Genomic DNA, 123,663 nt, shown 5'->3' on the forward strand with positions numbered 1-123,663 from the left:
TTGGAAACCTCAAAGTGGCGGCTGGCAGGCAGCCTATAGAGGACCACTGGTGTAGGTGGATGCTTAAACCATTTACTGTGTGAATCGTACAAAATGAACACAGCTACTGTTAGCGGGATGCAGTGTTGAAACATAGCGCTACGGCTACAGGTGGATGAAAGGGACAAAAAGCTTGCGATTAGAAAATGACCGCATTTTGCCTCGTATTTAATCTCATTGCAGTTACCATGTTAATGCTGACTGCCCCACTCATTTCTTAAAAATATATCAGTTGAGAGGAGTGAAGGACAGACTTTTCTCATTTCTGGATGGTTTATGATACTAATGTGGAACAGCAATGGCATTTTGAAGTATCTGACAGACTTTAATGTGTGTGTGCTTGAGCTGCGTGTCGTTGGTCTGGATTACAGTGAAGCGGGACGGAACAGTTACATAAGGCGTCCAGTAACGTACATAAATAGACCTTATGACTCTGACACGCACCTTTGGAGGCCTCAGAGACTTGCCAGTTTTCACCTCCCCTCACACAGGGTCCGGCACGGCATCTGTCACACAGCCCTGTTAATCACGAGCACATCAGATGGGTGTTGATTGGGCGGTAAAAAAAACCCCCACCGCTGGCTGTTTTGCTTTCTGAGAAAAAAAAACCCTCTTTGGTCCCGACCCTCACTTGTTGCGCTCGTAATTATTATTTGGCAAAACACCTCCTATAATCGGAAGCACGTGTTCTGATTTCTGGTTATGCTGTCTTTCCTATGTAATTTTCCAGCCCTCTTGCTATCGCTCCCCACCAGCCGCCACTTCAATAAGGTTTTAATAGGAATGTGAGGTGGTGCTGAATAGAGGAATAAATAGTCACGCCGCGCTCTGTCACCACTCTTCAATAGAAGGCGGAGAAATCAAGATCATTTTTTTTGTCTCTGGTTGGCATCGTCGCCATCGTCGGGAAGCTTGAAGTTGCGGCGAACGTCACGACCTCGGACTCCTGTGGATGCACTAACACGTTCTTTAAACTTCCACGAGTTATCTGTGTAATCGCAGAAAGCACGGCGCCGGCGGTGGGTCCTCCCCCTGCTGCTCATGCTCTCCTCAGATTATTCTGTTCTCCTCTGGCTGTGACAAAGGCGATGGATTATTCAATAGTGTAATGAATGTGGTGCCAGAAACGTTCAGCTCTGCTGCCGGCCACAGTGATTTCTCCCCGTCTGCCTCCGCCTCGCTGTACATCGCGCTTATTGATTATGATGAGGCCCTCTCCTCTCTGGTTATTACAATATTGATCGGGCACAGATGCAGAAGAACGGAGGGAGGACAGGGTGAAGACTTCACCAGATATTCAGAACGGGGCCAGACGGCTCCACTCGGATTCATTTTCTTTTTCTTTTTTTTGTTTTGTTTTGGAAAATGAACTTGAAGACTGACTTTTCTGTGTAGCTTCTTCTGGTTGTAATTCGTCACCAGAGTTTAACAGCAAATCCATATTCCTCTCTTATGCAATCCAGCTGATCAAGACCTCACACTGCCGCTTTGAGGTCTGAGATAAGTTATTTGAAACCCACAACACTAGTTACACACAATGGCAACACTCTTTGCCATCTGAAAATAGGCGCTACTTTCTTTCTAGTTTGTATTTCCAATCACAAAGTAAAAGATTGTTTCCCCTTTGTCCAAACACTGGCAGCGGGACTTCGCTGTGCTGCGACGCCGCAGGGTTGATCTTCAGAGACGCCAGCAGCACTGAACCGAATCAACAAAATTACTTTTTTGTCTCTGATATTCTTTATGTCTGGGTGGACTGTCGGTCACTTTCTTTTTTGTTTTTGTTTGTGTTCAATTACTAGAGCCACAGGTGAGCGGTAGGATCTCGTACTATATGTATTTTACTTGAAAGAGGAGACGGCGATGATACCTGCGGCTTCACTCATGCTGTTGTGCTCAGAATGCTGATGCTGCCTTCACGGCATTTTGTGCGCTTTTTGCCATCATGGACAACAGTGACCTGAAAATCTAAGATAAAGTCTGTATAACCACTCTCTATGGTATCTTTGGTACCTTTCTCAAACAACATACTCAATGTGCTGTCTCCCTGTTAGTCCCCTGTCACTTGCCGGGTTAACATGGAACCAAATATTTTGATTATGAGGTTAGAATCCCAAACTGAATAAAGATTCTCTATATAAGAAGCGCAGCAAGATAAAGAAGCAATTACCACTTGTAAAAAAAAAAACAAAAAAAAAAAACGTGTTCATTCACTTAACGTTAGAAAGAGGAGCATAAAAACACCACAAAATGCTTTTTTCAGATCTTTTTTTTATTTTACTGATTGGTCCACATGAATGTGACAGAAAGTTCATCCAATCAGCTTCCTAGTTGGCCATTTTCCTAATGCTTTTCCGGATAAATGAGAAAACTCCAAAGGTTTATGACTAACCAGATTTGATATTTCACACATTTGTACTTTATTTTAAATAGGTAAATTAATGTCCTATTTTTTAAAAAATGGAAAGATTTTCTGTATGTCTGGTATAAGGGTTCCCCCCCCACTACCAGCTTCTTGCTGCGGTCACAACCCAAGCCTTGGTGAGAGCTACCTCCTCTCTCTCCTCTTAAAAGGATGCTGATCGGTCATGACGTATTCGGACAGGCTTAAAACGATTTAGATAAAGAGTTCTCAAGGGGGGGTGCTGTGAAATTTCAGTCTTGAAAACTCAGCAGTCCTGCTACTTTGCAAGGTTAATCGGCGGCAAGCTTCAAAATGCCATATTTTTCAACTTCACCAAAGTTGTACCCTTCAGGGTGGTGATACAGGGGATGCTGTGCAAAAAAAAGAACTGTTAATGCACACGAAGATACATTGACTTTTAAAAGGGAGTGACTTGGTGCTGACTTAACTATCTTTCAGTTTTGCGTTTAATTGAAGCAATGCCCTATACCGAGGTGTCCTCAAAATGTCCCCTCACTCCATCTCCACAGTCGGGAGGTCTGGGGAGACTCGCTTCCCCTCAGTTCATTTCTACGTCTGTTTGCTCCCTCCTTGGAGCTTAGCACAGCAAAGAAAAAAAAAAGCCAGTCTCCCTCCAAACTCAGCCTCCCCTGGCGGCCGACCTCAATTACAGAAGCAGAGAGATTATGGGTCAGAATTAATACCACTCTTAATCTGTATACACTCCTCTCCAACTCCATCTATCTGCTCTCAGCCGCCATCTTTAGCGTCTAGACGGTTGTTCGTTTGCTAAATGGAAAATGGTCTAAATGCTCATCATTTCATCACTTTCATTCCCTCCCTGTTTGTGGATGTCAGACATAATCACACGCTGACAACTTCTGATGTCAACGGAAGCATAGAGCAATGCTTTTTTCCACCCCTTTTGCAGCTCAGCAGTAAAACTAGGATGACTTTCGACACATACGGCTAGAAAAATCCTTCACTCGACACTTTGTGCAGAACCATGGTAAATATTTCATCATCCAAAAGACATAAAGGATGTTTCTTTTCCGCCCACTCATTTCTGATGAGTTCACTGACCCACTAAAGGCCTATCGTATTCTATACGAAACCTTGGAAAAATACATTTTGAATCATCAGAGGCCTTTAAAGTTACAATGGCCGTCTCGTAGTTGGATTGATTTTTGCACCGTCTCTGGAGAAGAATGGTACTGTCTAACTATGTAAAATTGCGACTAGTCTTCCTGTTTGTCTCAGATCCACAATCCACACTCCAGAAACAAATGTTTTTTTTTGTTTTTTTTTAGCTCAGCGGATCTTCAGTCTCCGGCTCAAAGGACCAATAAAAAATAGTGTTGCAGGAGGTTGGATAGTCTGAATCTGTGTGTGTGGTTTGTCAGACTTCTGATTTGTGATTTCTAGGACTCTGATTAGAAGCAAACACAAGGGATAAAGGAGATGAGTCTTTAAGCAAAAAATCAATGAAATAAACAAAGACAAACAGACCTAAAGTGACAGCAGGCCTCTGTAACAATACATTTTTTTTCATTAATTTTGGTTTGTTTATAATGTTTTCTACAAATTGTGGCTGCTTCATAAAGATGTAATGGCTCATTATTTACTGTAGCCTTTAAAATAATTTTACAAATTTCTGGTTGTTGGCAGTGAATGTATGACAATTTTGCACATTTGTCTTGTAATGTAAAATGTGTGTAGGTAGAACTAATCTAATGGAGCCCTGACAGACAAATTAATAGGGGTTTGTTTTCTTCAGAGGTTATTGTATAATAATTATTTACCATTGTTTCAGGACATCTGCATCAAAACTCAGGACACTGATTCTATGAGCACTTTCTACAGTGTCAGCTGTGACTATAGATGTAGTTTGTATCTTGTTAAAATGCAGAAGGGTTTAAATTTTGTTCTTTCTTTTGAACTTTCTTTTTGTTATTTTTGGATTTCAAAAAGCCAAAATCATTACAAAGAGTATTTTATCACGATGGAAAAGTTGTCATACTAACTTAAAACACACTAAATTCAAATATATTTAGTCATTCCTAAAATTAATAAAAACAGATTTTCCAGTAGGTTACAGGCAGGATCATCATCAGTTTTCCCACTGCTGAAACACACTTCAAAGAACTCAGAGGGAAAAAATAGCAATAGGGCATAACATCAGAAGACATCTTAAAAATGCCTGACAAAGAACTGACTCTAAGTTTTATTTTACATTGCTCAGATTTTATAGCAGGCAATAACCCACCAACTGTAACAACATCACTTCATTTCTTCGAGCGGCAGTTTGTCAAACATCCATCGCAGTGGCTCCAACGACGCATTCGCCGCTCCTCGGAAATGTTTCAGAGGTTATGGCTTTGCGTTTATCGCCTTGATTGTCGAGAAAAGGCGCGTGTCTCACTGTCGCCAGCTGTCCTGAGAGAAAGAAGGTGTTTGCTGACAGATGCCGAGCGACACCGTGTGCAAATTCCATCAAGACGTATGTCAATATGTCAAATCTATGGGCAAAACTTTCCGCAATGTACGTGAACTCTTTCTCTTTGGCGGCGCAATCTTTTTTTTCTCCCTCTTCTTCTTCTGTAGTGTGAGTCAGAGTGATGAGTAGTGATGAGCGTGGAGAGTTTCTGCTGCGTGTCAATGCAGGATGTCAGGGACGCTCTTGCCCACAGCGAAGTGAAATGTTTGTTTCCTGGTGATAAAGTTGATCACCAGCGAAGCGTATTTACTCCTGACTCCTGCCACTCCGGGCTACTCCACGTAAATGGCTGAGTTTTACTGGCGCTGCAGCAGAACATCTGCTTGCGTATTTATGCTTTTGTGATCGAGAGTGGGGAGGCAGACAGGGTGGAAATGGAAGCGGAATAACCTACATTTCCTCTGACAAAACAAAAACAAAACAAACAAACTAGGATATGCAGCTTCGCAGCCGTGGGCTGTTTGTTTCTTTTACCTCGGCAATGTCTCACCTTCTCCATCCTCACATCCCATCGGCCCCCTCCGCGTTTCCCAGCTCCCTCCCGACTTCTTCCCAGGCATCTCTCAACAGACACGGAGCCATTAAAGCTGGATGGTTTTACCCGCAAAGCAAACGTCCTAAAAGCGACCGCGGCCATTGTGTGCGTTTCAAAAGAGACAAAGCTCTTTTTTTTCCTTGACCAACCGTGTGAGCTCCAGGCCGTCGGCCCCTGCCGCACTGAGGAGGAAATCAGATGCCCCGAGATTACATTTTAATCCCAGCAGGACAGTAGTAAACCCACGTCCTCCTCGGCCGTGCCTTTGTGTCATATTGTGTCGCGTCAGTGAACATGTCAGCGATATACGCCCACGTGTCGTACAGCGTCAAACCAAAGCTGAGAAAGTCTGAATTTTGCTTCGGTATTGTGCGACAAATGAAACTTGACTGGTAGAGATAAATAATGTTGGCTGTGGATATTTGTTTTTTCATGTGTGTGCGTAATTGATTTGACTTGCCCGCTGCAAAATATAATTTTCTCATCATCCGCTCGACTGTTTGATTGATTGAAAAGGAAACTGAAGCAGCCCGCTCACCATTATTCTGTTTAAAAAAAAAAAAAAAAAATAGAAATCTTTAAAAATAGGTTGTTTGCACCTCACATCCACTTGTGTGTTGTGTTTACTGGAGCTGCTTGTTTATTCAACCTGCAGGAGGACGAGTTCTTCTCCACCAACCTCCACACACACACACACACACACACACACACACACACACACAAACACACCGGTGCTTCGAGCCTCTCCTGTGTTTACAGTCTCAATTTACCATTTGCTGACTGGAACGTTAGTCCTTGGAGTTTATATTCTCTTAAGACCTCTTGATTCAAGCCTCAGCAACAACACGGTCACTTTTACCGTCTCGACGTGCAGGAACTCTATAAATTCCTCACCACTTTTTTTTTTCCTTTTTCTTCCCAGCAGACTGTATTTAATGCATGTAAAACATTTTCTTAAACGGCCCATTTTACATGATTTGTATTCTGAACGGCGTGTGCAACCAAAACGTCCTCCATTAGTCCAAAAAGAGTCAGCAGATCCTTTCCAAATGTGTGCATTTCGCCTGCGTGTTGCTCTAATTATTTAACATGTGGGAGCTCAGCCTTTTTTCATAAGGTGCTTGAGCACTGAAGCACCTGCGTGATAAACGCCTACAGGCCAGCATAATTACCAGGAGACAAAACACAGCGCTGAGCCTGCTGAGATTGATTTGTTTTGCAGCGCAGGGTAGATTTAAATGAAAGGATTAAAGGTCAACAATTCATGGGGAGGGTTATCAAGATGACTAGCAAGAGTTGAATGCTTTATTGGTTATAATGATTGCAAATCATTTTTAAGAGCTTGATGTTTTGCAGTTTTTGCAGAGTTTTAATACATTTCACCTTCCAAAATGGAAACATCAGGTAATCAATGGGGCGGAACAGAAAGGTTGAAATGGACAAGGCACAAACAGAAATAGACCTAAAACACAGAGGGGTGTTATTATGCGTCTGCAAATTATTCACATATCCACGACACGGCCTTCATTATCTCTGGTTGTCTTTTCTAAAGCAGCGTCTTCTAGGGATGCAACGGTTCACATATCAAATAAAAAAACAACAACATAAAAACACCCAAATTAAATACAAAGTTTTAGCCGAGTCAAGACATTTTCACTTCATTGAGTAAATACTGTGTAACAATGTGATTTTTTTTTTTTTAACAAATGGTGAAATATTTATTTTTAACAGGCTGAAAATAAATTCATTTATATGGATTTACTTTTACAATCTCAAACTAATATGGATATGTTAGGTAAATGCATATGCTGTATAACCTGCGTGTGCCCATTCGGCTAATTTTGCAACAACTTCTGACGGAATAAAAAAGTTGTGTTCAAAGACATGTTTGTCTATTTAATGACAGCAGGTTGCGGCTGAGGCAGGTTGTGATCTTTGACGGGCTTGTGCTGGGACGAGTAACTGCAGGATCCGTGGGTCGTCAAAAAGCGGCGCACCACTAGTCTCTGTTCAGAAGTGGATCTACTTCTGAACATGCGCATTTGGGCAAAGTTTCGTGACTCGCCGAAACATACCGAAATACTGTTGTTGATCAAGTTAAGCGCAAGTACAGTTATTAGACCCAAAAATGAAAATGTACCCTGTGTAACATTGACCATGCTGGCTAAGCAGGCTCTGGTGGTGTCTCTATTCCACAACACTGCTCTTGAGTTTGAGAATTCCTCGTAACATCACCTTTCGGGCAATGTTACAAACATAGGACGTTGTAGTAGCAGAGATCTCTTCCATGTATTCTCCTCCCCGTTGATCCTGCTGAACAGCAGTTCAGGCGTTTTTTCCAAAGTAGAAGATAATGTATCCTCAAGCTTCTAGCCTGGAGCAAGAACAGGTGAGGCTACAGTGGTTTTAAGAGTGGAACCAAAACACCTCCGGGTTGTTTTGCTTAAGCCGCAGTCTACATCGACTCCAACGATGTCACCTCGGGCACTTTTATCAAATGGCCCTCTTTGTGGAGCGGTGGGCGGTTTTATGCAGCTGCTTTTATTCTTTATGTGCACAGTCGCACACTGCAGTGACTCTCACAGTGCGTCCTATTATTCTCTGCATTCTGCATCCTCAAATGGGAGCTGAGTCCCAACACCGTGTCGATGAGTGAGATGAGAGACAGTTTACGGCTGCTCATCGGCTGCAGAGTTTGAAAACAATAAAGTTTCCCTTGGAACTTCAAGCCCCACATAGTTACTCATGCCCATGTATCAGATCTACTCCTGGGCCAGAGGCGGAGGCTATTTCCTGGGAGAGGTGGAGGTCGGGAGAGGGGGACGAAGGGGGCTATTCTATACATATGGAAAGATAATGACAGTTCGGACAAGCTGAGGCCCATGAGGTGAAATTGCAAACAAGCCCCTCGCTCGTTCTCCTTTGCTGTAAACAATTAAGTGAAAGCGAGGCTACCGATTGAGAAACTGCTCCGTGCGAGCCCCCACTTTTAGGTCAGAGCACTTTGTGTTGGATAATCTTGGACTTCCTGTGTGCCCCTGCAAACTGCGCAGCACTCAGTCGTGGAGTTTAACAGTGCCGAGCCCTCACTCATCGACTTTCCCGTGGACGAAGACAGCTCCCTCCTCCTCCCCTCGTGCCGCCCGACTTATTCATCAGCTGCGTTTTATCACCGCGGTCGCCATTGTTCTCATCTCGTAGATCAGATGCTCCGTCTTCATTTCTGCACCCCCCCCGACCTGCCCCCCCAACCCACAGCATCTCGGAGACAACAAATTACGTCTTGCGCTTTGTCATTGGCTTGTGCGACGCGGCGGGTGACAGGGCACGATGACAAACGCTCCCTCGGCACTAAACCCAATCACACAGTGAGATATTATCGTTTTCGTAATGAAAATCGAATCAGCGGTGCCGCTGCCCGTTTTAAAACTCGGCATCCCAAGACTAATGGACTCATGCATATCAAAGCGCAGCGCTGAACGCGCAGTTATTGCCGCCTCTGATAACGTTCCGGTCGTTTCTCACCGAACTTCACCCCCCGGCCTCGGCCCCCCTCCGGCCGGCCCCCTTTTGCATGTATTGCCTCACGTCTCTCACTATGAGGCTCATGCCAGCCAGAGGTGTGCGATGCTGCAGGAATCCAGTATCGGCCCGATACGCTGCTGCATTGTGGATATCAGCGCCGGTACTCTTTAGCTTTGAAAGCAGCCGATGTACCACCTCTTCTCTCTCTTCGTCTCTCCCATGATCACTGACCGTGTCAGTCTCTCCGACTGCTGAGTCACATGACAGCAGTGGAGGAGGAGCCATATGTGTGTGGAGCCGTCTTTGAGGTGGAACCTGCATCAAAAGATTCAAGTTGGCAACTAAACACAGCAGAAATTCACATCCTACCACACTGGTATCGATTGCTGCTCTGTCAGTATTTTGACCAATTTTCCACCATGAAGTCTTTTTTTTTTCGACTTTTGTCATTTTTGCCAGTATTTCAAACACATGTCTATGTTACTGTTGCTTCGGGTTTATATCTTTTCCGCAAAAGTTCTGTTTTTTTACATTTTTAAATTACTCAGGCTGAAAAAGGGATGGATGTCTTTCTCTCTCTCTCTCTCTCTCTCTCTCTCTCTCTCCCTCTCTCTCTCTCTGTCCCTCTCTCTCTCTCTCTCTCTCTCTCTCGCTCTGTCCCTCTCTCTCTCTCTCTCTCGCTCTCTCTCTCTCTCTCTCTCTCTCTCACACACACACACACACACACACACGCAAACCTTTTTTGTTTTGTTTTTTTGTTTTTTTTGGCTTGTTTGAGATTCTGTGGGAACTGCTGCTCTGGCCTGCTTTCTCTCCTCATGCCTCCACTTCTCCAGGTGGTTTGACTTATTCATCCAGCAGTGTTGTTTTTGGCCAGGCCTCTTTTCCCCCCTCCTGCAGCTGTTTTCAACAGGGCACCTGCTTTTTTTCTTACACAACTCCAGTATCCTAACATGCCTGAGTGCATGTTGCAGATACACATAAAAACCTTCCAGCCACTTTACTGGGTGTGCATCAAACACAAATCATTTCAGTCTTGTATATTACTGTGAGATTTTCTGGATAAAATAAATAGTCTTCTAATATTTTATTAGTGCATCAAACAATACAAAGTTTTCTTGGATTTTTATGCCAAAGACTGTGAGTACAAGAACAAATGAATTGCAGTTGGTTAGTTAAATAATATAATATAATAATGATATAAAGTTATTTCAAAAAGAAGTATGGGAAACGCTCTTCACTTCTCACTGATACGTGTTAAAGTTCAAACCATCTGCTGTTTAACTCATTTCAAATCTATATGGTTATTGTTCCAGCGCGGCACTGTGTTCACATAAAACCAAGTTTATTAAAAAGCCACGTATGCAAGATGGAACAGGAAATTATTACGGGGATATTTTGAAGTCCTTGTGTTCAAATATCTGAATTGTTGACCAAGACCCTCTTGTGTTTAACTGGGCTGTTTTCCTAATTCTAATACAGGAAATAAACAAACAGAAAGCAGAAAAACAGAAAGTTTATATGCGTACGTGTGTGTCAGTGTTCATCTAACGCCACAGGTTGGGCTGAATGACATTACACAAAGGCAAAGGAGGGCAAATAACAGCAGTTCAGTACAAAAAAAACAACCCCTATTGGCTCTCCTGAGTGTCTCTGGATGATATCAAGTCAATTCAATCAGCTTATTCTCATGGCTTTTGAAATAACTAGATATCATAGCAATGGTTGCTGTTGGCCTGCAAGCCATGAAAGGCTGCTGATATTATATTCATGTCTTAGGCATACATGTAGCCACAGTCTTTCATAGAAAATATGAACATTATGATGACAGCTCTCTCAACTCTCCAGATGCAGTTTAGCTTCACTGGCTCGTTTGCCACGCTGAAAAACAATGTTGTGAAATTGACTGTGCATTTACAATATTGAGTTTTTATGACGTTTTCTTTTCATTATGCACAATAAAATGATGATTTCTTGGAGGGTGATCATCATTTTTTGGTCTAGTCATTGCCTTGTGAGCAGCGAACCTCCAGGACTTCCTGACTTTGCAGAATCACTAAACTGCTGATGAATTGCCTTTCAAAAATGTCTTTCTTTCTTTCTTTCTTTTTAATTTTTAGCAATGTCTCTTCGTGCGTGGAAGGCAATAGGCTCCTGGGCCAAAATTCCCAGCTTAAACATAATTGGAGAAAAGTGGAGTGAAATTAAGAAAGCTCTACATTTATCCTAAATGTGTGTGTGCCTGTGATAAAGATGAGCAAAGACGGCGCAGAAGGAGGCTAATGGTTTTTGCAATGTCAATGACGACAATCAGACCTATTGTAGACTTTCTCAAATCAATTTTCTCACAAAAAAAATCTCTAAATAGATTTAGACCGCCATTATCTGGCATTTAGGGCTCTCCACCGCCAAGCGCTGGCATGAGTCCAGGGAGATTACAAAGTGCAACGTCAAATGCAAAACAGCAGATCCAGATATTTAAAAACCCTCCCAGTGTGGCTTTGAATCAGCGGGGGAGATAAATCCATCCAAACTAATTGAAGAGTTTCCCCACGCCGAGGCAGAATTAATAGGAACCTGACAGTTTAAAAAATGTAATAGCCAGTGCTGCTGGACCGTTTTCGGTAGCGTGCAAACCAAAGCGAGAAGCAGCCGAAAGGCGTTGGGAGCCGTGGCATGATGGGATGTCAGGTGCAACATGGGCCACCGGGTCACAAGGGGGGAAAGGAAGTAGTTACGGAACAAATCCGGAGGGAGGCAGCGGCTCCTGTCAAAGAACACTTGACCCGAGGCTGGGTCCGACCTGAGCTGCGGGAGCAGGAAAGACTCATCTGCACAAATTAAATGTGAGCTTTTAATTCAACTTGTATGCTCAGGATCTGCCGAGAGGTGAAATAAAAAAAATAAAAAAACCACACTGGGTTCTTCGCCAGATCCGTCCACATAGAGCAGCCAATTTCCTGCTGACATCATTGAAAACTGCCTGGTACGCCATCGACTCAATGGTGCGTGTCATTGCAGCCACAGCCGCTGCCGCCACCGCGGTCAATAAAATCAGATTGGCCCAAAGCTTATGAATGCACTATTATCACAGAGTCCAATTTATGGCATCCCATAATATAATCCCTCGGTGGCAGACGGGCACAATGTTCACATATATTTTATTTTTTCCCCAGCAAAACAAAATCTGCATTTAAAAGTTGTCAAGAAAACTCGTTTTGGAAAATGTGTCCACTTTATCCGCAACCTATTGCTTCCTGGCAGGCTTGGGGATGCAGCAGCATTGTCATCCTGGCTGTTTAACAGTTGATGAGTATCACTGCAGGGCCGTATTGATATGCATTGCTGCTACAGTCAGAGTTAAAGCTCTCCATATGGAGGACTTTCTGTAAAATGCACCCCCACTCCCCCTTTTTCCAAGAGTTAGGGCCAGCAGCGCTCTGAGATGCTTTTAATGAGGCACTGTAGTTCTGTGTGTGTGAGTGTGAGTGTGTGTGTGTGTGTGTGTGTGTGTTTGTGTGTGTGTGTGTGTGTGTGTGCGCCGGAACAACTGATTTTGAGTTTCTCTGATATTTTCACACTGTCGATCACACAAACACAAAATCCCTTCAAGCCAATTCTTTTATGACGAGGGCCATATGCTGTAGAACACCATCATCAATGAAGTGGACATATTGTGTTTTGACTCTTTTTTTGACATATGGTGCTACAGTGACGTTGGTGTTGAGTGCAGCCACTTTACAACGGTGGCCTAGGGAATGAGAATGGTTACTATGCCCCCATCTGAGTAAAAGTAAATTGGGTAACAAAATAAAACATAAATAAATGTATATCTTATATTCAGACATTATTCTACTGTTTATTTCCAACGTAAGCTACAGATATTTATTTCAGTTTGACGTACGTGTAGTGTTTCAGTGAGTTCAAGCTGACAGATGGAGTTACAGATGGGTGGCTGGGTGGATGGCTCATACGTGTCCGTCTGAAATAATGTTTCGCTGAACTCTTGCCCGTGTCCCCTGAGGAGTAAAGGTGAAACATCTTGTCCGGCAGGAAAGGCATCCACCGCCGCTATAGTTTCTTCTTTATTGTTGTTTAACTCCTTTTAATGTGAGCACCTCCATCCCGCTCTGATAAAACTGCTGCAGCACCCACACTAATCTCTTCTGCAGCAACCATTTCCTGCAAGATTCTCTGCAGTTTATCTTCTTGCTGCTGCTTTTTTCTGACTTCGCTGCGGTGGGACGTGACCACAGTGCCACAACACTGGCACATACTGGACTTTGAAAACAGCCAGCCATGATGTTTGTATCCACGCTGGTGAAGTCTTATTTTTATTTCTTTTCAATGAGTCAAGTTTTGCGACAAAAAACCCATGCGCCTTTATGGCAATGACTCCTGTTAGATTAACTGTGACACAAGCACAAACATGGGGCATTCTACCATGAAATCCAGGGAGCCAATCCAACTGCATGGCCAACCTATTCCACTGGCCAAAGCAACATCAGAAGATTAACACAGGCTGAAAATGCTGGAATGCTGTTCTGCTGCACTTTCACAGCAGTTGAGATCATATTTGGTCTTAAAGACGTTCCGTCTGACCTTCTACTGAGTTCACTGCAACGCCGGAGGGCTCCCTGATCAAAAAGAAGTTCTGCAACAGTCTTTGCCAACCCTTTGCCAACCGTCCCTCACAGCAGTCGTGAGCATTAACCTCCTGAAGGACGAGCACCTCAGCAGTGACACTCATTAAAGCCACATTAGTGCTAATCACACAGTGAACAATAGCGGCCGGGCCTTTACGGACTGTGTTATGGTCCTAAAGTCTGATTTTTATTTCACTTTCCCCCATCACATCATCACATGTCTTTGGTGCGCTTACAGAGACAGGCCGAGACGTCTCGCACTCACATTGCCACAGTGTCGGGCCACATTTTTTCCAAATGCAGCCACCGCTGGTTCCACACATGCAGCATCCTGATACACAAAACAGAAAGTCCCTTTGGTGTTGTACTTTCAAATTGGCCAAATATCAATAAATAGAGCAACCACTGGAAAAAAAACAACAACAACACACACCTTCAATAAAAGCCTAATCTGAATGGTTTTGTACACCCGTGCGTTAGGAAACTTCCACTTTGTCCATTCAAACCTATTAAACTTCAAAGCAGCAGCAAGTGTCATGGCACATTTTGGTGACCAGCATAGCTTGAAAGCACAAACAAACAAAAAAAATAAATAGAATTTTCTTCCCCCTGCAGCCGATTTTTATAAAATCTCATTAAAGATGAAAAAGGTGTTAGGCGCCCAACAACAAGCGGCTTCCCTGTCCGTCTCATCAGTCTGGAATCAAACAAACGGCGACGAGCCTCTAGATTCACGATGTGGACATTTCACAGCTGTCGCAACGAGCCGGTTCCGCCAGCGTGGCTCCGCTCGCAGCCGTAATAAGATCAAAACGCCGTGCACTCGCAGAGAAAGACGTGGGGTGACGTGAACACATTGTTGTGGCTGAGATGAGTGTGAGGTGATGGAAAAAAAGAGAAAAAACGCAACGTGCGGAGATGAGATAGATGGAAGCCAATCATGCGCGGCACCTACGTTCAGCCCATTTGAAAGTGCTTGTCTTGCTGTGTTGCCCAGAGATGATTTTAAATTCCAGCAGTCAACGTCTATACGTCCCTTATCTCCAGCAAGTGAATACTTAAAAGGATTGTCGCCCTTTGCCGGACCCCTCCCCGTTACTTCTGTCACCAGCGTAATTAAGCACGAGGCGGTTCCGAAATGTCGCTATTATGTGAGTGGAGGAGACTGTGCGGCCTGCAAGCACCTGATAAGCGGAGAGAAAATGAAATTACATAGAATTTTTTTCCTTTTTTAAAAAAACGCAGCACAAAGCATTAAAGTAACGCGAACGAGCTGCGTGAAGGCCTGGAGTGTCCTCGAGTTAGCTGCCGAGCGACTCTGTTGACGGCTGATAAGTGATGCTTGTTGCTCAACTTGGTGGAGTTCAGTCCGCTCCAGGTACCAGTGCCCATCAGGGGGAATCTTCCATCCTGCTCAGATGCAATGATCACAAACTAAATCTAGCCTCCCCCTCCTCCCTCTTTCTTTTTTTTTAATTTTTGCTAAATGTCAGAGTGTATTATAATCAAGAAGCCTCAAACACACACACACACAGACACACACGCACACACATGCACACACACACACAAGATAATGGTAGCCCATTATCCCCGTTATTGGTGTGACAGAAATCTGCTCAGGTTCTGCTTGTATCGCTGGTTGGTGGTGTTTCTGCTCAGCAGTCGAGACTGAACCATTTTTGTTACTGAGCATTTAAGAACTGCTCAGACTCAGCTGACTTTAATTAGTTATCTGGTTCAGAATTGCTGCCATTTCTTCATTTGAAACTTGTGGAGTGGATTTGAGAGACCTTACGATGCAGGTGAGTCTCCTGGATTTAAAGCAAGCGATATTTTTCTGCCTCAAAACCATTTCATTGATTCAGTAGCTCCCCTGTCCTTAACAGCATGCCTGGCTGAATTGCTGTAGGACTAAGTAACTCTGGTTGCCTGCACTTTGTGAGAACACACTATCCGCGCCTGAGTGTGCTAGGCAGGGAACCATATTTACATATTCTTATACCTGGCCAGCCGGGGGCGCTGCCCCTGTGGCAGCGACTGTGATCTCTGGCCGTCCTCACTTTGTCTGTGTCCATTAAGACTGAAGTATAAATAATAACCCAGCTAAGATAAAAAAAATTGTTTTGACCTGACTTCATCCAAATGTATCAACGAGACAGGAAACTGTTTGATTTATGCTGATTTTGTTTTGTGGAGCAGCCATGTTGTTGTCAGGAGTCTGTAGGAGAAACAAGTTCTCCTTTTTGTGGCAGCAAGATGCCACAAAAATGATGCGTGCAGTAAAAACGTAATTAAACCACAGAATTTCACTACAGGTGCAATAAAACACTTCATTTTTGTACAACCTATTTAGTTTTGTAGATAGGTTGTATATTGTTTTTTATTTCTGTATTTCTTTTCAATTCATATATCTTTTCATCTTCTCTGCACTGTATATGCTGCTGTGATGACACAAATTTCCAAATTTCCATTTCGATGTGGGGTAAATCGATTCTATTCTGTTCTGTGCAGTTACTCAGGCTTACAAAACAAGCAGGGAAGCAGAGCACAACATTCTGGACTTTTTCTTTTGTATTCTTTCTGGCACTTGAAATTCTAGCGCAGAAAGGTAAAACAGTACGGCATCACAAATCTCTCAAGGTTTTTCTCCCGTTAGCTCGGCATCGAGCAATAGGTCAAAGTCAGGCTAATCTTTTTCAGCTCTCTCAGCAAGAAAGCAAAAGCAGCCTTTAGCTTTTACTCACCTCAGTGCTCCCAACACTGTTAATCTGTCTAAACACAAAATGGAATGCAGCGAGCGTCGCAGTAATGTTTTGACCATTTCATTATCTTGTCTCGCTCACGCTGTGCCGGCCGGGTCTTTTCTGAAAACTGCAAGCGATTATTTCTACACTTTGACATAAACGGAGACATCAGTGATTGAGATTGCTGCGTTTGCCATCACATGGAACACAGCATGAACTCAGGGTTCTTTGTGATGTCCCAAATGGCGCAGATACCTTTTTGACTGAAATATTTTAAAAACGAAATAAATTCTGTTTTTTGCTATTTTGGGGGAGGGATAAGTGGTCATGCAAAGCTTCCTAACTGGTACTTAAGTTTTAAATAAATAATAATAATTAAGAAAAAAAGATCTGTAAATGCGCACAAAATGAAACCTTTTGTGCCAAAAAAGTTAAAATATTTGTTTTCCTCCCCCCAAAAACTTGTTTGTGATTCACTTTTAAAGTAAAAGTTTCTCTCTTTTCCCTTCCTCTCATTTGTCCTTGTGTTTTTGCAGATTTCTTTGGGGCAAAAACCTAAAGCGCAAATAGAAACAGGAAAAAGTCAGTTGGTGATCTGATTAGACTATGGCATTTTTTTTGTTTTGTTTTGCTGCACAAATTATCATATTAATAAGAAAACCTAATTTCCCCCCTCTTGCCGTTGCGGGTTCATGCCAGAGTTCCTAATAAAACATTCCATACAATTGGTGACAACTGCTGTATGTTGACATTGAATTATCTGCAAGTGAATGTGCTGATTTACTTAATTAATAAGCTCATTAACATAAGTGCTTATCTTTTTTTCATACGTTATGAGGACAGTGTGGGGATGTTAGGCGGCTCAAGTGTCTCCCGGGGGCGGCGCGCTGCCTCAGTTGAGATTACTGTCGCCTCCTCGCAGAGGAAAAGCCCTCAGTCTGAACCCCCTCGCTGCAGATGTTCTCTCCACTGACTGCACCTCTCTCCTCACTCCACAATTTGAACCCGTTCAACCGGCAGCTCTACAATAGCTGACTGATTCTCAAACTCTTGTGATGTTACGACCCCCCCCCCCCTCTTTAATTACTCTGAATATATTCGGCAACCCCAGACAGCTGTTGCTTTCCATTAATTTCAGCAGAGCTTGAAATTCAATTGACACAGTCATGGAACTGCATCAAATGTCTCATTGCGATGATCAAACTTTTTAGACCAGAAAAAAAGGACATAAAAGACAGAACACAGAAACTGGCTCCGAGCTACGCTGTTAGCAACAGCATGAATTAGTGAAAGCACTAAAAGCCACTTTTTCATTTCTAAGGTACAAAGTCGAACAACAAACATCCCTAAACCGTCGACAGAACTGTTATTGAAAAAAGAGACTTTATTGTGGCTGCGCACTATTGGGCTGCTTGCACATCATACACGCTGCCCGTCGCTAACATTATCTGGAACACAATGAAGTCATCAATAAACACAAAATGCCTGCAGGTTTCCTCACTGTTTTTCTTTTCCATTGATTTATTTATTACATTTTATTAAACTGATCTTCTCTTGCTGTTTTATTTATTTTGCTTTGTTTTTTTCCCCTTCCATTCATGGCAAAAAGTTAGCAAACTCTGCCTAAAGAAATTTGGCGCGTCATCATTAATGTGTCTGTGTTACGTCCCCCCTCCGACAAAAAGACAGCCTTGAAAAAGTAGCCCATTAATGCTGCTGCTGCACTTCAGAGTTAAGTGTTTTATTTCTGAGCTGATGAGCGTGAACCCACAGCTCGGTGCTTTTCATCGCTTGTTTTCTTGCTACAGTGGCTTCAAATTGGTCACTTGAGGCTCAAGCCCACTGAGATGCATCACGTGAATCGCACCTCTCATCCTCAATCAGCTCTCGCTGTTTGATTCCCATCAAACGGATTTTTATTTTGTTTATGAACGGCAGCCATTAATTTCAGGTTTCTTTCTGGGTTCAATCTGAAAAGCACCGCGGGGCTTCGACATGCTCCACAGGTCTGTTAACTCATCTCACTGAACAGGAACTCGTTGACTAATGCATGCAAAACCACTTTTAATTCTCCTCCAGACTTTTCGCCTCAGAACTTAGTTCGCTGTCTGCTCTGCTTTCCAATAACGATGATGGTTAAAATTCATAAGTTAATTATCCCTCGGGGGCTTTAATGAAGCATATCTGCACTTTGTAGTCAGCTGGCTGAACTTCGGCTTTAAAAAAAGAGAAAAACAAAGAGTCGGTGCCCTCGCCGTGTACTTTTTCTCTAATTTAAGTGCGAGAGAAAGTTCTCATACAGCCCCCTTCTTGAAACCGCTGCACCCTAGCTTGTTCCTGCCATCTTGGTGTCATTTTAGGTCTCGAGGCTCCGCGTCGCTGTAATCACCTCCATCAGTCAGATGTTAAATTACAAACACAAGGGTTCTGGCTGGCTGTGTCCGGCGTGGCTGTGAGCTACGCAGACAACAGTGACTCATCATTTATTTACAGGCGGATTCCAGCTAAAACATTTAAAGCCCAGACAGCGTAGAGGTCGGTGCATTTTTCACGCAGCCGAAGTGTTAAATCTGAAGCCGGGGGGGGGGGGGCGCACTGGTTTCATGCGGGACTTTCATCCGACATTCAAAGACCCCCTCCATGCCTGTTCCATGTGGAAATCTCCCATTTGACTTTTATTTTTTCCTCTTTACAAACCAGGAAACAGCGTTTTTCTTATGCGACAAACACGTTCGATACACGTCACAGTCAGAATTATGAGGCTTTTTTTTTTTTTTCAAGAGATTAGCGTGTTAAACATAGCACTGCATACATCACCACTCCGCCGGCCTTTTAACTTCTGACCTGAGGCCTCGTCTCAGTAATATTCATTATTATTGATACATTTGGATTTATGAATGAAAAAAAAAACATATTTTTTTAACTCGTTAACTCATCAAAAAAATAAAAGCCATGTTTACTTTACATAATTTACAAATATAAACAAATGAAACACATACATGAACTCAAACGGTGTCATTAAGGCTAGAGCCCGCTGGTTGCTGTTCTTTGACGCTTCGTGAACATCCACAGCTGTCGCAAGGAAAATTGCCGGCAAAAGTGATGCGACACAACGATGCGGTTTCATTTTTGCCGTGTTCCCAGACAAACACGTCTGCGCCGTCTGCTTTCCCTCCATGTTCTTGGACATCAGTAGACCTCGCAACTTCAAAGTAGGTCTTTCTGTGCCTGAAGTCACACTTTGGAGCTTTGTTAACTGGCCTTTTCCTTGACGACGTCCTCCTGCAGCTCGACTCTTAACAAGAAAGTGGTCTTTGCAAGGGGGTTGGGGGGTGCAAATAGAAGAAGAAGCCTGCATGATGTCATTCTGCCCTGAGGCGGGAAACAGTCATGAAAGGTTGAATCAAATCTTACAACTTCCACAAAAGTCCAACTTTGGCTCAAATCAGGAGGGTTTGAAGTGGGGATGGACCTGCAGCGGCTCGAGCGTGTGGCTCCTCGTCAAATGTCACATCATGCGCAGAGGTGCTGGAGCTACACAGCCTCCTCGAGTCATACGGTTAAAGTGATGGATTGTTCAAACCTCGTCTGACATTTTTTTCAATGTATCTGACTCTTCTGGAGCAAATGATATTCTTACTCTTAACTGAACAGGTTGTTTCCTGCGGGCTCATCTTCTGAAAAAACAAAACAAACAAAAAACATCCTTTCTGCTGCGTGAGTCCACGAGACTAAGAGCCATAAGAACAAAAAAAAATAAAAAATCATTAACTTCAAGCAGGAGCAGTTTCAGGGATCAGATGAGCCAGCAGGCAGCGCAGCCTCCTGTGTCCGTCCCCGTCTTGGCAGCTCCCCCGCCCCCAATGACGCATCTGCAGTCGGGTTTTCAGGAGCTCCTGAAAACTAAACTAGCCTGCTGGAAGGATTAAAAAGCAAGAGAGTATGACAACAGCAAATTGGCTATTCCCTCCCCTGAGCCTGTCTGCAGTTCCTTTTTTTCCAGCAAGCTGAGCAATTTGAATTGTGCTGTAATTGCTCGTGTAGCTCTTTTTCCTCCTCGGCTCGTTGTTCCGACAAAGGAATTTGATCTCATTACTTTCTCCCGCGGTTGAGCTCTCAGCCATTCATCCTGGCAGGAATAACACTGAGAGGCGCGTTAGCGTAGAGGAGCTATGCGGCGCGGCGCGACTCTTGCTCCCTGCTTTATGGCGCACAAAGTGAGAGGAGGCAAAGGTTAAGAAGCTATAAGATCTCTCGCGCGTGATACGACAGCGCAGCCTTTCAAGACTAACCGCTCTTTAAATGATGTTACCGCTTTCTGTAGCGGCACACGGTGAGGGACGTTTAATTATGAGCTTGTTATAAAGTGGATTCTATTACTCAGCCATAGTACGAGGGAGGCGGGTGGAGACGAGAGTCATTGGGGTGGAGGGTGGGGGGCATTGGAGAGACGGGCGTGTCATGTGTCATGAAGGGAAGAAATGAAAAAAATCTGTGCAGTGGCCGGACTGTAGTGGAGCGTTCAGGCTGCGCTGCTCTGCCACACTCTGGTTCCAGATGCACTCGCACATCGGCTCGACTCGTTCCGTTCTTTTATGGTGGAAAAGACGTGGCGCAAACTGCGGGACCTGTCGCTTCGTTTCGGAGGCGGAGGCTGCAGGAGCCGAATCACAAAATAAATGGAAATAAAAAATACTGTCAAGGTGCTTTTTAGCATGTGAAAGCAAAAGATACGGAGCGTTCCTCTTTGTGGGAAATCTCCTCGTCTTGGTGCTGGGTGCAGGGTAGAGTGTGATTGGAGAAGATGGGTGGGGGGTGGGGTCTAGTGGGTAGGGGTGTCTCAGTAGCTCCAAAACTCCCTGTGCAGGACGAGCACAGGCAGCAGCAGCAGAGGCAATGAGGGGAGCACTTGACCAGCTGCTCCCCTCTTGCTCCCTCTGGCCCCCGACTCAATTTTCGAGTCCTCCTTCTCAGAATATGGCGGGATGACGTTGAATTCGTCACTCTCCTCCTCCTCCTCTTCCTCCTCCTCCACCACCTCCTCCTGCTCCTGCTCCTCTTGCTCGCTCTCGTCCATCTGTGGAGGCGGAAAAAGAGTGATTCTTCCAATTAACAGGAGCGCCGGAGCGTGCAGGAGGGAGGCTCGCCACACCAACTTTAAGAGCAAATCCACAACATTTAACATGGGATGAGAACGCAAACATGAGAAAATAAATAAATAGATATATCAATAAAAAAAATTAGCATCCTGACGCAGTAGCCAAACCTGGATGTTCTCCTGTTAGATGAAGACGTGCACTATCATGCTGCAAGCCTGTGAGCTTGATTAAGATTATATTGTGCAAGAGTGCATCTGATTGACTTGACAGACTTTTTTCTGCAGTTTTTTCAGCAGATTTCAGCAGCTCTGCATGATTACAAAAAAGGAAAAGCCACCTTAGCCCTCTGTTTACGACCTTCTACTAAAATGTTTTGTTTAAATGTCTTGCTGAATATCCAGGACACTGTTTCAGCAAAAAGAAGGTGAGGCTTTTCTCATTTCTGGTTCATGTCAGAGGCACATAATCATACTTTGAGAAAAGACTGATAAAGAGCACGGATGAGGCCTTTTGCATATTGTATTTTATATTGTATATTGCGTATTTTTCGATGCTCAAGCAGTACTGCAAAAATAATGTTTTTGAACTTGAACATTGTGATCTTCTGTAATGATTTGCACTCCACTTAAATCTTATTTACATTGAATATATTTCATCAGAGAGGAAGTTTTCTAATCACAGTCCTTTCTCATTGTGCTTGAGAAACAATAACCTGAAAGTGACAATAAAGGCACGCTGGCAGGAATCCCAGAGCTCAACGTCAACATCTATTTGAGGATTGCCTTGGCTCGGCTCCACGCCGTCCGCCGAGATAAGTGTTTGTGGCCAACAGACGTATAAACACCGGGTGTGAGGACATTTCCAGTGTGCGTCAGGCTGCAGTGGCTTTTGATTTACGTTCCGCTACAGAGTCTTTAGAGCCACTCAGCGAGATGTAACGACTGCAACTGTGAACGGCAAAGCTGTGAGTGTTGAGTTTGAACAGTGTGTAAACAACCCCGCTGCTCTTTGCTCTCTGCTCTGTTCGGCTCTACACAGCCGTCTGCTGTTTATGTTATACTGTAATGTCCAGTATCTGCAACATTTTGTCCACTTTAATTCACTGTGGCTTTTGAAGGAATTATCCAAATACACAAATCTAAAAATAGCTCCACGATACAGTTTATTTTGGTTTTGTTTTGTTTTAAACATTTCTTCTAACATTGTACGTCCGCTAGCTTGCAATGATATGTGGATGTTGAAATATCCCTCTTTAGACAGAGAGGACGGTAGAATAAGTAGTGCATACAAATCAACTTAAATTGTCCAAATCATCTCGGCTGCACCTTTCACAATAAGAGTTGGTGGGACGCAGTTTTATTGCTCCAAAGCAGATAATGTGGGGAGGAGACTGAGGTTGTGGCTCGCTGTAAATGAATTCCAGTGAAATGTTATTGCAGTGTGGTAGGAAGGTGATCCCTCATCAAATCAGGGGTTAGCAGTGGATATGTATAGTGGAGGGATATGTTCTGGTCAGCATCAAGTGGAGCCGCTATTTGTTGTTTACTGACATGATGAGAAGGGAGCAAATGGTTCAGAGGCAGAGAGAGGGAAGAGATTCACATGCATTGACACGTTGACTTTGTCCAGTCAGCAAACAAGAAGTGGTCGAGTAACACGGAGAGATGGCGCTGTGATGTCACTTTCTACCAAATTGATTATATAACGCCACGAGTTCTGTACGCAGGGAAATGTGTTTTTTCATCATGTCTTTTCATAACTTTAGGGACTTCAGTGTCCTAGTTTTTAAACCAGTGGCCAATAAAGATGGAAATAATTATTTCAACCACCATAACATTGCATGCTGAAAGTCATCCAACATCATTTAAGCATCATACTTTACGACTAAATTGTCTGTAGCTGAAGAATACATGGTACATAGACACAATCCGAGGCAGAGGAAAGGACAGTGGCTTGAATGTGAAGGAAAAACAATCACGATGGATGCTCATGAACAGTATCGCATAATAGCACAAAACACAAAGCGTCGAGTCCAATTGCGCCAACACCTGCGGCCTCTCACAGTGAGAGCCAGAGCTGCTGGGCCTCATTAGCGTTCGCGTCTGATACAGAATCAAAGTGTTCTTTCACTTCTTCGAGTGTCCCAAAGCAGCATATGGCGAGACGGCTAAGAGAGAAAGAGGTCGCTTACACTGTTGAATTCTGGAAGGGTGTTGACGCTGACGTGGACCCTCTCCTGGTAGACGCGTGGCGAGGGCTGAGAGGCTGGCACGGGAGTGTTTTCCACCGGAGGAGGCGCTGAGACTCCCATGGAGCTGATGGCGCTGCCTGCAAACATGAACAGCGGGTGATCGTCTTCGTCAGGTTCGCGTCGTTACTCATCCTTCTAGCGCTGCCAGCGCAATGACCTTTATCGTGTCTCGTCTAGTATTTAGCGCCTTCTCAGAGCCACTAGCAACACAAACACTCTGCGTGATAAGAAAAAAAAAAAACTGATTCCTTTGCAAACCGCTTGCATGTCTACACGTCGACAGACGCTGACAAATGTCCGCAATACTATTGGATGGATTGTCATTACGCTTGGTACATGCGTTTACTTTTAATCGGCTTTGGAGGGGGGAAAAATACTTCATGAATTAGAGATAAGGGAGTGCACTGTGGTCTTTATCTAGAGCTAAACCGACTAGATTATCAGTATCCATGCCATTAATCAGAGAAGGGCCAGGTGAAGTCAGCTGCGCTAAGCTAATAAACAATGCCACCAAGCTAGTGGGATGACGAAGGACATAACTGTAATACTGATAAAACTCAGAGAAGAACCACCTGATGTCTCTGACCATGTATATGGCCTGAAGGATAAATAAATAGGCTGAAAGTGCCAGTGCGACATTGTGTCAACTTTTGCACTTAAACTTGTTGTCCTAAACAATGCGCTTTTTGGCGCGGTGGTAGGATGCCTTTTAACTCCCCAGTCTTTCCACCTTGGCTGGTTTTGGCAGCGATCCAAGAAGAAGCCACTTTGTGTTTATCAGATTTGGAGGAGCGACTCAGTGACTCGGCAGAACTTGGAAATACACATTTGGCAGGCGAGCAGACGCGAGGGAGAGCGTCCCCCGCCATTCATTATTTATCTCAAAGAAAAACATTACGGCTCGGTGGTTTGCCCTCTCAGTCATCAATAACGAGCCACCTCCACTGAATTCAGCATTAATGGCCATTATAAAGTCCTCAGGGGGAGGATCGTTGCAGATCAGACTCGGGCTCCTCTGGACACGTGCTCCGTCACTGAGCGACACAGAGGACCTTACAGTTGCTGTTGATGCCTGCTCCCCTCTTGCTAAGTTTGCTAATTGCTAACATTGCTGGACTGAGGTGAGAGAATGTTTTAATGGTTGGGTTGGTTCACTCCAAATGCTCCTTCACTGTGAAATTTACAGCCTCTGATGCTAATACATGCATTATAATAAAGCATAACTTTGGAGCTCTGATGGCAGGCACAAGGCACGACAGTATATATCTATATATATATATTGCTTATTAACTTGTTAAAATTTGACAGTTACTGCCAGCTGAGTGCAATTTGCAGCTGTTTAATGGCTGATCTGGTTGAGTAAGTGTGGGTTTAAGAGGTAAAACTTATTCATGCTTCGAATTCTTAAAAACATAAATAACAATATAGGTTTTATACATGACAAGGTGTTTTTGTTGTTGTTGTTTTAAATATGTAGACACACAAACATCATTAGCTTTTCAGAGACTTGGGACGTGAGCACAAAGTCTTTCATGATCAGCCGCTGTTTAGATTGAGGCACATTTGCATAGAAAAAGCTCCTGTCATTTTACACATAATGACCAATTTAAATATATTCAAATAAGCGTGCCGCAGCCCTGCCGCTACCTGCGTCTGCCGCCACATTTTCTGCCGCTTGTCGCCTTTACGTGTGGTCTGTGGACAGAATGCACTGTTTTTGGTGGTATTTGCACGGATTCTTTGGCACAAGAGCCGATCAATCGCTTTATGCATGTGGCCGTTAATGTGCCGTAAAATACCTTCACTGTCTTTGGAGACTGACTGGCAAAGCAATGGCCCAATAATCTCTTCAAGAAAGAACAGGGTATTAACCTTCAGTTGAATCTGCTCATATTTACCTCCATCACCCTATTAAATGATATCATCACAGATGTACCGGTGTATCTCACCAGCATCAAAATGTAATGTTCCGTTTATTTTGCAGATTTTTTCTTGCAAGGGTACATGAATGCAAGGGTACATGAATTTAGGAATGAATAATCACAAATTCCAGGATGAATTATCTGGTGAACTATGGCAAATTCACATTTGTGGTAGTTCGTGCCTGACATCATGATGACACGTGACGTGAATTAAAGCCTGAACCACGGCATTTGAATCATTATGAGTGACTATTGATTTATGATGTTCATGATGGTGTCACATTTTAGCCTACAGTTAAAGGGACAAGACAAAAAACATGAGCATATTTCTAACTTAAAATCAGGCATACATTCTTGACAATTGGTACCCTTTGGGCCAAGTGTGACCAAAAAAAGTTCCAGTTTCAACCAACTATGGAGCATACGCGTACATATATATAATGTACATATACAAAATATGTGATCTTTGCAGTTGCACTCTAAAATATGGGACATTCCACTCACGCAGGCACATGTTGTTGCTGAACATGTTGAGGATGCGCTGGCAGCCCTGCCATTCGTTGCCGCTGCCGTCGCACGTGCACCACTGGGAGACCTCGGTGCTGCTGTTGCTCACGTAGTTCGGAGTCATGATGGTGCCTGAGTGGCAGAAGAGTGCCATGGTTATATTATATTGGTGATATTTACATGACACAGGAGGAGGAAACCCATGCATCGTTTGTCGGTTACCGTTGTCGGCATATAAGACGCATATAAAACGGCACACGGCCACCACTTCCTGTTCTTCCATCTCACCTATGAGTCCAGCGTAGGCCTTCAGGCACATGGCTCTGCTTTCTCGCACACAGCCGGAAGCGGACAGAGCAGAGGGCTGGCAGTTGTGCTGGAAGTCGGCGAGCCTGGATCTGAAAGACACAAAACACGCACAAACACAACGCGCAAGAAGAGAGCTCGCTCTTAGTTTGGCAATGTTGCACAGAGGAGTCGGTTTGGAAATAAACAGCTGTTTGGTTAAAGTTCTTTCACTTGTTCATGGTAGTTTTCAGCAGCTAGTGTTGTTTTTCCAATAATAGATGTGGAAGTCTGTTAAATAACAACAAAACAACATAAAAACCCACTGGGAGGATGTTGCTTTTCAGATTCAGATGCCTCCTGAGTTTCTTTCTTTCTGTTTTCTTAGTCATCGATAGCCTGTGCTGTAGTGCAGGTGTAGGAGATACCAGATCCCCCCCTCCATAACAAACAAACAAACAACAAAAACCAACAACGATACTGTTAAAAGTCCTCCTGGAATTAGAGTGACTGCCAGCCCCTCCTGCCTCCTCAATCCACGGCCCTCCCCGCTCCTGTCTGCGTCTGATCTCTGAAATTTTAATCCCTCAATTTATTTATGCGTGAAGTCACAGACACTTTTATGTTTGTTATGCGGGCCTGCGTGTTCCCGCCGGTGCCTGTGCTAACCGCAAGATTTTCTGCAAACTCAAAACCAAATTTCCCAGCGGGGATAAATAACGTATCACTTATTTTATCTTTTCTCAGCTCCGCGCTGAAGAGTTATCTCGCTGCCTTCTCCTTCCACTCAATCCTCTGCTTCTCTTTTAGCAGACACTGTGAACCGCTGTCTAAACAAAGTAGAGTTTTATCAATTTCAGCATGTCGGGTTTTTGTGTGTGTGGGTTTTTTTTTTTTGTCTGGGATTTGTGTTTCTTCCCCAAACAGCCGTCTCACCTGCACAGCTCGTCTCTGGAGCAGTAGTTCTGCAGGCTGAGGCAGTTGGGCTTGCCCACCCTCTCCTCCCCCCTCCCGTTCTCCTCGTAGGAGCAGGACGGGACGATGGTCTTGCGGCGACGCTCGCCGCACAGCGTGTCGGAGCAGGGGCAGAAGAGCAGAGCGAAGCTGTACTCCTCAGGCACGCGCTCCAGGAAGCGCCGCAGGGCTTTGTGGCATTTCTGCCGGTTGCAGCTGTTGTCGGAGGCTGTCGCTCGCTTGGTGCAGGCCACCACGTACTCCGAGCGAAGGGAGCCACATTTCTCGTACAGGCCGCAGTCCTGAGCCGCCTTCAGACACTGGTTCTGGCCGTCCACGGCCAAGGAGGAAGCTGGGGGGAGAGCGGAAAGCCAATTTTATACTTCTATACTTTTTTACTCTCTAGTTCTCTGCATGCTATCCTTACACCGCGGGCTGCCAAGTAACACAATTTTAATGCTCTGTATATGTTACATATACTGTAGGTTTGACAATAAAGCTACCTTGAACCTTGAGTTTAAGAGTTCAGGGAGCACGTTGGAAGGAGAACCTACCTGCCATGATGGAGGCCATGCGCGACATCTCGATGTTTCTCACCAGAGTCAACTTGAGCTCTTCGTACGGAGACACTTCGTACTCGTCGTAAGCTGAAAACACAAGTGAGGTGTCAGCGCACAGCCGTCGTGCAGACGTGGAAGAAGAGTCAGACAAATTTCTCAGCTGGATGCGACGACAGCGGTTGGAGAAACTATCAAATGATTTGCTGCTGTGGACGTCCAGCCACGTTGTGACCACAGAAACTGTGCTCCAATTTTTCCTATACATATTTACCATCTGTGTCTCCATTAATACAGAAATACTCAACGTTTGTGAGAGATGCAGACCAACAAAAGACTCTCCTCGTGTTTCCTTGAACGGAAACACTGTAGTGTGCCCCCTGCTGGAATACTACAGTAACGCACGCTTGTAGGGCAGGTACACAACTCACAAAATGTCCAGCTAAATGAACTGTGGATTGTGATGATTGATTTTCATTTGCACCCAGCCCTGCTGTGCGGTCACTGAGGTGACCTGACTGTGGACATTTACTGTGTATATCTTTGTCTTATCCTGGATCATCGTTTTGCCTTGTCTTGTCTTATTGGGTTTTTGCTATGGACAGGTGACCGTAAAATGAATTGCCTTTCAGGGATTAATAGAGTACTCTGAATCTGAATCTGAATCTACCTTTGGGTCAGCGTAAACGCAATGCATGCTGGTATAAATTGCAGAGTTAGTGATCATCCGTTGTCCACTACTTTCTGCGTTGCAATGTGGGATACACTGAGTGGACTATATAGTGAATACCAGTGTTCACTCAGGATTCGTACACCACTACAGAATGGCGTGTCCCCTACAGTATATAATGACTATATAGTGAATAGGGGGCAATTTCAGACACGGCCAATGTCTCAGTAACCGGTCATGTGGGTTTTTTGTCAGGGGTCGTCACAAACGTGAATGCAGCACAATGAAGAGAGCGAGTGAGAGACTGTTTTAGTACCGCAGAGCCGTGAGAAGTTCCACTAGTGATGGAGCCGAGCACCACGTGGCACAGCCAGCCAGCCAGCCAGCCAGCCAGCCAGACAGATGTACGCCTGTGCCTCCGACTCACCTGCGAACCTCACCGTCCAGTAGACCCTGAGGCAGTGCTCCTCCCTGCGAGAGCCGCGCTGACACTTGCAAACCTGGAGCGGGCGGTAGTGCTGCAGGGCATTCTGGGCCTCCAGGCACTCGGTGCGAGCGTCCTGGCCGAGGGGCGACACGGCCTCCTCGGCGGCGCAGTACTCCAGCAGCCGGTAGAGTACCATGCACGACTGCTCCTGGACGCAGCCCTGCTCGGCCACCAGGCAGTCGAAGGAGGCCGCCACTGGCGCGCCACCTGCAAGAGAGACGACACCGACGTCCATGTATTCAGCCGGTCAGTGCTGTGTATGTGGGATTGCTGGATTTATGGCCCGGCCGCCCTGCATTAGTGCTTAAGCGCGGTGTCTTAAAAATTAAGATAAAGGAGCAAAGTGAGTGCAATCCAGGGAGCCTTTGGTGCACCGCTGCAACATCCAACGAGGCTGATTTAATTAAACGCACACCCGTGTATAGGAGGGAGCATTGGCGGGCGAAAGCTCAGTGTTCTGCTCAGAAATTAAGGAGTGTTGGGTAATTTAACAAGTCTATAGGGTTATGTACAGTCGTAAAGATTTCATAATTATTTCCTTATCTCCTCCTTGGGACACCTGGTTGGCTCCTCCTGTTGCTTTTACATCCCACCGAGTGTGTTTGCCTTTATAATTAGAGAGCATGACGTCTCATTATTTCCTCCGCTGAGGGTTAGAAGTCGGTCCAAGCCTCGGAAATGCTGGAGTTGTTTTAGTTCAGTGCAGCCGGGATGAGTTAGCCTGATCCCGGCCAACACATGCTGTCATCCATCAAAAGGACTGCTCAGTAACTTTCCGTCAGGTGATGCTTTATACTCTTGTTCCGGTCGCTTTTTATAATGTGTATAATGTGTTTTTGTAAAGTGTTTTTCAAAGAATTTGGCAATGTGTTGTTGAGTCTGGACACTTTCTTTATGAGAGCACATGGATGCAGGGTTTTAGCTTTGGCTACCAAACAGAATTGCATTCCAAAGACACACTGAGAATAAAACTTGATAAATGAGCTAACAGGGATTATTGCCATGGATTGTCTCCCCCTCAGCTGCTAAAAAGTTCACATGTGAAAATAATTTTTCCCCCCTCAAAAAAGATAAAGGCTACACAAGGCTGTGCATACCTCACCTCAAGGAAACGCCAAGTCTGTATGAAACATGGCAGCATGAATCTCAATTCAGTGGTATCTGGAGGGGGTGAGCGTGCGTTCCTCGGTGTAGCAAACCCTGATGTGCAAGTACATTTTTGAAATACATGAAAAAAAAATAGATAGGATGAGAGAGGCTAAAAGATGGTCTGCATGTTGCCTCTTTTATGTCCCCGTGCACTCACAGACTTCTTGTACCAAAAAAGGGCTCTGCTGTTGCTTTTCTAAAAGCACACACAAAAACTGCTGGGGGCAAAACTTTCAGCAGCAGGGTCCCTCTGCCACTTAGGGAAAAAAAGAAGAAGAAGAAGCTTTTCAGCCATGTCAGCCTCTGTCCCAACGTGTACAGATGAAACCAATTTATAAAACACATTTAACATCCAGCCGCCAAAACACTTTTGCTCCAATTTGGCTGTCAGGCAGACACAACTCACCTGGGTTTCACACTGAGACATTTGCCCGACTCCAGCGTCTGCCATGGGGATGTTTTCTTGCAGGACAAATATGAGTTGTGTTTTTTTTCATCAGACAGAAACTGGGCTATCATAACTTCTGCTGGTCTGAAGATACTGCGGAATTGCTTCGTCCGCGTGTGGATTTATAGCTTCTCATAATCGACCACATTTGTCTAAGACGCAGACATTTGCTCGGAAGAAACAGATAATTGTCTTTTCAGTAGATAGGCAGATTTATGGTACGGGCATAAAATACACATAGACTTACAAACGGTTGAGGATTAAATTGCACAATAAAAGCACGCAGGCTTATTTCCATTGTGAGCCTGGAAGTAATCCTACGCACAGGCGGCGCTCGGTGCAAAATTGCTGAAAGTGAAAAACTACAAATCATTGCATAATGATTGAGAAGCACAATGAAGAGAGGCCCGCACGCCGCCTGAAAGGATGTGAGCCGATAAAAAGAAAAGGCCTCTTCATAAAATTGCATTCTGATGGGAGCATTTCAGGAAATTTTTATCATTATTTTTTCCCTTTTTCCCCCTTAACAATTGTTCCCACAAATTACATTTTTTTATACAGGGTGACTCCACTGAAAGGAAAAAGCTCGGGTCGGCAATTTCCTGGCGTTTTCCTTTTTTAGGCTTTATCTGGATAATTCGCTGCATCCTGTCATATTTTATTTTTTATTTTTAAAGGAGACAATTAAAAATGTGTTGTGCAAGTGAGAAATGAATGGAGCTGCCGTTCAAGTTTAAACTTAATGCATGTTGAATATTGTTTATTTAATCCTGTATGTACTAATAACTTGAGTAGATTAACACATATATATGTACACACACACACATATTCATATACACATACAATCTTGCTCACGCACACATATACTCACAGGCACGCACTCACACACACACACACACACACACAGCACTGAGCTGCATCGGTCACACGCTTCGATTAAGCCCCTGCTGTCTGGCGACACAAAGCAATCCAATCCAATACAGCCGCCACGTGTTTTGCAATCTCGAGCCGCCACATGAGGTCCGCGTCTCACTTTGGCATCAGACGTATCATAAACAGCGGCTTCGCTTCAGCGATGCCGCGGGAAACCTGCCAAGGCCACTGCAGAACTGCGGCGGCCGGCGGCAGCGAGTTTCATCGCTCATACGCACGCACGCCCACACAGCTCACCGTCATATGCATAAAGGTGACGACCCCCTGTCTATTTGTGTGCCATAATAACCTTGATGCAGGTGTGAAGGTGTGAACTCTGCCGCATTTAGCCGCAGATTATAGCGGCTTACATCGACGTCCTATGTACCGGCACTTTACTCATTATTCTCCACCAGTGTTTGCTCCCCGAGGCCGAGCGTTGATAAAGAAGACTATCAGCAGTTTCGGCTTCGCAAAGCTCACAGACGCGGATGCGTGCAGGCGCTAAAGAAGGGTAGGGGGCTGGTGGAGCCGGCTGGGGTAGATAAGAGTTCCCTATATACTGTGAAAAGTACAGAGGAACTCTGTTCAACCTCATCCGCTCCACAGGTCTTAATTAATTTAGCAAGTCTGACATTATTTAACATGGTGCTGATGTGTCACACTGATGATGATGATGATGATAATGATGATGATGATGATGATGATGTGAGGAATTGTGAAAGGAAATTCCAGTTCAGGTTAGGGTCGTTGCTGGTCCGGGGACAAGATGAATTGATGCGATGTGCAGGCCAGCTGAGTCCTCGCTGGGCTGATTAGTAGATTTTGAAATGCTGGTCAACACTGTCGCGATGCAGATATGGTTTGTTAAGTTTTTGCCCTATCCATTCCAACACCAGCAGCAAATAGCAGATTACTTGAGACTTGAGAGCAAAGTATGTTGGAAATACTTGAAACTATTGTGTGTTTGGGAATCATAACCAGGCCTCCTTAAAGGCGAAGTTGGAGAGTCTAGATGGAAATGGTCCCCAGATGGAGAAAACAAGAGGCTGGTTGTGTACAGCTGTGTGATCATTGATCTTTACCTGCATTTTAAACAAATGAGTCCAGAGTGGACTGTAAAAAATGTCTTAACATGGGCTGGATGTTCCACTCGAAGGGGCTCCATTGTTTCGAGGGGATTACGTTGCTGACCAATAACCATGTTTGCTAGCCATGTGTGATTTTATTAAAACAGTGGATGAAAGGAATGGATAGAAAGCTGATTAGATGAAAATAGTTAATAAAAAAATCATCCTTGCTCAGTAAACCTTCCTCCTAAAATCTCACAGTCACAATCAATTGTAACAAAACCTCTTCTTTTTTGCCCGGTGATGATTCCACATTTGCTCATCATTAAAGAAAATCTTCAAAAAATTGTCACCACATCATGACTAATTGTCTTTTGTGCTGCATTGTTGTGGTAATAGGGAAAAAGATAAGACAAAAGAGGTTGAAAGTTTGGCAAAAAGTTCAAAACTTTAGTTTTCAATCAGATATTGCTGCTGTTGGTCAGCGTCCCAGTTGAAGCCAACCAGACGTTCTCTTTGCACGCATGTGCTCAAAACCTGATTAATTCACATGAATGAATGAAATTCAAATCTGTCCAGAATGACAAATTGTTGAGTGAATGAAGTCCAAGCTAACAAAACTAAACTGTCATCAGAAAAATAATGAGTGAAGATTGACTGATAAGGAAATAAGGAATTTCTGCAAAAAACATTCCAAGCTGCTTTTAATGCTTGAGATGCTGAACTTATCTTTCACCAATGGGGTCTGGGATCTGCTGGAGATTCTTATCTGGGCTGATTTAAATTCATCACAATATTAAAAACGCAACATGACAACTGACTTTAAGAGAACAGATGGCACTAATAACCGAGAACAAGTAAGCTGTAAGACAATAGAGCGCATGCCTGTAAGTTAAAATAGTTGTTCTGCCAAACTGCTTATTGTCATTTGGAATTAAACTAGCACATTCAAAAACTAGTTATTAACGACTGAACGGAGCAGATTTTGGCAAATACCAGATTAAGTCTGAGCCTAAAAAAAACAGATGAGACAAGGTCACTGAGCCCATCACATTCCAAAAATTGCAATTTGTTTGTTTCGCCACGTTGATTTCAATTTTTAACAAGGACTGCGACATTCTGTCTGTTTGTTGAGGATCTGCGCGGCTCAGACAAGATGCCAGCGTCTGACAGCTTTTGGCTTCAGCCGAAGCAGAACGTGAATTAGAGAAAAGCCGTTTGTTTGTGTCGCAGGGAAATCGGAGGTGTTTCCTCAGGAGGAGCACAGATGGCGAATCGCTGCTGCTGGGAGCTCAGTCAGAGCCATGCTGCCACTTTTCTGCTGAGCTGAGAATTTCTCGCTCTCCACCAATCAGCTCATCGTACTGCCAAACCCAACTTTGCATTGACATTGAGCTCAGGCTTGGAAGATTCCATTTGAGCTCTTAGTTGCGAGATAAATTAGAGTGACTGACCCGTGTAACCCCAGTTAAGCGGGAGGCAGATTTATTTTATTAAAGGTGAAGTGAAAACACGGACGCATTTTTATTGCTATCAGTGACTTTCCTCTTCCCTCGGCAGAAGGCGGAGCATACTTTTAATAGGTCTCTCATGTTTTGAACCGTGCCTTTTTAATATTGAACAGGTGGTCGTGGAGTCGGCCTCCAAAATGCTCCTACGTGCTTTGAACTCCCTGCTCCTTTTCTCCTCAGTCTCTGAATGATGCATCAAGTTCCCCCACTTCCTGCCCCTCACCTCACCACCGCCCACTCCCCCTACCCACCCACCCCCGCCCCCAACTTGATTGTCGTCACTGCAGGCGTGTGTCTGATGTTCGTTTTCTGCCCTAAGTCCTAAGTGAGGCGAACACTTTTGCACCCTCTCACACCACTGCCCCACCAGCAAGGCAGCAGTGTGTGTGTGTGTGTGTGTGTGTGTGTGTGTGTGTGTGTGTGTGCGTGTGTGTGTGTGTGCGCGCGCGCGCACGTGCAAAAGTCCACTTCCAAGGAACAACTTGATTTCTCCCACTAACGCCTCTTCTGCACGGAAATAACTGCAGTTACACTTGATTGCCCAGTGGTCGGCTGAAAAATTGAAGTTCTTCACAAAGCGTCAGTGCCGACTGTTTTCCTTGTCAGTTTGTGCACGGACGGAGCGCCGTTCCTTCCTTGGACTGGGGCGAAACAAAGGCACAGCACAGCGGCAAAAGGCTTTTACTGGCTGTATGTGCAACAGGGGGCGACTCCGACTCTGCAAGGCGGTACAATTTTTAAGGGTCCTTCTGCAAAATGTATAGCGTGGCGGGAGCCTTCCCTTCATTATTTGGGTAGAATCGGAGACGTGCCTGTGTGCTGGTTGTTGGTAATGAGAGCCTCTTCCCAGATATTAAGATGCAACTGCTCAATTATTCCACTTTCGGGGAGGATTTCATAGCACGCGGCCGAGGTTCGAGCCTCCACAGGGGCCGCATACACTTTCGCAGTAATCGTCCTTTCATAGCGTGAATTAACAATTACCAAGCGTGTCCATTGTCCATTACATGGGTAAAGGCTTGCTCAATGAGCCCAGGTTCCCTGATTGTACAGCCCCGTCATGTGCACAGCGTCGCTGATGCGAGTTCTCCAGGTAAAATAAACGCTTGCATCAGGTGCCACATCGGCACAGCGGGATGAGTGCAGCTGCGTCAATATTTCAGGCTTGTGTCGCTCGGTGCTTCCCTTAGATTAGAGGCAGGGAATTCATTTTGGGGGTGACGGGGGGTGAGGATGGTTCCATGAAATGTGTCAGCTTTTGTCAGACACATCTATTGTGAATGTGTGTGCACATCAAGTGACTATCCAGAGCGCACTTGCAGTTCATTGTTAAGGGAAACGCCACACAAAGCGGCAAATTAACATCAAGACACGTTGAGTTTTGTCCGTGCGTTTAAAGTGATAATAAAGTTATCTTCTTGACGTGACTTTTCCGGTAAATTTTAATTAATAAGAGTGACATCAAATAGGTGGAATAATTGGACATTCAGAAAGACTTTTTTTTTTTTTTAATGTATTTTCTGTTTAATCTAATAGGGCACGTTGCAAGTTTAATCTTTTGTGTGCCGTCATCCTCGACGAAAACGAAATTACAGACACAGAGCCTTAAGACAAAAGCCTCTGTGGGAAAAAAAACTGAAGGTGAAAAATAACGTAAAAATAAGTCTGCTGCAAAGAGGCAAAGATAAAATGGGGAGGCGGGGCACAAACCTTTGTGCAGGAGGTGAATTGACGCAGACCCCAGTTGTGTTTATTCAACGGACAAACACTCCTAGATAGAAGCAGCGCCAGCATGCTGATATCCCTCCACCCAAGACCCATGTGACTGGGAAATGAACTCCGTTAATAGTATGACAGCCGTGTTATGGCTCAATCAAGGCTGCTAAATGAGGTACAGAAATAGCAACACTCAATCACCAGGTGCTGTTTGTACGTATGGGCCCAGCCTCAGCAAAAACATTGCATTGATCTTTTGTGTTATTTAGTGATAATTCTTACCATTCTGATAATATTCAACAAAAACACACAGAGGATAGTGACTGATAAGCACTTAATGGAGTCAGTGTCGTGTCTCTATCCCATAAGAGGTTATTGGGGACCTTTTTCTGCTCACTATCAGAAGAGAGAGCCAGTTCTCCTCTTCCATCTCCAACGTTTCAGTCACGCTGACACACGTTAGCAGCGGCGCCGGTTAACCCTGAGCTCTGTGGGGCATCAGCAGTGACAGACATTCTCGAAGGTTGAACCTCTTCCAACCTTTTCCAACCGCAGCTGTGCAGATCAAAGGGTTGTACAACGGCAGATGTATTAAAAAAGAAAAGTGTATGAAATGGAGTGCAGCTCACAGGGGTCATTTATGCTGCAGCGCCTACAAAGCTGCGTATTCCTGCAGATAAACAGCAAGTGGCATGAAGTAAGAGCGGCAATCTGAAGCTGCACTATACCAGAGGACAGGTTTCACTTGCCCTGAAATAGTGCAAAGGCAGAAGATTACACTCAATCTCTTTTGCATCAGTATAAAGGAGGAATTCAGCATCACGACACTCTGCCTGGTTCTGCAAATGCAGCCGCTCAGGTGTCTGTTAAATAGCAATTGAAACAAGTATCCGCCTTTCACTTGTGTGATTCCAGCTAAGTGGCAGGCAGGTGCGGTGACACGCTGGATGATGTAGTCGCTGCCCGAAAGGTTTGACATTCACAGGAAAACATTCATCATTTTAAGATACTAATCTCTAATGGGCAGCCTCACCTGACATTAAGTGGATTTTCCCCCGGGAGGCAGCCGAGCCTGCGTGTCCTGCGCTCTCAGATTAAATTTATTTGCATGCCTCTGGGAAGCACTGGGTGGATGATGGTGCCTCATGTGAAGATCATATTTTATGTGCACTGCATTAACAGCAGTGCGGGGTATATCACCTGTAGACAGACGCTTTTGAAAGAGCAGTAGGACCAATGAGGGGCTTGAGTGGAACTGTGGTGAACCAAAATGACAGGATTCAATATCAACAATGTTTACGCACCACTGGGAGATTCCTTATCAAGCCACAGCCTGTTATTGACTTTAATGATTATAACTCATTTTGGATGAGCCTGTGTGTGTGTGTGTGTGTGTGTGTGTGTGTGTTTGTAACAATAATAATAATAATAATCATAATAATAAACTTTTGTTTGTACAGTGCTAAATCACAACCAATGGCGTCTCAAAGTGCTTTATACAATCAGAGAGAACCAACCGGGCGTAGCACTTGTGTTGTAACACTTGTGTTGAATCCTTTCAAACCTGCGGAATCATAAAGAAACAACTCTTTGCAAAAAAAAAGCTTATTCGTTGCATCACATTAAGGGTTATTTCATATTAAAGACACCCCACCCCTCTATTAACTTATCATTGCCAACTTGTCAAGCAAAACGCACAAAGATCATGGGTTTCAGCACTTCATGCATAACGCTTCCATGATCTCGTGCAGTCCAATCAATATTAGGGAGATGAAGAGCTCTCCTTGGAACGCATCCAACTGGAGCAGACTCCAGCCCATGATGTCATCCAGATGTAAAGTCAAAGGCTGCCGCTGTAATGAATGGAGGAAACTGCTTTTATAGACCACTTTAATGTAATTCAGGGGGTCATCTTCAAGTTTCACTCCTGCATGGGCGCATTATTATCAGCAGTAAAACGGAGGACAACCTCCTCTCGCTCTCTTTATTCTACTCTCTGGTCTCCTGCCAGCTTTTCACATGCAGCCTGTTAGTGTAAAGAGTGAAATTGGGATGAGACTCTTTATGGAATCTTGTCACTCAATTAGATTAGTCGCCACAGTTTCCGCATGTGCAAAAAACAAAAACAAAACAAAAAAACTCCAACACTCATCAAGTTTTGGGTGTAGTGGAGAAGACCTTCTCCCCAAAAAACATTTCAACAGTGCAAAGGACGCGCGTTCAATACAGTTAAGAAAAGAGGAGAGAGCCACTTACTATGACAGAAGACATGGAGGAGAAGTCCGATCATTATCATCCTGGCCGGGGACATTGGGGAGTTGGGGACTCGCGCTGTGTGTGGCTCAGTGGTCCGGCTCCTGACACATCCAGCCTCCCGCCGCCTCCCGCCGACTGCCGCCGCCGCCGCTGCGCCCGATCAGTCGTGGACACACACCGCCTTTAGCGCACAAAGTTGGCCAAACAAAACCGTGAACGCAATTCAGCCTCTCGCAGTTTCTGATTTCCCATCTATTTCTCGGATCCAACCCTAGAGAGACAAAACATTCGGCGCAGATTTCCCCCTACAAAAAATATATTCATCAAAAAAAGAAAAGAAAAGAAAAAGTTTGGTCGTCGCCGATCAGTCGTCGGTCCCCTTCAAGTGCGTCCTTGTGGCGCCTTTGGACCTGCGCGTTGCTGCGTTGTTGCAGCTCCGGAGTTGTCTAGCCAGAGTTGAGATCAGAGTGCCGAGACTGCTCGGTGCATCTCTCTGAGAGGCGCGACGTGATTGGTCCCCCGTAGTAAAAAATAAAAAAATAAATAAAAAAAAGTGGTGGGTGGAGGGTGGGGGACTGGATATGACCGTGGGATGTTAGATTGTTTCTCGTGGGAGAACAGCTGCTGGAATTAGAGTGATGGACAGCACAAGGTGTGTGCAGTAGATTGCAACGAGAAGCCAATTATAATCTGCCATTAATCCACTGGGCTCAACTATTGTGATTTAATGGTTTTAACGGACCAGTTTTTTGCCAAACAGCCTCTACTTTGCCAAAGTTTTTCTATCCGTAACGTTTGCCAAGGGAACCTCCCTAGAAATTCAAAAAAATGTCTGCTACTTATTTCATTTGCTCCACCTTTCAAAAAGCATACTCTATGAATGCAGTTCTGGAAACCAGCCCTTTGTGATGTCACCAAAGGCGCAGACACGTCTCCGTGTTTAATGACAACAGCTGGAGTCAGCTGTTTGCTCTGTCCTCCTGAACTGCCAAATTATTGTTCACTCCTAAACAGGAAGTCAAAGCAAAAACGAGAGAGCTAAATATGCTGTGATCTAGAGATCTGTTGAGTTTCTTTCTTTTGAAAAATAATTAATGTAAATATTCTTGAATGGGAAATATAAACAGCGTGGGGCCTATAAAGGCTGTTAACATGTCTTTAAAAACAAACAAACAAAAAACGTCATGACTGACACAAATATTTGGTTTGTGTGAGGGGATAAAAGGGAGAGAGAGAGAGAATAATGTCCCATTAAATCAGTTGCCTTGTCCACTTTGCACGCATGCTCTAGGCATGGTGGCTTTTATTTTTGCCTTGATGTGTCTTGAATGTAAGTGAAACATGTTTTTTTCCTCCTTTCAGACCCCTCTGCAGCTCTGCACCCTCTCCCATTCATATCACCTTACAGCAGAGCTGGCAGTGTGAAATCCTTGCTTGTTCCACTGCTGCGGCTTAGATTATGGCCCACATTTAAGCAATGAGAAACTCAATAGAGCTCTAAACATAACCTATAAAACCGAGGGTGTCCTTGCGACTTATTTATTCAGACATACAGTTACTGTGTGTTGTTTTGTTCGCTGTGGCCCTGTGGGAGGCTGAGCGTCCAAACAAACCAGCAAAGTGGTTGTAGATGGGATTCCCTTTAAATAAACAGGCCAGGCAATTGATATTGTTCATTTATAGCAGTGGGAATCTTCAATAACACCAATGGATAAAAAGATGCTCTGAAATACTTGTATACTTGCTACTGTTCTTCTCTCTGAAGAGAACACATTAAAAATAGCAAAGTGTGTGCCACTGACCTGTTGTCCCCATTGTAATTAAAAGACAGAACAGGGATTAGCGGATTAATTTACACATCCTGTTCAGATGGATGCTCAAGAGGCCTTAATGGATACAAGTGGGCAGTCACTGACTGTCATCAAAATGCATTGCAGTGCAGGAATATTAATGGTGCGTGTATGTTTAACGCAAAAACAATCAGCGATTACTTTTTCTAAATATGTATCAGATCCTTCAAAATGTGTTGTTCAAAATGTTGTTGTCCAAATGTTCATTTTCATATCAGGTCTTTCTCGTTCAAGCACTGTGAGATGCCTTTTGTTGTGATATAACGTTTTACTAATGAAAGTTGACTGATTGTCAACTTTCATTAGTAAAGTTGACAATTTACTAAATTAATTGGGTGACTCTTGGCCACTGTGCCAGGATCTCAATCAATGCCAGACTGGTTCTGCAAGAGAGTCGAAAGGCCGTCCAGTTACCAAAGTTACCACTCCAGTTGCCTACTACTCAACCTTCAAGAACGGCTGAAAACCTGCACGGACGTTTTGCATGACACCACAGCAGCGCCTCCCTCTGGTCAGGACTGCGCGCTACACACCTCCGGGACTTCTACAGGTACATAATATCAGCGCTGGTAAACAAATGAGGTGATAAACGTGTTTGCTCTTCGGCCTGAGTTTGAATAAGACACCTTTTTCATCTTTGTGTTGGGTTTGCACACTTATCTATGAGCAGGTGACTACTGTCGTCTACTCAGCAGGTCTAATCTGTTGTCCAAGGGTTGTAATACAGTCATTTTATGATCAGTCAAAAAGGGCCGTGTGTGTGTGTGTGTGTGTGTGTGTGTGTGTGTGTGTGTGTGTGTGTGTGTGTGAAGTTCTGTGTCCACCAATAGTCTTCTGTCGCCCTCTATTGGGCGACATCAAAGAAACCTAAAACCAATTAAATGAAGCTTTTATTTTGGAAACACTGGACCCTCCGTTTGCGTTGTTCTGCAAGTTCCGCCGAAACTCAGGATACAACCTCTCAAGAAAAGACGCGTCGTCTAGTCTGCGGAGCTGCTGCGGACACGCGACGGAACAATGGAATAGAACATTACTCAAAGATTATTTAACCGTCCGACGCCAGAGTTCGCAAAAGTCACACGACAATCATCAATCCACAATGGTTGTGGCTTCGAAGAACCCATTGCTCACACTCTGAAATCTAACATTTTAGTTATTTCATTAAATCATTACAATAGACTGAACCAGTAGCTGTACAGCACCGAGAACGCGGTTTGGAGAGACTTATGATATGAATGGTTACAACATGGATCATTTATTTTCATTTTAAAATAATTGCATGCAAAAGACCTTGAATACAAGGCCTCGTTCGATTTTCTCTGTTAAATGGAGCAAAGCCCAAGCAAGGCCTAATGTATAAAACAAATTGTCTTCTTTTGTGAAATCGCTTAAGATCTAAAAAGCAAAATCACAACAACAAATGCAGGCGCTAATCTGTTCAAAAAGGCTGCTGCGCACATCTGGTTTGTTTGCATTATCTTGGTCTGACCTGGACTTTTCTGATTAACTCGACTCCAGTTACCGAAAAGTGACGCGTACCCACAACGCCACGAGGCAGACACGGTCATTGGCGGGCGTCGGCGTGACGTCGCCACATTGGCCAATACCTTGGAGCGACTGTTCCCGTATTGTATCGCGACGATTGTGTTACATAAATCCTTTGCGCGGCTTCAACATCGGCCATTTCGTCGGTGTAGGCCAGCAGCAATAGAGGGCAGTGGCGTTTATCCTGCGTACTGGTTAATCTAAAAGGCACGTCCAGCAACCAAACAGCACCATGTCTGAGACGGCTGTTTCATTCGCCAAGGACTTCTTGGCCGGCGGTATCTCAGCTGCCATTTCCAAGACAGCCGTCGCTCCCATCGAGAGAGTCAAGCTTCTCCTTCAGGTAAGATCGTCTCCTCCCGGAAGCTGCTACCGCGCGAGCCGGCTAGCTAACGTGATCTTCTTAGCTGCCGGTGAAAGTTAGAGAGTTATCCTCGCCGACGCCTTGTCGTTTTCACGGTTACAATGTCAGGGTTGAGCCAATGACGTACGAGGTTGAGATTTAGTATGAGTTTACGGGGTTATATTGTCAAAATTTTAAGGTCATCACAGTACGGGAAATGACCTACACGAGCTTGCTGGAGAGTGTTAGCATACCACGTTAACCTTAGCCGGGTGGAGCTAACAAAGGACAAACGCTTGTAGCTACACTGGAACATTGTGTACAAACTTGAAACCCCTTACGTTTTTCTTTTGAGCTTGTGATATCATAACCAGTCCAAACCAGTTAACGTTCCATTTTTAAGTGTTTGCAGTTAATCAACTTGGGAGAGGATTTGCGTGACGCTACATAGCTAGCCGCTTTATACCGAGATGGCTGTACTCGGGCCTCGGGGACATTGTTTCAATGCCGGGTCATCAAGTTTTACATCCTCATCTCAGACTTGCAGGACAAGACTGGTTTCTCGAACAAGAAAATATCTTGAACACATTCTTGGGTGTGAATTTAAAAACGTGGGTGGGGTGTTGTATTTGACCATACGCCAGGTATTTCAACATTTATCTAAAGTCAGAGACTGACGACTTGTGTTGCTTTACACTTTACTTTTTACGTTTGTCATGTAGTTGGGTCACATTAAGAAGACTTGATTTTACGTGCTGCCCACCTAGCACTGACTTCCCCGTTTGTAATCAAACCAAACTGCCTTTTGTTGTTCTATCGTTACAGGTCCAGCATGCGAGCAAGCAGATTGCCGTGGATCAGCAGTACAAGGGTATAATGGACTGTGTTGTTCGCATCCCCAAGGAGCAGGGATTCCTCTCCTTCTGGAGAGGCAACCTTGCCAATGTCATCAGGTATTTCCCCACCCAGGCCCTCAACTTCGCCTTCAAAGACAAGTACAAGAAGATCTTCCTTGATGGCGTTGACAAGCACACCCAGTTCTGGAGGTACTTTGCCGGTAACCTGGCCTCTGGCGGTGCCGCCGGAGCCACTTCCCTCTGCTTTGTCTACCCCCTCGACTTCGCCCGTACCCGTCTTGCCGCTGATGTGGGCAAGGGTACGCAGGAGAGGGAGTTCAAGGGTCTCGGAGACTGCTTGGTCAAGATCTCCAAGGTTGATGGTGTGAAAGGCCTGTACCAGGGCTTCAATGTGTCCGTGCAGGGCATCATCATCTACAGGGCTGCATACTTTGGCATCTATGACACAGCTAAGAGTATGTTCATTCTATTGAATTTATTATTTTAACTCTTCATTTTACTGTTCAGTTCTTCTTCTTTTTTTTTTTAACCTTTCTTCTTTTTTGACAGGTATGCTTCCAGACCCCAAGAACACCAGCATATTGGTCAGCTGGATGATTGCACAGAGTGTCACAGCTGTTGCCGGTCTGACGTCGTACCCCTTCGACACTGTCCGTAGACGCATGATGATGCAGTCTGGGCGTAAAGGAGGTGAGTTCAGTAATGTGTGTTGTGCCGTGCAGTAATGCGTGTCTAGTTTAGATTTAACAATCAGTACTGCACTAAATTGTTGTGAGCATGTTGAGTAACTCTCTTATCACTCTCTCTTTAGCTGATATCATGTACACCGGCACCATGGACTGCTGGCGCAAGATTGCACGTGATGAGGGCGGCAAGGCTTTCTTCAAGGGAGCCTGGTCCAACGTGCTCAGAGGCATGGGCGGAGCCTTCGTGCTGGTGTTGTACGATGAGCTGAAGAAAGTCATGTAATTGTTGTCACACCACTGTCCAAATTTGGCTAAATGTTATAACTTACCATTTCTATGGACTGAACATTCTGCCTTATTTATGGGAACAAATTTAGTGTCTCACCCCTAGATGTGGGCGATGGCTATATGTTGTGCATCTTTGATTTTAAACGTTCCACACCCTCTTTACCAATGTCATTCCTGATAAAGAATCTGATACCCCCTGTCACTCACTAGGTTTGTATGGTCCCAACCTAAATAAATCTACTCTGGGGAACAACCTTAAGCTTTGATCTTAACTGTCTCCTCTTCCCTTTGTGCACAAGATGAGCTCTGATTGGATAATGTATTGCACGAAGTGGATTACTCCTGACTGCTATATTTACATGTGCTTATCTCTTCCTGAGCCTTTCTGCTCACTACGAGGATTGTAGAGTGAAGTGCCTGAGCGTTGCCTCTGTTGAAACAGCCCAAACAAGCAGGTCATGGCCTACAACAGGGCGCAAGGCCTTGTTCCATTATTAAGTCTCAATATGAAATCAAATGGTTTTGTTTGAGCAACATGTTGGGGTTGTCTATAGTTTTCAGACATGCCTCCCTTTTACAGACTTGCACATGGTATTGGTCTTGGTTCCATACTCTTCAATCAATATGCAAATTGCAGTAATTCTGCATGTAGCAATTGAAGAAACTGGCTGCAAACATTCCATGGCTGTGAACTCGCACGTTTTAACAAGCTGTGACGGAAGCTACAGTGCAGATGTTTGACACTCTAAATATTGAGTCAACGACTCGTCACATGACCACTGTGATCCACTAGAATTATTCCATGAATGCTAAAGGCTTAGTATGTAAACTAAAACAGCCATGGCCGAGTGACTTCAGACCCTGAACTTTCTCTCCGGCGGAGTCATGTATTTTAAAGTCCTTGTCGGTGTGCAATATGAATTACGGGCAGCAGAGGGCACTCGCTCCAACTGTGAAGCTCGCGTGTGCCGTTATCGGGAAGCACGAGGCGAACGTGCCGCCAGTGGCCGCTGTATGGCGATATAACCACGCTGCAGGTACCTCTGCTTTCCTACGTTGAAGTTGAATTGTGTTTCTTGTTTGCTAGCTGGTTTGGCGCTGGATAAACCTGCCTGGCTAGCAGAAGTTTCCCCACGCGTGAAGAGTTTTACTGAATGTGAGAAGCGAATATGCCAAAGTAGACCAAGTCTCTCTATGGGAGCGTGTATTGCTAATTGCATTTGCAAAACATGTTCTTCATTGTGACTTTCAGGTTTATTGTAATTATCTACGGATTAATATTTCCTCAAGATTTTACCGTTGTAATCATGCATAATGTGCTTTCTAAATATGTTAAACAGTTAGCTTTTGATAGTATGCAATGTTGTGCTTGGTCTACAGCCTAACAGTTCAACACTGAGTGACACACTTACTTAAACATTTTTCACACATCCTGATTGCACACTTTAAATGAATACCCATAAATAAATCAATAAATTCAACCGCTAATTAAATCCAAAGTGTTGAAATACATTTTATTTTAACTCTCTCTTGTTACATCGTCTCCCTCTGTTTTTTTTTTTTTTTTTTTTTTTTAATTTTTATTACATTGCAACGCAAGTGCAAGGAGGTACAGATAAGTGGATGGATAAGTACCTGTTATTAAAAAATCTAATTAAAAATTGACTATGATAAATTCTGCACCTTGCCAACATTAACACCAGATAGTAATTTGTTTCTATTGCACGACACAGAACGTGGTTATCACACATCAGTGTGCTTTTAGACCACCGTGGGCATTAACGACTTCTGCAGAATTGCATCCACATTTTATTTCCTTTTGGTGATGATGGTGTGGATTTATGGCGCACGAGTGGAGCTGAACGTCCACTGCTTCGTTAACTTCGCAGTTCCCATGCTTGTCGTCCAGCAAATGTGATCCTTGTGTTGCCTCGGTGGACTGGACACAGGACTCAGGGTGAGGATAATTCTTGTGTAGAGACATTATGGCTCTGTCTCACTTTCTCTCTCACACACTTGCACACACCTATCTGCAGGACTAACTCAGTCTCTTACACGCAGGTTTCCACGTTGGCTGCGTGCACATCCTCCCACTGAACTGGACGGCACTCTGGAATCACTCTGACAGTAGGTGTGAATCGAGGTGCGATTGCTGCGATTGTTTATGAATCAATGACGGGTTTGTAATGAACTGGCAGCCGATCCAGGGTGTTTCCTGCTCAGTGCATTATGGGACACATTCCAGTGTGTTGTTTGGGATCTCAACACTTCGGAGTGTTTGGATTCATCCACAGTGGCAGGATGAATTTATTCACAGGCCAACCCCCCCCCCCCCCCCCCCCAATAAAGCTCAGTGGTTTGGTTGTCACAGTCGGTCTCACAAAGGCGCTCTGATGACGGTAGCGGAGTCACGTGAAAAGGTCATGTGCTCAGTGTTTACTCTGATTATTCAGAGAGACTAAAGGTCACCTAGCAGAGCGTTGACGAGAAACACCACTGAAAATAATACACGGACAGAACTTTCTGTGAAGTACAGGAAAGTACTAGTTTTTATTCCTTCATAATCAAACTTCACAAACAGCTTGAACTTGTACAATACCTCAGAGAGTGAAAATTACAAAAAAAGTGCTGGTAACATTTACAAAAATCATCCTTACTTAGCAACAATCAGTTTATTCTTCCACACTTTTTTTAGTCTTTTGTATTAAGGCTTAATACTTCTGTATAAAGTATATGCAAGATAAGTCTTCACAGTTTTTCGAAAAAAGTCACAATATTATGTAACATAATGAAGCTTTTACGGCTATTTTCTTTATAATAACAAATACACATCACTGGTAAATATATGTGAAATACAGGGCTTATTGTAAGATGGCAAGTTAATGATACTGTTTGCTGAGATAAATCGATTCCACACACTGTTATAGGAACGTTTCGACATACCATTGCTATAACTGAAGGAGGAAAAAGAAAATGATAAGCATAAACATGTGGGAGATCGCCTCCAAACTTTGGCACATCCCATGAAAACAACTTTTCACACAGTATGAAATTTTACTGTTGAAATCATATATATGGAAGAAGAGCTAAACTGGCATAAAGTGAAAACATGCTGTGTAGTAAGGTGCTAAATCAGAGATATTACATTGCCAGCCTTTTTTTTTTTCTTATTTCCCACATGGACTGACATGGATAAGGTGCATTTATAAGACTCAAAGCATTTAGGTCTTTTTTTTTTTCTTTGATGTCAACAAAACATGTCAATAATACAAGTTTTTCAAAAAAAAAAAAAAAAAAAAATCAAAAACAACCTAAATGAATTAGACCAATAGTCTTGAGGCGACCTCGTATACTCATGCATTCCCATGGACTGAGAGAAAGGAATATCTCTACTGCAGATGTGTTGTCTCTGACTGTGGCATGTGAAAGTAAAAGCTGTATTGTATTCATGGTATGTGTTATTTGCCTTTTTTTTTTTTCCTGTTTTTTCTTTTTTTAAAACATTTTAACTTTTTTTTCCTCTTTTATCTGTTGAAATCGTGACAAACTTTGACGAGCAAGGAGATGGAATTGAAAGAACTGAACGTGAAACTAAGCCAAGATATTATTCACAAGATCCTCTAAGCTGCACTGGTTTTACAGGTCAACAGATGAGAGCTCTAGCCCTAGACTTACCAATTTCACCCTCATGCATACTGTACGGTTAAAGTGACGCAACAAGCTCGCTTAAATAGTTCTACATCACAAAAGCAATTTGGTTTTTAGTGCAAACACAATTGGCTGGCTTCAGCTTCTCAATAATAACAAGCTCACCAAGGAGATTACAAGAAGGCACATACTTATGCTTCCTCTAAACACGCAACATATTTAGACAAACCGCAACATCTTTCAACAACACCACGGAGCGGTGGGAACAGGAAAGCTACGACATCCAGATACACAATGGCCGAAGTGCCTCTGACGCCGCCGCCGCCTGTGGCTTCTGAAGAATTTTACACCCATCCATCGGGAAGAACTAAACAACAAAAGGCGACGTTGAGAGTAAGAATCTGGGTATTTGGTGAGTGACATCGTGATAGGAATTTTGGTAGACGCAGATTCGGCAATGACGCGTGGCCAATGACGCTGTGTTTCTGTGCAGCCAAGGTGATTTTTTTGTTTTCTCCATGTATAAAACTACGTTAAAGCATTCCCTCTGTGTCGGTGGCAGAGGTGACCGTGTATGCGGGCTTAAGATGCGTGTTGTCTCAAGGGGAAAAGGTACGTGCGGCGAGTAGACAGCTGGGCTCGTCTTTTGGTACTTTGTGTTACTTGTTGATGATGACGGTGTGTTCTTTGAGGTGAAGACCAGTGATCGTTTGACTCGTGGGGAAAAAAAACCCAACAATTTCCATCCCTCATACATCCCGCGTCTCGCTTCAGAGCTGCTTGATTTGTCCAAGAAACAAAACAAAACAAAACAAAAAAAACAACAAGTAGGAAATAAAAAATAGATCACAGGAGGAAACAACACTTTTAATGCCCCTCCAATCTGGACACTGATACTCAACAAAATGCTACAAACAACAACATGTGGATGTGCATTTTCTTTCTTTACAAAAAAACAACAAGTGACCGATTTTTGTACTTTTTTTTTTTTTTTTTCAAAATCTGTTTGACTTGCATTGCGAATGTCAGGCGCTATGGTTTTTGCGGCAAAACATGTGGAGTGGATTATATTGCTTTTGGATAGAAGAAGACCAACATAAGTCTAGTGCAAATCTCTTTTCTGGTTCAAGAAGTCTTGGGTGACGTGATGAGAGCAAAATGACGGTTCTACCATAGCAGGAACGCATCCGGTGGGTTTTTGATAACTGGACAGGTGTCAAGTGGTATCCCTTTATTTTACACTTTGCGAGAGCAATCTTTAAAAAAAAAAAAAAAAAAAAGACGGAGAAGAAAAAGAAGAACGAAAAAAAAATCTGTCACCATTCAATATCTTAGAAGGATCTGGAAGGAAGGCCTACAAATATTTCCTGTTGTGTCGGTATATAGAGTTATAGAATTACCTCCCATCACCCAGTGAATGCAATGGACTAGCAGAAAGGGAAAGAAAGTCTAAAGCGCTTCCTGTTTTGAACGGGACAAAGGCTGACCTGCTAGCCGCCCTCCCCCGTCAAGCTGGAAGGATGCGCTTCGTCTGTCACCTCACATCTGTGCTGACGGGTGTTGTCTGTGCAGTTATGTCTGTCAAATACATCTCTCAACTTGGAAATGTTGGAAAATTCACTCCAGTCCAGTGTTTGACAAATCATGTTAATACAAACGTCCTTGCACACACATATCGACAAAATAAAAAGGAAAAAGAAACAAAAAAAAGGAAAAAAACCAAAACAGTATCCCCTATTTTATAACAGCAGTCAAAAACATTTCAAACAAGCTTGTTTCATAACAACAACAATAATAGTAATAATGATAGTAGTAGTAGTAGTAATAATAATAATAATAATTATAATAATAATAATAATAATAGTACAATACAAACCAACTTGGAGCATAAATAATCCCAAAAAACAAACAAACTGAAAACACATTACTGCAGCATATAATTCAGGGTTTGCTTAGTTGTGATTTTAACTACCTTTACTACAACAGCTCCACTTCTGCCAAGTTAGTAACTGTAGAGAAGTATTTTTTGTGAAGGGAAATAATAAAAATATTGAGCTAACATAGACAAAAAAAGAATCGAGCCCAACAAATATACATATTTATAAGCACATCTCAAAAGTTCAACTCAAGTGCATGTTTACAAAAGCATCTACATACAAGATATGGCAGCAAAAAGCCAGAAAGCCAGGTGAGAAATTAACAATAAACTGGTTTAGGACTAGTGTAATATCTGATTGGTACTGTGAATGATTAAGACATTGTCTCTGACTGCGGTTCATCTCCTGAATTCTAGTGATTTTGACGTTTCTCTCTTTCTCTCTTGTGATGGAGCAGGTACAGCAGATTCAGCTGGACTGAGACCTTACAGTAAGAAAATATCGCCCAAATTGTGCCAAATGTGTTTACATTCTACTCCGGGTTGACATGTGTCAACCTTACAAAAATATACCGTCATCTGGTTATCGTACTGTGATTATCTAAGTCTGTGTTGCGGTTTGGTTCCACTCAATATTCATCGTGCGGCGACATCTGATTCAGATTTTTTTTCCTTTTTCTTTTTAAATAATTCTCTCTCCTCTCTTTTGGCTTAACAAACAACCTACAAATATGTGCAAACTTAACAACTTGGTCCATCTCAAGTATAAATGGCTAAATATTTTCCAAGTCCGGACGTCAGATTGGATTTCAGGGACAGTCTTTAAAATATTAGAAGGTGCCAATATATATGTATGTATATATTCATATATACATACATATATATGTACGTAATACACATATATGTATGTATACGTACATACATATATCAACATATATATGTATATTTCACATATATATATATGTAAATGTAAAAACTGCTATTGTGAAACTGTTTTGATAAAATCCAATGTGGAAGTAAACAGATCGACACTGATTTCTGAAACTTGCGTATAAAAAAATGCAACCAATCGTTTACTAAATGCAACCTTTTTACAATCTTACACACGTTAAACGTGACAAGTTCACATCTACTGTCTTCTCAGGTCATTCTTATTTTTTGTTGCATTTCCTTAAAAAAAAAATCATAATTATAAACACATCTATTTTGGTCTACAATATAGGCAAATGAAACACAACCACAAAACTATAAACAACCGATCATGTGACAATACAGGTGCATACTTAGGAGCATCCTGTAATAAAGAAAAGAAAATGAAAAAGAGAGAGACACAAGAGGGGCAAACACACAAGCGTAGCACTGGAATCCTGCACTAGGAAGCCAACACGGATGGAAAACAGACGTTATTACCCCCATGAAAATGATCTCAACCCTTCTTTGGTATTTAAGAAAACAAACATCGCCTTGATAAAACACTCCCCAAGCCTCTTCCACTAGTCTTCCACTGATTATCATGAGCCTGTTTTGACAAATCATCACCACTGGGACCCTCAGGTGGTTCAAGGAAAAAGGTGACAATTATTTATGTATTATTATTATTATTATTTTAGGTGTTGCTTGATTTGAAACAGCTCCTTTGTAAGTTTCACATCTCTGCACTGTGAAGGAGAAAGATGCCGACGTCGAGAAACAGCATTTTGTTTTATCCACGTTTTCACGCCACTTGAAAGCACCGGGCTTCGAGAATTTGCTTGCAAATTCAGAAAAAATACAATTAAAAAAAGGACTAAAAGAAACTTTGATGTGATGGGAAATATTTGTTATTGAATTTTTTTTTTTTTTTTTTTTTTTAAACCAACAAACTACTGATTTATTTCTGTGAAATAATGGGGTGTTGAGAAAAATGAAATCCTGCTTAATTCTATTAAAATGTGGCGAAGAAAAAGCCACACTCAGGGCTGGAATGTTTTGAACTAGAGTTGGAATGCACGGTGTTAGGCTGCCAAACACTTTTCAAACTAAGATGGACGAAGCCGAATTAAAAAATTAAAATTAAAAAAAGGACTAGAGCAGAGGGAGCGTTGACACAAAGAGTCCCCTCACCAAATTGAGAAAAGGGAACACTGAAGGTATTGTTCGTGCTCCATGCAAAACAATAAAACCCTAAATACCCCCCCTGCAGGAAAAGATCTGTGTTGAGGCGGCTGCTTCCCTTTGGACTGACGAGGAGGAGTCATTGAAAGATTTAAAAAAAAAAAAAAAAAAGCTCATTTGAACTGCATGTATGGAGATAGCAATAATAAAATCTGGATGTCTTCGTAGCTTCGTTCAGCGGTGTGGTTCTTTAAAAAAATCTGAAAACCTGAACTGGGTGTGTGTGTGTGTGTGTGTGTAAAGCTTAAACTCCGAAATTTTAGAATCTGATGCTGGCTGCGTGTGAAGTAGAGCGACGGAGTCGGGACGAGCTGTACGACCTTGCCTATATCGATAATCGCTTTCACTTTAACATTACATGTACATGAGAGTAAGCCGTAAAAATGTGCATTTGTGAGTCATAGCTGTTTTCTCCTATTTTACTTTGAAAACTATGTTTTACGGAGGATTCAAAGGCAGAATAAGAGGCTCGATCTAAGTTTCCCAGGATTTCTTTTTTTAAAAAAAGAGTTTGCTCCTCTGCTTGGTTCAATTTAACAATGGTGGCATAATTTGAAAAAAAAGGAAGAAATGTCTTTCCCCTTCTTCTAAATTTGGCACGCTAACTAGGTTGGATAAGGTTAGAGAGAAAACTGTGGTAATTAGTCCACAGGGGATGGAATAATAAGCCGTCCCAAAAGCTTTTATCTTGCAGCCACTCACTCCTGAATCTTGTGAGGTTTTTTTTTTGTTTGCTTATCTGACTTTTTTTTTTTGGGTTAAAATTCTACCATATTTTCATTTTGTTTTCATGTTGCTAACCCAGCCATTTAAAGACTTTTAAATGCTTTGTGCTCCCAGTTGCCAAAACACACAGGCCCTCATTTTCCTTTTTGCCTCCAAGTTTGATGCTCGTGCCGTGCGCTCGAGGAGCGGCTCCCTCGTTTCTGGATTTGTCTTTTTTTTTGTTTTTTTTCTCTTCACGCCACTCCGTGCTTGCCCTTGACGAATTTCACGCTGCTTGCAAACTACAAGGCTTAGATTTTAGTGAATGTTTGCGGGGGGGAAGTGGGCAGTGGCTTGCATGAGGAGGGGCCTCACCGTGGAGGTTAGAGGACACCGGTGGCGGCGGCGCTCAATGGCAGCGTTCACTCCAGACCAGGTTTTTTGATCTTGAAATGACTCAACCGGCTCTGCTGATGAACTTTAACCTCTTGCATTTGATGTGCGGCGCCCTCTGCTGTTCACAGAGTGCCACTGCCCATCTTTACCCGCCACAAACGTACAGTACAGTGGATGACTTGTTTGCAGACAGTATTTTTAAAGTCAAGAGCAGTCGGACGGAGCAGCCTGAAGGGCAAAACAAAAACAAGTCAGATTATTAGTAAATGCCCCCCCCCCCTCAAGAAAATCTGCCTTTGAATCCTCCAGGAGCTGTATAAATACAGGATAAAAAATAAACGAGGCCATTGTAGCCTTCACTGTATATGTATAGAGTACTTCAGGTAGTTTAAAGGGTTATCTTAGGATGTACACACAACCACCAGGTCTTAGCGGTGATAGTATAAATACTATATTCTCAATAGACCACTGTGTATATACTGTATCTGTGTAATGTAGGAGAGAAAAACTATGAATATTCTGTATAGTTGCTGTATGTACTGATAGGCACTTGATAGGCGTATTCCCTATATCCGACAAGGTACTGTATACTCTGCAATTATGTCTTTATCAAACTATCTGAAAGCTTTATCTGTGTGGAGATGCTGATACTTAAATATATATAGTATCTTTGTAAGAACTATTCCGCTCTAATGTATACTGTAAAAAGGCCCAAAACTGCAGTTATGTAACGATTCCGTGTTTTTTTTAAACTCCTCTTTCTGATCTCTACTCTGTGTGACTGTACCCGGCATAAATCAAAATCAAGAAAAAGCCACTGAAAAATGTGTGAAAGACAAACAGGAAGACAAACACGCACTTATTAGAGTGAAATGAAGCCGCCCTGGCCACTAGTATTCCTTGTGGATGCCAAGCTTATAGTATATCACACTGTCAAATATCACTCATTAACCGACTACCCTTAATCCAGCTGTATGTATAAACAACACCACTATGATCACCATTTAAAAAAAAAAGTAGGAGGAAGCCTGAAATATTAAAAACAAAAAAGTCTAACCATGAATTAAACATACTGCAAGAAGGACAACAATGTACTGTAGACCCTATGTGTCTCTACACTACGATAAACAAAACATGAACAATAATATATCTGAAACACAATACAAACAGCTGCAGGCTCAAGGCTATTATCTACGTTTCAACATGTTTTTGTTCAAAAAATATGCGCGAACATCTTGCAAACAGAAATTTCCCAAAAGAAAGAGCCTTGACTTTGACTTTTTTTGTAAGAAAAGTCCCCCCCCCCTCCCTAAATTCAAACCTAACAACTAGAAGAAGCACGATTGAGATTAGGAGTTTTGTTGTGTTTTTTTTTTTCTTCCTCTCCCCCTCCTCCCCAGGAGACCTTTGCCACTTCTTTTACACTTTTACTCTACACTTTTTTGAGAGAGAGAGAGGGATTGAGAGAGGGATTGAGAGAGAGAGAGAGAGAGGAAGAATCAAGACATCACGAGTAGCTGAAGCAGTATAAGGAATATAATATAACTAAGTGGAAAGCATTTGACGGGGTGGGAGGGGCACGCTATAGCACATCATGACACACTGGAGAGAAGGTTCTGTTGTCCCCCTTCTGAGCCCGGTCTGCTAATCAAACACCCTATGATACAATAAGTCCACAGAGAGCAGGATGAGCCCTTCGCCCTCATCCAGATTATATTGTGATTGGCTACTCGTCTTAGTCCAAAAACGAAAAAAGATAAAATAAATAATAATGAGCGCGATCGAGAAACGACTGATAGTGTAAGTCTGAAATGAAATATCTTAAAAAACCAACATCAAGCTACTTAACCTACTATTTAGACCAATGATACCACAAAGCTGGTTGTACTCATCTAGCTACAGTCAATAGTGCATTTGATATACTGTATGTGTTCATACGAAATATGTCAAATTTGGGGGAAAAAAACAATTTAGGTGGAATGAAGGAATGCTTGGTTACTGGACACACACACTTACACGCTGAGAAAGAAGACACTCGGCCTCTGCCTATTGTGTTTTTTTTTTTCCTTTTCTACGAAGTGACAACATTAGTTTTGGCAGTGTTTAACTCTGAACAGACAACAAACACCATGAGCTGTGTGCCGTACGCGTGGCAGTACTGTCCGAAAAGAAAGAAAATAGATCTGGGCAGTTGCTTACATATTTATTTAGTGCATCGTCTGTTAAGGCATGAGATTCACCCTCCACGTGCTGTGTGGCAACAAATATTAGCACTAGCATGCAGCAAAGTCGCCATCGGGGGGGCGACGACGACAACTAGGAATGGGAGCCGCACACGTCCAGGCTCATACGCACACCGTCGGAGACAGGCCCAATCAAATGTTCAATAATGTGCTACTTTTACTGCGGACTAGCCTCACGCTTTCCTCCAGCGTGCCTGCTAGATTTTTCTTTGCTTTCCTCACGTGCTGGTCCAAATCTGCGCTTTATTTTTTTTAGTTATTTGTTGGAGAAACCAGAAATCCCAATCTCTCCCGGGGTCTGGCGTGTTCACCCACTCAAAAGCGACTCCACAGGAAATCTAGAGGCAACCAGCCACAGAGTTTAGCAACCACAAATTAAAAAAAATATAAAACAACGACGACAGCAACGCTGGAAATAACACCCCGACCTTCCAACGGACACTCAGAAGTCGCCGGTGCCGTGTCTGTCCAGGAAATGAAAAACAAAAACAAAACCCAACATCGTGGAGACCTGCTTCTCAAAGTAACCGTGTTGCATATTGCTAAGGAAGCCCTACAGTTCAGATATTCCACTTATCAACAGTTTGATTAGGCTAAAATACCACACAGACACCCACAGACACACACACAACGCTAAGGAAGGGACACAACTGTGTACAACTGACGCACAGATATCAAAGAAGCTGCATTCCGACGCCCACCTACTCGACACCCCCCACCCCCTCCCAACCAGTCCCCTTTAAAACCCACACACAAAGTTCGCCTAGGACACACACGTCATTTGTTACACACACACACACACACACACACACACACACACACACACACACACACACACACACACACACACACACACACGTTATAAATGTATTATCATCATATAATAATAGTTATTAGTATCACCTCCACCAATGGATGGCTGCTGTGTTTATTACTTTTGTCTGTTTTCACTGTGTGTTGTTTGGCTTGGATGTTCTTACAGGAAAAAAGTCTGTTTGTTTTTGTATAGAAATGCAATTTTTTTTTCTGTTTTTGTTTTTAAACTGTTATAGGGAGCTGACTCCGGAAAATAAAGGATTTAAGAAGATCAGAACAGAGACAAACACACGTCATTGTAAATATTTCCGTGCTAAAAAAAAAAATAGACGCTTGCATCAACGCGGCACAAGTATATACTTTAGTCAACTGCAAGCGTGAAAGAAAAGCCAGGAACTGCTGATTTACTTAATGAAGAAATGAACAAAGCTATTCTATCATATGTGAACTCTACCACCTAATGTTGAATATTAAAAAACAAGAAAACAAAAACAAATCCTCTTTTCTAAAACTATAGTATCTCTGTTAACAGTAGTGCACTTATTGGTTTAAGCAGTGCAACATGTACGCAAGAAAATAATGCAGTCCACTTATCAAGATTTTAAAAAGAACCTTTTTTTCCCCCTAAATGACATTGAATAAAAAGAAAATCATAGAAGTTCATTTAAGGAAAATCATTAAATATTAAGCACAGGCATTTTAAAGAAAATGTGCAAAGTAGCACTTTGTTTTCTTGAATCTGCTGCGGCTCGTTTTTTTTTTTTTTTTAATACCGCTGTGCGCTGTTACTCTTTTGTCGACACATCTATGAAAGTGTTTGCTCACGTTGACAAGCAATTCTTTCAGATTGCAGTGTGTGCGCGCGCGCGCATGTTGGTGTCCGACAATTTAAAAAAAAAAAGGAAAAGAATTCTAGATAATCAGAAATGAGACTTGAGTGATGCGACGCCTGGGATGACAACTAGTGCACACAAGCTTCCGTATCGAATCTGTACATGCTGTGTTGTTTAGGATCTAAGGGAAAAAACCAAAACAAACAAATTTGGGAATGTATTCTTCTGTCTAGAAAGTCCATTTGTGACTTGTGGTATATCAGCACACAGCGTGATTTCTCTGGAGCTACTTGTTTTGCTGTGAGACCTAATTTCCTTTCAAAAATTGCTGTTTGCTATTTGAGCCTTAAGTGAAAGCAAACACATAAAGAGTGATGCATTAAGCTCCCACTTGCTGAAACAGCTGCGTGTGTACAAGTGTTTTTTTTTCTCATGACAATGACATTTAGATCCAATTTTATACAACCCCCCCCCCCCCCTCTTTAAAACGTCTAATGGAACAACGAGCCTAAACTCCCCCACTTCCCACAAAGGAAAGAAAAAAAAAAACAACAAAAGAAAAGACAAGGTCCAATCATCAATTTAAAGCAATGTGGGCTACTCATTAACATCTGTATTTGATGTGACAAATTCTTCTTTTTTCTCTTTCCAAATCTGCAGCCCATAACAGTCAGGTGCAATTTTAACGAGCAGCAATTGTGAAGGAGAGTTTAGTCGCATATTGCCGACCTGCCATAACTGTGATTACGAAAGGCTTAGAACAGGAAAAAAAACCCTCTGTGAGAGAAAATAAAATCTTTTTTTTTCTCTCATCTTGTGAAATGGAAGAGAAGGTCCACTAGCCTTAACAGTCTTTGAGATATTAGTGGCAGTGTACGCAAATGAGTTAAACTCTGAACTTCAGGGAAAAAAAAGAAAAAAAAAAGAGCCGTTTCTGCTCAAGTATTGTCCCATCAGCACGCCCCAATTTAGTAAACGTAATGCTAGCCATCAAAATGCATGGACAACAATTACAAAACATATGAGAGATATTTCTTAAAGTTACATTTCAGTAAAACGACTGAAAATGGTACCTTGACAAAAGCTGCATTGCCATCCCTTAACACTATGGGAATAAATAAAAACCCACTGATTAACTATACTCTTTTTTTTATTTTACATAAGAAGGCAATCTTGTGACCGTCAGTATTTTTTTAGAGGGAATATGTAGCCCAACCCCAGATTATTATTATTTTTTTTTATTATTGTTCTTGTAAATTATACCACAGTAAGTTTGGACAACTATAGTTTCCAAACTGGTCAGTATGGGTTCAAGACAGCCATGATTTAAGCCTCATGGCAATGTGTATACACACACACACACACACACACACACACTCACACACACATACACACACACACACACGCGCGCGCACACACGGAAACCAAGACGGGACACGTGAAAGCGCACGGATGCTCAAACAAACACACTCACACATCTCCATTCATTCACACGTATCTACGCTAAAGGTGTGTTTGTGTGTATGTGTTTCTTTCGTAGGCCTTTCGGTAGTGTTCAACACATAAATCAATATTTTAGGAAAGCATACATTTAGAGGCCTGTAGTTAGGATCCATCCAGTAGATCAATATCAAACTACTAAGCCTTAAGGCCACCATCTTTTTTTTTCTTTTAGAATAACAGAATAAAAAAAACAAAAAACAAAAATCAAAATCATTTTTTTTTTGGGAAACTTAATGTGCCAGTGTCTATACTCATACTCTTCATACCTCTAAACGAAAAAAGAAAAAAAAAGGAAAATCTAGTGCCATTTTATTTTCGTCATTCTTTCAGAAAGAAGAAGTTTATCTTTTAGTACTTATCCGTCGGAGACGTGCATTCGCATATGGTCATTGAAGTGCTCCATTTGGTCGAACTTGGCGGGGCAGACGGAGCACACGTAGGTGGTCCCCTCCTGGCAGCTGGCCTCGGCGGCCACGCCCACTCCCGTCCCCACGCCGGCGCCCACGCCGGCTCCTCCGCTCACGGGCATGGCCAGGGCCACCACTCCGGCCCCGGGCTCGGGCACCGCCATGGGGATGGGGATGGGGATGGGGATGGAGACGGGGCCGGTGGCGCCGGGGGTGGCCGTCAGCGCCGTGATGCCGCTGTCTGTGCTGTGCAGGGCCATGTGCCTCTCCAGCAGCGTCTTGTGCGAGAACTTCTTCTTGCAGATGTAGCACTCGTAGGACTTCTCGCCGCGGTGCAGCCGCATGTGGACGTTGAGCGAGCTCTTCTGGGTGAAGCGCTTGTTGCAGATGCTGCACTGGTAGGCCCGCACGCCCGTGTGCGTCACCATGTGTTTGATCAGGTAATCCTTCAGGGAGAAGGAGCGCCAGCAGATGCTGCACTGGTGAGGCTTCTCACCTGCAGCGGGGCGATCGGAGGAGGGAGAGAGTCGGGGGAGGGGAGGAGGAGGAGGAGGCGGAGACACATTTTGAGGATATTAATGTCAACAAAACGTAAAAGAACCTGTATTGCAACACCGGAGGCACCAGACTGTTACTGCAGTTGCTACCGAAGGTGAGCTGTGAGAAAACAATGTGACGTTATATTACATTAAACTATATTAGATGACACACTCTGCTCCCCCATGACCTTTGCTCCCCTATGTCTGTCAAGCTGTTCAAATCCAAACTCAAAACTCACCTGTTCAGTCCATCCCACCTGGGAAATTGCACTGCTTTCATATACAATTCTATTTTTAAGGCATTTTTATGTATATGTATGTTGTATGTTTTTTTGTATTTTATCTCTGGTGTTTTTGCATTTTAATTGTTTCTGTAAGGCGACTTTGAGTCAGGCCTTATTATCATCATCATTATTATTTTTATTATTATTGTTATATTGTCGTGAAATAGCTGAGATGACGACGCGAGTGGAAAAAGGTGCAACGATAGGAGAAATACTTATCTTCTTGTTCATCGCAAAAAAAGCGAAAGAGCAATTTTTCACTTTTACGCCCATAACTTATTATTATTTATTTTTTTCTTCTGTATGGTGTTAACCTGTCCCGTGCCTAAACGGAGACAAACAGCGAGGGGTCTGTATGACCTTGTAGTGCCTGACAGATTTATTCCACAAAGGCAGAGCTTGAATCAGAGGGCGTGAGCCAGGCTGCCAGATTTACAACTCAGTGCGATTTACAACCGACCGACCCCGTACTCCACATGCTAACTGGCAGTTACGGAACGAGATTGACACTGACGTTGTCCTGAATATGTTATCGTCCGCGGCTGTCTCCTTTAATTTGATGAGGGAAAAAAAAAGAAAATCTCTCTTTTTTTTATTTATTTATTTTTCTCTTCAATGTTTTATTTTTACATTTGACTTGATTTTCCGCTCTGCTTCCCACAGAGAGGTCAGAGGTCACTGTGAGTTACAGAGCAGCAGCACGGAGCCACTACTCGCTGAACAGGTGTGTTTACACTCTGGAGTTCTTTCAGGGGAAATGTGAAAAGTGACTCATAAGATTGTAAAGCTGTTGTGTCTGACAGTCGGCCCATAAAGATGGGATCATTCTGTTTCAGACGCAATCCTGTTTATTCCGATTTAACTTTGTTAAAAAAAAAAATATATTATTTCAACTTTTTGAGGAAAGGTTTGCATATATGTGTGCCTGCATACACACATTGTTATATACGTTAAATCGCAAGATCCTCTGAGCCGTGTGACCTGCCACTCCAAACTCTAACCACACCCCCTGCCCGCCCAGGAGCCGTCACTCCCTTGTGTCCCCCCTCCAAAGCCGCTGCTGTACAACAGTCGCCCAGTTTATCTTTATTCATTCCATTTTGATTCAAGCGAAGCCCTGATTGCGGATGCATTCATAATGCAAGTTAATTTTAATATGAGCGCATCATTTTATTTTGATTATTCATGTTTTGGGATCGTAAATGGTTTTCACAAATGGTGTTTGTTCCCGACTGGAATGAATCATCCTGCAGCGCACGGCTGCAATGAAACCCTCCTGGATCCTGTGTTTAAACAATCACGCCAAATCAGATGTTCGCTGAGATGCCGCCAGCGCTGCTAACTAGCTTTGTCATGTGCATTTTGTGTAAAGACTGAATCGTCACTGTCAGATTGAAACTGTACATCAGCTGAGTGACGTCTCCAGTTTGCCTTCATACGAGCTCCTGACCAGCGACTCCCCCACTCAATATGCCACGTTTCTGCTACGCGCAGTTGTGTGAGCGAAAAATCTGCTTTGAAATATCACACGCAGGTGGCTCTGGCAGAGCTGTGGATTTTAATGAATAATAATGGCTATATGAGTAGGCAGTGAGATCATCTAATTACATGGCAGCTAATTCTTTCTTTTTGTGATGATGATTTCTGCAGTTGATGACTGATAAGGCTGTCAGCGCTGGAAGAAAGTGGCGCGCGCTTTAATGATGTGCTGCGTGAACAATTATTTTAAGTCAGATTGGGATGATGATAGAAGTGTCGGGGGGTGGGGGGGCGAACAAATGAGTGTACATTTTTAAAAACATGGCACTAGCAGATGTACGCCATGCACTGCTGTTATATTTAACGTACCTACAACACAGGTGGTGTATAAAGAAATGATTCTACGTATTTAGACAAACAGAAGAAAATAAAACCAATTGAGTCCCGAGGAAAGCCCGTAAATCACTGGATGTGAAGCCAAAAAGTATTTTTACAGATGTCGAAATCGACAGTCGGGCATCACTGGGACTCTTTACTCACCGCTGAGTGCAGGCAGACTTTAAAACAATAGTGAGATAATCAAGTTTAAAATCACAATTGTTCTTTTTTCAAAGCCAGACGCTGACAAAAAAAACCTATTGTGCTTGCGACAATTCTATTTCCCTTCAAGGACTGGACCACAGGGTCTAGCAAACACAGGTTCATAATAATAATCAGTCTTCACTCACCTGTGTGAACAAACATGTGTTTGACGTAGTTCTGTTTGGCAGTAAAGGTTTTACTGCACAGAGTGCATTCGTAGGGCTTCTTCTCCCCGGGGCCGATGCTGTTCTGCTGCTGCTGCCCCGGAGGGACCGAGATGGTGTTGGGGAACGACGGCATGGCGGGCGGCGGCACGGCCACGAACTGGGGCTTCTGCTGGCCGGGAAGGTAGATCAGAGGCACGTTGTCTCTCGCCGGCTGCGTGGGGAAGAGCGTGGGCAGAAAGGAGCTCCCGGCGGGGCCCATCACCTGGGGGTTGCCGGACAAGGGCCCCCTCAGGTTGCTGGTGTGTGATTCTGCCTGGCGCATGTAGTGCGGGACACTCGTCAGGGACATGACCGAGTTTGGCAGAGGCTGCATCATGCTACTTTCACTAGTGCTGTGGGAGGTGTCGCCGTCGTCCGCGTCGTGCAGCTGCTCCGGGGACGAGTCGTTGACCTCGATGTGCACCGAGGAGCCGCCGTCGCCGTGCTTCCCGTCGCCGTCCCTCCCGAAGCCCAGGTACGGCTGCTGCTCCACACCGTCGGGCTCCGTGCTGAGGGACGAGCTCACCCCTGAGTCGAAGCTCTCCACCTTGGACTCCATCTCCACGCCCTCGGCGTGGTCGCCGTCGTCCTGGCAGTCGGTCAGATTATCGTAGCAGTTGTATTCGTCGTCGGCCTCCTGCTTGATGTGCATCCCCGGCTGCAGGCGCACCGGCCGCGGCTGCTTGCGGCAGTGGGTGGACTCGGCGGTGGAGATGTAGCGGTCCATCTGCTGCGACCGCTCCTGGATGCGGTTCATCCAGGGCGGATCTTGGGACTGGTTCTCCTTCTGGGCGCCGAGGGCCGGCTCGGTGTAATTGGCGGCGTGGGGGTTGAAGTAGACGGGGCGCTCGCGGGTGCCGTTGGGCAGCGGGAGGCCCGAGTAGTAGGACAGCGAGGTGTACGCGCGGTCCATGCTCTGCTGCGATGTCGCTTGCATATAACTGGACTCGGCGTCGCTGCTGGGCCCGGAGGTCCCGGACTCGGGCGTGCCCCGCGGCGTCTCCTGCCCGGAGTCCCCCGGGATGACGGAGAACCCCCCCGGCCCGGCCAGGCCCACATTCTGGGACACGATGCGCGTGCACTCATCGATGACGGTCTTGATCTGAAGGATGCTGGCGGCCGTGAGGATCTGCAAGGCCTCCGACTGGGACACGCGCAAGATCCCGCTGTACATAAAGTCAATCAGCTTCTGGATGGATTGCACCGAGACCACCGAGGGGATCTCGATGTCGCTGTAGCCCAAGAGCAGCTTGTCCTGAAAGAAGGGGCTACCAGCGGCCAGCACGCAGCGGTGAGCTCGCAGCATACTTCCATGGATCCGAACGGTCACGTCACAGAAGTGCCCACGGTTGCGCTGCTCATTGAGGGTCTCGAGTACAGAATTGCTAAAGTTGTGAAGGTTGATGTTATGAATGCGCTCGGTCATCCCCGTGCAACTGATGTCACCTGCAGGCAGCGAGCAACAGACCTGGTTTGGTGATTTTTCGGACACACGCGGCAAGTGTTAATCAGCTGGGTTAAAGTGCATGCAAACCTACGCTGGGACGTGAACTTCAGGTGAATTAAACATGGAAAAAGAAAAACAGAACTATGTAGCAGTCGCTATTTTGCATGCAAAGAAACAAATGGAAAGTGGAAAAAATGTGTCACGTCCTCAAACTATAACCCGTCTAAATAAATGGGTGTATCATTCACGATGATGGCAATTATAAACATACAGACTAAATCATTCAGCATTAATACAGAAATGAGAAATCATTCCCCCGCCCTCAGTCAGAGCCGAAATTTGTCTCCAGAACAGAGAAAATTCCTCATCGCCGTCGTGAGAGACGATTAAGATGGTTCCCGTTTAATTAATACAACTTTCCCCCCCCTCCTTGGCTCGTGTAGTTTTGGAGTTCCTCCAAGTGCCACTAGATGGCGCAGCGGGCTCAGAGGACAACAGGCCTCTTTTGTTAGACGTTTTCACTTTGATCGCGCTTTCAAACTATCCTTGGAATACACAAGATGTGACCCGGCAGATGAGTGTGTGAGATAACTTCACAAGCTTGTTTTTCACACTTTGGAGTAAAAAACGGACAAAAAACACGTCTAAATAAGCTCAGGAGTCGGTGGAACAATTATAGTAATTGTGGGTTCTGATTATTACTGTCAACAACTTCCATGAAACAAGCCTGAGCACAGTTAGGTAAAGCCCTCGACTTTATGTAAAAGATTTTTTTTTTTTTTTTTTTTTTTTTTCAGTCAACATGTCCTTATATAACTATCCTAGTTTTTTTAATCTTGGAAACTGCGCAAATGCTTTTTTTCAATTTTGATAATTCCTTGACACCATAGTCTACCAGTGAATATTATTTATACATACACAGGGGGGAATTACCAGATGGAAACGTAACAAAATATAAAAAAACAACAAAAAAACAAAACAAACTTGAAGGTGCGGAGGAATCCTCTGTAACCCGAGAGGAATTCAAACGCAACAATGGCACCGACGGTTAAAGCACATTTGACAGCGGCACATTTGTTCGTCCACGCCTGCCAAAATGTGTCTGCAGACGCGACACCCCTGAGTGCGGGACGCCCCCCCCTCCCCACCCCGCACCTCCCCTTCCTTCCCTCCCTCCCTCCCTCCTTCCGGCCGAGTTCTCCTTCCAGCAACTCGAAAACAAGGTGAAAAAGTGACCCAAAACACACACAGGAGGCGAGCGGACCGGCGAGAGCGGCGCGGTGTACTCACAGTCAGATGACGTTTGGTTCCGAAGATGCTTGTGGGGCTGGTGATGAGGTGCGGGGGGAGGGGGGAGGGCGGGGGCTGGGTCAAGCTTCACTTTTGCTGGTGAAAGCGGCTGGCTCGGAAGTAAGGGGGGGGGAGGCCGCCGGGCGCTAGGCAGGGCTCTCAGTCCTCTCTGTCCAAATCATGTGTCGCTCTGCCACACTGTCTGCAAGTGTTGAGAGGAGCAGGAGGAGGAGGAGGAGGAGGCAGAAGGGACAAAGACACATCTTAATGCCACATATTGCCTCGTCGATATCTTTTTTGCCACTCCCTTAATGAGCCCGGAGGCACCGCAACACAAATATCAGCCGCGCCGCAACAGATGTGTGAAGAGTTGTCTCTCTCTCTCTTTCTCTCTGAGAAAACAAAGAAGGAGAAGACGGGAAAAAAAAGCCGCACACACACACACACACACACACACACACACACACGTGAAAAAGACGCCGGTGTTGCGGTGAGATTTTTATCTGCCAGCGCTCCTGACAAAATTTGAATGAACACATAAAAGGCTCTGGTCGGGTAGAAGTGTAAATATTGCATATGCAACACAGCGGCAAAAGAAACAGCACAGGATGTACAGCAGCACGTGAAGAGAGAGAGAAGGAGAGAATTCAAACTTTACTGCTGGGCAAATTTAACCTCATGGCAGACTCACTACAGGGGTCAGCGGGTTAAAGTGTTCATCTGACATATACGTAGTATAAGTACTCTTTCACAAAGTCACTCTGGACGGTCACATACCACGGCAGTGTAAAAAAAGAAAGAAAGAAAGAAAGAAAGGTATTTACAGTAACGGACAGTTGCTGTTGTCGGGTGATAAAACCACACAAACCAAATCTCCTTCTGCATCACTGTCAGAGAGGCTCCAGCCAATAGCAGCGGCCCACTGCGACGGGAGGTTGCAAAATTCTGTTGGCATTGGAGCCAGTTCTTCTACCCAGCAGTTATCTGCGCTGATGAGCGGTAAAAACCACACCCTTCACCCACACATCCCCCCTTTTTCCAAAGAAAAAAAGGAAAAGACAACTTGCATCTATTAATGCTAATGAATTGTGTCTGGAAATGTCCCAGTCATGTCAAACACAGGGTGTAAGATCAAAAAAAGAAAAAGAAAAGAAAAGACAAATCAAACAAGGAAATATCCAATATGGACATAGAGAGGCTGTTTTCATTTTCAAATATTATAATAGATATATATTTTTTAAAGAACCCAAAGATTAAATCTGCGAGGCATTCAAGTGTAAAACAGGAGACAAGCATTCAACAAGAATTAATCAGGATGAGCAGGTTTGGCACTTCCAGAGAAGCTCCCACACTGTAAACACGCATGCATGCACGCACGCACACACAAACAAACACGCACACACGAAAGTGTGCAAGCCTCACCTTAACCCTAATGTAAAACACTCCACACTGGAGCAGAGTCGCAGACTCACACAGGGGTTTGTGGCAAACATAAGAGGAACCGGAACCGACTGGCCCAACGCTGGCTGACGGGCCTCCTCACATTTCCGCTAGTAAAGCTTCTTAAGTGTCGGGGAACTCGGGTGACCTTGGTATGTATTTATAGTTAGCCAGTAGGTTTTTGTTATTATTATTTATTTTTATTTTTTTCCCGAGTGTTCTCCAAGGCTTGGTTTTGAAACAGGATAAAAGAGACGCTCAGCGGCTGTCACGCCGGCTACGGTGCGCACATCAAGTGCTCTGTGTGAAAGCGCCGCCGCGCCTACTGCACGTCGCTGAATGTAAAAAGGAAACTCACAAGGGAATGGTATCTGACCAGACCTGCACCGCGATGTTGACATGTTATTCTCTCACAAATCACAGAGCTTCCAGGAGACACACCCCCCTACTCGCAAATTTCCAAAAAAATTCTTCCCAATGTTCCTCGGTAACCTTTTTTTTTTATTTATTCTTTCTTTCTCTTTTCCTTAAGGGACATCTGTTGTGCCGACTCGTCAGATGTGCAAAAGCACAAACATGCCTCTTAAGGGTTTAAAGGACTATTTCATTTAGCATGGAGAAGAAATCCACGGAGGAAGAAAAAAAGAGAAAGAATTGGTGATTCTTTGTAGGCCCACATTTGATTAGTGGCCCCGGCTCTGAGGAGGGCACCCTTAAAAACAAGAAGTGTATAGGTATTGAATTGATGAATTAATAGAAACTACCAATAGAATAGAATTAATTGGAGTAAAACATCCTTCAACCTTTACGCAAACAAACTTGGCACTCCTTTCTGGAGGGCAGGGCTGAAGCTGCCTAATTTTTCACAGACAAACTCTTTACCCTTGAATTTAAAAATTAAACTTTCCTTCCTTCTTCCCTTTCACCAAAACTTGGTTAACTTTAAACCGGCGGCAATGACCCAAAATAACCCCTGTTAGAAAAAAAAAAAAAAAAACACATCTCCAGGAAGCCGTGAACCCTGCTGTAGGTGTAAACCCTCGCAGGGTTCTCACTGCTGGCACGGAAAAGAAGGAGGGAGAGGAAAAAAAAATCTGAATTGACTTACTCCAACTGAAAACCAACAGAAGCAATTTTTTTCTTAAATTTATTAGCCGCTTTTTAAAAATAATACAAACACACACGTGCCAAAATGCTCGAATCCATGGCAGTATCAAATATTTGACCTCTTTTATTCAAGCGAGAGTTAAATTGAGCTCCAACTGTATCCTGATGCCTTTGGCCCTTTTTTTTTTCCCTTCTCCCTTTCCCCCGTGGTTACTGTTTGACAATGCAAACACATATATGTTCCCCCCCTTTTTTTGTTTTGTTTTTTGTTCACCCATTCATACATGCAAATCCACCTGCCCGAGGGGGTAAAGTGAGGTGAATGCGGCCAACAAAGGAGCAGGCCGAGGGAAGCAGGCTTCAGCTGCCCAGGCTGCCACTCACAACACTGATTCCATTTTAGCCGTGACACAGTGGGTGAGCAGCAGCCAGTGCCTACCTGCAGTGAATTCTAATCAGCCCAGGGGTCTGTCTCCCTCCCTCCCACCCTCCCTCCCCCCTCCTGTACCCTGCCTTGGACTAAAGGGGCTGATGATCCTTCAAAATTAATTAGATCCTTGTAGGGAGGCGGCCATTTTCTTTCACTTCCCCAACGCTCCACCAAAAAAAAAAAAAAAACCCCAAAAAAACAAATTTCTGGTTTGAACTCATTTCAGTGGTGTGTGCGTGCGTGTGTGTGCGCGCCCCGCCCCCCTCGTGCTGATCTCCTCCTCGCGTCTACCTGTTTCCGGTTTCATCACTCTCTCGCCGTCTTTCTTCCAGATCTGTCTCTCCCCCCCCGCCCCCCCCGTCTCTCTCTCTCTCTCTCTCTCTCTCTCTCGCTCCGTCTGGCTGTGCACCCCGCAACCTCACCCCCTACCCCCTCCCCCGACAAGCCTTCCCCGACAACCCTCCGCCCCTTCTCTCTGGCTGCCTCCGTGCTCCCAGCTCTGTGTCTGCCTCTGTGGAGTTTGCTGTCAATAAATCCCCAGAGGTCAGTTTGTCTGCTGCAAATCAGACACAATGCTTCAGACCGCCGGCGCAATGCAAGCTCTGCCGCCGCCACAACAAAGACTGAAGGAGGGGTGGACTGGGGGGGGGGGGGGGGGGGGTGTGCGGGTGGAGGAGGGGGGCGGGGGGGGGTGTTGGGGTTTGGGCACTGGAAAAAAAAATAAGGGAGGAAAATGAAGACGGGGGAGATGAGGGTGGTGGCAACTCCGCTTGCCAGGCTCCAGGTTAATCAGCCGCCCCGCATTAGGTGACAAGCTGATGAAATATGCTGCATCAAATTGGACATTAGTTAATCGGGGGTTGGGGGGTGAGGTGGGGGGTGCAAGGGTGGGGGATGGGGGACGGGAGGGGTTGAGGTGAAACGTAAGAGGCGTGCGTGTGAAGGGCGCAGCACCGTTCATGTGGATAATATACATTTTGAATATGCAAATGCCGCTCGTGGCACACAATGCTGCTTCCATACAGAAGGGCCCGCGGTGCGTTTAGGTCTGGAGACAAAAGGGGCCACGGGGCATTGTGAAGCGCGCGTGTGCACGTGGCGCCTTCACGCGTGCGTCCGCACTCGACAGGAGCCGTTTGCAGTTTTCTTTTTTTTCTTTTTTCTTTTCCTTGTTGTTGTTGTTTTTTGGGGTTTTTTTTTTCCACCGCCTAATTAAAAGTAATTTATGAGGTTTGCTCGAGACCCACTGCTTTAACGATCAGCTTCCAACCCTGTAGTTATTAATTTCAATCATCTCTTCAGCCCAAGCGCATTTGCATAATGGCCGTAAACCTGCGAGAAATCGGCCTGTAATAGGGCGGTTCGGACGCGTAATCTCACATTGTGCGACGCGCAATGTAAACGCGCGGGGTCTGAAGCTGGCTGGGGTGAGGTGGGGTGGCGTAGCGGGTAGGGGGGTAAGGTGGAGGAGCATGTTTAGAGACGAGGAAGCGCGTTTGCTCCAGAACTTTCCAGCCAAGGAGAAGGAAGTGTTTACTATGTGCTGCTGCTTCCTGGTTTGGCTCAGGTAGACGAGCCTCCTCTTCTCAGGTGCCTCAGGACTCATCTCCACCCAGCAACGCAGTGTTGGCTCACTCACTCAGTGCGCCTTCGCGTTGCGCTGCTCTGTGAGGAAATTAGCTCTTAAGACAACAGGAATAACTGAAACCCGTGCATTTTTTAGGCTGATACCGACAGGTTTGCCAGGACCGACTGGCAACGTGTCTGGTGATCATGGTACCATATCACTCTTATCTTAATGATTTCCAACATAAAACTTGTTCCTGAACTTTGACCTGGCTCGGCCCCAGTACTCCACGTCCGTCCTTGAAAACAAAGTTTCCATTTTCTACTCTGTGCCAAGAATAGTTTAAAGTATGGAGGAGAAAGTTTCAAATTGCAGTTTTCTACGCACATTTATCTCCTGCACTAGTCTTTGGTCAAAGTGTCAAGAAGCAATTCCAGAACTGCAGAATTCCAGCAAAGTGTAACGGCAAATGCTTACACATTTTATTTTTTAATTAATTATTATTTTATTTTTTTAAAACATTTTTTTTGTTGAACGTCACATGCCAGCAGAAACTGTCATAACCTATTTTTTTAACTGCCTGATTCAATCTCTCAGCAAATGTTTGCTTCCACTGATCCGAAAATGTCTCAAATAGCGCGGCAGATCAATGTGATGAGACATTCAGTCCGACAGAACGTGTGACAGGATGTGAGGCTTTCCGATAAATTCTTCCGGCAAACAAATAACAAAACACACTACAATGCCGTCACACAAGCGGAGGACAGTAGAACTACTTTTTTGACAGGACAGCTTGTTCAACTTCATGGTTTTTTTTGTGTGTCAGAAACACACCCACCACCACCCGTTACCCACTGCAGATCTATTGTCCTTATACAGATGGGATGATGATCCACTTCTAACATACTTTTAAAAAAGAAAAGTCCACAGAAAAGATTTGCGAGTTGGTGAGTTCTGTGAAGTTTCCTGCTGGAATAAAAATGGATTAAGAAAATAAGGCCGTGTGTTGCACTTGATAGAAGAGAGCCTATAAAGAAACTTCTCAGAGTTGCCAAATGGCTGCACCATTGTTAATGAGCATTTGACCAAAAAGAACCATCTGACTACTCATATGATCGTCTCCAAAACACCTCTAACCCCTCCGAGCACGTAATGCTGAATTGAAGAGTTATCATCCGTGCACAAGTGTCTACAGCAACTGCCTCTCTACAGCTACTACACACCATCAAGGACATTGTGCCTCTCGGAAAAAAACAGGACCTCGTGCTCCATTAAGAGGTCTTCATGAACCTGAAAAGACGCTCATGCTGGACGGTATTTAGTGGATAACCGCTGTATAGCGATAAAGGAGGGTTAATTAATCCTGATAAATAAGAGATACCCTGCATGGAGCTCAAACATGCGCCTAAAAAAAACAAGGCAGGAAAGATCCCACCGAGTTCCCTCTGCGGTATCAAGCGCCTATAAGATCCGTGTATCTCCAAAGAAGAAACAAAGCGTTCCTTGATTTTATTTCCTTGAGAGATAAAACAGAACAAAGACGCTCTGTGGTGACTTACGAGGGAAGACCGTTCTTACGCTGTAGAGTCCTTCAACGGCACAGCCTCTGGATACGTTTAAGAGTAATTTATAGGATGTTTATCACTGCAGGATAATGATGTGATGATTTCCATGTGCAGTTGGCATTTTACAAAATGGATTTGTAGGCTCAGCTCGTAGTTTTAGTTTGAGAAAATGTGACCCATCCACAATAGCCTTGGCTGTTTCGCACCATGTGCCTCAGCAGTATCTGCACGAGGGCGCACGAGCGCTGCGCCGAGGAGGTCCGGCACAGAGCACAACTTTCACAAACGATTTGAGTGACGCGACAAAATCATCACACTTTTTTTAAACGGGTCTCTCCTCAGCTTCAACCTCGAACACGTAAAAGATTAAAAAAAAGAAAGAAAGAAAAAAAAAAGAAAACAAAAAGGGCAAACTGCAAGATGTTTTGATGCAGCACATTTCTTAATCTTACAGTTGCACATGAAAAAACAGATTTGCCTTGGGTGTAAGATAAAACTGAGCCATAAATATGCCGGACTGAACACGTGTCAACATATGTTTTAGCAATTTCACATGGAAGATATTAAATTCAGATCTCTTTGCAGTTATTAGTGTATTTATAGTTTGGCAAAGCTGCTCTGCTGTGTGGATAATGCAAGTCCCTATCGGTTCATGTCATTCCACAGTCAATTAGCCACCCAGTGGACGCCATGCTAGCAGCCCCGGTACAGAGGTCAGCAGGCAAGTGAAGCAGTAATCGCCTAAACAGTCTGCAGCACAAACTCACGGCACAACGGTCGTACTTTCTGTCAATCCAACAAGTACGGGGTGTAATCTGACTAAATTAGGAAACATCATGCATACACCGTTGTGAGGCAAGAAACTCTGTTACGCAAACAACTACTGAATTTCACAAGAAGTGAAAGAGAGGCCAGCGGCTGCAGAGCTTTCCCCCTTTGTGTAAACGTCCTTCATAAAGACCAACTTGAAAAGAAAAAGACTTAATACTCCCAAGAATTCTAAATGGCATTCTTTGAAAAGTTCTGACATCAAGCAGGAAGGCAAAACCAAACAAGAAACGTGCCATAACCCCTATAGCCAATGAAAGAACAAATCTTTCGACCAAACTATCCCACCATAATGCAGACAATGTGTGAACAAATGTCGAGTCCCAATAATGCATTTCAGCTCCAACATATCTTTACTTAAAGAATAGGGGCCATACACTGAAGCCCAACTTGTTTATTGCAGCGTTTGTGTAACTGTTGCATCACTATGAGGGAAACCATAAGTGCAGTGTCCAAACGTGAACAAACATTTTCAATGTGGTTGGTGTTTTTCGTCAGTACAAGCTGCTTGATTACATAAAAATTCTGCTCTGAATTACTCCTGCAGCTAGGTATGCACAACCTTATTTTAATTAGCCGCCGCACTCAGTGACGGTGCAAAGAAACTATGCAGTGTCCCATCAAAGTGGTCCAATTGCTACTTTAAGTCACGCACACACCATTGTGGCTTATTCCATTAATAAACACGAGATTTAGCAGAGAAGCTGCTTCTTGTTAGCATTTTCTTCAACAGCCAATGTTTTCCGAATGTAGGTTGTTGCTGTCTGATGTGCATAAATCAGCCTTGCTCCTGAATGCTCAATGCTGTTTGCTGTTTGCACGCGGACGAGCTTTCGTTTAGCAATGTATGGCTAACGGGACCTAAAGTGTAACCCAAGACCATCAGCTGCTTCTAGCGTTACCATAAATTCCATACCACATAGCTGCGAGTATTTTCAGAAGGTCCTAACATAAATGTGCCAGCTGTAAATTGCTTCTACTGACCACTGTCCAGCAAGAGTTGGAGGAGCATTTGAGCCTCTTTATGATTTTCCACTTGCCTTTGTGCAACAGATGGTTTTAGCAGCGCACCTCATGGATACACCACGTGTGTTTCCTAGTTTATCTGCGTGTTGGCTTGTTGGCCTGCCCAGACTGTTTCCTGGCCTCCCCCTTTATACAAGTTTGGATATGTGATGGGCACAAAAAGAAGCAAACTCCTGGAAGCTTACTACGTACAAATATTAAGATATTTCATTGAAAATTCCACTGTGTCGATTCACAGATTCTCAGTACATTTTACCACTATATTTATTTTTTTATTTATTTGTTGCTGCTGACACTGGTAACAGCCATTACACTGGTGCAAAAACCACTTAACATTGTGTGGAGCCTGACACATGGACTGCATCTGTTCTAAACATGCTGTTCAAGCTATTCAAAGACAAGCCAATGCTTCCACAATTTTTTTGGTCGACACTTTGAAACGTCAGTTCTTGTACAAAAACACCATCAACTTTGATGTAGACATTTTTTTTCCTCGTTTGTCGTTGAACCAGTTTCACGTGTTTTTTGTTTGTCACGTGGCCTAACTGTCGTAAACGTATCAAAGAACTTAAATTATACCCTTTATTTGTGTAAATATATTTGTCTCTTTTTAAGTGTTTTTCAATTGCAGATAGGGGTAAAAAAAAAAAAAAAAAAAATTACAAAAGACGATCTGTAAAACAAAAAAAGGCGCCCAAAGTTTTTATGACTCACGTGACTACCTCAGAAGTAAGACCAAATTACAATCTTTTTTATAGCTTTTCCAAATTCATCTTTTTCTCGTGCCCAGCTTGTAGTCCTGGCAACATGCCCCCAAAATAAAGAGCACAGGAGGTGCTGATCAATTTGACCAATTCCTCAAGATTTTGGAAAGCATGCCAAATCAAGTTTATTGGGTTTCACCTATATTGATATATAATATATTGCACTAATTAATTTCAAAATTTAGAAAGCCAGTGATTTTGCCTGTTGAGCGGACGTTGGATTCCAGTCATTTAGAATAGTCTGTTTTGAAGGTCTTTTTCAACAAGGGCATGTCTCAAGGCACTTCACAATGCAGACACAATGACAGAGTTTTCCTTTATTTGAGGGATGAAAACTAGAATTTTAAATGAAAAATTCTTAATGCCAAATACAATGTGTCACTGATTTTCAATAAACATTTTTAAGACAGCTGTACAATAAAAAATACTTTTTTTAAAAAAATAAATTTAGGAATTCCCTTTTTTTTAAATTATGCAATTAAACCATGGTAAACAACATCACATAAATAAAAAACAAAGTTGAGCAAATTTTCCCCAAATTAAACATTAAATTGTCAACTGCTGAAGAGGACCTTAAGAGGCGTTTAGGCTAAAAGAGCTGGCACAAGGTTTGAAAACTCTTGCTGACTCTTGTTGAAGATACACAGCTCCTTCTCTTTCTCAAATAGTTAAAAAAAAAAAAATACTTGGGGCATTTAAGCAATTTTCATCTTTAAAACCTTTTTACACTCCTGTTTACTCCAACGAGGCAGACATCTAACCATGACTTGTAGAAAACCATATGAGTAGCAGGGTGAAGTGAGGACATGCATGCACTTTGGCAAACACACAACTTGGCTATTAGAATCCAGGATACATTTTTCATGTCAGCTGAATGCCTGGGCCTGTCGTGAAGAGAGAGTGAAACACTCAGGTTTCCAGGCTTGTTTCTGTCAAACTACAGCACTAATCTTTAGTCAACTTTGTATCTGTTTATTAAAGATTTGCGCTGCTGTAATTGAAAGAACATGTGGCTGTACTTTGTTCTTCAGAAAAATTCTTCATATTTCAGTTTTTTATTTTACTTTTTGAGAAAAAAAGTTGACATAATATTGTTTTTTGTTTTTTTTAGCAGGAAACTGAGGTCCAAATGGGAGTTACCTGTAAAAGCACACAGAAATAAACACAACCATACCTCGATTTTGTTTGTAACATACATACATACTGTGTGTGTCTAAACAACCAGAGTATACAGAGATGGAAATTAAAGGCAGCTGACTTCTACACAGAATACGTTTTAGTTCAACAACTACATTTTCAAAAGTGAAAAAATGTTTAAAGCTCTTTTCTTGCATAGCACTGAATTCGTGCAAGAGCACTTTTCTTTGAGGTGTTCAGCTCAAATTCATATTTATATTGGAAACTTTCTGTTTTCCCCAAACAGTGTTTAACTGGGCAATCAGAGAACTAAACACAACCGTTGGTCACAGAACGGACCAGTTTTATAACTCACTAAAGCTTCCTGACAACTGCATGGCACATTCACAAACACTTAGTCTGTGTGCTTTCATTACACATTCCTGTGATACTTGCAGGGAGGGGAGATTCCAAAACAAAAGTACTCCAAAAAATGAAAAACACTCCTAAAAGTTTTTTGTTTGTCAGTTTTCCGTCTGCCGCATGCTCCGAAAAATCACTCGCTGTGGAGTAAGACTCAGTTGTATAACAGTAACTCTTTTGACCTGAATTTCAGACTCTGCCAATTTATTAAAAATTAAAAAGACACATATATATGTATGTATATATATATATATATATATATATACGTATATATATATACATATATATATGTATATATATATATACATACATATATATATATATATACACGTATATATATGTATGTATATATATATATATATATATATATATATATATATATACACACATATATATATATACATATATATATACATATACATATATATATATATATATATATATATATATATATATATATATATATATATATATATATATCAAGTGTGTTAAATCGGTAATTACTCTGGAATTTAAAGGTTCTAGAACATCAAACTTAAAAATGAAACCTAAAATTAAAGATTAGAACATTTGGTTGATTATAAAATGTCTCCAGCCCGAGAAAATGGCCACCTCATCAATAAGCACGATAGAAGTGTCCTGCTGCACATGTAGGAGAATTTCTAAGTGGCATGAAGTCGGACAGAAAAGTCTCTAAAAGGCAAACCAAAAACCTCTCTTAAAAGGCCTCTTTAATGTGCTAATAAAAGAAATACAGAAAAGCAGGAAATAAAAATAACATCATGTGTCTCTTTGCATGATACGTGTGAAAAAATAGACTTTTTTTGGGAGAAGGATCCGAGCCACGTAGCCAGGAGGCAGCCGCCCTGCCAACAGTTAAACTAGTAAGCAAAAATCATGTACGCTGGCAGTGCAGAGCTAGCCGTGGAGAAACGTGTGAGGTTATTTCATTCTGCTCAACAACAGGAGAAGAGAAAATCAACATATAATATGCAAAGTAATGTGAGACTCTGAAGGTGAGGCAGGTGCTTTCAAAGGACAGAGTGCAGAATTAAAGCAGAAATTGTTGCAAAAATGCATCATTTGCAACAAACAACAAACTCCCTGCCATCCATAAAACATATGGCACGGAACATTGCTGTGTCATAGGTTTAACTGCAATGTTCATTATTTATTTATTTTTTGTTAGATCTTTACAATCATTTCTCTGCATAGCCTTTACCCTCTAGCTAATGCCTTCTTATGTGTATAAAAACATGAGGTGGACCATTAATATTTGTCTTCACGCAACAGATGTGTCACCTCTGCATGACTGTTGACCTTATTTCCAAAGGCTGCACTGATGAGCGTCTCTTTATGCTCAACTGCAGAGGCTTTACCGCCACAGCAACTAGCAAAAAAAACCTAATAATGGCTTACAATATCTCAACAAATTCTTTGGAAAGCAATATGAGAATCTGTCAAGGTGACGCGGGTGATTTGGAAGGACAGGAATTTAAGCAGAATTTCTTCTAAAATACACTATTTGCCGTAAACATAAGGTGACCAACTTCCTGCTATCCTGTTCACAAACAATGATTCATAACCATGAGGCCATTAACCGCTTAGAGGATTTTTCCGTAGTTAATTATTGGACTTGACAATCAACTTGAAGGTGTGCACATGAAAAAACGTCTGGGATGGCTGTCAAATCAAAGATTAGTTTTGGTCCGCGAGGGAATAACCTACTGACGAAAAGTAAAGTGACGAGACAAAAGGGGGTGTGGAGGTGGGGGGTTGGGGGGGGGGGTCTGTGGGTGGGAACTGGTTGGGGATAAACAGCGTCTGAGACAGAAAGGCCAAGCAGTTAACAAGGACTGTGACATTCTGAATGCAATCCACAAAGTGCCTCGTTATATCGATGGATCTCTACTGACTGCACTCCCAAAATGGCTGCCAAATATGTTCAACTGGGATAGACAAAGTGCCAGGACAGACTCAAGTGCGTATTTCACCAAATTCAATATGAGCATTTAAAATTTGTGAAGAAAAAAGAGAGGGAGGCTGACTATTTTAAATTACATTTTTTTTTATGTATTTACTTTTATATTTGTAAATCTGCAACATCTGCCCACTCCAAAAAAATTAAAATTCATTTTGTTTTCAGCTTGCAAATAAATGTTACAAGGGGAGAAAAAAATCAGTAAGCAGTGCTGAATGATTCAACGGACCTAGATAAGCTCCACTCATAAACAATACGACTTCTCATCCACCTCTTCCTGACTCTTTGCGCCACCCTTCAACAAACAAACCAGAAATCTTTGCCAAAGAGCATTGAAACAACAGAATGAAGCTACCCCAACGACCAAGCTACCCCACTGAATTATGTGCGTTTTGGGCCAGCAGAATTTACCAGGTTCACCTGGTGGAAGCTTGGTGTAGATAGCTGGATGGAGTGGGCACAACGACTAAAGAATTTGGCATTGCAGAGGCTTTGGAGTGATATTTTGCCTATTTGGGCAGCAGTGTCTTAGCTGTGTGTATTTCTTTTTTTTTTTTCTTTTTTTTTTTGGAATGATGACCCGCCATCTGTGTGCATGTACAGTACAGGATTGTTTTTTTTCCCCCTCTCTTTTTTCCTTTTTGTTAAATCTCTACCAAAGAGACGCTTATTACATTAGTTCAGCGTGGTATCCCTGCACGTTTCCACTTGAGTAAACCCAAATAATCAGGTGGGAGAAATGTGCAAAAGGGTGACTCAATGAACGCGAAAACGTTTGAAAAACTGAGCGTTGCAGACACATTAAGCCAGTCTGTTGGTCAATAATAAATGGCTGTGACTGGAAAGGGGGTGAAAACCCACAGAGGACGAGTGAAGGATGGCTAGGAGAAAATAGGGATTGATTGCAGAGTGGGCATTAATTGAACACCTCCCTTCCTTGTCTTCATCTCAAAAGGTGCACAATTCATCTGCTGGCTCCCCTTCATGTAATAATGAGTTTTCTTGGTCGACAGACACGCTCTTAAATATTCATTATACATGGGTGGGTTTAAGCCGTGACACAGTAAGTGGGCAAGTGGCTATAGCTCAAACACTGAATATTAATGCACATGTGGAATACATAAATACAAATACTAATTAGTGCCGTGACTGAGATGAAACAGGGCAACAGATACGCTGGTCAACATCTTTTCCAAGGCACATAATGGCAGCCTCTCTTTCAGCAGTTGCTGTATACTATGGTCCCGATAAAACAAGAGTTTTTGACATGGAGCCTCGGTGAGAGCTCACTCACATGCAAAGACAAGTACCCTCCAATTCATCAAACAAAATGCCCCCCCCCCCCCCCACCCCACACACGATCCCCTCTCTCTCTCTCTCAAAAAAAAAAAAGAAACTATGGGCACTAGCTTTATGTGTGATTTCCCCCCCCCCCCCTCCTACCCCTCTCCCAAGTGAAGGCGATTCCATCCAGTACACTCTCTGCTACAATATAATTTTCACTCTACTCACCCACGTGCAGCCTGTCAATCAATATGCACCAATTTGTAGGACACATTTAAAATGATGCCAGCTCTTGCATCAAAGCGGTTAAAAAAAAATATGAAAAAAGAATATGCATCTCTTCAAGCTTGAACTGTGTTCCCCAAACGTGTCCATTCAGAAAGGCACCAATTACATAACCGAGCATATAGGATCGAAGCTCCCATGTACATTGTGGAGACGTATTCTGAATGAAGGAGAGCGTGTGGGAGACGGGGTTTGATGGTGATGGTTGGGGGTGGGGGTCACTACCGGGGTGAAATAAAAGAGAGGAATGCAAAATTAGGGTGGTAAACACACAAACGCGCACGCAGGTACACACATCCACATCCTTTTTCTGGAGGAAGCTGGAAGCAGCGCTCAACTCCTCTTCCTCGGCGAAACCCACTCCACTGGAACAGACGCGCGCGCACACACACGCGCAAATACACGAAAACAAGCACGCACACACATCCACACACACACACCAACCTATGCGCCGGCATCGACGTGTTTATAGCAAGAGCTCGATACCTGCGCACAACTTCTGGACTAAAGGTGAAGCCGGAGAGGCGACGCGCTGCGTTCAGGGGCGAACCGGAGACGAGAGCCGCTTCTCGGGGACGCACGTCCACGACGGGTTACTTTCCTTATCTGACAAAGCCAAACGCTTTGTCAGCTCACGGCGTCTGTTTGCCACACACATGCTCGCACGCTTTGCTCGCCCCCCTCCCCCCCGAGCCTCACACACACACACACACACACACACACACACACACACACACACACACACACACACACACACACAGATGCGCTCGATCGCTCCCATGTTGCATATTGACGTGACACCGGCGGCTCAACACTCTTTGGACCCGACGGCGAATTTTGGAAGACCGTCGCCTTTTGCGCACTAGATTTATTATATTTAATAAACGTGGTCGCGCAACCCGCTAGTCATACATCCCCCAACCCCCTCACTTTATTTTTAACCGAGTTCACATTCCGGTATGAGCTATCATATAATAAACGCAACATAATAAGTCACGAGGTGGATGCACATAAATACTTTGCGCCCAAACATCTCAAAAGGGACGCAGGAAGGGCTCTTGCAACTTTAATTACACCAGAGCATGGTCCCATATCTAGGCCACCGTTTGAAGAAAAAAAAAAAAAAAAAAAAAAAAAAAAAATGAATTCTCGTATTGCTAACATGTTCACACTCTCTGAGATGGGAGTGAAAAAACGGATTGCAATAGGTTTTTTTTTCATAGAATGAGCCCGGTACCGAAATCCTCAGCAGAGTCCCAAGTGGTTCAAATTTATCTGAGAAACTGAGCTGCCGTATTGTTTTACCTTCTGATGCGATATTATGCAGCCTCTCTCTGGCTGCTGTGCATATTTTAAGACGCTCTTCGTCGCACAAAATGCTACGCCGTTTTGACATTATTTCATTAAAAAAAAGGGGGGGGAAAGAAATGTAGGCTATGGTGCTCCGAGTACGTGCGCGGCGTGCGCTGCCCGTTTCGAAACCATCTCACGCCAGCAAGTTCAACATCTTTTATATACAATTTGGCGGGGGACACGGGGATTTTTGAAGAAAAAAAAATGTTTCGAATTTTCTCAAGACCGGATCATGTTTTAGCGATTATTTCTAGTTTCCTGGAAGTCGTATAAGTGACCTAAAAGCCCAAATTGCGCACGTCGGCCACAGTTGTTCCGGGCTCGCAAGCGTGTAAAGCGTGAAGCAGCAGCAAGAGCGGCGGCGGCGGCGGCGGCGGCGGCAGCAACGCGGAGCATCGCTGCGCCTTCGGGCCGGTCGAAGAAACAAACCTGTGAACACACTTTGAACCATGAGTATTGTTCTTGAGTAGCTCTCGCTCTCACCCCTCACACGCACACATACATTTCAAGACGAAAGCGAACGGCGCGGACATAAAAAAATGGACAAGGTTGAGAATTGTGACAGATGTCGAAACTTGCGTCATGGCAGGGCAGCGCGTTTTAGTCGGATATAAATGGACAACAAAAATCCCCCCTCCAGCAGCCCGAACTGAGACCCCTCAGCACGAAGGGGAGAATCGCTTCCACCTCATCTGCCGTCACGTCTAACTGAATGTCTGTAGACCCCGCAAAGAAATTGAAGTTTCCCCCGATCCGAAAGGGCTTTAGTCTATTTTGTTGTGAAAGCCGGACACAACTACGTGGAAGTCAGATGTATTTCACGCCTATCAGCTGCGAGGCGAACGTGTTTTTTTTTTTTTAATCCTCGCATGTAAGAAACTCCGCTTATTCCCCCCCTCTGTGCGAGATAATAGCGTTTTGCATTCGGTAAAGACCCATCCCTTTCCCCCCGTACTTTTCTCAATTTTCTTACCTGCACTTCGAAGCTCGTTCAAAAAGTGGAGACAGCGGTTTCCACGGCTGCGGTGCTTCTCCCCCGACGAGGCGCGCGGTTTTATTTTATATATATATATTTTTTAATATCTTCCTTTACTTTGTTTCATTTCTCACTTCCATCTTCTTTTCATCTCATCAATAAACACACGCTGCAGCCTACCTTCATAGAGCAGCTCGGTTCAAGTGTGCCCTCCCATTTTTTTTTTTAACTATACATCGAGTACTTTGAGGGGTGGCGGCGGTGATGGAGGGGTGGGATGGTGGTGGTGGTGGTGGTGGAGGAGGGGGGCCAGAAGCAGGCACGCCTTTTCACTTAAAGCTGCTATTGGGAGAGCAGTTGCACTGTCTTGGGTTGGATCACAAAACCGTCAACATTGTTTGTGCCCCAATCGCAGGCATCACGGTGGGACGGCGGAAAGCGGTTCCATGATGGCTCTCCGCCGGTGGTGGTGGCACTTGTAGTAAAAGCCTGCTTGTTGTAGAAATAGTAGTAGTGGGAGTGGGAGTAGTAGTAGTAGTGGCAGTAATGTTTCCTCCTACTCGAATCCTTCATTAACCTGGCAATACAACATTTCATAAAAGGAAGTCGTAGCGCTTGTCGAGACCACTGTAGGATGACAGTAACAAAGCAGAATCACGGCGATTTTTCCCTATTTTCGTTGAGGGATTAATCCCGGCTTATGTGCCTATTTTAAATTTGAATGCGTACGTGTGTAGGCTTGGATGTGTGCTGTTCAAATCGTCAGCGTTCATAATTGTGAATGAAATCGAAGCTATCCCCACTATGGATCAGAAGGACGGGGGGGAATTGTCAGTTATGTGTCGGTCCCACGAGCGAACTTCCTATTGGCCAGAGCAGCTGCCACTCTAGTCAGCCAGCGGTGCCGCGGCCTCCCATTGGTCAGTGGCGCCGCCACTCACCCTCAGCGCCAACAAGCTAGATTGTCTGCCGTGTCTTCTTACTTTCTACGCATTTCTATTTTCCCATTTATTTATTTTTTAACGTCCCGAGCTGACCTCAAGTCCGCGAGTGGCGGAAAGAAATCGCGGCGGCTCATCCGGCCAAGCACATTTAGCGGAGCAGTAGGATTTTCTCTCATATTGTTGTTGATTTTTTTTTTTTAGTGCCATTATCCCGACGCCTTGAGATACTTTCAGGCCGGCATAGGATAAAGCAGTAGTGGGTCATGAGGGACGCCCCCCCCCCCACTTCCACCCTCCGCCTCGGTGCCCCCTCCCTGTCTAGACAGTGACAGGTGTGCGTGTGCGCACACTCTCGTCTGTAGTTCAGTTCACAATAATGAAACAGGCCGAGGCCTTTTTATTTTTTTATTTTTTATTTTATTTTTTTCCAGCGGACACTTTTACCACAACGAGCCACGCGGACGGGCCGCATGTGCGGAAGCGTTAAAACACAAGCAGCACCGTCAACTCGCAGGGCAGCCTCCTCCTGACAAAGAGGTCAGCCGAGGTTACTCTCGTTTAGGGAATCGGCTCCCCCCCTTCCTACTCCTCCTCCACTTGATCTGGTTCCAATCCTGGTGTGTAACGCGTCGCTTCTGTTAGCACGCTGCACCTTGTGCACCGCTCGCTCAGCTCGCCAGATGTAAGGCGAGAGGCAAAGAGGTGTTGCTCCCTATAATCGCCATTTCTCGAGCCGTGCGTTGTGCTCCATACGGACATTGTTGCGTGAGCATGGTGCGGTTGAGCACCCGGGGCACTCAGTTGGCTGTGCGCGCCATCTGCAGGGCTGCGTTGTGGATTAATACGGCGGGTTCAACGGAGGACACCCTTCCGTCACTGCTTTGACCTACATTAAACCAGAAACGCCACTATTGGCCTTAATGCGCTTGACTGCAGCTCGTCTGTGATGCACATTTATTTAAAAAAAAAGAAAAAGAAAGGATGGTACGCGTGATTTATTTCTAAGTTGATGTGCCGGTTTGTGATCGGCCTCGCAAGTTCCCTCATGTGCTCCTGGCGCCTTCCTTCCCATTTTTGAGACATGTTGCCTGATGAACATGGCTCCAACATCAGCACGTGCAGGGACGATAAGGATGCAGAGAGCATGTTGTTTTGGAGACATTATATGCACATTTGACTGCACACAAGATGCATAAATGCCGGCTTTAAAAAAAAAACAAGACAAACAAACAAACACACACACACACACAACACCCCACAGTATATTCTTTTTAGAAAACATTTTTATAGCATTATAGTTTTGTTTTTTTTTAACAGCGTGTCTTATGTTTATATGTATTTTAGAGGCATAATAAAATGTAGATGAAAACAAATTACATTTTAAGGCGCTTCACTAAATGGATTATAAAATTACAAGAATAAAAATGAGCAACATCAATACAGGGTAAAGACTGAAATAAAATAAAAATGTTAAGTATTATTTTTGGTCAACTCTGTAGCATCACAGAACTTCTTTGACATGAGTCAAATAATAATACAAAAAAAAAAAAAAAAAAAAACCCTGATAACTAATTGTGTTTTTTGGCTATTAGGCAAAGAATTGATATGTGTCAAAATTTCTTGAGGTCATATACTAATTAAAATCTAAAAAAAAAAAATTTCCACAATAGCAAGCAGCTTTCAAAGGGTTTGCCAAGAAACGGTGAAGAACCAGGAGTTGTTATTCTATGAACACTCTTCGTTGTAGTGGTGACAATAAATTACTTGAAATCTATCGTTAGTACAAATTTTGCCCAAACCAAATACGAGCTATAAACGTTTCTGGATCTATTGAATACAATTTGGTTGATGGGTTTTATTTTTTTGTGTGTAACATTTTAGTTTTATTATCAAATTTTACATCTATACTAGTCAACAATTTTATTGTATTATGTATATTGCATATGTTTTTGACTGACAGTGAGTGTAAGGATCATAATGGTGCCATGTATTCACAACCCACAGCTAAGGCTGTCATTGAATGTAAATCGATATATATATATACGTTATATAAAAAGGTAGAATAAAAAGAGAGGCACCATACACCATAGCAAATAGGTATCATTTATATTAGAATTGAAATAAACACCTGGTTGTGGAATCTAGGAAATTGTTTGTACAATCTTTTTTCACTTCATCATGGGATTAATATTTAACATTACCACAGTCAAATGTTTGTCATGTCCAAACAGGAACAGACAGAAATTTTACTCTGGCAGGTCTAGTCAGGTCACAAGTGGGTTTGAATGCAGCCATTAGAGGGCAGCAAAATAGCTTGTGTGTGTTTTGTGTGTGTGCTGTAAGCTGTCTGATTTGCATGTTGTTTCAACATAAAATCTACACGTGCATAAGACAACTTAAACTCTTTTAAATTCAACCCAACTTTTTTTCTTCTCTTTTATTTTCCATACAGTTATTTATACTTTATAATTTTCACTTAACTACTATAACATGTTCCACACTCCATCATACATCCTAAATTATTCTCATCGGCCTTTTGAACCCAGCCTTAATATATTCCCACAATTTTCTATAGGCTAACCCAACACATGCAGTCACATATTTTAATGACTGCAACTATATTTGCACTCACTGATTGTTATTTTAATCACCCATTTTATCATTTTTTGTAATTGTCGCACTTTTGTGAAATGTTTTTTATCAACTCACTTACTTTTTCTAAACATGTCAGATGTGTAATGAGAAGTAACTGTGGGAAGCACATGTTGTTTCTATTTGTGATATAATTTACTGTGCAGATACGCTTTTCCTTTTGCATTATAATTGTGTAAATGGCTACCGTCATATGTAGCCTGCTACTTGGTACTGTGTTGACTAACAACATCAACATCAGTGTTCCACTTGGGAAATATTTGCCTTAGATTTGTTTTTGATGTGCATTGCCTATTTATACAACCTGATAATCCAACCACAGGTGGGTAAATTCCAAAGTTATCAGTCACTGTGGTGATAATCAGGTAAAACATATCCTGCCTGGAATATAATGGAGGTGTATCCTGAAATGAACTCTCTCTGCAAACATGTCATTACATTTCTCATACTTTACTGCTGCTGCATATACAACGCTGCCTGTCTATAAAACGTTGTGTACAATGTCAACCTCACCCCATTTGAGTTTTCAGTGAAATATTTATCAAGAGAAAATGACAAATGTGGTTGTTATCATGGTGCCAGCCAGCAGCTACAACAGGACCACATATTGTACTTCCTCATACTTGATGCTTAACATATTTTTATTTTTAAACAAAAACAGAACCAGAGAGCAACATCTCTTCCGTGTCTCCTGTCACGTTTTATCTTCTGGAGAAATGTGAACAGCCATTAAAATTGAAATTGCTAACAAACTACCGAGGCTTGCAACACTTTGTAATGCGCAGTAAGCTTGCGATGCAGAGAGCTGCTCTCCTCTCATCTTCAAAACTGGCTGCGGGCAGAGAAATGTCAGGGAGAGACAATAGCGTTGCTTTGTAGGATGCTCATCTTCCTTTTGGTTAGCTGGTCTTTGGTCTTAATTTGTCAATTACCGGGCCAAAAATAACTTCTTTTTTTGTGACTGCGCAGTATATCAGTGACGATGTTTGGATTGCATGTTTGCGCAGGAACTTGCACCGAGTGATCACAGGCAAGCTAGAGAAACAGGCCTGCTCTCCCAGTGACAGATGTTCCCCTTCGTCTTTATAGCCTTGAATGATATACTGATTTTACGTATGCCAGAGCAGGAAACACGCTACCCTTCCTTCCCAAGAGGGAGCATAGTTGTTTAGTGAGTCATAAGCCATTTGAGATCATGAGGGAAAGAGGAGGAATCAGTAGATAGGTTGCTTGACTGTCAGGGTTGTTGTAATCGCTGGTTTGATTTACCCTCAACCGAGGTCACATGCCTTAGTCAGGTTGCCCTATCGCGTGCTTTGATACCGCGGAGAAATTATACACTGCTTGGACTTGTCATGTCTGGATACATGCTTTTGTGTTTTAATGCACACACCCTTACTTTGTAAAACCTGTATGCGGATTTCATTGTGATGCCGAACAGAGATAAAGCGGCCGAGGGTGCAGCCGAGCCCTTCTCCTCCCCTCTCTTTTTGGAACAACAGTCAAGGTAACATAAATGAGTTATTGCGATGCTGTCTTTTCAAGAACGCGGTCCAAGTGACGTGGTAAATGATTAAAAGGCTTCGCTTGTCTTCCAGCTCGCGAGGGGTCCCTCACTGTGTCAGCCTAGTCGCTGAGATAGAAGAACAAAAGTGCCACAGCTCTCCGCAGATTCCCCCTCAACTCTCCGCCTCGTGACTCACTCCTCACCTCACCCTTTGTTTGCCACAAGATTCGAGATTAGTTGCTGGAGCTGTGATTAGACCACGATGTGTGTGTGAATCCATTTTGTCATTACGCCGTCTTAAAAATGCCCGCAGGCAGAGCTGTGTCACTCCACTTCTTTCATCGACCTGAAACAAAATGGCCTCTCCAGGAAGTACAATCTTTTCCTCCATCCTGCACCTCCACGTTGCATGCAAATGTTGACGTTGGTGGGCATGAGAATCATAATGGAAACCAGTTCTTTCTCTGAGCTTGAAAAATATACAGAAACTGCAAAGCTGGGAGAGAGTTCCACTCATTGTCTTCTATCACTTTTTTCTATCACTCAGTAAATTGTGGCTCCCCAACCATTCTCCCCTTCAGAGCTTCCTTGCTTCCTTTTTGTTTGTTTTTTTGTAGTTGGGCAGTGTGTGTGTGTGTGTGTGTGTGTGTGTCTGTCTCCCCCAGAGGCGCAGACATTCTTACGTCAATGACCGCTCTGTCAGAGGCTTGGCCAAGACCATGCAGGTGACAGTAGGAGATGTGGCACGTGGTTGTGCGTACGAGAAGTTTTGTCAGTGCCGTTCAAAGTCCGGCCTTTGAAATCCTCCTTTTTATTTTCCTGCTGTTGACTGCTCTAAAAATGGAAAATTTAAACCACAAGTACTTGAAACAGCCTCAGGAAAAGAACTTGTGGAATTAATCAAGGGCCTCATTTATGGAAGAAGAAAAGCCATATTATGAGTTTTTTGGTATTGAACAAGAGAAGAGAGTGCCACAGTCAACAACATCCTGTTGCCGATCTTCCAATACCACAGTAAATTTGTTGTTATGTGCAATAGACTAATACATTTTACCATTTACCATTACCTCCCCACCTCCATAGTCTGTGTTCCTGGCCTGTTCGGGAACTCCTTGCTAATGTCAGTTCATCCTTTGCTTCAATCCCACTGTTTTCCCGGGGGGCTGTAAACAGAGTGCTAAATATGCTGCTTTCATGAGACCTGTAGAGTCTGTAGAGGTTAGTTGGAATCCATTGTAAAAGATATGGAAGTGTAAGTGGCTCTGACGTTTGGACCCTTATCTTTCCAAAGTAGGTGACAGTTTATCAGTTTTGCCTTTTGAAAATGACTCGCTACTCACCTTGTAACACCCACTTTGTACAGCAGATGGCGTGCTGCACCATGCGATGAGACATAACTATGGCCCCTCTCCAATGAGGAGCAAGCCTGAAAATTTTAACATGACAGAGATCTCGTCCATGAGGTGATAACTTCTATAATCCATCAGATTTAAGTACATATACAGAATTATAGAACACCAAAGAACTGTTAGTCTGATTGAGCTCAGACAGAGTTTAAGTTTATTGCATACGTGTTTTGGTTACCTTAGACAGTGCACAGGCAAAAGAGTATAACTGCTGTGGCAACAACAACAACAACAACAAAAAAAGCTGGGATCATTAAAACTTAGCTTTAGCTACAGCATCGCTAGCAGTTCTCAGACCAAGGCAGCAGCCTTGGTTACAATAATCAGGGGGGCAGAAAGGAAATCCACCTGCTTTAGAGGAACCCTCTCCTCCTCTACAAGTGTATGACCACACTGACTCAAAGCTGATGATGGCACTGAATGTGCAATAGGCTGTATGTACGCTACAAGACAGAGAAGATGGATGACACATGAATGCACTCGCAGCTAATCGGTTGCACCACGTGGTGTGCCTCAGCAACGTGTGTGTGGTCATTTCAAGCTGACCAGCTGCAGAACGAGTCAAAACATGGACTGTTTCCTCTTCTTCTTTTCGTGCGCATGTGTGATTGATTGCGTTCTGACATTTAGACGCAATTGTCGAGGAACCTTGGAATTCAAAGCATTCTTTTTGGTGTTTTGCAGCATGTATTAGTCACGGCGCCAGTATGTGTATGAACGCCCACGACGCTTCGCCTCTGTTCTCTGTGGCAGCAGGCTGGCTTACTTCCACTGCTCTGTGACGTGCCGAGGACCACGGGGAGGGTTTGAGTTTTATTTTCTCTCCGCCTGATCGTATCACGGCGACTTCAGAGTAGCTTTTTTGGAAGATCAGACAGACTTTGTGGAACATTATGCACGGCGTAACGCTGCAGTGGCTTCAGCCGTGGTATTGAAGTTGGTGGTTTATTCCATAAGGCAATATGAAAAAAATATTGCTAATGTGTGAAGAAACAGAGTAGATTTGAGATTCTGTCCTGCAGCGAAACCTTCATTCTGTCATGTCTGATAATTATCTGATGAATTATGCTCTCAAACTAACTGCTTTAGGGACATATTCATTGTTCATTTCTTGCACAAAACATCATGAGCAAGTTCATTGAGGCAATTGGAAGGAATGCATTTCTGCCAGTCGCACAAAAGGCTGTAATGGTCAAGCTGCCCCGCGTGCATGGTGGGTGTGCATGATAAAGGCTTATCCTTGAAAGACTTTCTCCAAGATTCAACAGGCCGTCCTCAGCCGTTGTGTCGTTGCGTTGGCTAAATGCGCCTTTCAGTTATATGCCGTTACAAGCTGTCGGAAAGCGTCATTGGAGTATGTGCAGTTTCCTGGATATCAAACACAAATCAGTAACCCAAGTATTGAGTCTATACTATCATATGATTACTTACCTCCCTATTTGTGAGTATCAGTCACTCCAGATTTCTTGAAGATCTCAATGAACTAAGTCTTAAGCATATGTTCATCTGAAGCGTACCCTTGCATTTGTTTCCCTTGTAAAGCGCAAACATTTCACCCCAGCCCCATATCTCTGAGAGCAGTGGAACAGCCTACACGTAAACTAAGCACTAGCGTCAAGGGGTGAAACAGAAATGAGCCTTAGTTGAGTCTGTTTAATGCAAATATGGCTGTCTCACTCTTGATGCTCTGAGTTGAACTGCGTTTTGAAGCTCTATTTCTCTCTCTCTTTTTTTATAGGAGCAGCAACATGGATTATTCACATATTACTCATCACAAAATTGCGAGGCATGCTGCTTCACGTAGGCGCCTTGGGACAGGTTCTCTTGGCTGGGTGCTGATCGCTTCTCCGTCAGAATCAGAGGCAAAGTGGCAGTTATGTTTATTACACTTAATAGACTTCAAAGGCCGACTGACTGTTGGCAGCTTAAAGAGTCCAAAACATATTTTCTGCAACAGCCTCAGCTGTGAGAGATGGGAAATGCCGTCCTGTCTCCCAGCAGACGCACCTCGAGTGGTGTCATCTGGGCCTCACTGAAAACAACCAAACTCAACAGTCGTAACCAGGCAATGTTTTAACCAGAAGTTGTTCCGGTTTACCGAAAGGCAGATTTTTTTTTTTTTTAACTGCACTCACAGAGTTGCAGAAAAGCAACAACAATCTTAAAGGGACGGTTCATTCAAGGACAGTTGTATTACATATCCTACCTTTTGATTGTGGAGCTGTTTTATTCATTTGTTTATTTATTTAGTAGTAGCCAGTTTTGAAGCGATTAGGCTTCAGCGAGCAATTTGAATCTAATTGCTAACTTATAATTGGTCAGGGTTAGGGTGGAAATTGTGATTTGGTCCTTTATCCGCTATGTTAAATCGACTTTGTAGTATCCACATTCTCTTCAGCATTGTTGCCTTCTTTTTTTTAGCCTACTCCTATTTTAATGTACACAGTCATTTGCCCATCCATCCATTTTCAATTCCCGCTTCTTCCTGCAGCAGCCTATCCCAGCTGTCATAGGGCGAAGGCAGAGGTGACACCCTGGACATGTCGCCAGTTCATCGCAGTGCCAAATAGAGACAAACAAAAAAAAAAGACAGCCATTCACACTCACACACACACACCTATGGACAATTTAGAGTTCCCAATTCACCTGCACATGCATGTTTTTGGAATGTGGGAGGAAGCCAGAGAACCTGGAGAGAATCCGCGCAGACACAGGAAGAACATGCACACAGAAAGGTCCCATACTTTTATTTTACAGAAAGAAAGACTTTGATGAAGCTGCAGGTGTTGCTCGTCTGTCTCTCTCATGCGCTTGAATGCCTCCCACCACCCAAACTACTGACTAAGCACTTGACATGTTTTTACCTGTATAGCTTGGCAAGCAGAGCAATCTGTTGGCAACATTTCCTCCACGTCATGTTGGAAACAAGTGGTACATGCATCGGGTAAATTAGTGAGCACCTGCATCTGGCATCTGGTGCGCAGTGAAAAAAAAGACCAGATTCAAACTGCCGTTTGTTTCCCGAGAGCTTACGTGTTGCGTTAGACACATCTCACGCACCGCGGATAGTTTGTTCTTCAGGGAAAAGCTGCGACAAAATTTTCTCTGCCAAGCCGAGAGCAGCCGAGTCCAGCGGGCGATCGCCAGAATCTTTGCAACGTTCTGCCGAAACGGCCCCGAAAAAGTGACACTTCCTCGGGCGAGTGTGCAGACACCTGTGGGTGTCTCGTAGCCTCGTCAGCTCAAAAATGGTCTCTCGGATTTTTATGCCAGCCGAATATTTTTGGAGCGCGGACAGGGAGATTCTGCTCGTTTGAGTCCAAAAACAGCAATATTTTTAACATTGGAGCTGTGTTCAAAGCGGCAGCATCAAATAACTGAAATAGAATGTTGAACAACAACTTCTGTTCGCTCCCTAAACTGTAACATGTCTTTCTGGGTGGTGGGGACTCGGTGGGGAAGGAGGGGGTATTTTCTGACTTATGGGAGATGTATTAAAATATTAGGTATTAAAATATAAAGATAGGGCGTTTGGCTGTTCAAGTGAGGCCTCATTAATATGAACTGTGTCACCGGCCCCTGCTGAAGTTAAATCTGGCCCCTCTTCAGTCAGCCCCATGATTTGCATGTTCTGCTTGGCTTTAGCCTGTTTTGATGTCCAGCGCTCGTCCTTGGCCTACTTTTGTTTCGCAGGCATACCATACAGCCACTGGACCAGACTATAGCCTGTGCAGCAAAGCGCCACCGCAGGATGCAGACGCCGTATTTTTGGGTAAGTGTCTCTTACTTTTGCGGTGGGTAACAATTCGAACATAGGCGAGAGGAGTTGCCTCAATGGGGGTTACTTTTAGTGTTATGCCGCCGCCACCTCAGGCATGATCACATTCACATATCACGGCTTAAACAGCGAGTGTGAGTGTGCGTGGGCTTGTGTGTCTGAGACGTTAAAGAAACCCTCACGAGAAAACACAAAAAACAAACGCACTTGAACGTCGTCCCCTCTCTTTCCAAATGGCGTTTTCATTTCCGCAATGTCTCCACCTCGCTAGCAGATGTCAAATGATGCAATCCCTGGCTGAGGTTAGCGGCAGGACGGGCGGAGGAATAAGTCCGCTCTGGAGACACACTGAGCGCACATTGAGTGGCGTTGCGCAAAAAAAAAAAAAAAAAAAAAGACCCAACAGCGTGACAGACGTGATAAGTGGGTATTCCTAATGATCTGCGACACTTGCAGGTAATTTTAGAAACTCTCAGTCGAGGCCTGAGCAGTGCTGCAGAGAGCAGGAGCCGCAGGATGAGGCAACCTTCACCGAGGAGTTTACATATATTGCGGGTGGCATCGTGCGATGCACCAATCAGAACCTTTCCTCATTATTGTTTAGTCAACCATATAATTAGTTGTTGTGTGGAAGCAGACCCGAAATGATTGAGAGGAATGGGCTGATTTCACCTTTTTCCCACCACCTCCTCCACCTCCTGCTCATCATCCTCTTCCTCCTCCTCCACCTCTTCTACCTCCACCTGCTCCTCCTCCTCCACCTCTTCCACCTCCACCTACTCCTCCTCGTCCACCTCTTCCACTTCCTCTTCCTCCTCCACCTCTCTTCTCCACCTCCTCCACTTCTTTCACCTCCACCTCCACCTCCTCTTCCTCCTCCATCTCTATGAAGTCAGATGTTCAACGCACACTTTTCAATAATTTGTCTTGTTTGTAGTCGCTGCAAGCCGATGCATGAACTTCCTCAAATTGGATTTTGGTGGGAACCACCGTAGACAAAAGGATGTTGATGGAAGTCGTAGACCTCGAGTTTGCTCCTATTCTTTAGCGTCGGTTATTTAAACTTCCTCATTGTGTTACCATGCAACCGCCGTAGCTGCAAAACATCATTGCAATGAAGGACGAAGGCGCATTTTTCCCTTCAGTTTTCCATTTTTAGCCCATTCAGCCTATTTTTAGACTGAGATCCTCTTTAAAATGTTACCAATTCATTTCCTCACAAAAAAGACATTGGCAAAAAAGAAAACAGATATTCTGTCCATTTTCTTTTCAGTGTTTCTATGTGTGAGTCACCAAACACTTAAATGAAGGCGCATATGGCACCTCATTAATCCAAGCCTCGAGACAATCGTGTCACCAAATGCATTGTAAGGGGAATGAATATAAAGAACACAATACAACATTTGAGGTACTTTCAAATGCGGAGAAAACATTTGACATTGAACTGAGGCTGTTGGCTGAGAAATAACTGACAGGTTCTTACAGGACTTGAAGGTTTCCTGTCCTTTAGTCTTTGCATGTATAATAGATGGAGATGTTGGGATTTGTAGGGACTGCCTCCACTGGCTCCTCTGCCATAGAGCTTATTAAAGAACACTTCTGCAGTAAGAGGCTGCGAAGGTTAGTTACGCTCGCAGGTAACCAGTCGAGTCGAGAGAGACGACGGCGAGAGAAAGACGCGCCTGAGCGAAGATTTAACACGCACGTAATTGAGTAGATGTAAAATAATTAAGGTGGCCCATTGTTGCATGTAATTACCGAGCCTGACATGTGCGAAAGCGTGACCGCGGGGGGGTATTTCTGTAACAGCGGCCTTCTGCGGGACGAGGACCATATGTGGACGGCAACTGTCCGACGTTTCCATCAAAAGCCTTGAATCGTCCCGTCGTGTTCATCGTGTAAGATTTGCTTTATTGCTGCACCACTGCTCCATCCAGTCGTTGTCTCTGTGTGTGCATGTGTATGTGTGTGTATGCGTGTGTGTGCGTGTGTTGGGGGGCGGTTGGGAGGGTGAGGGAAGTGGGGGAGGATATGGGTGCGTGCGATATCAGGGCCGGCGGTGCAAAGACAGCGAGGCGCGCACGTTTTCCCCCTGAACGCGACTCCGAGTGGTACGGCCCGCAGCCTTAAAGGCGAAGTGTGCAGCTGAGGCCCACCTCTGTCACACAGTCCAGCCCACAGGACCTGAAGGAGCTGAGCACAGAGTGCACATTTCAAAGAATATTTAAAAATAATTCAGACAAAGTGTGACGTGTGGATACGTCCGAGCTGATAGTCCGTCGTGGTGCCCTGCTTGCACTGAGCGCTCCCAAATTGAAAGACAAAAACACACACACGCGCGACAGGATAGTGTGAGTGAGAATAGTAGTGAAAAATAAGATTGTGTCATATACATTTTTTCCAGGTGAAACGAGGGCATGTTGAGAGATTCAGAATATTTCTGGTTGATGATGGTGATGATTTTAAAACAAAAAAAAAAATTACCTGTTGAGCTTGGCTTGCTGTGTTTCTGGCTCTGCTGATGCCTCTCTGGCTAGTTTAGTGTACCGTACGGTCCTGAGCGACTAAATGAACACACACAAACACACACGCGTGTGCGCACGCACACACACACACACACACACACACACACACACACACACACACACACACACACTCAGAGAAGTGAGAGAGGGAAAGAGGTGTCCGTGCAGAGTTGCAGACTCTCCTCGGCGCTACAACGCTGATCATATGACAACAACAAGCCTCTCCATCGCCATGGCAACAACTGCACCATTGCTAAGGCAACAGCTGCAGAGTGCTACAACAAGCAGAAAAAAACAAAAAAAATAGCCTTTATGCTTTTTCAGCTGTGTTTTATTTCAGCCTCCTGATGCAAAATTCCATTTTATTACCGTCTGTGTGTGTGTGTGTGTGTGTGTGTGTGTGTGTGTGTGTGTGTGTGTGTGCGTGTGTGAGACGTGGTCCCATTCCACATTGCTTAGTGTGTTTTTTCTCTTTCTGTGATGCATATGTAATTCACACTCTCCTCCTTAACACATTTTCTTTCGGTCTAATTCCTTCTGTCACACACACACGCACGTACATACGCACGCACACACACATGCGCGCACACTCACCCACTCTCCCTCATCTCCCTCCTCTCTCGCCTCTACTGTCTCCTCCCGCAGTTCTTCCTCTCTGTCCCTCTCTGCCTTCGCTATCTTATCCTTTTCTCTTTTTCCCCTCATCCCAGAGAGTCGACCCTCCGCCCCCTCCTTTTTCTTTTCATCCTCACCACCTCTGCTTCTCATCTCCATCCTTCCCTCTCCTCCATTTTCTTTTATCACCCCATCTCTTTTTTTCTGTTCCGTGTTTGTCTCTCGCACACCTCGGAACTGGAGAAATACTAAACGAAAGAAAGCAAGACAAACCCACAGCGCTGCACTCTCACCTTCCCTTTTCTTCTTCGCTCTTTCTCCATCTAATACCAAATTCCAAGACCACCCTCTCTGCTCTGCTCTCCTCTGCTCTGCTCTCCTCTCACTCTCCGTTTCCCTGTGGCCCTCCCCCTCCCTTTTCATGTTTCCCCCTCCCTCCATCCTCTCTTTCCCTCGCTGGCTCAGTTAGTCAAAGAACAGAATCGCGGAAGGAGAAAAAGGGGGGAAAGGCAGGACGAGAGTGAGAGTGCAGGAGCGGGGCAGGCTGGGGAGAAGGGGCGCGGGGTCTCAGCCCTCTTTCTCGGGGGGGTTGGGGGGGTTGAGATACACCCCAGTGTTTTTTTTTCCCAAAGTACCATGGACTGCCTCTGCATTGTGACTACAAAGGTAAGCCACGTCTCTTGTTCTTTACTTTAGTTGAGGGTGGGGGTGGGAGGGGATGCTGGGGTGGTGGTGGTGGTGGTGGTGGTGGGGGGGGGTGCAATGGGGGGTTCACAGCTGTATCCCGACAGGCAGAGACACCAATGCTCTGTCCGTGATTCGTGTGCCGTTCGGGAGTGTTGGGAAAGCGTGCGTGCCGTTTCGTTTCATCCCTCTCGTCGGCCGACTCGGCTTCCCGTGGCTCTTTGTGCGTTTCTCCCCAAGCAGCCTCGGCTGAGCCGGGCTACCTGCTCAGACTCCTGATGCGCCACTTGCCTCTGGACGGTGGACGTATCCTCCGCTTTGTGGTGGGCGGGCAGGCGGGCTGACCTGCGAGCCGAGCCGGCAGAGAGCTGGTGCCGGAGCGCCGTGGCTGCAGAACGTGTCAGGGAGAGACATCGTGGACGAGCATCCTGCATGCTTATCCCACCGCTCCCCCCAGGCGGCTTCGTCTTAACCCTCGACTGTCGGCGCAGGTTGCTGCTGCCCGCTGTGCCTCTGCCTCACAGCCAGCACAAACAATTTTTTATACCATGCACGTGTGTTCGGCGCGGCCGTTCAGCCCCGAGCAGCAGCAGCGGCGGCAGGAGCAGCGGCAGAAGCAGCAGAAGCAGCAGCTGCCGCCGCTGGGAAATTGGTTGATAAAATGAGAAATGATGAGTGCTTCCGTGTGAGTCGGACTGCAGACGCACTCTGGGGGGTCACAACCTGTTTGTTCAGACGGCTGCAGTCTGTTCAAGAGAGAAGGAACGAGAGAGAGAGAGAGAGAGAGAGAGAGAGAGAGAAAACCTGGCGGCTGTGCTTACTTACAGGTGAGCAATATAATGTGACAGCTGCACCTGAATGTATTCTTGGTTTTTTTTTCCTTTTTTTCCCGACAGGAAGTGATGACAAGAAGTGGAAGATACACACGCGCACACGCACGCACACGCACGCATGTAGCCGCTCTGAGGGCCAAGTGAAAGTGAGGATGGGTTGAAAACGACACCCGGCAGCGCCGAGAGCGGAAGTGACTGCAGCTGCCGCTTCAGACATGTTACATAAACGTGCGCTTAAACTGTGGCACATTACATCAATTCTGCTTTTTCGCCCGCTCAGTTGGCCTGGCAACAGAGCTCATCGGTCAGTTAAAGACAGACAGGTGGCAGCCGCATCCTCGCAGGCCCCCCTCCCCCGCCCCCCCGCCCCCCAGCCGGAAGCTGCTCTGGGTTTCTTCTCGTTGAGATGTGAATGAAGTGGCTGCTGCTGCTGTTGCTGCTGCTGCTGCTGCTGCTGCTGCTGCTGCAGCTGTCTTTCCACTGGACTACGTGTGGCAAGTGCGTCTGAAATATAAATATGTAACCCCCTCCCCACTTAGGCCTTGATTGTGACTCATTTCGAGGCAAACATTTAAACACAACAGACCGCAGTTGGTTTAGCAGTGGGCCCTTCAACCAAACTTCTTCCAAAAAGTCTGCTTTCCTCTCAGAGTGAGAAAAGTCTCAGTGTGCAGCTGGCACAGGGAGGCCGGCCGCTGCCAAGAGCTCTCCAGGCAGATGGTGCGTCTGTGACGGGGGTGGGGGTGGGGGGTTAGACTGTATAGAAATATACCAGCTGATATGGATCCACGTCGGCTCCAGCAAACAAAAAGAAGCAGCACGACCGACCTCAAAGTGTTTTTTGCTGGTTTCCCTCCGCCTCACTGATCTGAATTAAGCCCCGCTGTGGGAAACGCTCGGCGTGCTCCTTTGAACGTGCTATTAAACTTTCATGGCAACTGGCTGCATTGCAGGTGAGGAGCTTGAGCGGCTCGGCTTGGTGGAGCAGCTGACGGGCTGAGCAGCTCCCCCCGCCGCCGGCCCACGCACGCTGTCGAGCAGGTTATGTGAACAGCACCGCGGCTCCGCGCGCAAACTTTTGCTGTGTGGGTGCAGAGAATGCCTTGCCGACACGCCGCGGTGCGGCGCGCGCACTCAACCGCCGCCGCCGCTGCCGAGGAGGCGCCCAAATGCAATTGTGAGCATACCACTGCTGTCACGAAGCCGGCGGTGGCCACACTGACTCCCCGCCACAAAATGCTTGCTCAGAAAAGTCCAAGAATCTTCAATTCCCAGTGACAGATGAACCACTTCTGACAGACAGGAAGCTGTCATGCTGCTTTCTGTCTGGGGGGGGGGGGGGGGGGAGAGACTACGGCAATGCATCATATATATGATAATGATGTATGTGAGTTTTTAATTATCATTTAATTTTAATTATCACGCGCCGACAAAAGTAAAGCTTTTATTGGGTTACCATTTGAACGCTAACGCAACACTTGGCATTTAGTAGTGCCTTTTCAAAACTATTACAGTTATGGTGGTCGATGAGAGAGGGACCTGTGATGTCACGCCCCCTAGCGGGGTTTCATGACGCGGCCAGTTTTTTGCACACAGCAACATTTGCTTTTCCTGAAAGCCAGATAAGTTGTTTTTTCGTGCACTGATTCTTTAAAGACTCAACGTGGAACATCTATTGGCATGTATTCAGCAGTCAGACGATAACATTTAATCTAACTGGTAGGTTGTATGAGTTGATGAAAGTCCTACCTCGTCACATCATTTGTGATGTCAGGGCAAAAACCACAAAACCTAAAACGATTAAAACTGTTTTTTGTGCCTAATTAAATCTGACGTCTAGTTTTGTGTTTTTGTTTTCATCTCAACAGACTGATGTCTGTGTGACACGCTGGGCCTTGAAGATTATTTTTGTTTTCAATGCCCTCACCCAACTACACCATGTAGCTGGGATAGAGCTTCACGCCTCCAAGGCCTGCAGGATGTCTATCGACATCAGGCCTTTAAGAGCTCAGATTTCAACCCAAAATGTTGATCCACCTCACTCCCAGCTCATCTCAAAAATGCACCTTATTTCTGTCAGCAAAAACAACTTTAGCCTTTAGTTAACAAAATGCAAAAATATTGGATAGTGGAAGAAGAATCTGATGTGCCAGCAGGCAAAAGATCCATCAGCCTCGACATCTGGTTCTGAATATTTAACACAGTTTCAGAGCATTTTTATCACTGAACACCAAACAAATCATCTTTTTTTTATTTTTATTTTTTTTCAACATGATTAAATGAGTGCCAATTATCTAAAAAAAGCATCTTTGAGGAAAACGATAAGCTCAAAATATTTTTTGAAGAGCAGAATCAGCCCTGGACGAGACCCAAACAACTAAATCGACTCTCATTTCTTTATTTCTTAAGAAATCAACCCTGGACCCCTCGGAGTGTCGCTTCCTGTCGACGTCTCTCTTTTTTTTCTTTCTTTTTTTGCCCTCCTGAGTGTTTCAACAGCTTATGTAATTTTCTGCTCCTTCCCACACTAAAATCTGAGAGAAGGAGGCTGAAAAAAAGAAGAAGAAAAAAACGACCTGCAACATATGATAGCAGAGCATTATACAGAAGTGTCATTACGTAACATTCAGAATATCAGCGCATTCCAGCTTCGGGGAGACGTCACAGGATTTATATTTGGCTGCGAGCCTGACAATACCTTTGACTCTCCTTCCCTGCGTGGCTCTGAGTCAGAGGAGGGACGGCTTGATGTTTGGGGAGGGAAGAGAAGACGGTGCGTGCGAAGGGGGAAAATAGTGGGTGAGGGGGTATTTCTGCCTGCGAGAGCAACTTATTGCATGACAGGAAGTGATTACGGATGCGCGGCATGCACAGCCGCTCCTGCTTGGACCAACAGTGCGCCTCGGCGAGCGGCTGGCCGGCTTTGGGCTCCTTTTCATTACCACTCCTCTCGCCCCGTTGTCACCCTCGTTCCACCTCTCTGCTCCCGCAATCCCCCCACCACCCCCACTCCCATGTTATTTTTTCCCCCTCCCCCACATCCTTCCTGCCTCCTTCACCTCCCTAATCCTCCTCCTCCCCCCTTTATCTCCCGTTACCCCTCTCCCCACCACTTCTGCTTACTCTCCCCTTTCCCGCTGGCGCCGCTTGCCAGCTTACCTCCCGCCCTCCTCTTCAGCACTTTTGAGGCTTCCCTAGTTAGTGCTTCCTCCGATAAATTATGGATTTGACAAGATGTAGTCCAAGTCAGCAGCTCCGTGTGCACTTCGCTGGCTTCATGTATGACTTCATGGCCCCGGCATGAACATCTTCTTCCCTTCGGAATGGGCCCGGGCACTCTCGTTTTGTAAATATTTTCGTGCTGTCGGCTGTTGCTTTTACATATTTGAATATTTATGGGACGGGAGTTCACGTTGATGAAGAGCTGAAGGCCCTTCTGTGGCTTCTAGAAACTCAGAAAGAGAGAGAACGTTGCAAAAAAGGGCCTTGAACCCCGGCGAGCACACTGGCAACCCTGCTGCCCGTGAGGCGACAGCGCCAAGAGAATTCCAACCCCCACTCCCCCGTTAATCAAACAGCCCTGCCTGTGTGAGTGCGGTGTAGCGGTGTGTGGCGTACAGTAGGGCGTACTGCGGGTGAGGATTAGCCATCCGGAGGAAGAGTCTCATATGATCTCTGCTCAAGGGCACGGCCTTCCGCGAGGCTTTTGTATGCAGCCACGGAGACACTGATCCTGCCAAGTGGCTCCCAGGGCGCCGGGCAGCGCCGACGCCGGGCTCGGCCCCCCCGGTGCGAGGACTGATGTCACGACTGCGCATCGCAGAGGTCCTCGAATGTCCGGCTGCCAAACCCGCAGCACAGACGAGGGACTCGGCCAGCGCGTAAGGCAATACAGGCAGATGGGTTCTGTGGTATTTTCCCCCTCCTCCCTCTCTCTCACCGGCCCAGTTCAAATGAAGAATGTGTGTGTGTATGTGTGTGCGTGCGCAGGCGTGCATGTGTGTGTGTGTGGTTAGCGCGTTTTTGTTTCGTCCTAGTGCACGTTGCACCAGCGCTCACCCACACGTTCAGATTTTCTGTGCAGGAGGGAGAAAAAAAGGGAAAGGGATGAAAAAAAAAGGTGAAAAAAATGGCCGCACACACCTACATGATCAGACAGAAGTGCAGAGCGTTCGGCTTTAGCCAACGCAGCTCCCCGCGCTTCCAGATGAACCTCAGCAGCCTTCAGCTCGAGTGCCACCCTGGGTCTCGGAAAAACTTTTTCAAGTCTCGGCTGAACTGAGAATCAAGAGCTCTCTGCACCAGCGGCGCTTGTTTCAGAAATTCGCCTGCTTTTTTTCTTTTTTTTCTTTTTCTCCTTCTTTTTCTTTTTTCTTTTTAAAGCAGCCCTGACTCAGAGCGTCCAATCACCGCGCATTAGCTTCCTCTCCAGCGTACATGCAACAGCAATCAGTGCAGGTCGGCCCGGCTCATTAGCTCCTGTGTAACGCCAACCCCTCGTCAGTTGAGCCCGGGCTCGCACAGGCCAGTGAGAGGAGCTCCTCTCTGTCGACAGCACACAAACGCAACCTGCACTCCGCTCCGTCTGTTTTCCCCTCCCCACTTTCCCCAACCTCCTCGTTTCCACAGTTTTACCAGGAAGCACAAATTGCTTCTTGAATATGTGCTACATGTTCTTTGACCCTAAATCTCCGCATCACCTGCCTCCGTCAGCACCCGCTCTGCTGTTTGGAGCCTCATCTGTATCACACATCAAATCACAACCTTCGTCTCTGAGCGAAAAAGGCAGCTTCCTTTTACGTTGGTCATCTGTTTGCCGGCTAACTGCAGGAGAGAAGAACGGCACACCATCTTGGCCGCCGGCCCACGGCTTCTGAACTCGTCCGTTTTGGCTGTCAGAGTCACTGTCTGACGCAGGAATTTCCGTATGACAGGTGACAGATCGGATCTATCGCGCGTCGTTTGGGTCACAGACTTTGTCCTCTCACATTTAGCGGGAGGTCTAATTACATGATCCCACCGTGATGCGACAGCAGGGCCGTGGCTGTGCTGTGCTGCTTTGTTTTACATTTACATGTCGAGTCCACTGGTTGTAGTGGGAGGGAGGAGGGGGGTACCAACTCAACCCTCATGATGATGAAAAGCTGACTGAGGAGGTTCAACCAGGGTCTCGGTAATAAAAACCTTCTGTAGGCTTTTTAAGCGGTGACTAACTTGTGTATGTTATGTAATAAGTGTGTGTCTGCCACTGCGTATCGCCGCCTCGTGTGTGCAACCGTAGGATGCGCAGTCAGCGTCGTGCATCTTGAATAAGGAGAACAATGGCAAAATATGAAGAGCACCTGAATTAGCCTTGCAAATGGGATCAGACTTTGACTTTTTTCTACCAGCACTGTGGCCATATTTTGTTTTTTGTTCTCAATATAGCACACGATGACACCTTGTGGCCTGCTGCTAAACTACAGCACAGGGAGTCCTTGACAGTCCGGCTCAGGGACACAGTCCGATGTGAAGACATGGATTCGCCTCCGTGCAGTATCAGTAATGCACAATGTCCATGTTTGATAAGGTTGAGGCTTTGTGTGCCCCCTCCACCCCCCCTCCTCATAATTGATACGAGTGCTTGTATCGGTTAGCGGTTAGCGTTCCTTTTGTGTCGGATTGGTACTATGATACTTTCTGATAATGCTGATCTGTAATTCAGGTCATGCCTCCTTGTTTTTGCCCTCCTACAGTTGGCAAAGAGCAGGAGACTTCCACCAGCATCTCTTACCTTTAAATTGTATGCTCTCCAGCGCTGATGATACATCTTCCTACTGACATGCACCATGTCGTCACTTTGGAAAAAAACATATGAACGGGGGGGGGGGAGAGGAGGGGGTACGTGACACGGGCTCAAGGACGCAGTGAGAGTTCAAACGCGCAGTGCCCAATCTCGGCCCTACCGACGGGCACGCACATTTTTTTGTGTGATTTGTTTGTCTCCAGCTCTGTATCTTTGTGTTCCTCTTATAGGTGATGTCAGTTGCCTAGCAACCAAGCAATCAGGGGCCCCAATTGTTGCCATGACAACATGGCAGGGGTATCATCATCATGGAGAGAATAGAGATGAAAGGAGGAAGGAAGGGAGGACGAGGAGGGAGAGAGAGCGAGGGAGAGAGAGAGAGAGGGAGAGAGAGAGGGAGAGAGAGAGAGAGAGAGAGAGAGAGATCCCTGCCATTGAAGGGTGCTGGAACCGTGGAGCCCACAGCGTGCGCAGACGTAGGAGGATGACCTCGGCGTGGGCGGCGGCAGAGCATGCTGGTGAATGCGGAGAATAGTGAGCCGACGTTGGGAAATGCTGCCCGGTGTTTGACGCCCTCCTCGGTGCGACGGGCTCCGTTCCAGATGGAAATGTCACGACGTGCGCCGGTCGTCTTCAGTCACATTGGCGACGTGCTGCGGCTGATGCAGGGGCTGCGGCTCAGCGTGTTGCCCGGGGGGTCCGCGGGGCTCGGACCACACACACACCTATTACCGTGCGGCAAAATAAACAGGGACGCAGGAACAAATCTGCCAATTAAGAGGCCAGTGAGGCTTCTATGGGTGGACATAAATGATAACTGGCAACATCGATCACGGAAGGGGTGACAAAACGCTGTGTTGCCTACTCAAAGATTGACCAACTGTCTGACAGCCAACAGCGCTGCCCCTCCAGTGGGTGCGTGCACGTCCAAAACGTGCACTGTGATCAGTCTGAACCAGTCTGCAGCATTTCAAAAGCCTGCGTCACTGACTGCTTAAACGATAGCTGTGCCTCGGTCCCATACTAGCGTCATTCGTTTTTCTAAACAGCATTTAAAGTGCTACAATTTGATGGTAAGTTGCAGACAGACAATATCGATGGTAAACACAACAGTGTACCGCACGTAAGCTGAACACACCACGTCATTAATGCCAGATGAAGACGTGCCACTGTAGCTGAGAGTGTCTCAGGAAGCACGGGGTTCTAACTTCAACTAGCATGTTAGCACCTTTACACCATTTCCACTTCATCACCTATACGCTGTTGGTTGAGAGTGTAAAGCATCCATTGTACTTTGTTCGGCTGTTTTCACTGGCCACAAAAAACTTGGCAGGTGATTGGCTGCACTATCTGTCTGTAGGTCCACACAGATGCCATTAGCCATGTGTCATTAGCTCCTAGCTAGTTGCTCTTACAGAAGCTCTTGCTGAAGCTCTTGCTGAAACCTGTTTTGAGTGCAGAGAAATCAAAAAAAGAAAAAAAAAAAGTCCTGAGGGCTGTTTTTAGGCTTTTCCTTTCTTATTATTACCACATCAATGCTAACCTGTGCAACAGCAGCTGTTGTCTACAACCTGTAGTCGCTTCCTCTTCCTCGTCTTCTGTAGATTTTCAGAGCAGTTTGAAACACTCACCTCTCGTCCTCAAACCACACGCCTGGTTTCCTGTGTTCTTATACGTGGATCATTTCCTACATGGATCATTTGTGATTTTCAAAACTGTTTTTGTTGTATTCCACTACCATCAATGAATGTTTGGCCTGAATTGTGTTATACTGCAAATAATGATAAAATGTGCAAGTGATACGACTCAACTACCCCAACAAAACTCTTTAAACATCCAAGCCTAATATGAAACACTGTAAACCATTCGTAATGTGTCTCCTTCACAGTTGTTTGTAAGCATTTAGAATTCTGTACAAATTATTATCAGTGTTTAATTTTGGCTCATAAGAAAATATACACAAAGCAGCTGACAATGACTGGGTTCAGGTAGGGTCATTAAATTGTGTGCGGTGTATAGTGGGTTTATTTTGTCTGTCTTTGTATCACTGTGGGATTTTCTTTGTTCATGTATTCATGAGGTTTCATTTTATTCATTTGTTTGGTGAAAAGAGCAAAGAGTGCTTAATGAGGCTTGAAAAGATGACAGACAACGCTGTGATCATTTACTATTGTTGACGTTGATGATAATTTTCTGATGAGTGATTCTGATGCTGCTTGCTGCAATAGGTCAGCATGGACTTTAGCAACAGGAGATGCCTTCATGGGAGGAAGGTGTGCTCCAAATCTCATCGTACGGTGTTCTAAATATTTAATATTTTGAGTGCATAACTGTGCTGGTATGATCAGAGAGAGGAGTGTGACACAAGGCTGCGTACTGTTAACACACCCAGAATGGTCAGAGAACTCAGCATGCAACAGCGGACACTCCCCAGTGAACATTGTGTTTGGCACCACAGAAGCTTCTGCACAAACTTAAAGGATTAAAAATAACTTGGCGATAATTTTCTTTTTTATGTAAAACGATCTTCTGTTTATGGTTTTAAGATGTCTGCCGTCAGTAATGTGTGTTCGCTGCATTGCTGGGTGACATTAGCATGCTGGCTCAACTTAACTGTCTTCCAGCTTGCTGACAGCGGATGTTAATCAGGCTTCGACGTTGCAAGTGTGCGTTTTATTGAAGTGCAATGAAATTTTTCACCGCAAACTTTCCTCAGCACTGGATATGTATTCTGATTCTTGACACTTGTGTGGATATTCTTAAAACTGCGACAGCTAGCCTTAGTCGTCGTCACTGTGGGTAAGTGTGATAAAGGCGGCGCACCTCACAGATGGTCTGATGCGCTTTTGACGCACGGCAATAGAAGTGCATGATTCAGAACCCGCCTACATTCACAGAGTCTGGCGTTTTTATTTTTTTCAGAATCAGCAGCGATGTATCTGTTTGTCCTTCCATCTATCACCATTTGTCGCAGGCACAGACTAGCAGTGGGAGGTGGACAGTGATGTATGCGACGGTGCAAAGTTATTTTTGACAGCGAGGGGCCATTTTTGAGAGATGCTCTGTGCTTAATGAAAGAGGGACAACACGCTAGAAATTGCTGTTTGCTTGTTTTTGTTTTTTTAAACTTTGTTAAATAAGTGTGTCAGAATGTTTGGCGTCATCGTCACTATGACCGGCCCCTGCGACGCTTGCGTGCGTGCTGCATTGTCTGCGCGTTCGTGCAAAAGGAAAAATGAAAAGGCAGCATTTACGCCGTCCTGAAAATATGATAGAGAAAGCTTTACCCTGGCTGCCTGCGTTCCTTCCTTCCCGCCCCTGCCTCACTACGCGGCAGTGATTTTATGACTCATGGCTGGAATCAGGCTGCCACTTCTCTCTATTCAGACCCTTCACTATCAAGATATAACCGACACCGGGGGGGGGGGGACAACAAAAAAAGAAAAACAACTCTGGCTTCCAGGAAAACTCCCCATCCTGTCTGCCACGACCCCCCCGCCCCCCAACCCTTCCTCTGTGTTATTTATTTCTTTCTTTTTTGGTTAGATCCCCTCCACCATGCTCCATCCCTCCCTCCTTCCCTCCCTCCCTCCATCTCCCCCCCCCAACCGTCTCTCCGTGCTCCTCATCCCTCCCCTCCTCGACTGCGGGTGTCTGCGAGGCTGTTTTTCCCTCCGTCTCCCGCTCATGAAGGGCCGCACTAAGCTCCCTTCTCTCTGCCCGTGTGTGGTAGGTAGATTCACCTCTCTGCTTTCTCCGTCCTTCCCTCTGCTTCCATCTGTCTCATCACCGCCTTCCGCTTTGCATGTTAGTCGGGAGCTGGTCGGTCGGCCGGCCGGCCGTCCGCTCCGGCTCGGCAGGCTTACCATGTGGGGGGTTTTTAGGGGGGTGGCGGGGTTCTGCGTCTACATCTGTGCATATCGCATCGAACATGCGTGCTGCGTACTCTCCACTGTCTGTGAGGGGGGAAAAAATGTGCGTGCGTCAGGATTTTCTTTCCCTTCTCTCTCCTCTGTGTTTGGCAGCTTTTTTAACTGTCGGGGGGGATGACATGTGAACGCAGCCTGGCACATGTGGGTGCGTATGTACACAGAGGGAAGCTGAAACTCCGGCAGACTTGTTGATTAGAGCGTTCTGGATTGGCGTGCGCAGCAGCTCCCGTTTCTGTGTTTGGATGGCGGCTGTGGCAGTCACACCGAGCCCAGTCCTCAGCCCGTCTGATCGGGAGAAGCCTCCAGCTGACAGGGGTTGAGGGGGTTGAGGTGGGTGTGTGTGTGGTGGTGGTGGTGGTGGGAGAGGGGGGCGGTGAGCGGGAGGAAAAAATGACGGCTGCCACATCAAAAGGGGTCGTCCTATTTTTAGCGTTAAAGACTAAAACATCGGCGTCAAGGTGAGAGTCCGGGATTACCTTTTTTTTTTTTTTTTTTAATAAGGTGAGGGAGCAGGCTTTCATCACGCAGCCGCCTCCACCGCGTTAACGCCGCTCTGTGTTTATGCACAAACATGAAGTCGTGCTGGAATATCAGAGGTCCAGAGCTCCATGGGTTGCAATGCAGCGGTTATTACAGTGATTAGACTAACACACAGCGAGCCGTCAGCTTTAATGAAAGTCGGTCCTGCCTGGTGCAGCCATTTATACAGCACAGGTCTCGGTAGGGGGAAAAAAAAAGTGGTGAATCATTGTGTTTATGGACCTTGAATTGTCCGGTCCATTATTTATGTAAAAATGACGTACTGTCTCATAAATGACAAATGGTAGTAATAGTTTTGTTGCAATGCCTCGGTGAACAAGGGTTCTGCATTTTAAAATGAACAAGGTCTTCTGCTTCTGATGTTTAAAGAGCCCATATTTTTTCCCCGTCCCAAACTCCAGTGGAGCAGCTTTTTGCAAGTAATTATTCCCCCCCCAAAAAAAAACAAACTCTGGGGAGCTCCAGAAAACAGCCAATTTAGCCCTCTGTTTGCAGGCCGACGATCTGTTGGACCATGTACATGTTCAGAAAAAACCCAAAACAAATCTACAATAATGTGGCCCTAGAGTAAGGAAGCAACATCTGGTCTTGATAGCACCCTGTGTGACATCACCAAGGGTTAACTACCACAGCTGTTTCTGCACGCAGTTATGGAACAAACACAGAAAACAAAGTCAATAAAGAATGAATTTTCTCACTTCTGAGGCAAAGAATTGACAGGATGGAGACACATGTTGATGACGTGAGATAACATTCATAGTGAATTTTGCTCATCGTGGGAAAATAATGTAATTACAGGTGCATGAGGCACATACGGTAACTGCCAACCAAATCTGCACCTGGTTCTCAGCATTAGCTTCAAGTTTTTGTGTTAGTCATAATTTCAGTCTTTAATGACACAATGGGCAAACCAAGAATAGACCAACATGGATCAGCATCCCACCAGAGAAAAATCATTTCACCTTATTTTCACCTTGCCGGATCACACTTACTTTTGGTTACATTCAGTGAATTTCAGTCATTGAAATTGAATTACTTTCAGTTACATTGAATCACTTACATCAGTTGTTTATAGTTACATACGTTACATTAAATTATTTTCAATTACTTACTTAGGTGTTTTTCTTTAATTTACATTCAAATACATGTATTCACTTACGTTAGTTACTTTCAGTTATAGTCAGTAACTTTGGATTATTTCAAACTACAGTAATTTACTTTCAATAACTATTAAATGCTTTGAACTAGCATTTTCGAGGGTTGAGTCTAGTCTAGTCACCCTGATTGAGTAAAAATATGTAAATAGTTAAAGCATAGACGAGAGCTTAATACCATGTAAAAGAACTGGTTCACTGCATGGTGATGAGGGGAGGAATCGATAGTCCTTGTCCGAAGGTCAACCTGAAGATGATGTCAATTTCGAACATCTAACACCATGTGTACCGTGAAGTGCTGTCTCGTGAACATGTTTACGACACACGTATGATCAGCTGTTTATAATTGCTTGTTAGCCGGTGAATGTTCGACATCCAGCGACCCCATTCTGCCTCTGTGCTACTCCAGTTTTGCAGGCTTTGTTTGGCTGCCACACCAATAAAAGTTGAAGCCATTAGCAACTTCATGAAAATATGATTGTATTTTTTTAATTTCTTTTGGAGAGGCTTCCTACTAAGTTAAGTCAGCCGCACAATTGCTGCCAGTCACCTCCACCTATTGGCACACGCTTGCATTTTGTTAATGGTCCTGGCTGACCAGACTGGCAGCCCGCTGTGTTCCCTGCATGTGGAGCCAAAAACCATGGTGCCTCAGAGTCTTTGTTGAATTTCAGAGGTGGCTCCCAAACACATGCATACACACACACGCACGCACGCATACACACTTGAAGTCACGTGCAACTGCTTCTAAATTTGAGACAGCACACACAGCAAGGTGCTCACTGGGAGGAGCTTCAATGCAAAACCTTTGCCAATTAAAATATAACTCACAACTTTTTCCAGCATGCTGTGTTGCTGTGCTGCTCACAGACTATTTCAGGGCTGTCAACCTCCTCCTCCATCACCCCACAACTCCCCAGCAAGGGATCAAGTTCACTTCACTCTTTATGTACTAAATGATTGGATTCTAATAATTGGGATAAACCTTATACCAACTAGTGCCGGGTGGCCTTTCCAGGATCTTTCTTAGTTGAGAAAAAAGCTTTCCCCTTACTAAACCTTCAAGTTGTCGATCAGACTTCCACCCTTACTTTGGAATGATTAGCATTTTAGCGCCCTCCTTTTTAGTTGGGAAGAACAATAGCGCAATGCATTTTTCATTTCTAATTATAAACTGGGCTGCAGTGGCAAGATAAAGCAAAATATAACAGAACTACTGTGACAAAAGTCGAGTTCTAGTTGTGTTTAACGGATATCAAAATATTTCAGCGAGCTGTATCAGCTGCAGCCTCGCTGCTGCGGAAGCGACGGCATGTCAGAAGTGGACATGGTGACGTGCGGTGATTCCAAGCGGACATGACGGAATCTGTATTATGCATTTCCAGCGCTGTTACCTAATGGAGAGAGAGGTAGTGTGTGGCCTGGTAGTGTGAGCGAGTATGAAGCCTTCCCTGACATTACCTGCATTTCAACACTAAAGTGTCGGGCCTCCACTGGGTCAGCACTCTGTCCACGGTTTGAGAAAATGTTGGTTGGGATCCAACCTGAGGCCTTTCTGTGTTTCTGAGTTGGCATATTCTCCCTGACGCCTGCATGGGGACGTGAATGCTGGATGGACGGATGGATGAGATGGAAGGATGGATAGATGATATGGAATGCTTCCTGGGTCTTGAAGGCCGTTCCCTGTCTACTGTTGTCTCTGTCCGATGGTTCATACTTTGCAATGCATTCATCAGAACATGCAGGTGAGGTTGACAGGAGATGATGAGTGATGATGATTTAACCTCAAAAGAATCTAGATGGATGAATTTGAACGGATCCATCTGGAAATCCACGGTCTCCCTTACATAAATCTCATCTGTAAATGTTCAGATGCTATCGACCAACTGTTGAGAAGAAAACCTGTTTTTTTTTTCCATTTCAAATGAGGATGATTTGGTTTTGGTTTGTTGGACACACGAGTGCAAAACTGAAGCGTCCACATTTTTCACCACCATGTACGATATGTGCAGCTTCCAGAGAGGCAACTTTGCACAGTGGTACCGTTGTCTTGCGTGTGGGAGGAGGTGTGAAGGAGGAGGAGCCCCTCTCCTCACCTGCAACGCAGGAAGCAGATCATCTGTTCACTTTCCCCGATCACGGCGGTACACGTTCTCATTCCATCAGAGGGCGGCGCAGACAATTATTCCCAAGGGCTCAATTCAAGCAGCTATAAAGTGTTTCTGAGCGCGTCCGCAGCCGGCAAAACAAGAGTCTTCCTGTGTTCGTCCCAGCCTTCCATCTCCTCTTGTATGTGTGTTGAAGGTGTATCGCGGACACTGTGCCGTATATATAATGCATGGCTCCAAGTCGATGATGTCTTCATTCTGGCGTGTTGAATTAACACAGCTGGGTGGTTTTTTGCTGGAGACAGGGGGGCAGGAATATGAGATGTGGATGGCTGCGGTTCGCCTGCAGAGCAACCTCCGAGTGCAGCTGCCTCACCTGCAGCCGAGGTGAAGCCAGGAAACCAGTGCCTACGAGAACCATGAATATTCTTTGCTTTCACTACGCATGAAGTGTTATTTCATCAAGGTAGGAGTTGCACAGAGAGGGAGAGTGAGCGCGCACACCTCCGGCACACTTCACACTGTGCGCGCAAAACCCCCTTTGTCTCTTAACCAAACTGTGATGTGTTTTCTCTCCTACATTCTCCTGCATTGGACTAGGACGTCATCCTTTGCGTCCAGCTCGACACTTCGCATGAAGAGAAATCAGATCTCGCAGGTTCTCTGTAGGTGTGAACGATCCTAATCTCACCTTGGATGTTTTCCTCAGAAGCAGAGTGGAGGCCTCGCCAGAAACCTGCTGGTGTTTACTATTTGATTGTTGCACCTGCCGAGTTCTGGAGGTTACGAAGAATGGAGGATTGATGTTTGTTGTGCTAAAGAAGATCTTTCACAGATAATTTGGCGTGCTACATGTAGGAGGCCCTGTAAGAAAAGAACTTGAAGGTAATTGATCGGACCTTCTGTCTATCCAGGAGAACGGGCCACTCAAACGTCTTTGTTGCCAGTTGGGGTAGCACTGTGCTACCACCTCTTGGTGCGAGGGTCTAATAAACTTCCAGCTGAGATGCACAACAGCGTTCCAGCTCATGCCAAAGCCGGTAGGGAGTCGAGAGAAGCCTTCAGCGCAGGTCCTTGTTCTTCTTTAAATTCTGTCATTGCAGCATCCATGCAGATGCATATTAGTTTAAAACACTTACTTCCTGCTTTTGGTCCCAACCTGGTCCCAAGCTGTAGCTTCTGCCTCTTTCCCCTCCAAGGATGCTGATCAGATCAGCTCGGAGGGGTTCAAATTTGAGCTTCGCAAGGAAGATCTGTAAAATTTCTGACTTGAAACAAACAATAAAAACCATGCAGGAAAGTCCTCTTCTCTGACTGTCCTTAGATCAAAAATGGAATTTACATTTTTCAGGACAGCCCTGATTCATACGTCACACTCACACTTGTGTATCATTTGGTGTGAAATCCTCTCCGTCCAGTCTAAAATTATACTTGATGTTTCTTTAAAAAAAAAAAAAGAAAAAGGCCAGGATCAAGATGAACAAACTAGTTTTTGTGAAATGTGAAAAACATACAGGCTCACTCAGTAAATTTACCATTAAGGTTGTAACAAACCCTTACCGATTATCATGATTGAATTATATTGTCATTGACTCAACAAGAGTCAACATAGATTGAAAAAATAAATGTATTGTAAATTCATCATTTTTTGTGGAATGTTCCCTGAACACTCAATAATAAAGCCATGAATGTTAAGTGCAGAGCACTTCATCAGCTTTTTTTTTTTTATGTATTTTTTTTTTTTTTACAGAACAGCAGCTATTGATCTGCTGGATATCTAAAATAAACTCAGGAGCTGCGATTGTCGCACAGCATATTTACACTGTGCACATCAAATACTTCCTCGGCTGCTGGATTATGTAACACAGTTTATATACAGTCCTATGCGAATTTATCAGCGCCGAGGCTAAATTAAGCCCCCGCACGCCTCCATGAGCCGGAGCTTCTAAAGCGCACTTTGTGCAGCAGGGGAAGATTTGGATCTTGGTTGTGATCAGGTTTTAAGCCAGTTATCACGCTTCCTGGCCACTTTTTTATGGTGTGGCAGCACATATTGTGTATGTGGGTCAGACCATTTGTGTCATTTAGCGTCCACGTCAAAGCCGGGATGTGGGGTTACCCACGAAAGACAACACTGCAGTGAGGCGATGGGCACGGTTGTGGTTATGTGACGTGTGTGTTTTCTTTTGAAGAAAACCCTGCCGGGTTTGTCACTGGTCCCCCACAGACAGGAAGACAGTAACCAGTCACAGAACCAGTCATCTTGCACACGCAGGGACCAGGATGCTGCTGCACTATTTCTTAGGGATCTACCAACCCCAGCAAATGTTGTCATGGTAACACTCCAGCTCTTTTAGGGATATCTCTGTCACGTGCGCGAGTACACACACACCCACACACCCACAGACCCACACACACACGCACGCACACAATATGCAGCAGTGAGACACTGAAATTCAGATTGGAGTCTTTTTCCAACAGTCTCCTGACTAAATTGCCACAGTAGAAAAGCTGAATGCTGTATGACAACAGAAAGAATGGATGGTGATGTGATTTTACCCATGTTGTGTAACTTCCATAAATAGCGTTGCTATGCTCACAATGCTATCTTAATACAAATGCAAGAAAGTCATAAAGATGTGCACATCTCACATTGAGAAAATCAAAGGCAACGTTGAATTTAAAAAGGTCAATGGATAAGTTAATTAGTCATGACTCTTGGTAAAATGTATTATTTATTTGTAAGAAAACTGCAGTTTAAAATATAAATAAATAAATAAATATTCCATCCAGTTAGCTTGCCTTTTAATTGTGTGCATTGCCCCAGCATGCAGCCTTGGTTTGCTGAGAACTGTGGCAGATCCACAGTGTCTAAATGTGGCACAAGTACATTTGTAAATGTATTTTTAAAAAATATTTTACAGTTTTCTGCATCCATATGCTGTTATGAGACTGGAATTGGTGTCATAGCTTCATGTTTGTATGGTTTTGTTAGTTGCTGTCGCAGAAAATTGAAACCTCACTTCAGGACGTTGCAATTCGGGCTTTTTCTGTTATATATAATGATATAGTTTAGCTTGAAGCAAATCATTGTTACAATTCTATGATAGTCTTCTTTATACTGCTGGATATATTGTTGTAATTCATAATGGAGTGGGTGAAAATGTTTGAAACTATATATTTTTTGTGAGGTGTGGTGGCCTATTACAAAGCCTGTTACTCATCGCCAGTCTATTTCTTTGTTTTTGTTTTTTTCAGCGAACACTAGAATCCCTCTTTTACAAGTCACCCACTGCGGCATTCAAGGACAGAGTTTTCTTTTTTAGCATGGAACAGCTGTGTGAACCATCGAGTTTCAAAGGTCTTCTTGCTCTCATTATGCGGTCGCAGACAGTGAAGCCCTTTAAGAGATAACGTCATACATTCAGAGTATCAAAAGAGGACTCTGACCCAAATCCAAACTGAGGCTTGTCCAGCCGATGTCCAAAGGCTGATTGGTTCCTTCCTTTCTGCTCATCGCCCTGTGTTCACCGATATGATTATGTCTCTCACATCGGCAGCTCGCCTTGCTCTTCAAGTGGCACTTTCACACTCAAATGAAGTGTAGGACTTCCCGTAGGCCTGTGATAATGTCTTCAGCAAACTGCACTTTTCCCAGGAAGTTGCCTGCTCTCTGCGGGCACTGATGGGGGTTCTAAGTGTGTGTGTGTGTGTGTGTGTGTGTGTGGGGGGGGGGGGGTGTCTTCACCTCAAAGCTCCTCCTTTCAGGTGTTTCCCTCCTCATTGCTTTCCAGTCTGTTAGCGGTCCCATGCCAAATTCCAACTGCATGTTTGCCAAAGTGCTGCTAATCAGCGCTCCAATGTGCAGTGCACAGATGTTTTTTTTTGGTTTGTTCGACATCTTCCAGCGACAGATTCCAGTTCCCATTCTTGTATTTGTGGAGATTGTTGTCAAGGTTTGTGCATCAGTGTTTTCATTTGTGAGATTTAACGTCCCTCCCTCTGTTTTGGTTTTGATTTGCACAGTCTCTATTTTGAAGGACACCGCCGGCTTGTTTTCCCCTTTGGGTGCTGTCTGTCCGTGCCGCTTTCTTGAAGTGAAGGTCCAGCTGTGTGTAGGTTGGCGGTGGGGGGACCATCAGTATGGCACGCTTGTTTAAAGCGGGTCGATGTGTTCGATTTAACGCTGACGTCACCCAGAAACGTTAAGCCCCCGCGCCGCAGTCGACCCTGAGATGAATGCACAATATTTAAATCTGGTTTACCTGACTCTCTCGCTCCACCCTGTGGGCACATTGTGTCATCACAATTACACCACTACCGGGGAGGAACCTTATTAAATCATTACTTTGAGGTCGGTTCTGTTTTAGACGCGGTGGGGTAGATTAGTAATTCTTATTACCTTCCCCTCAAATATTTATTTGCATTAGCAAATAATTTGATAATAAATATTAAACAGCCCAGTGTATTTATATACATATTTTACCGGATGTCCCTATGCTAAAAGCAGTTTAGACCAAACAAACATTTTAAACAGATGGCAATTCATTTTTGTTAAAGCGACATTCAATAATGACGCTTTAACCAGTTATATTTACACTTTAAAAAAAAAATAGTAGGGTGGAAAAGTTTAACATTCATCAATGCATAAGTTTTATAAAAAGATTCAAATTGTATTGACCTAACTGACTTAAACGTAACGTGGAAGTTATAAATTACATCCAGATTATTTTTCACTGAGTGTAATGATGTTATAATACAGGTGATGGTGATCGTGGCTCTTCCTTTATTTTACTCTTCTCAATAAGGAGATTAATTAACTATTTGGAAGCAGTTATTTGCTTGTCTTGTGGTCATATACATCATTTCTAAGTGTCTGTGTATGTGACATGTGAATTCCGGTCTTTCTGGTGAGAAGGTTGCAGGTGTAGGGAATGATGTATAAACCCCAAAACAACCGAGGGGAGTAATTGACAGTATTTTCAGGCCAGTCTGCGGGTTCGAGCAGGAAGCCACCAAGCCCGAAAACCGGCAGAAAAAATTTCAACACCTCGGACAGCTCCTCCTCCACTTGCGCTGCCCCATCGCTCTCCAAGAGGGGGCGCGTTAATCGCACTGTAACGTGTGTCGGCGAGGCAGGCTGCGCTTTGCTATTTGATGTGAGGCCATTTAATGAGTCCCAGACTCTCGGTCACTGCCTGGGGATGAGAGGAGACGTTTTAATATTACAGCCACCATAATGTTTATGCTGCCATTAGGGCGGAATTTATACACTGGAGCTGCGGAGAGTCTGACTGCTTTTCCAGCTGCGCCTGGAGTACAAACTTTACGGTCAATCGTTTACAGAAGAATGGCACGACGGGAAGAGAAACACGGGGACACCGAGAAATAATATATATATATTTTTTTTAATTTTAATTTTAATTTTTTTAAAAGGTGGGGAAAAAAGAGTGTGAGCACTAATTGTGAATGATGCTTCCGCCGGAACCGTTTGGACATCTGCGTTGTGACGCACCGACGTTTGAAACTCGACCAACGAGCGCGTAAAACACCTCAGATACGGTCACATTTCCGCCGACCCGACCCCCTCTTCCTCCTCCTCCACCACCACGACCACTTCCTCCCCCTCCTCCTCCTCTTCCTCCCCATTCCTCTCCATCATCTCTCCGGCGGACCATCGAGCTCTGCTCCGCGCTGCCCGTCTGCCGCCGAGGCTCCGGACTCATGTCTCTGCCTGTCAGGAACCTCAAGTGTCTGTCGCCGGTCATGTGCCAGTGTAAGGTCATCTGCAGCAACCGGACCCTGTCGCTCATGTTCGGATGCAAGGTAAGCCCCGGGTGCATGCGTGCAGTCGGCTGCTGCTGCTGCTGCAGAAGCAACATCAGCTGCAGCAGCTGCAGCGGCGGCGGCGGAGGAGGACTGAGCACGGATACACATTCGCGATTTTTTTTTCTTTTTTCTTTTTTTTTCTTCTCCATGTTGTGGAGCAAATACGCGCGTGTGACATTTTCATTTTGGGGAGAGGGATGCGTGTTCCCGTTGAACGGCGCGGGCCTAATTGATGGAGCGATCACACTCATCTGCGGCTGCGTCGCTCGGCCATGTACACGCTCTCCTGCACCGGTCCTTTCAGCGTGAAACCCGTGTTATTTTTTATTATTTTATTATTTTCTGTATTGATTGATTTTGTTTGTCCGCGCAACACTCCTCCAGGACGGATCGCGCTCGCGGAGATGTGCACACAGTTTGACCGAGGTTTAATGAGTGAAGCATCGATCGCCATCAGGTGCCTCTGCAGGGCAGGTCAGTGTTGGGTGGTAGAGGGTGGTGGTGGTGAACTACAGTGGCTCAGCCGTGGCGATTTAGCTCTCATTAAGGCGTTTGGCGCCAATCAAAAGCAGGCAGGATTTCTTGACCTTGGACAAAGCGGTATAGGCCACTTAAACACCATCCATCAGCAGGGAGACAGTGTGTTGCAGTGTGGAGGAGCTCCGGTCCCACATGGTGATGGATCAGGAGGCTTGTTATCCTGCACCTGAATCAATCATTGTGTTTGGTTGTGGTTGATAAATGACTTGAAATTCATTCTCGGGAACATATTGTTGATTTTTTTTTTTTTTTTTTTTTTTTTTTATCCCTTTGGTGTTTTTTTGTACCTGTGCGTGCATGCGCGTGCGCATGTGTGTGTGTGTGTGTGTGTGTGTGTGTGTGTGTGTGTGTGTCTTCACCTCAAAGCTCCTCCTTTCAGGTGTTTCCCTCCTCGTGGCTTTCCAGTCTGTTAGCGTTCCCATGCCAAATTCCAACTGCATGTTTGCCAAAGTGGTGCTAATCAGCGCTCCAATGTGCAGTGCACAGACGTTTTTTGGTTTGTTCGACGTCTTCCAGCGACAGATTCCAGTTCCCCTTCTTGTATTTGTGGAGATTGTTGTCAAGGTTCGTGCGTCAGTGTTTTCATTTGTGAGATTTAACGTCCCTCCCTCTGTTTTGGTTTTGATTTGCACAGTCTCTATTTTGAAGGACACCGCCGGCTTGTTTCCCCCTTTGGGTGCTGTCTGTCCGTGCCGCTTTCTTGAAGTGAAGGTCCAGCTGTGCCCGGTATTGAGTATCGCCGACACAGATGATCCGTGCATGGCCATATGCTCACATACCTGACTTTCTTTCCATTTGAGAAGCCACAATCCCCCTGTGGAAAGCATTTCAGTCACTCTCCCCCAGACTCGCAGTGCGCCGGTGAAACACATCCCCACGTCAAAACGTCAATGTGGAAAATCACTGGTGAACTCATCTCACTTGACATCAGAGTGGTGTTCAGTTCATCTCCACCAATCATATGCTCAATAGTTTTTAGCATCTTTTCCAGATTTCCTCTCATTGCTGCAGATTTTATTTTAAATCCACTTGCCTCCATCACGACCAGATACCTGCTCTCGCTCTCTCTCTCTCTCTCTCTCTCTCTCTCTCTCTCTCTCTCTCTCTCTCTCTGCACACACACACACACACACACACACACACAGTTTCCTGCAGGTTGTCTCGCCCTCAAACAGCCTGTGTCCAGTCTGTTGCGTGGCGGTTTGTTGTCAGCAGGACTTTATGAGGCCAGATCTTTTGGGAGGCGCTGCACGCTGCATCGATACGCTCAAGTACCTTCAACAGACGGCGAGTTCCTCTCCACTGCAGGATGGTTGAGAGACATCCACACGGCAACACGTGACTTGGTCATTTTCTCCCCCAAGGTGATCCTCCAAGGTTAGATGTTTGCATAAGCCCTGGACAGACTCTAACATTCATACCTCATATTTATGTCAGACTCAAGCCGGGCGATGTTACGTGATTAACTGTCCCAAAATGAGACGGGGCTCTGAGAAAAAATTACATTCAGCCTTATAAAATGCTTCCTGCTAAAACCGAAACTGTGCGTGATTGGAAGTGGGTAAAAACAAGGTGCTATCATAAGGCCAAATCAAAGCCTGGCTGGGATTGTTGTGACGAACATAGGACAGGCTCAAGCGCCCTTTGTGACATCACAAAGATGGATTTTCAGAGGGACACACTTGTCTCTTTCGCAGGACAAATTAAAGAAGAAAAAATGACTTTCTTCTCAATTCTGTGGGTTAATTAAAAAAAACTGATTTGAAAAACAAACAATAAATTGAATTTTGCGTAATCTTGGGACTTTTCTTCAGAATTCTTAAGGATCTGCCTGTGAACATGGAACATGTTTCAAAAGGCCTCTTTAATGATGGCCTTGCTGCACATTGCAGCCATTAACAACAAATAAACCAGACTGAGCTACTTTTTGCTGCATTAGCTTTGCAAAGCAGCCTGAACCAACAAAGATTTGTTGAAATGGAGCAGTGATGTAATGAATGATTTACGACTGGGGTATTATCATGCCCTCATCTCAATATCAAGATCGATGATCACCTCGACCCGGAGGATCGATGCTCAGATGCCCTTACTGGAAAGTGTGCAGGGTAAAAGAAGCTGCTATCTCTCATTAGCGGCCAGCCAATCACACCGGCCCAGGCAATTAGGCTGAAAATCTCAGCAGGTAATTTAGAAAAGGCAACGTGCTTCTGTTTACTCCAGTGCCGCTTTACATTTCACATCTCTCAAAGTGGCCGCTTTTTATGGCCTCGCAAGCACAAGTTTCCTCGTATGGATTTGACCCATTTTCCACCGCGGTTTGTGTCATCCAGCTTCATAAAGAGCCGCGTATCTCAGCTCTGACAGTAAGCGCCCACTGTTGCAGAGATAACAATGTGCCAGAACGGATATTACCGATGCTCCTCTCCAAACTGTACAACTCCACCTTGATAATTCACTCTCTTTAACTGGTTGTATCTTCAGTATAAGAATCCTGCTTGTGAAATAAAGACAAACTATTCCCAAAGATAGACGCAGCGTGGAATTGCTTGCAGAGTCGACGTCGCTCATGAAGATACCAGCGGCTGAGTGACGGGATGACAGCACAGAGCGTTTGGGCTTTTCTGCAAGAGACTCTGTGGCTTATTTGAAAGAACGCAAATATTCAAATGTGCCAACATAATCCCTTACAAATGTCAACACCAGCAGAACAGACTCCTCTGAAGACGGATTGCCTAGTTATACAGCGTGCCACGAACAGAGTTTGTGTAAATGTGCATCTTTAAGTGCAGAAACGTTGATGGGCTTCATCAGTAACCAGCCGAGGCCCCGTTTTCAGATGTAGTTAACCATATATTTATAATTAAACATATTTGTTGTCAGTGAGAGGTTGGGGCGACAACTGGCTCACATTCATTTGGAGTCTTTCGGAGCAGATTCAGTCGTCTTCGTTTTGCAGATTAAAATAAGCAACTCATCCTTGACGTCACATCGGCGCTCAGAAGTCCAAAGTGTTTTCGGACTCTCAACTTGAGGAGAACTTGAGATGACAGCATGTAAATAGAGCGAAGACACACAAGTGGGTGTGAACAGACACAAATTTGTGCTCTCATCTGTCCCATGAATCCACGTCATAAACATTGCTCTCACACACACACACACATACACACTCACAGAGACGCGCACCCACGCAGAAGCACGCCGTTAGCTGCAGCGAAGGCCTTCTTTGATTCATCCAGACATGTATTTAGATCCTGGTTTGCCTTTTGAAGCAGGAAAAAAAGAAAAAATCTGACTAAAATTCTCCCCCCAAAATACAGAAATGGACGACAAAACAGCCATCATCCGTTTTAATGTAGGTATGATGATTGTTTTCTCTGTGGGGATGAACGTGTGAATGCTTCATAAGGTATCTAAGCGTTTGTTCAAGGACTCATTGGATTACAGCTGCATAAGACTTAAAAAAAAAAAAAAAAGACCTAGGTTAGATGTATTTTATGAAAACAATGATTGTGCTGGAGAACGAAAGCACCCACCACTGCTATTAGTGCAAATGTTAGTTCCGAGTGAAGCCATTAACCAGCCCTTTGGCGGGCTGCCCTCTGCTCTCCAGTTTTCATGTGTGCGGACGTGAGAAAAAAAGAGAAAAGAAGGCTGGGGGAGGGTTACCGCTACAGTTGCCTTCCGACGAGTGCAACACACGTAAAAATGTATGTAGTCAGCATGAAAACGTGGAGTGCGTGCATGCGTGCATGCATGTGCAGGGGAGGGGATGCGGGTCACGCAGCAGATCCAAGGCTGCAGCGAGTGAGATGAAAGGGCTGGTTTTTGGGTGCAGTTGTGGTAACCAGTCTGGTTTCTCTGGATATTTGTGAGCACCTGCATGACAATTCAAGAATTCTTAATCTTTCTTTACTGGTGCAGTGCTGGCATATTGTCTCTTAAACCTACAGCTTTTTACCGGTAGACTTTCTTCTGACAAATTGCTTGCAGGTACGTTGCACCATGGTGCAAGTCAGAGATGGTTAAGAGCTGTTTTTGCTACATGGCTTGGATCTGTTCCTTATGTTCATGAATGTTCTACTTGTGTATTTTCTGTGTTGCTCAGTTTGTCTGTACAAGTGTGAACCGACTCAGGAAGGAAGGTTTACAGCAGAGGGGCGACAGACGTTTGGTGCTCTGGAGCTAAAGCCAGAGAGGTGGGGACAAGGACAGAAGGGGGACAGTGAATATATGGGAAGAATGATTCTGAGGTTGAAACTGCCAGGCATGAGGTTGGTTGGTGTGAGGATGCAGAGAATTGGATGGGTTGGATGGAGGGAGATGATTGGCCACTGCTGAGGGCAACAGCCGAAATGAGAAGAAGACGTGAATCTGCCATACATATACATTTAAATGATCTGCCGGCTGTACAATTTCAATCTTTCATTTTATGAATTGAGTATTAAGTTCCTGTGTGAGCCAGTTCCGGCCCACATGAGATGGCAGCGATAGCCGATCACCCCCGACCAGACGGCATCTACTGTCTCTGTGACTCTGTAATCTGGTTAGTAAATTTGATGATGATGCATCTGTGTGGGCCTTGCGATGAATCATTGGGCAGAAATCGCATTCAGCATCTCATTAATTTGTGTTAGATGGACATAAATTAACAAGCAGATATTAAGGAGCCTAAAAATCTCAAGTAGGAGTGTCTGAAACCCTGCAGAGCATCCAACCCAGGCACCTTTATATATATTTTAAGGTCTCGTCATGTTTTTCGCTTGTAGCGAAATATCAGCCCTTCCGGTGGCGCAGAAAGCACAACAGCCCTTTTGGAGAATTGCATGTTTATTTCAGGAGATGTCTGTGCGTGTAATGTTCCTCAAAACATGGGTGGCTGAAAGTATTTTTACGTGTTGTCGCTAGATGTGTGGCGGGCCGAGAGTTGTGTGAAAGGTGGAGGCGCCACCGTTGTCGTGTTGCTAAATATGAAACACCTTCAAACTCAGCCAAGGAGACCCCCTGCACCCGTTGGCACCCAGTCATTTCACGTGTAAACAGGCTTTTGCTGTCGCCTGCTGGGGGCCTTGATTTCACGCAATGAATAGATACTGAAATAGAAATGAGAAGGTAAACATGCGCTTTTTCCTGCTGAGTTTCCTACTGCAAAGTATTTGAGGTAAAGCTGACGAAAGCTGACTCTTTTTTTGTACCAGCTTCACCTCTTCATCTGGTCTATATGGATCGATGCATAAAAGTCCTTTACTGATGCTCCCTAAGTGGCCAACCGCACGGCGAGCGTAAAGCCGGCTTTTGTTGTCGGAGCCACAGGATACTTGCACTTGTCAAAATTGTTGCTGTGCGGGAAAAAAAATGCCTAAAAAAAATGCCGTCTGTAGCCCGCCGCTGGCAATGGCTGAGAGGATTTTCTGTCCTCAGAGGCTTACGTATACATGGAGAGAGAAAAAAGGGAGGGGGGAAAAAAACCCGTGGCACTGGTAGGTGTGTGCTGGCAACAGAGGTTGTGATAATGCAAATGAGATGAAAGCTGCGTTGGGAGGTTTTGGCACCGGAGGAGAAGGCAGAGAGTGAAAATCAACTGAGAAGGCAGCAGTTTCAAAACGCATCGTAGTCGAGCAAAGAGAAAACTTCAGTCGTCTGACTTTTCTTCAGCACTGTTCACCAGTTGGTTTGAACTCGGGCAACTTAGCTCACGGCTGCCCCGAGCCGAATCGCCTCCAGGATCTCTGCTGTCCACTTTGACATCAGTCAAGCTACTGTGTTGCCATCCGGTGTGATTTGCCTTTTAGAATATCCAGCCTCACCCTGTCAACATTTTCCTACTTGACGTCAGTTCCTCTTTTCTGTGTCCTGCTAGCCTTACTCACAACATCTCCCACGTAAGATGCAATAAATAAACTAATTTTTTTCTCATTCAGGACACTTCCAACAATAAACAAGGTTTGTTTGAGCTGTACAAAAACAAGCCGCTCTCTCACTCAGCTTCTCCCCCCCTACCTGCTGCTTCCGTGGTTCCACGGTGGAACAGCTCGCTGCCTAGTGATTGGCCAGCTGCCCTTCAAGATGCCATTTTAAAAAAAAAGCCTGCAGAGGCGTTACTATGAAAATCAGCTCGACTTGTGATGTAGAAAGTGGAGTTAAATTGGAAAGTCTTGTTTCAGCGCAGACTAAGCTAGCCAACTCATAAATGCATAGGAATTCCTTTTTTGTATTTTTGTGTGTTAGCTTGTATGCTAGCTATGCAAAAAGTCTTCTTAAAGAGCTGAAAACGTCTGTTTTTCATAATAGTCCCCCTTTAAAGAAACTGGTAAATGTTACACATTGCACCTTTGATGTGTGTATACATTTGATGAAAGGTGAATTAGGCCAATTGAAAAGGTTTAATTTGGATGCATGGACAGAAAACAAACAGCAGCTGGTGTGGAAATATAAACAGCATGACTCCAGTGTAACTGAATGTTGGTTTCTGACTGCCGACAACTGTCTTTGCACTTTTGGATAAACAAGCAAAGCATCTGTATGAGCCAATGAACCACAAGCCCAGAAAATATAGCATGTCATCATTTTAAGCAGCATTTTACGTAATATGCAGACTTTGACCAAACTAATTCATGATGAGCACTTTTACCTCCTTGACAGGTGTTTCACTGCACGTCGTCACATTCTGACAGCACTTTTAAGGGTCACGCAGCTTTAGCACCCAGAAAATCCCTCACGGTTCTCGCAGAAAGAGAGAGAAAAAAGTGGATTATTCATCATTAAAGAAAAAAAATGCAAAATAGATGAAAATGCAAAAGCTTCATTTCTGTGGATTTACGACCTTTAAGAATTTCACCCGTGCAGCTCCCCGGGGTTCAGGCCGTGCCTTCCACGTCGAGTGCATTCACGGTCTGTTTCTTGGAAATTATACGGCTGAGAGGTGAGGTTGGTTTTCATTCCATTACCTAATGCACAGTAATTTAAAAGCTCGGCCCTTGAATTACACAGATGATGGTAGATAGTATTTGACATTTGCTCTGCATTAAGGAAACTCGTTTAACCGTTAAAGGAGCAGCTTATTCCGCGTACTCCGTGTTACAATGCAGCGACGCTCACAGCTGCAGACAGGGGAGACTCTCAGTGACGGCTTTCGGCTTTAACAATTTGGCAGTATTTGGTAATTTTGGTGCCAGTCTGTGGTGAAATTGAGAGCAGGGAAAATGTGAACTGCCTCTGGCCTCATCGGACGACTCAATGCTGGCAAACCGAAGTTCCTAGAACCATTTCACTACTGTTTCATTTCAGCAAGTTACGCAGGAAGTTGATTAACTTAAATGTGCATTTGAATGAAGGCTGTCACAAGAACTAGCAAACAAAGAAAAAGGTTAGGATGTCAGTGATAAACAGAATGAAGCTACCTGCATGTCTATTGGTCCAGTGTGGAATCCTCTGTGGGCTCCTCTTTCTACACCGTCGTCAATCAATGTGCCTAGAAAATAACTCAAAATTCAGGATATCATATAAAATGAGACTACTCTGGATGAAATGCTCCTTCTGATCTGGACAAAATGTGCCTTGTGGTCAAGAGAAGTGCTCTAAAAATGGCCTCTGGCAGCATGTTGTCAACTGGCAGCATCACAGCAGGAGTCGTGGTCGGCCAGCGAGAGGAAGAGGAGGCGGTGACACCTCGAGTGTCAAGGACTAAATCTGAGCTGTGATTCATGCACTTTGTGACTCTCAATGTGTAGATGTGTGATTTTCTATTATTTCAGTTTAAAGGCACCGTGTGATCTTTCTCCCAATCCTTCCTAAGAAATAACGTACATCTCTTCCTTATCTGTCAGCGGCAAAAAGTTCCTCACTCCGTTCTCCAAACCCCCTCCCTTTGTGACTTCACATCATTTCCTCACTGTTGCCTCTCCCCCACCTTCGGAGGTCACCTTGCCTTGTTTTTGCTGGCTTCCGAGCAGAAGGAAAGCATGAGGCCGCCTCCCAATGATCTGCAGAGGATAATCAGCCGGGGGGTCAGTCGGCTGAGAAGGCAGTGATCTGAAAGTGGCTACGACGTGGAACCTTGCCGTGCTGTGTTTACTCAGGACGGGGGCTGAGCGAAATAACACTCGCCCGTCTTGGGCGCAGCGGTTGGTGGTGTGTGATTACACAATAATTAACTATTAAAAGGTCTAGCGTGCTGCAGCGGCCGCCTCCGCAGCGCCTGATAAAGGAAATCAATGGTTTCCTGTGTATGAACTTGTTATCATGGAGCGCTGCCATCCACAGCACTTCATTTTCTGCGACGCCGCCCTCGCACTGCCGTTTCCCGATCCCTCTTATTGATGGAGTCGCTTTATTTTGTTACATTTTTACATTTGTCCCCGCCCCCCACCCCTCCCGGTCTCCTTTATCTCTGTCTCTGTTTCGCTCCCCAGCTTCCTTGCTGTCTCAGTGTAATGTGATCCAGGGCCGACGCTGCCAGCCCCGACTGTGGCACTGCAAATCTCGGCTCCGCTCCGGTTGCTAGGCAGCCCGGTCCGAGACAGGACCTC

General features: G+C 44.6%; 4 protein-coding genes across 12 annotated transcripts in view; 2 read left to right on the plus strand and 2 right to left on the minus strand.

Annotated features, from left to right (window-relative positions):
* Positions 1-20,107: 20,107 nt before the first annotated feature.
* On the minus strand, positions 20,108-38,436 carry LOC142884716 (GDNF family receptor alpha-4-like). Its single transcript, XM_076020560.1, has 8 exons — positions 38,185-38,436; positions 29,063-29,329; positions 27,963-28,055; positions 27,391-27,760; positions 26,458-26,567; positions 26,167-26,301; positions 23,681-23,817; positions 20,108-21,467 (listed from the first exon to the last, which is right to left on the minus strand). The coding sequence occupies exons 1-8, from the start codon at positions 38,237-38,239 to the stop codon at positions 21,231-21,233; spliced, it is 1,404 nt and encodes a 467-aa protein (XP_075876675.1). The 5' UTR covers positions 38,240-38,436; the 3' UTR covers positions 20,108-21,230.
* A 3,271-nt stretch (positions 38,437-41,707) lies between these two features.
* On the plus strand, positions 41,708-44,012 carry LOC142884717 (ADP/ATP translocase 2). Its single transcript, XM_076020561.1, has 4 exons — positions 41,708-41,922; positions 42,748-43,234; positions 43,329-43,469; positions 43,591-44,012. Exons 1-4 carry the CDS (start codon positions 41,812-41,814, stop codon positions 43,746-43,748), a joined length of 897 nt encoding a protein of 298 aa, XP_075876676.1. The 5' UTR covers positions 41,708-41,811; the 3' UTR covers positions 43,749-44,012.
* An 11,577-nt stretch (positions 44,013-55,589) lies between these two features.
* zbtb20 (zinc finger and BTB domain containing 20) lies at positions 55,590-80,553 on the minus strand. 3 transcript variants are annotated; one of them, XM_076020556.1, is made up of 4 exons: positions 80,304-80,553; positions 64,162-64,363; positions 61,365-62,870; positions 55,590-58,830 (listed from the first exon to the last, which is right to left on the minus strand). In XM_076020556.1, the coding sequence occupies exons 3-4, from the start codon at positions 62,848-62,850 to the stop codon at positions 58,283-58,285; spliced, it is 2,034 nt and encodes a 677-aa protein (XP_075876671.1). In that variant the 5' UTR covers positions 62,851-62,870; positions 64,162-64,363; positions 80,304-80,553; the 3' UTR covers positions 55,590-58,282. The 3 variants fall into 3 exon arrangements, with proteins under 3 accessions (XP_075876671.1, XP_075876672.1, XP_075876673.1); XM_076020557.1 differs by having other exon boundaries at positions 61,365-62,892; XM_076020558.1 differs by lacking the exon at positions 80,304-80,553 and adding an exon at positions 78,464-78,652.
* Positions 80,554-94,312: 13,759 nt separating this feature from the next.
* Positions 94,313-123,663, plus strand: part of LOC142884703 (disks large homolog 4-like) — a 56,397-nt gene continuing 27,046 nt past the window's right edge. For 3 of the 7 annotated variants that reach the window (XM_076020538.1, XM_076020539.1, XM_076020543.1), the window contains exon 1: positions 114,228-114,595. In XM_076020538.1, the coding sequence (XP_075876653.1) occupies positions 114,494-114,595 (102 nt within the window). In that variant the 5' untranslated portion in view covers positions 114,228-114,493. Of the gene's footprint in view, positions 94,400-104,666; positions 104,765-114,227; positions 114,596-123,663 lie in introns of those variants that run through there. The other 4 variants (XM_076020536.1, XM_076020537.1, XM_076020541.1 and 1 more) reach the window with 3 other exon arrangements.

The sequence above is a fragment of the Nelusetta ayraudi genome, unplaced genomic scaffold (assembly GCF_046127955.1).
Source record: "Nelusetta ayraudi isolate G7.1 ecotype Tasmania unplaced genomic scaffold, CSIRO-AGI_Nayr_v1 ptg000011l, whole genome shotgun sequence".
NCBI lineage: Eukaryota > Metazoa > Chordata > Actinopteri > Tetraodontiformes > Monacanthidae > Nelusetta > Nelusetta ayraudi.

Bases quoted from the DNA above. Each gene is read 5' to 3' on its own strand.
- zbtb20 (XM_076020556.1), bottom strand. From the start codon at position 62,850: ATGACCGAGCGCATTCATAACATCAACCTTCACAACTTTAGCAATTCT. The intron at 58,831-61,364 runs GTGAGTGAAGAC...GCCCCGCTGCAG, and splicing joins ACACATGTTTGTTCACACAG to GTGAGAAGCCTCACCAGTGC.
- LOC142884717 (XM_076020561.1), top strand. From the start codon at position 41,812: ATGTCTGAGACGGCTGTTTCATTCGCCAAGGACTTCTTGGCCGGCGGT. The intron at 43,235-43,328 runs GTATGTTCATTC...CTTTTTTGACAG, and splicing joins CATCTATGACACAGCTAAGA to GTATGCTTCCAGACCCCAAG. The intron at 43,470-43,590 runs GTGAGTTCAGTA...CTCTCTCTTTAG, and splicing joins GCAGTCTGGGCGTAAAGGAG to CTGATATCATGTACACCGGC.
- LOC142884716 (XM_076020560.1), bottom strand. From the start codon at position 38,239: ATGTCCCCGGCCAGGATGATAATGATCGGACTTCTCCTCCATGTCTTC. The intron at 27,761-27,962 runs GTAGGTTCTCCT...CTCTCCCCCCAG, and splicing joins CATGGCCTCCATCATGGCAG to CTTCCTCCTTGGCCGTGGAC. The intron at 21,468-23,680 runs GTAAGCGACCTC...CCGCCTCCACAG, and splicing joins CCCTTCCAGAATTCAACAGT to ATGGACGAGAGCGAGCAAGA.